At 38.8% G+C, this 144179-nt stretch overlaps 3 protein-coding genes across 13 annotated transcripts in view; 1 reads left to right on the forward strand and 2 right to left on the reverse strand.

Moving 5' to 3' along the window:
• Positions 1–11993: 11993 nt before the first annotated feature.
• On the reverse strand, positions 11994–63926 carry TMEM200A (transmembrane protein 200A). The gene is made up of 2 exons (XM_039707708.1): positions 63795–63926; positions 11994–15165 (listed from the first exon to the last, which is right to left on the reverse strand). Exon 2 carries the CDS (start codon positions 15147–15149, stop codon positions 13674–13676), a length of 1476 nt encoding a protein of 491 aa, XP_039563642.1. The 5' UTR covers positions 15150–15165; positions 63795–63926; the 3' UTR covers positions 11994–13673.
• A 33255-nt stretch (positions 63927–97181) lies between these two features.
• SAMD3 (sterile alpha motif domain containing 3) lies at positions 97182–134560 on the forward strand. 4 transcript variants are annotated; one of them, XM_039707233.1, is made up of 12 exons: positions 98938–98987; positions 99124–99231; positions 99972–100161; positions 104007–104114; positions 111656–111841; positions 112139–112223; positions 119251–119418; positions 131379–131582; positions 131949–132120; positions 133047–133073; positions 133725–133807; positions 134086–134560. In XM_039707233.1, exons 2-12 carry the CDS (start codon positions 99153–99155, stop codon positions 134401–134403), a joined length of 1620 nt encoding a protein of 539 aa, XP_039563167.1. In that variant the 5' UTR covers positions 98938–98987; positions 99124–99152; the 3' UTR covers positions 134404–134560. The 4 variants fall into 4 exon arrangements, with proteins under 4 accessions (XP_039563170.1, XP_039563167.1, XP_039563168.1 ...); XM_039707234.1 differs by having other exon boundaries at positions 98940–99028; XM_039707235.1 differs by having other exon boundaries at positions 98948–99028; positions 99087–99231.
• Positions 134561–136304: 1744 nt separating this feature from the next.
• The window catches only part of L3MBTL3 (L3MBTL histone methyl-lysine binding protein 3), a 78234-nt gene continuing 70359 nt past the window's right edge, over positions 136305–144179 (reverse strand). For all 8 annotated transcript variants that reach the window (XM_039707278.1, XM_039707282.1, XM_039707279.1 and 5 more), the window contains exons 20-22: positions 141516–141679; positions 140675–140737; positions 136305–138208 (exon numbers count right to left, since the gene is read on the reverse strand). In XM_039707278.1, coding sequence (XP_039563212.1) covers positions 138065–138208; positions 140675–140737; positions 141516–141679 — 371 coding nt within the window. In that variant the 3' untranslated portion in view covers positions 136305–138064. The remainder of the gene's footprint in view (positions 138209–140674; positions 140738–141515; positions 141680–144179) is intronic.

The following is a 144179-nucleotide window of genomic DNA, read 5'->3' on the forward strand; positions in this document are numbered from 1 at the left end:
TGAGGGGCCTAAACACTAAGCAGATCATTTTCCGTCCCACATACAACATTTAAACCAAGCAAAACAGGAGAAAATTTACTGAAGAGACTTCTGTCCCTATAATATGAAATGTGAGCAATGCCCTGCTGTTTACACATAAGATATTTTGGGGCTTTTCTTGTCATTGCTTTAGAAACATCACTAATGGCATCAGCTCTTAAGTTTATGAGTGGTCATAAAAATACAAAAACATTTTAACTTTCTAGAAGTGCTACAAAGACAAATTTCTTCCTATGCTCATTCCTCAAAAAGCAAACAGAACTTACATTTGGGATTCTACAAAGAGATCCTTAACAGGAACTAGTATGTTTTCAAGCATGCATTGTATTTGGTGGCACTTTTACAAGGATATCTGTAGCATGAGGCTTGTGGTATCACTATTGTAAGGTACAGGCTATGAAGGATAATAAGAGATTCTGGAACAGAGATAGAATGACATGGGAAATAAATGAACTCAGCCATTCCTTCAATGGAAAGGCTTTACTGCAAGAAGGAGTGTGCCAGACACACTGCTCTGAGTTTTATGCCATGCCCCTGATATTGTCGCATTGCCTCAAGTACCTGTTAAATCCTTCCTTCCCCATGAGCAACTAAGGATGCTGCTGTTTCTACTGAAATCATCCACAGTTTGAAAATGATGGACAGAGTCAGAAGGAAAAGACAGTTAATTTAAGCACAAAAATTGGAATGGCAAGTGTCTGAAACAGGAAGGATTTAGACAATCTTCTGGGCAAATGTTTCCCTCTCATTTTCTTGTCTGTTAAAGCCAACCTTTCACTGTGATGGGAAACACAGAAAGGTGACAGGGCAAAGAGAAAAAGAAATATAAACCTCAAATCTGACCAATAAAACACTGAAATTTGGTTAATTAATTAAATTCTGCTATATCCAACCACATATATGCTGTGGATGTTCATATACTTTTCAATATGTTATTTATGTTGCTTGGAGAAAGCAAATGTTGTTTTCCTTTTAGATAACATTTCAGCAGTTATATACGTCCTTTGTCAGTATTACTTGAGTAGGAGAAAAAACAGATGGTTCCTTCACACTGAAAAAGGCATGTACTACATTCTGAGCTTTAGGATGATACCCATAGCCTTGAATAACAAAAGAATCTTGAAGGAATTTATTGTAAACTGAACTATGCTGATTCAGACAGACAAGATTAAGTGGAAACTTTATGATAATTTCAGGGTCTGCATCCTGCTAGTCCTGTTGGTATTTCTGATACTGTTCAGCTTTTCCCATGTTATTAGGCAGAAGTCCAGAAACTGACATTTTCTGCAATTCTACTGGAAATGAAATGTCATTTTAAGATAGATGAATCAGTTTTAGTATCAGCTACTGGATTTGCAGGAGACACGGCTGACTACATGAAGACATGCACCCAATACTGATGTAAACCTTATTGTAAAACACAGATACTGAAGTTTCTGTCACCTTTGTAAAGTTCCCAATGTACCCAATGTTCCTAGGATAATAAAACATTACAATTTAGCAGCATATATGAAATAACTAAAGGGTCTTCAGCCTGTTTTAGATTCTTACTTATCACACTCACATTTCCACTAACTTTAGTTATTAAGGTTTTTTCCTACTATTAGAAAGACATTAAAACAATTAGGTTGCTTTAGCTGGATTTGTATTCTGAGGATACTTTCTTTTAAACAGAGCAGATGCTAAATGATGAACAGATATGGAGGGGCCAATACCTTTATGAGGAGATACTGCTATTTTAACTCTTCTGGCCAGCTCCAAATTTTGAAAAGAAACATGTTTCAAGCAGTTTTATGCAGGAAGGAGAGGGCCAGAACACATTTCTGCAACTGGTTCTGTTCCATAAAAATGAGAAGAATCCTTGTCCATACAATTTATCCATTCTCCAAAATGGATGTAGTTAGTCCTCTCAGGTGGTGATATTTCTGTCTTCCCACTATACCAAACTTATTCAGAATTCATTCAAGATTATGGTTTTTGACAGGAAGCATAAGTCTTTCAAAACCATTTTCATTCAGTTTCTACAAGTTCTGTGGCAGAGTTTCATTACAGAGAAGACAGTTTTTAAAGTTAAATAACTTTTACTCCTCTGTGGTATCATTTGCTTCTACAACCTTGAAAATGTAAGCCAAAAGACAACACAATCTTAAGGGGGAAAATGAGGAAAGGCAATGACAGCATGACCATGTTTGTCCTCCAAATGTCTGCAGTTTTAAAGTGACTTATAACTTACATCTTTATCCTAGAAGACACTCATTCAGAAAGAAAGTAATCTGTAGGCAATAAAAGCAAAGCACTTCACTAAACCAGGCCCTGGGCTCCTTAGGAGGACATTCAGGTAAACATTTTTGCAGATTATGGCTGAGCTTTCTGAACACCTAAAAATGATCCATCTTCCTTACCGTAGTACTCAGCCTGGGTGATATAAGAAGCTACAGAGAATCTGTCAGGTTCAGCAAATTGAATTTTCCACTTCAAGAAAGCCAGTCTTCCCTTCACATCTCACTGTGCTCAGGTTTTAAGTAACACAAATCCTGTCTCCCATTGCATGTTTCTTTATTCTGAATCTATATTTTACTAAATACAACAGCTTTTCTTAGATACATAACATAAAGAACTCTAACCTGAATGCAAGATAGATTTTCTTTTTTTGTAGGTACTAACCAGAAAATTAATGTTAGCTGGACTACGTGATCCCTGAATGTGTCTGCCAGGAGTACTCCCACGTTGCTTATCCTGGCACCTAGGTGAAAATACTTTTAAGTGCTGGTATCATCAAAAGCAAATGTGAAAAATATCCTTGCAAATAATGTTATCTATGGCTAATTATTTATTTGTTCGGTTTAGTGGAAAGCAGTCTTCTTTTTCCCAAACCAAGTTTATAACCAAGTGATTCAGGCTAGTGTACCCCCTGTCAGGAGGCTTTGCAAGCCTCATACCTGTCCTGTCTCTGGTGAAGCTTATACCTTATCCCTATGAGATCCTTTGCATCTGCATTTGAAAAGTAACGACTATACCTGAAGCTTATGTGGATATCTTTTAAATAAATTCTAGATTTTATTCTGCAAGCAAGCATTGTTTTCTTACAATGTATTTAAATGCCTTTCAAGCTGCCAACACCTACATATGCTTGCAAAGATTGCTATCAACACATCTGAAAAGTTACAGTGTTTCTTTACCATTATATGCATTCCTGATGTCAAGGAAGCGAAGAAGGGAAACTAGTGTGATTGCATGGAATTTACTGCTTATGTTGATAAATGTTCACTCTGTAAGGAGTCTCAGCTACTGATCTTCTCAGAGATCTGACTCAAAGGGGCTGCAAAACTGTGTTGGGAATTCCAGTGGCCATTCCCCTTTCCAGCCAGTACACAGGTGTGAGTTCCAGGATGTCAAAAGGAAAGAGTGATTTCTTGTTGCATGGAGAATTTGGATATATGTATCTCAGTGAAGTTTTATATAATATATTAAGGAGATCATGTTTTCATAGGGTTTTTTTGCTTTTTGCTAATAATGTGTGTGATGGTTTGCTGCTCCCCTGCTCATGCCATAACTGCCAGTGAGGGTTGTGATGGCTTCATCCAGCTAACTCCGGACTTCAGGGATGGATGGCAACACGGCAGACAGGGACTATTTCTGGAATAGTGACCTACATATCTTGCTGGCATGCAAATACATAGGAAGTCAATCAACTTACTCCATAAATAGGGTGATGGCTTCATCCAGCTAACTCCGGACTTCAGGGATGGATGGCAACACAGCAGACAGGGACTATTTCTGGAATAGTGACCTACATATCTTGCTGGCATGCAAACACAACTGGAAGTCAATCAACTTACTCCATAAATAGAGGACATCCCAGGGCCCGTTGAGTTCTCCTGCATGGCTGCACACCAAGATCTCCCTGTGAATAGGGATGCCTCTGCAGGCTACTTCTTGAGGTTGAGAGATTCTTTACCACAACATATCTCTTGGTAAGAGATGCCAATTTTCTTTGAAATATTAGCTAGGGTGATACAAAAGGACTGGTTGTGTACATATAATCCTTTAGACATAAACTGTGTGTAGGAAGGAGGGGGCTAGGTCAATTCTGGATCTAGCTGAACCTAAATTCCCCACTGAGAAGGAGTTTAGAACACAAAGGGGCCCTTCTTGAACTCATCAGGAGGGACCCCCTGACAGTTTTGCCTGACTGTCTCTGATGTAAATAATCAAATATACCTCACCATCAAATTGCTTTAGACTACGGTCACTTTTACTACCAAACTTTGTTAAATCACTGGTTCATACCAATGAACATATTGCTACTTACCTATTCCCTCTACTTACATATGCCCCTAGATGAGGAAAGGGCTTCGCTCCATCTGCAACAGTGTGCGATAAGAACAGAAATATGTTTGCAATGAACTTTCCAAGTCTGTTGCCAGCAACAGATCTCTTTCTGATTCAGTGCACTAACCTTTTAATTTTTCTGGAGCTCTCCAAAAATGATAAAATCAGAGATGCCACCTTGTTTTTAAAAGTCAGAGAATTTAATAACATAGTAGCCTGAATTCTTCAAGACTCTGGTAATATTTTAGCTGCACAGTCCCAGACTCAGACTTAGGATGCTAGACTCCTTTTACAGTTCTTTAATCTCATTAATAAATTTCACACTTTATGAGTTTCGCTTTAATGATTTATATTGTGCTTACTTCCACCAAGGCAGGAACAAATAAAGGCAACCCATCATTTTGGACACGTGTATCTTCCTCTCCTCACTCCCTCTGCACCCTGCTGTTTTCTCTGGTGAGCAACAAAAGCAGAATATTCTGAAGTAGATCAGCTTTCAGATCTAATAACAAATGTTGTCTGTATGTACACACATGACTATGTCTGTAAATTCATATGAATCTATGATCTAGCACATGATAAAAATAATTTAATTTACAAAAATAAATCTTTCAATGTGTTCCAGAAGTCAGTAAGACATAAAAGGGCTCAGGGATACATTTTTTTTCCAGCTGCCTTAGGTCTGGAAAGCTGCTTATAACACGAACTAATTAAGATCTGCAGATCTCTGAGGAGAAAGTAACTGACTATTATAAACACACAGTTTAAAAAGCAACCAAGTCTACCTTCAGCAACAGAATAGAAGCTGAATAAATGACTTAACAATAATGTATATCAAGAACTTTCTGCTCTCTTTTCAGGAAGAGATTTTGCTTTCTGCAAATGGTGTGCTCATACTCAGACAATCACCAAGACACTGGATGCTTGAAAGATGACAAGAGTAAACAGTCAGAAGATCACAGAGAGGTATTCCATAGATTCACAGGGCTTCATTACCAGAATGCATATTAGAGGCTACAGCCTGCTACGTTTCTAAAAACCATTAGACTATTAATCAAATTTGTCAATTGTCCAAAATCACAATTCATCTGAGTCACTGTGATATTACAAAGAGAGGGTGAGTTGCACAACCAGTTGAGGCCCATCTGTCTCCTGGTAGACTGGGATATAGGTGAAACTGCAAATATCAGGGACTTGTTAACGACTTCCAAAAATGCCCTGACCTGTCCTACCTGCAAAAGGAAAGTGCAGAGTAAAATGAGGTGAAGAACTGGTGCACCTCACAACAATGAGGTACTAAGAGAAAGCAAGAAAAACCTTGCAAAAAACTGTCAGTCTTAGATAACAGTGAGATAGGTAACAATGCCATAAGAATAAAAGCATTAATTCAAAACTTCAGTGGAAAATAAACAGGTGGAATTTCTTCCTTAGTAGAATAATCAGGACTATTTTCTGTGACAATAAGCAAGACCCCTCCATTTCAGTGTTAGTTATAAGGCATCTGGATTTACAAAGTTTAGTTTAATGAGAATCTAACGTCCATTTTATTAATTCCTAACCCCTCCTAATCTATTGTATTCATCTAACTCCTCTATGCAACAGTCAAAGGGTGCTGCCATGTAATAAAGTTATAAATCTAATTCTCTTCCTAGTCCTCATAAAGAGATAATAAAGAACACTTGTTTGCTGGAGGTAACACAATATGCTCACATCATATATGAGAGTGCTTCCTGATGTTAAAATGATAATGAATTCTCTACAGCTGCCAGATCAGTTTAACTGTACTGTATCCTCTGTGTGATAGAAGGTGATCTTCACATATTTAATTCACATATTTTTATGTGAATTGGTGAAGAATGTTGAAACACTAGTCATTGCAATCAGACAGTAATCATAATAATAATTGGAGCAACATTCCCTTAAGGTGGAATAAAACATGACTAAATATAACTATTTCTGAAAAATGCTAAAAAATTGCACTCTGAAAAGACTTAGGTGAAGTGCTTCTGTATGGTGATACCAAAATAGCATTTACTAAACCATATCAATGAAAATACATGTTTAACTAACTCAAAAATGAACTTCTGTGACTATACTATAGAAACTATACAGGTTATTACTGAAAATGTTATATTCCATTGAGTCCCCATAGTAACATTACTCACACCTTGGATTACAGCTTGTTCACTGTTTTCATAGTTACATTGGACAAATATTGTAAACCTCCAGACAATCAAGGTAAGTAGGTAGAAGCACAGGAATACGTATTAGAAACGGCAAAGAATAAGTCACCAATAGGAAAAACAATCTGGAAATGGGAGATAGAAAAGTATGGAAAATGGAAGAAAAAAACTGTGAAAATGGAAGCTATGAACCTCCTCACTTATGAGAAAGCTAAATTCAAGCCCTGGATGCTCTCACAGTGTGAGGGCACATAATCTCCACTACAGTAGACAGAAGAAATCAGCAAGTGAAACACATTGTAGCAAGGGATTTCAGTAAGTCAACTGACCTGACAGAGGTAAGGCAATGTATGCTAAAAGTATTAATCCTCTAAATTTATTTCTTTATGAAATTGCAGATAGGAGAAGTTATCTGTCCACCCGCAGACCTGTCAGATACAGGTCATATGGGAGGCTTCAGAAAAATAAAAAATCAAGGCACTAAAGACTAGAATGAAAATAGGAAGCAGGATAAGATGTAGAGTAGATGTGCCACACTAAACTGGTATCTCTTTTTGAAATAATTTCCTTTATTTATGAATAAATTATTCATAATAATTTAATGACAAAACATGCAGTAGAGCTCATCTGCTCTGACTTAAGCAAAGCATTTCATACAGTAGCACATGTGAAATCATTACCCGAGATGAAAAAGAGAATTTGGAGGAAAAATATGCTGAGTATCAAATGAGGAGGTGGGAGATTGGGCTGGTAGGGGGTGTATAAGGTTTCAGGGAAATAATCAATGAGGATTATAAAGAATTACATTAAACGGATTTCACCAGATAGCATTTATTATCAGATCTATGGAAAATGTACATTTGTGCTGATGAAATTCTCAGAAGTCACTGAGGGTGAGGCTGAGCAAAATGGTTTTTTGAGGTTGGTAGTGTTCCTTTGAAATAAATCTCCAAGTTGGCCTCATGTACTACACTTCAGTTCATCCCAAAGAGCAATCTCACAGCACACACTGGACTCCCTACAGAGGCAAATAAATGAAGAGCTGTCCTCCAGAAGCCCATAACATATTCCAATCATCAAAGGATGTTCAGTCCAACCAGCCCAAGTGTGAGCTAGTCAAGTAAAGTCTCTAAAATGCAACCAGGATGGACAGTGAGGCTTTGGCAACAAGCACAGATCTACTCCTGTTGTGCTGCACTGAGTAGGTAAGTGTCATCAATACAAAAGAGATCAGAAGGAAAACTGAATTGTCCAATGGGCTGGAATGAAATGGAATACAATTATGAAAGTTTAAAAGCCATGTAATTTAGAGGCCAAAACCAGATACAGTATTGCCTACAAAGTAGGAACGTATTCTGAGAACAAAAAGATTCCAGTGCTAAACAAGTTGTATGGTGAATCACATAGGATAGCTCTGACCAATTAAGAGATTAATTTCTTTTAAAATATCAAAACCAAACCCCCATAAATAAATATCAATATTATGAGGTTATTCCTGGAACAACTTTTTTAATACTGGAGCTGTTGGCTGTTGCAATGAAATTACAGTGATGGTAAGAATTGCCAACTGATAAGAAAAATATATTTACTGGCAACTCATAATTAATCTGCAGTAGTTTCAGAAATTACACCAGTGAACTGAAAGGCTTAGTGGGATTCAGAAATGGATTAGATATTTCTGCAAATGCTATCCTGAATAATTACACTAGCTGGAATAAAAATTGATAAGGGAAACAATGACTGCATGTTTCTTCCTATGGACAATTCCCAGTGGTTGTAGACGACTCTCCGCTAAAGCATTATCTACCTGAATTAGAACCAACACCACAGATTAGACATGCAGATTTTTATTTAATACAGTGAGATGCTTTATTTCAATTTCAATGAACTTTTTTTTTTTTTTATTTGGCTTGGAGGGGAATATTGAAGATCATCTAGCTCCAAACCCTCTGCCATGGGCAGGGACACCTTCAAGTCATCAGCTTGCTCAGAGCCCCATTCAACCAGGCCTTGAACACCACCAGGAATAAGGCATCCACAACTTCTCCTGGCAATCCATGCCAGTGCCTCACCACCCCCACAGTAAACATTTTTTCCTAATATTTAGTTTAAGCCTACTCACTTTCAATTTGAACATGTGTCCCCTTGTCCTGTCACTGAGTGCTGTTTTAAAGATTCTTGCCCCATCTTTCTGGTATGCTCCCTTTGGCTACTGGAAAGCTGCAATTAGGTCACCCCGAAGCCTTCTCTTTTCCAGGCTGAACAATCCCAACTCTCTTAGCCTTTCCTCATAAGAAAAGTACTCCAGCCCTCTGATCAACTTGGTGACCTCCACTGGACTCACTCCAACAGTTCCCTGTCCTTCCTGTGCTGGGATCCCAGAGCTGGATGCAGCACTGCTGGTGGGGCCTCACCAGAGCAGAGCGGCAGAATCCCCTCCCTTGATCTGCTGGCTATTCTAAAATAAAAGTATTCTAACTATCTCATTTCCATTCCTAATGAGACTTAGGGTTGTAATTCTGCCTGCTGTTACTTAGAAAAAATAATGCTATTAAGAAATGGGCTTTACTGAATTTGTAAAATAGTTGAGGTTTATTTCAGATACTGAATCCTGAAATACAAATCAATATGGCCATACACAGAATATGGATGGAGGCATTAGTAAGTGTCACTTGAAAGTTAAACAGAATAGCTGTGATAACTGCAATCAATTTGCTCCTGAGTTTAATTTTAAAAGATTTAGACAAAGGGCATGAACTTGTAGCTAAATCATATTAATTTAAGCACTCCTACATTGCAATAGGCTATTTATTCTATTTCCACTCTCATATACACATGCACAGTCTTGCTAGAAGATTTATACTTACTCATCACAATACCATATTTGGTAGGAAAATTAACCAAAAAAAAAAGTGTTGGGAAGATGAAGGCAGAATTTCCTGGAAAGGATTAGAAAAAAGCTCATTTAAAGAAATAATTTAAGAGTATAAGACTAAAGGAATCCAGGAACTCCATAAGCAGAATGAAACTCTTTTCAGAGAGAAGCTGCTGCAGCAGGTTAATCCTATTTCCCAAATTTCTCTCAGCAGAAACTATAGTACCAGCTGCATTTTAAGAATGAGCAAAATCAACTTAGGATCTGACAAAAACAATATGATATAGTTGCAAAAAAATTTCATTTAGGTAATGTTAAGAGGAAGGACAATTGCAGATGTATACCTCCAAAACTGGCAACCTCAACAATTCTTCTCAGTTAATAACATAAATTCCACTTTCTTCCAAAACCATACTGAGGGTTCTAGATCACCCTTCAGTCCCTTACATAGCTCCAGCCTTAGGACAGCCATCAGGATAAGTAACACTGTGCCAAAGCCCTTCTGCTGCTGAGAAAACTCATTCCTTTCCATGCATTAAGCCGTGTAGAAATGAGCAGCTGAAAGCATTTGTCAATCCCTCCTGCTGAACTCGGCACTGCTCTGCAAGAAGAGTTTGGTTCGTTGCCTCCCAGGGAGAGTAAATTGGAATCACCAGGGAGTAGTTAAACTATCAACCTGTCAAGAACCCAAGCCCTGTTTCAAGGATTTTATCCAGCAACCACTTCATGTAAAAGACAGAAGCAATTCTGGAAGAGATTGTAACCCTATCATTGTAGAGTGCTGCTCTTTATTTCCTGATGAAACTTGCCCAAAAAATGTGCTTTGCTCAGGAGGAGCAGATGTCACAATCAGTCTGATCCACAGGCAGTGAAGCTTACCTAAGAAGTAGAAAGTATATTTTAATAGTCATAGGCAGAGGAAGGTGAAAACCCATTGTTTGTATGATCTAAATGACTTTTTTTTTGGAGTCACTGTATATGAAGGATGCAAAACCATAACAGGTCCTCTGAATAGATGTAAGGTTTAGCTTCTTCTTCTAGGAAAATGTTTGTGGTGTAGCTTCACAATTGTTTCTCCTGATGACAAAACTGTCCTGACTTTGGCTTCTTTTTCACCCTGCAGTGTATCTGTGAAACTCATTGTGAGGCTGCACATCAGTAATGGAAATTAAATGTAAAAAAGGCTTGTGAATTCTGTCAGAAACTGAATTTATTTATATTTATTTATTTATATTATTTAAGACATGCTTTTGTCTTTATCAGTTCCTTACTTGCCAACAGAACGTGGCTCCCATTTTGGCCACTGTAAGGTTCTTGTAATGCAAAGGGTCCAGACATCTTTGCCCTACTGCAGTTTCTGATGTCTATGTTCAGGCCTCTTGAACATCTACAAGCTTTTCCAACCTGAGCTTGAGTCGCAACTACCTAAGGAATATGACACTATGCAATGTCCTACATGAAGTCTGAAGGAAGGTGAGCCTTCCCCTCTATACAGCATTGGTGAGGCCACATCTGGAGTGTTGTGTCTGATCTCCTTAGGACAAGTAAAGACATGAACATACTGGAGACAACTGTGTGAAGGGCCACCTAAGAGGAATGGCTGAACCGTTGGGACTGTTCAGCCTGGAGAGGGCTCAGGAGGATCTTGTATAAACACCTAAAGGAGGTACAAAAAAGAAGGAGCCAGGCTCTGGCAAAAGTCAGGACAAGGGACAAATGGGCACAAAGTGAAATGCAGGAGAGTGCCTATGACCATCAGATAATCTCATTTACTATGAGGGTGACCAAGCACTGGCACAGGTCACAAAGGGAGGCTGTGAGGCCACTCTCCTTGGGGTTATGCAAAAAACATCTTGACTCAGTTCTGGGCAACCAGCTCATGGTGAGACAGCCCTGCTTGAGTAGGGGGTGGACAAGATGACCTCCACAGATCCCTTTCAACCTCAACAGTCCTGTGATTATCGGAAAGAAATACTTCATTTTATGTTAATACGGGAACATTTTTGTAGTAGGTCTGTCAAACATGAAGTTTCCTTATATGGTGCTATTTTGATAGCTTTACCATGGTAAATCTTTTCCGAGTACATTTTTCAGTACCTACTATCTGTGTTAAAATTAAAAGCTCATCCCCTGCTATACTTACAAAGGAACTACCATTTCCACATATGATAGCATGTGAAGTCTTTTAAGCTGTGATTTAATGTAGCTATTAAGAAAATAAAAAGCTTACATCACTCAAATCTTTAATAGAGTTTTCCATTTTTAAAATAATACTTACTGCCAAACTAAAAAGAGCATAATGTTCTTTTTACACAAAGTTTCTTGTAGCAAAACCACTTTGAATACATTTCAATTTCATCAGTAAAAAAGCATTCAGGCTTTCCATGTGTAGACATGTCACTGAAATCAATTACTCATGAAGAAACATCTTGTGGCAGGCTAATAATTTAGGCACAATGTTGTGTACAGTGTTATGATACCCAATTATACTTTGATATGTAAGATTAGAGATCATAGAGGAAAAAACAGGTCATACAACAGACATGTGTAGAGAGACATTTTATTGCAAAAAATAGCAAATGTCTTAAGAACACAAACCAGTGAGTTATTAAAAGCTTCATAGCAAAATATTTAGCCAACTCTGTTACAATATATAGGCTTGAGGTCCTAACAGTTAACACTATGCCTCAACTCACTGAGCAAGTAACGCTCCTGATACATAAGCATTGCGCAGTTGGAATACGGAGCTGTATATTAAAAAAAAACAAAAAACCAGAAGGTATTTTATCCTTGATCTTTCATAATCTGAGTAATTGAGAAATTACAACATTTTAACACGCTTGATTCTTTTTGGGAAAAGCCATTAAAAATAATTCCTGAGTATTTAGGGTAAGTGAATGTATCAAATCCAACCAATTAAGCCCAACACCCGAGCCTTGCAGCTTTGAAGGGACATTCTCTAGCATGGCTGTAATGGCAGGATCATGGCCTAATCAGCAATGAAATACATGAACACCTTCTGATTTGCACATTCCAATTCAATTCTCCTTTTCTTTAGCAATAGCCTACAACTGTCAACTGTGAAGCTTGCTTTGCTGAGAAAAACATTGTTTTAAATGTCAATTCCTTTTGCAAAATCTTGTAATGCAAATTGACACAGCTAAGCCTTCGGTAAACCATTACACCAATAATTATGTGAAATATATAAATCAAAATTTAGGCAAGGGGCTTTCATACTATGTTAGTATATGTATTGAATTGTATGCTTTGTATCAGTATTTTGAACACAGAAATCTAATTATTTAGCATCTTGTTATTGTAATGAGAGGCAATATATTCATTCTCCATTACTGCCTTCAGACGCAAGTTACAATATCAAGTGCTACAATATGCAAGTTATACACCATGTTTCTAAAATCCTGTTGGCATTCATCATCTTCCTAAGATTTTAATTGAATATTTCTATTTTGATTTTAAAACAGCTGCCAATCAAAGTGGTTTAGAGACTTAATCCCAGAAAAAATTTCAGATTTCTTACTTTATGTATGCTTTTCCAAAATTACAGGATTAAATTACAATGTATGTAGAAAGATTATTGTACAAAGCATAGTTAATAATTCACAACACTGGTATTCAGCTTGATCAATTACAGTGAATTCACAAAAATGGTTTTATTATATCCACTCTTTTCTATCCACCCACCCCAGTATGTAAACAAGTTTCTCACTATGACAATGGCAAGAGTGCAGTTACTGAGATGTACTGCATGTGAAAGACAACGCCTAGGAATAAAGCTCTGGATTTCACAATTTCAGTATATGCTCCTTTTCACTTCCCATTCTAGACCACAAGACCACTGCTTTCAGTGTCTTGCAGTCTTCAAATCCAGAGAACTTACAAGCAAATTGAGCTTTTTTTCCCTAATGTAGTCTCCTAGAGTCAAATTGGTGAAAAGCAACATGCGTATATAGAACAAAAGAGATAGTGACTTGGGAATAATTGGAATCAGTCATAACAAAACTGTCCGAGCAATGACAATGTACAGTATTGCAGCCGAATGTTACTAAGACAAGAAACCCTTGGTTTTACAATGATGAAGATCTCTGTTCGCACAAGCCAATTTTAATGGGCTATTAAGCATTTGGTTAAGAACAGGCTTGTACAGTCTCACTGAAAAGGAAACACTTGTCAAAATGCTTTTTTAAAAAATACCATATGATATCTTTTAAATTGCAGTTTAAATATTAAAATCTTGTTTCAGAAGTTCCTCGCTTCAGGTTGTTACTCAAAAACTCATCATGTTCAAAACTTAAATTATTATGAGATCTTGATATCATAAGAAGCTTTTCCTTATTAGTAAAGTCTTTCTTGACTGCTGCTTGTGGCACAAGTAACCTATCCATCGGGTCCTCCTTGTTTTCTAGTTTCATATAGCCTTTACTGTTGCTCCGATCCAGTCTGGGCCAGCTGGGGTGTTTCCTTTGTTCAGCCTGGACGGTGAGCGTAGACGGACCCCTGTCCAAGTCCAGGGACTTAGAATGTGAAGACAGAAGATGCAAAGATGTGTTGGAACCAAACTGCTTCCTGGCAGCACCAGGAGATAAAAGCTTTCCCGTGCTTGGTCCAAGAGTCATAGAAGATTTGAAGGGATCAGATGGAGTGTCCACAAATGAATTGTGTCGTGGCAGCATGGAAGCAGCCGGTCTGTAGGATTCATTGGTATCAGTTAGTGGAATGGCCAGAGAATCCATTGACAGATTCCTAGACTGACTCCTGGTGATCTCAGAGTCCTCAGTTATGTTGTCTATACTGGGTTCATCGATAACACAGTTATTCAGTTTAATGACTGGCAGTGTGAAAGCACTAATGGAAGAAGATACAATGGATTTTGTTTCACATTTTATAGAGTTAGTGTTTTTGTCATCTGAAGCCTTGCTGGTGTGAGGGTAAAGTCCAAAGACTGAACCAGACTGCTCAGCCAGCAGAGGTGGCAGAAGGCTACTAGTGGTCCTGTCCTCATTTAGGGTAATCTCATCTTCTTCAGCAGAACTATCCATTCTAAGATTACTCTTGAAGCCAGAGAAAGGCGCAACTGTGTTCGCAGCCAGCCGTGATGCACAGGAGCTCCCGCTGTGCCGGAGTTCTGCTTCCCCCAACAAGCCAGTGAAGGCACCACTCAGCTGCTTTTGTTCCCTGATCCTCAGGGTGTGGATGTCTATTACAGTGGAGTATATGTCTCTCATGTGTATTATTTTTGTTTCCTTGTCACGGTTTTCATGCAGAATGGCATTTGCACAAATAAAAATGAAGATTCCAATGCCCATAGTGAAAGGGCCCAGCATTTTCATCTTATCCGAGTGCACGTGCTGTTCAAAGAAGCGAAGCAAAATGCTTCCTTGGTTTCTCGGGGTCCGGGTTTCATTTACAGATGGATTATCTTCAGAGCCTAACAGCTGTTCCTTTTGGGGCCAGTATCCAAGGATGGCCATTGCAATTCCAAAGAATGCGATAAGTACTCCCAAAACAAGGAAGAATCCCGATGGAGAATAGAGACGGATTTTGCCCCTGACAATTACGACATCTGTCCTGGGCCGCCGTCTAACTGGTTTCTTCTCTTCAGGAGCTGGTACTCCAGCAAGATTTACATGTTGTTGAGATCTGGCAGAGTCTTGCCTTTTTAAGGCAGCCAGTCCTGTTATGACTCCTCCGGTTGCTATCATAGTTCTATATTGTGCCCTGGAGAAAAAAAGAAGCAGATATGTTGAGGCAAGCAAAGGCTGTATCTACAAAAATAAATAGTTTTTTGTTAATATGAAAATATTTCTTGATAATTAAAACACTCCTGACTATAAAAAAGCTACAACTATAGTTCTAGTTGCGACAGTCACAGTTTCAAGATTCACATGGTATCATAAAAAAATATATTTTCTGGAAGTCTTTTTTCACTGTAAATATAGATAATAAAGCTTCCATCAGTGATACAGACAGTAAAGCTAATGCTCTTGGTGATGATATATCAGGAATAAAGATAAAATATCCAGAAGTCTTACCAGGTAATTTATCTCTGGACTGGTCTGCAGCAAAGACAATAACATCTTATTACCTTGTTGATAATTCTAGCACTTTAGCTACTAGTTCTTTTTAAAACTTCTGAGACAATGACTGTGACTACAGTTCTTTCTACATTTCCCCTTCAAGAGATCTTTCCTGATAGATTTCAGCATATATTCATACATATTTATTACAGCCTTTAAATAAGCTTTTATCAAGTCTATTCAGATCTTCTGAGTCTCAGCTAAAGAATCATTTTTGCCTTTCTTAATAATGCTGATCCTCACATATCTAGATATTTTCTTCCCCCCTTTGTTTGTTCCTCTTGGACTACAGGTCAAAAACCTCTGTTAAGTTTTATGAGACAAGAAATTTTCATAAATTTCAAATTAATAATTTCTTAGTTTTACGAGGAAATTTTATCTCATTCTAGACTTACTTTGGTACCTGGTTGCCTGTTACATGAGAAATATTAACCAGCAAGGGTTAAAAAGAATAAGTCATATTTGATAATTTTTTATGAGCAGAAGTAACAAATGAATCAACACAGTTCAGGATAATTCTATTTTGTAAGGCATTTTTGACTCAAAAATCATTTCTGTGCTTAATTAACTAGTATTAGAATTAATGAGTGATGACATTATAGAGTAAATTATTAAGATACTATACATTAGGTATGAAAAAATTATGTCCTCTTTGCTCAGAGATAAAGAAAGGCTGACAGCCTGTTGCAGAGGAAAAGGCTCTGTGTCAAATCTGGGGGCGGTTTAAGAAGCAAAACCAAAGTGAGACTGAGTGAACAAAGAGAGGTGCTGAAAAGCAGAGGTAAAGCAAATTGGTGACTGCTTGCAATTTACAGGCAGTGATTTTCATCCGGTCTCTCAAACTTGTAATTTTGTTTTAAATTTTAGCAGAGCATCTCTGGGGAAAAAAAAATTAGATCTCTTGTGTTAGGAGAAGCAGACAGACTCTGCTATGATATGACACTATCACAGAGTTCCAGCTCTGCAAGCAGGTGCCTCATAAGCACATCTATAAACAGCGGCTGGCCCAACCCACCAAATATGAACTGGATTAGGAAATTAATAAGGCATTTGAAATAGGTGGCTAAGTGGAAGGAAATTGGAAACAGCAATTCAGATGACAGACAGAAAAACTAACAACCTGAACTCCCTCCTTTGCACCCTCACTATTAAAGGGCAGAGGGCTTCCTCTCTTTCCTTTACAAAGGAAAGACTTGAAAAGCTCTAGGCTGATAAGTATACTGCATTTTCTGAATTTTTGTAAGAGAAATCATAACATTATTCCAAAAACCTCAGAAATTTCACTTGTACTGTCAGGTTTCATGTTCATAATCTCTCTGGGAATTTTCAGACTTTGTAATTAATTTCCTTTTTAATGCAACCTGGACAATTTCCATGCTTCAGTGCAAATTAATGTCTTGAATGCTTCATAAAAATATTTTTTAAGATAAAAATGTTTAAATACCCCAAAGAAAGTTATTTTACATTGACTTTCAAACTTTCTCGTGTGCTTACATGTTTATAGGTTTCAGCCAAAACAAAAGTTCATTATTCTGTAAAACAATGAATGTCAGAAATAAACAGGATTTAGTCATTACAAAGTATGTTGTATTTTGTCATGACTCAATTAAATATAATCAGTTTTCTCTATTAAATAAATTAAGATAATTAAAGCACATTTTTACCGACATGTAAAGTCATTTAGCTATCATCTAGTTTGTTCTATTAATCTTTTACAATTGCCAGACCTTTGTGGTGAACAAGGAGTTTCCATATTCATGTGGTATTTTACAGGCACACACAATCCCACTCTGCTCCTTCTCAGGGCTGCCAAGGAAGTGCACAGGTACAGCAGTTCAGTGCTAAATTCACACTGTGCCTGTTGGCAGGATTTGTTATTTTATGTACTGTTCTGTGCTTATCACAGCTACCTGAATTGCACCAAAGGGTGAACAGAAAAAGCTTACATCTACTTGCTAAATATTTTAAACATACCTTTAGCAAGATCTCCCCTCTAACTCGGAAAAGTAGAGCAAATAAAAGCATGCTTAAGAATTACATCTGGTATCTTTCTGTAGAAAGTTCTTATTTGAAAATTTTGCAGAAATTGGGAAACCATATCTCAAATTCATTATTACCTATTACTTGAAGGACAGAAATTGAGATTTCTGAAAGTGAGAAAGAAAGCAAGATCTCTCAAGACACACAGCTGGGTTCCAAACCATTCTATGATTCTGTGATTTCAGGGGAACATATTCCTCTCTGCCTTTTAACTGCATCAGAAATTGGGCTCAGGGGAGAAAAAAGTCTGGCTGCCAAAAGACATAAGGTTATTTTGTACACAGGAAGAATCTCTTTCCTATTTCTTAAGTTCACATCAATATTATTGTACTTTCTTTCACAGAAAAAATCACAATCAGGTTTGTAAATAATAATTTGTAATAAGCCAATTTTGATCTTTTCTGTATCTAATAAAATCAATAGTGTTAAAATATCGGAATGAGATGGCTTCACTTCATGCTGGCAGCTTTACCAAACCAATTACAATGAAGTGCATATTAATGAAAAAAACATATTTTAGAAAATACTGTATTTATAATAGATGTAGATACATACAATTTATTCTGCAAATCTGTTTCGTTTTGTCACACACCAGGCATAATATGAGTGCTGCTCATTAAATGCTGCTTAAAATAGAAATAGATTTGTGGAGTTCCAACTTTCCATCCTTGAGGGAGACCCACCAAGAGTCAGAGGACTCCCATGCCTCCCACCTTCAGGCAATAGGAGGACACCTGGTGGATGAAGGGGTGTGGAAATGGGTCCCTATTCAGGGAGCTAATAAAAATTCCTCCAGACCCCCATCACCTACCCAGGTGCCACTTCAGAACAGGTATGAGGCTCTGGATCTACAGGGTCAACCAGATGATGTAAAAGAAAATTATCTACCCAGTGAGCCTCCCAATTATGCTTCATCGGTCAGAAGGATCAGTACCTCTGACATCAAAAAGAAAAGAAGGGTAATCGTAGTTCTCTCCTTTCAGAGGGAACAGAGGGCCCCAGATGTCGACTGGACACATCCCACAGAGAGGTCTCCTGCCTCCCTGGGGCCGGAGTATGGGATATCACTGAGAGATTCCCTGGGCTGATTCAGCCCTCTGATTATTGCCCACTGCTGGTACTCCAGGCTGGCAGTGATGAGATTGAAAAAAGGAGTGTCAGGGCAATTGAAATGGACTTCAGGGCACTGCATCAAGTGGCTGATAGGGCAGGAGCACAGGTAGTGTTCTGCTCAGTCCCTTTGGTGGCTGCAGAGCACAGAGCAACTGGAAGGAATGGATTTCACAGGATGTTCTAGTAGCTCCAACTAACTTCTCGTTCCACTGCTATTTATTTCTCTCTTTAACCTAAGGGGCCACCACCTTAATACCCATCTTTCCTGCCCGATGACCACAACTGTACTGTTGCCAAGTAACTTTTTTTTCAGAGATGGCCTAACTATTAAAAATCTAATTAATCTCTCTTGATAGTAACTACTATCAACTCTCAACTTGCGGTAAGCTTTAAAGCTTGAGGCTTCTACTTTAAATGCCTGAAAACTAATGCCTTATCTAATTTGTTCAACTATTTTGGTATTATGGAAGTTCTTACTTCTACCTACAACTTAGTATTTTGAATATGTGCAAAATAATTTGAATTATACAGAGATCTTTCACTTAATTTTAAATCTTCCCAGCAAAGACAGGAAGCAAACTTTTTTTTCTCATGTATTCTTTGAAAAATGACTGAGAATTATAGAGATCTTTCACTTAATTTTAAATCTTCCCAGCAAAGACAGGAAGCAAACTTTTTTTCTCATTTATTCTTTGAAAAATGACTAAGAATTACGTGAAATGATCAGAATTGTAGACGTTATTTCCCTGTAGCTTAAATTGATGCAAAGCTTTATGAAAAGTTCAATTCTTGTGTATCAGCAAAAAAATTAAACATTACTTCAGTAAGAAGTAGTGTAGGAAATCAGAATCTGATTTCTATTACTGTAGCATTTCTTATTTCACTATTTCAGCTTATTAGGAAATCTATTTCCCAACAGTATTTGATTTCTTATCATTGAAGTTACTAAATTTTGAATTTTAACATGAACACAAATTTTAATATCAGGGACAATTTCTTTCACATTTGATAAACCTAGAGTCCCAGAAATGGAGGTGACAGACTGTTTACTCATAAAATGTTTCTCATAATCAAGAATGCAAAGGACAAAATCATGAGAAGACATAACTGAGTAAACAAATTAATATTAAGCTGTATTTAACACATTTATACTTTTTCTTGATGAACAATGTATACATATCAATATGCTACCTCCACACAGAAGCTGTCGTCTGGGAAACAAATTAATGTTAAGCTGTATTTAACACATTTATACTTTTTCTTGATGAACAATGTATACATTAATATGCTATCTCTGCATAGAAGTTGTCGTCTGGTTCAACCTGTTCTATTACAAGGGTAAAAATATCCAACTTCATAGGCCCAAAGGGATTAATCATTCTGGTAGACACAATACAGCAACAGCCAAACACAGAGTAGTTCCACAAGAAGCGGTGAAAACCAACTCAAATTACAATTTTATTTAGCAGCAATTTTTTATTTAGCAGAGTTTAACAAGCAGCCCCCTCCAACAGCCCAGCACACCAACAGGACCATCTTACAATGGTTTTCCCTTCTCCTATCCATTCATCAAAGCATGGCCTGGCTGAACAGATTTAAAAACAAAGAAAAAAAACGTCTTTTCCATTCAGGATTATGGCGTATTTTAAGTGCACTTTAATTGATGATAAAGAAGAAAGCACGTGGAATGTGGCACTAAAAATCTTCCTTACTTCAGCTGGTACTTCAAAGTCATGCTAGCAAAAGCCAAGGATGTGACATTTAAAACATAAAAGCTTTGAAATCTCCAGGTGAATCCAACCCATCTGGGTTCAAATTCCCTTTAATGGTGTCTCTTCTAGGCTCTAAAGGGATAAGCTTAGGGACTAATCACACCCTTTTAACCTCCTAGTTGCCAATCAGCTTGTGGAAGCAGGCCAAATTGTGCAAGCAGTTTCACAGCACAAAAAAAGGAAAGGCAAGCTGCCCACAGGTCAGGCAAGGCAAGAGCACCAGTGTGTCCAAGTGGCAGCAGTAAGCAGAAAGTCCACTGCAGACTTTAAAAGAGAAGGTTCCCTAGATGCAGGTAGACCATGCAGCTGCATCCAACAGTATGCATTTGCTTTACAATAATACCATGTTAAACAGTCAAATCTTTGCAATCATAACTGAAAAATAAAAGATTGCTATTAAGGACACATCTGTTGGGAAATCTGAAGTCTGACAGTGATCCAGTTATTTTAAAAATCTAGATCTGGCAGTGGTTTTCAAATCTGCACTGTACTGGGTGAAGCAAGACCACAGGGGCCCAGCAGTTACCTCTGCAGAATCTGTGAAAGACAACTAGGCATGGCACATCAGAACTCTTTCACTGTCCTACTACACAAATTTGGGAACTCAAACAAACTAAGAAGGGAAAATTAACTTTAAAAAAACAAGTCCAGACTTTAATGAGAGTTACAAAATCTCATTTTTAAAAATATTTTTATAACTACACTGTGCCATTTTGAAGCACACACAAAGGGTACCTTTGCATCGTACAAAGGGTCACAGTTCCTTTCTATCAAAGTGACTTGGATGCAAAGTTCAGTTGCGGCAGGTATTTGAAGCTCTTATGCTCAGTGTCTGCAGAAAACCTCAGTGGAAAAGTTATAAAATTACACCAAATCACAGCAATTACAATAAGACGATAAGAAAGCCTTGACCCTCCACTGTTATTTTGGGGGGGAATGAAAATCATACCAAAGCATCAAACTAGTCTAACAAAGTTATACTTAATTAAGTAATTCTCTCAACTGGACAGGGACCAGACCTTACAGAGATACAACTGATCAATACCCAAGTGATCACAAGGATTCTGTTTCAGTTGGCAGTAATACAACCCTCTATTTCCTTTTGAAATCTTTTTCTCTGCTTCAGGGGGAGAAAGTTCCTACCTTTATCCAGTTTGCATCTCTTGTGTGTGTCATTGTCTCACATGCTAAGACCATCTCCTTGGTTCTGGCTTCTTGATCACCCCTCTGTAGGTACTGGGGGTTTGTCTTCCCAGAGCCTCCTCTTCCTCAGGGCTGAATCCCTGAAGGATTCAGCTTCTCAGCTCAGTCTGTTCTCAGGAGACAGCTTCAGGTCCTGGCCTCCCTGGAGCTCCATGCTGAACCTGCTGCAGTCTGCAAACATCTTTCTTCAAACTTTATTAATATGAAACTCCTTCTTTTGAAACCACCTGGGCTTTTATTTGGCTCTAAACTAATGTGAAATAATAATAAAGCAATAACTGAGAAATTTGAACTAAAAATTGCAAACTTAGAAATACTGATAAAATATAATTGTAGGGTGAGAGTGCCTGTTACTCAGATTTGGGGAGTGCTGTGACTCCATACTTTAAATCACAGCGAAAAAAATCCCTTTTGAATAACTCATCACTTACAGTATCTGCCATATACATTAATTATTCCAACTATTATGCCAAGGTCAAATGTAAGGTGAACACCCAGCAGTACTGCATAAAGATGAATGCCTGAGCTGCTTATCCTCTTTGCTATTATTTCTCCTTCAGCCTGATCCTTTCAGTGGGTTATATATTGTAATTCTGTGCAAAATCAGCAACATTCAATATTGGCAGCATTACACAGAGCTCGTTAGCTACTCACAAAAGCACAGAACACACATCAAAGTGGGAAAGAAAGAACCTGAGTTTCTATATTTTGTTTTCAAGATGCTGCTCTATGACTTGGCCTAGATTTGGTCTGCCAGCTTTTGCCTGGCCCAGTTGAACTCACTTTTAAATTTGTTCCATCCACCACTATGTTTTCTGGCACACTGCAGCAGAGCAGGTGTGAGTCTAGAGAAGTCATGGATTTTACCAATGTAAAACTCACAAAACACAAGGTTGCTGCCAGGTCTCCTATGTCTAGAGCAGCTTCGCAGTCATTATACAGAGAACCAAACATGTTCTCAGGTCACAAAACACCTGTCTCACACAGCATAAACCCACCTGTCCCACCACTGTGGGATGTCCTGAATTCCCAGCTGTCTGTCTCTCTCTAGCCGTACCATTTTATTAAGGTCCAAAAGATGAACTAAAGAAACACAAGATCTCAGGCACTGCATGTACTTATTTGTGGAATGCTTACATAACCTCCCTATCCACTGTATTAAATTATCAGTAAATTCAGAGCTGTAACTTGTTTTTGGAAGTGTGCACCTATAACTTCTTTACTTATGCATAAAAATTTCCACTTTCTATGCACATATGCCAATGTAAAACTCACAAAACACAAGGTTGCTGCCAGGTCTCCTATGTCTAGAGCAGCTTCGCAGTCATTATACAGAGAACCAAACATGTTCTCAGGTCACAAAACACCTGTCTCACACAGCATAAACCCACCTGTCCCACCACTGTAGGATGTCCTGAATTCCCAGCTGTCTGTCTCTCTCTAGCCGTACCATTTTATTAAGGTCCAAAAGATGAACTAAAGAAACACAAGATCTCAGGCACTGCATGTACTTATTTGTGGAATGCTTACATAACCTCTTTATCCACTGTATTAAATTATCAGTAAATTCAGAGCTGTAATTTGTTCTTTGGAAGTGTGCACCTACAACTTCTTTACTTATGCATAAAATTTTCCACTTTCTATGCACATATACATCACATCTTGTTCCAAAATCTATTACAGACCAACAGCAAAAAGCAGGGAGATAAAAAGACTGGAGAAACAAAAATGTCAAGTAACTTTATACTATTTGAAGAAAAAGTTTAAAATGAAATTGATTAATAAAGTTTTTTTAATTTTCTTCCTAGAAGAAAAAGAATCCTCAGAATATGCACACAGAAAAAGAAAAATAAAAACTGGATAACAAGGTTTTACTGTTGCTTTCATTTTCTTTCATTATTCAGTTTGTCAGTTTTTCTACTAAAAAACATCTAGGATTTTTTTAGCCTAAACTGAGCAAGGTGACAACTGCCCTTAATGACTGAAGTGACAAAATCTGTTTCCAAGCTGTTTTAGCACTTTAGTTTGTGTAAACCCATTTTCTAGTGAAAATCAAATCGAAGCAGATATTGACTATTTAGCCAAATATTCATAATTATTTTAGATACTTTCATCCATTCAAATTATTAGTATTCATACTCAGTACATAGAAATCCTGGTTTATATATGTCTACAGGTGAGAGAAGTAGACTATTTTAAACCTTTTATGCCATGCAATCTGTCACTTTCAGTATCAACAGAAAGTAAAGCATTTTATTGAAAATAATCACTTTATAAGCAGAAACTAATTTAAAATGTGTAAAAGAAGCAGTCGGATATTTATACATTTGTGTTAATTTGGTTTTTTTTTAGTTTTTATCTTTTAGACGTTACCAAGAAAAAAAATTAGCTTCTTTCAGAAGAAAGTGAAAATTTTGAGGTAATACTATAGCCTATCAACCCTATAACTGAAATCCAAAATGCACAGAACTAATCTAAATTGTGAAGCTAGTTCACTTAATGCAGATCAGAGACCAGTTATCAATCACAAGTCATGAAATAAATTTTATAAAGGTCTTTAGATCTTCTGAAAGGCTGAATGTAAAAGCAGAGTAAAGGATTTGCTCTCTATTGTCTACTGCAAAGGAAAAGCATGACTAAACACTCCAGGGTTCAGCACTCCAGATAAGCTCAGTTTCCTAATAAAACAAACAGGACACAAGATTGAAAATGTTAGGAAATACCTTAATTTTCAAGCCCAAGAACTGCTGGTTCTTCGATTCTTACACACAAAATTTTGAATAAGACAGTGACTGACACTTGGTGTGGAGGTAAAAGCACAGCAACACTGGGGTGCTCTGGCTACCCTTTTACACTCATCCAGCTTAACCAGCAATATGTTACTTGATTTAGTCTCCCCAGGCTGGAGACACATCTAAGGTAGGAAGCAAGCAGCAATCCAGACCAACCACCAAACAAATATCCTTATCTGCACTACATGAATCAAGTTAATCTGCAGGTTCTAAGAACTGTAATTTCCCACTGCATACAAGTTCAATGACTCTAAGATCAAATAGTATCAGGAACAAAATGGAGGAGGTATTTCACAGAAGGCTTAAGTAATACCCATATTAGATATGAAATCAAATCTATTTGCTCCACAACTAATGTGTCTGAGTAACATTTTTACCCTGACCTAGAAAACACTTCCTGTTCTATAAAAAATGCAAACTCAAAGGAGCAGGAGTTAGCACGCTGTGTTTACTGTCAAAAGACCTAGCACCAATTTTTTAAACATAAATAATGCAAGAGTCTAACTCTAAAGAGTACTTAGTTATCTACACTGTGTAGTTGTATTAGAAGATCTCCATGCATGAGAGAGGTACAAAAATTATGTTAAGTGCTCAACAGAACTTAAGGACCTAGGATCAAAAAGTAACTGTGAAAGCCACAGACCTAGCCCCACTACTTGTCCATTAAGCCTGGCAATGTAATTTTAAATTAGTAGCCAAGACACTTGTCTGGGAATTGAGGTGTCCAGAGCGCCAGGCCCTTCCACCAGCAGGAAACTTCTTTCCATGTCATTAGTAAATCCATGGAAGGGGTCTTTAGCAGGAGAACTGAAATTTGGGGCCCCTGAGCACCCCAGCCACAAGGTGTGAGTGTTTATATGCCCAAGAGAAACTTTTGCCAAGGCACAACTGTGGCCCTAAGCTATCATTACGCTCACCTTTTCTGTCATTTCCTTCAGAAATCTCTACGAAAACATGGGTCAGCTTTAGGATGTTTCTTACACTGAAGACCTTCATTTAATCTACTCTGCCAGGGAGCAACACAGATCAGCTCCTCCTATGGTCTCTGTTATCACTAGCAAGGTCACAGTACCTGAGTGTCACATTTAAAGACAGTTCCAGCATCTTAACACTATTTTTTGGTGATTCAGAGGTACAGGTGGGCTCTCAATTAAAATACCATTATATTCATTCACAGGGGCAGAAAAATCAGTGTATAAGATTTAGGTTATCCTATGTTAGCAAATCAATTAGGCTATCATTATATTGCAGCTATTATTAGGACATTAATAACAGAGTGGAAATTTTCTTGGGTCTCAAGAACCCCATAAAAATAAGCGAACTGGTTAGCATGATGCTATTTCTAGTGTGTCAACAATAGTTTCAAATGCTAGATACAAAAAGGGATAGTCAAGCACTACTTCACAGAGAATGGAAAGCATAGTTCAAAAATACTTCTAGTATACCACACAGTCAAACTTTTTTGTCCATTTATGGATGACAGAGAAGTAAACTATTAGTAAATTAACAGTAAACCTCAATTATGCCTTCAACTGCAGACTAGAATGATCCTGCCAGACATCCACATGGGGGCATCAGTAGAACCTGTAAGCATGAACACTACTACTCAGCCTGTTGATGGGTAAACACAAGTTTCAAAGCACACACAAGAGCAGCAGTTTCAAGATACAGATTAATATTTTACATGTGTAAAACAACAGAAATGTCAATATGAAGCCACTTCTGCTACACAATTTATCCATCACAAACAATTTCTTCTGTAATTGTAACCAGCTCTGTTATCAGTTGCATTATTATAATAACCACTCTCTTTGCAGAACCCACAACTAAGGGTACTATGAACAGAAGGAACCCACTGGGAGCAAAGTAACCAATGAGCATTGTGACACTAAGAGAAAGACATGCTGAAACACTGTGGGCCAAATTTATGGAACTGAATCTTAAGCTTTGGTAGCAGAATTCACTAATACAGGACTTGCATAATAACTCCCTTTTTTCTTTTACCATCAAAAATCTGTGAACATTATTGGGGATTAAAATCAAACAATTCCTTGGTAGTACATGAAGAAAGGTCAGCTAAACAGAACAAAATAACTGTTACCTCCTTACTTCTATTTGCTTCCAGAATATCCAAGTGCTGTTCACACATCGGACTTCAAATACAGCACATAACTTGTGACCCTTAAAAGGTCTGCCTCCCTCACCTCAGACCTATACTCCATACTGCTGCCCTACATTTTAAACCTACACAGCTCATCCATTGGAACAAGTCCTCTGAAATATGGCTGATTTGCTCTTACTTCATTTTACCTCTATAAATCAGCCTCTTCTTCTATTTTGCAGAAAACCACTTCCCTTTAGTTGCTCCAGTAAGACTGAGTTCTTAATAGAGAGCCTGTGGAACAGCAGGCTGCCAGGCCTTAGGAAAATTAGAATATTTCTAGCACATGAGGACTGATCAACAGTAATGCTAGCTAAGGCATGGTGCCCGAGTTAAGGACCTATTAATGGATGCATTGCTGATAACACGCTGGCTTATCTGGTGTGTTGTGCATTTTCAGTGCCCTCCATTTGTAAAGCCTATATATCTGTGTTTTAACATATTTGACCTACCCAGTAATTGCCCATGTAATTCAAAACATTATCTCAGTTGACTCATGTGATCATGACAGATGTCAACACTGACTGATGCTAGCTAACATTTTCATTTAGGAGGAGATGCAAACTATTATTAGCATGTATTATAGGTTGCAATTTCTTCACAAAGACTTGCAGTAATTTTTTCACTCCTTGAGGTCCTCATTTACTTTATTGTTACATCACCTCATGCCATTAATATTTTACTCACTTTGCTTTAGCCTGGATATAGTCATTGTTAATTAAAGAAATGAATATCAGTTTACCTTAATGAATGTTCTCCTCACTTACACAAAGCCAGTATAATGTTCAGAATCAAGCACTTACAAATTAGGCATATTAAAACTAAAGTGAATGCATAACCATGATTGTTTGAGGCACCCTGTTAAAAACTGTTGATCTGTGATAAAAATATAGACAGCATAAACAAGAGATGATTCCAACAAGAAGTTAAAAGTCCAAAAGACAGAAAATATAGTCAGGTTTTTCCAGTTAGTGTAAAATTTAAACTTCTTTAGAATCTTCTCAGATAATCACAGAACATTTTGTAGCTATCAGTCAGTCTGGTACATCTAAACATTTAGTCAAATTTCTGAACACATTGCTGAGGAGAAAAGAAAGCAAGGGTCAGTAAAATTTAGCAGACTACTGAATGACAACAGATACAGTATGGGTTACTCTTTTTTCTTTTAGGAAACTACTGCAAAACTGTTAACTCTCTGTAAAAAAAATAGGATGAAGAAATTGGGAGAAGGAGATTAAGCAGAAAGTGTAGCTACAGGAAGCTGTCAGCAGCTCACAATAAAATTTTCAGTTCAGAGTGTAGGGGAAAGAGTGAAATACAATGACACCAGCTAATTACTTTTTCAGTAGAAGGCTAACAACACATTGCCAAATTACTTCAAATAGATTTATTTAGGCAGCTAAAGCAACAAGCAAAAGCAAAACTAAAATTATCTATGCATATTTGAAGGCATTCACTAAAATTCACATAAAATACAGAACACTTTTTAACAAATCTTTATTTATTATTCCTTTTTTCTCACAGTTGTGTTCAAAGGTCACAATTCAATGCATGTTCCTCCTAGAGGAAATACGGCAGCAGTGCTAATGTAAGCATAGAGTAAGAGACAGCTTTAAAATATAGCAGACATTATGGAACAGTTGGGACTATCCAGATTATTCCAACCAGAACATGCCTGAAGTGCAACCAGTCTCCAGTTTTGTGAGATATTGTCATGACGTGCTGATTCTGAACACAGGTACTGAGCTCTTTCACTTCCTTACGGAAACCTCAAGGGCTGTGAGTCTGCAGAAAAGGCACTTCCTAGAAAACCATGAGTAAAGTAAATGGGTTAGACAGCTAGATTAGTGTGCATATTTATACAAGAGTTCAAGTTCATTATGTGACTAAAATGTGAATAAAGTAATTACTACTTTAACAGCAATGAAAGAAGTGCAGTAACAGTACAGTAAGCCAGACACCTGATAAAGTAAAAGGACAACTGGGGTTTTTTTCTAAAACTGTGCCCAAGAATTAGCAGAGTAAATGTCAAAAGAAAAAAGTTCTGTAAAACTGAGCTCATGAACTGAGCTTGACATTTGAAATAGTGGCTGATAGAGCTGCAAACATTGAGGACCACACAAAGTGAATAAAGAGGTACAGGAGCACGCAGAAAGATGAACAAGATCATGCAACTATGCACAAACAGCCTGGAATGTCAGAGATAGAATGTAATTTAACCAAGGCAAATGCCAAAAAAAATTAAGATAACAAATGCAAACATGCTAGAAAGCAAGGAAAAAACCAAACCAACAAAGATACCTATGAAATGAGAAAACATGACAGATGATAATAAAATCAAAAGGGAAAGTAAAAAAAGCATCTGGTTATGAGAACTGTTTGATTTGTAGGAAATATGTAAGATCTGTGGGTGTTAACTAGTCAGATACACTTGCAGCTTCTGCCAGATTTGGCAGCTGATCACATCCTCCAGGTTCAGCTGGAGGACAAGATTTTACAGAACAAGATTCTCCTTTTACATCACATCAGTGTTCTCTCTATAGAAAGGATCTACCATCACCTGCCCAGAGGCCAAAATAATCGCTTCACCAGTGCTTTATTTAGACTTCTCATTTAGGCTTCTCCTTTACTCTTTCATTTTCCTAATCACAGGGCATCAGTAAGACACAAGCAAGAAGCAAGAAGGCTTGCTGCAGTCCTCTCAGAAGTCATGGACTGCTCTATACTTGTTCAGTACAGCCAATTAGCACAGCCACCATCAGACAGAGTGGGTCATAAGCTCCCCAGCCTCAGACCCTCAGACCACCAGGCTGCCCTGAAACACATGCATGTGGCTTCTCAGGCTGCCTTGACATCCCAGGGTGTGGTTCTAAGACAGGCACATCCCAACTGAGAGCATTCCAGGTTCCTGCAAACTTTGATGCTTCTGCCTTTCAAATAACTGTGAATTTGAGAAAAAGTTCAACACAAGCCTTTGGCAAATTTTCACAGCTGAGTTGACGAGTGGGTGACAGAATGGGTCAGAACAGAGGGCACTCAAGATTTCTGCTGTAGCCACTGAAAGCTAAATTCAGAAGTTGCCTACTTCATAATTTGAAATAGAATTTCTGTACTGTAAGAAAACAGGATAGACCATTTGGTATTTTTGTTGTTAATATTGGCAAATGTCTATTTGTTGCAATGTTTTATTCAGGATCTTTGAAGGATCCTGCTGTAAACTGCAACCATGAACAAACACACTCAGCACTTCAGACTGGCTAAAAGCTGTGTCTATATTTTTTATGTAGACAGTTCACCTCCATATAGTTCCAAGTCACATTTTCCAAGCTACAGAAAGATGCTTGTATAGTATACGTGCCTGTACGACATGTAATACCTCTATTACATGTTTACTGATAACATGTGGCAGTCTTGTGCCACTCAGACAGAAGGAGCCTTCCCCACCCTAGGAATTGTCAGTGACAATATTGGCCCTGATGTTTTCCCAAGGGCTCTTACTACATGCCTTTGCCATAACAGGAACACAGCATTCAGCTCATCACTGCCAGACATGCTGAAAGGAGGGAGACAAAACGATTCCTAGTACTTAGGAATTATACTATTCCTGCTTTATTTAAGCTGATTTAAATACCCAAACACAAACTGAACTGCTGTGCACTCTTCCTAACTTTTCAGTTCATAATTGACATGTAGGTCCAGAAATCCAGCCTGAAAAATCCCCATCTGAGCAGCAAAATAATGTACCCATTTTGCAGGAAGTTTGTGTGTGCACATTATATGGAGCCAGGACCTTAGAAGACAAACCCAGATGTGTCTGTCTCCTTTGGGAATGAGACAGATCTCTAAACTAGCCTGGAAGAAATTACTGCTTCTCCAGCTCATAGGTCTTTCCAAAAAAGACTCCCTTGCATGAAGAACTTTTCTTGATAAAATATTCTCACTTATACTGAAATCGTTATAGAAATGTGAGTAAAGAGATTTTTATCAGAACCAAAGATTGAGAGAACAGTTTGGGTTGAAGTGACCTTCAAGAGCTTCTAGTTCCAACCATCCTGCTGCGGACAGGAATCAGCTTCCAGAAGATTAGGGTGCTCAAAGCCTCATCCAACTCAGCTTTGAACACTTCTAGGGATGGTGAATCTATAACTTCTCTGAACAACAAGTTCCAGAGCCTCTCCATCCTCATAGTAAATAATTTCTTCCTTAGATCTAATCTAAACGCATCCTCTTTCAGTTTAAAGCAATTTCCCCTTGCCTTATACCTTTACATGCCGTTGTAAAAAGTCCTTCTCCTGCTCTCCTGTAGGCTCTCTTTAGGTACTGAAGGTGCTACAAGGTCTCCCCAGAGCCTTCTCTTCTCTCAGCCTGCATTTTTTTAGTGGGGTGTTCCAACCCTCTGACCATCTTTGCAGCCTCCTCTGGACTCATTTCAACAAGTCATTAATCATTAACAGATGTTAATGACATCATCATCATCATCCCCTGGTGCCATAAATACCCCATGTGATCCTGCTCACAGAGGATCAGTATCTGTAAGATTCTAATTTTCTTTTCATCTGAGGTATGATACAGGTCATGCCAACTCCTAAGGCAGGACCATGGTGTCACATAAACTGCTTTCAGAGTTGCTGGGACATCCATGTCACTCTAAAAGCCACAAGTCCTGAAAGCTCTGAGAGTTGGCCAGAAATTGAGATACCAATGTGCCATCTTTTTCTTGCTTGAAAATGTGCAATCCATGCATGATGCAACAATTCAGGCATGCTACAGCATTCCATTCCATTCCATTCCATTCCATTCCATTCCATTCCATTCCATTCCATTCCATTCCATTCCACTGTTGTTACACTCACAAATAGGCATAGTGACACCTGTCCTTGGTAAGTGTCAAACAGCAATTAGCATCACACCACCACGTAACACTTGTTCTGAAAAAATGGTACTGAAGAACATTAGTGAAGTGCAGTACAGCCCACAGAATATTTGTATGAAACCTTCAATTTTCCAGCACTTCCTGATTATCTTCTGATTTGAGCTGTGTGACCCAGCTGAGCATTAACATTGATTTTTTGATTTAATTACAGACACTCTGGCTTGGAGAGCTGTGACAAGCTGAAATTCAAATGAATAGGGCTTGCCCTGGCCTCCTCCTAATACATGCTGTGCTGATTAATCCAATCCTGCTCTGATTTTCTGCAGTGCAAGATATGTTTATCCATTCCCATTCCTTCACAATGAGTGCTGTTCACAATTTGCATCCCTGATTTACCACTGATTAACCATATGCCCCACATCAGCTTTGTGTACTTCACTGAAACTGTTAGCACAGAAACCTGTTGCTGCAAAAGGAACAGGGGCAGTAAGAACAAGGCAAAGGGAGGGCAGACAGGATCCCAACCTGTGTTTTGAGGAAGGATTTACAGATTAAGATTTGTGTAGGCTGCAAAAGGAATATATTCTTCATGACATCTTTATTCTTATCCTTTTCTCTTGACAGCACGTGTGGTTGCCTTACAGCTCAATTGTTAAGAACCTTTATTTCATGGATAAAGTAAGTAGATTAAATCCATTCAGTGCCAACTCTACTGGCTCGTGGAAGGGGTAAGAAAGAGATGCTATTCTGAGCTAAAAAGTACTGACTCATGCTTCTTACTGTAAAATCATAACCAGATCCCACCATATCAAAACCTACGGTTAGTCAATATCACAACAAAGTCATGTTCAGGAATATAGCCACAATAATGACATCATCATCAGATTATCACCAGTAGGATTTACCCACTTCTTCAAGTCAAATGTACATTTCCTCTTTACAGAACAATTAATGCATAAAAAAGCAGAGGGCAAAACTTTGAAAAGTGATTCAAAATCTTTTACAGAAATTACCTGGGAATCTTCATTTGAAATAGAAACTGAGTTCCCAAATTACTTAGGAGGTTTTGAGAGTTCACCCTTAGAGTCTGAACCTACTATTACAAAAAAGTTCCTCTTTAAGCATCTGAGCATTAGATCTTCCCAGAGTCAATCTCCTAACTGGGCCATGGCTCTTTTTCTCCGACCCTACAACACAGTCTTCAAATTCCTATTCACTAATCACCAAGAAATTAAGTTATAACTGTTTCCCTAGGGCAGCTCTTCCTTCCTTTTTTCTGCCTTACTCCCCCCATATCTTAGCCTTATAAAGACTTGGATTTAGATTTTCAGACAAGCTTTTAATGATGATTTCCCACCTTTGCTGTCTGTAGATCAATAGGGCTTTATTGCCTAACAGTCTTTGTCAATGCAAAAAGAAGAAAAACCATATCAAACAAGAATAGAGAGGTCATTGAATACTGTGATTACTGTTCACTTCCCTAATGTGTTTATAGGAATCACCCTGTCATTATTTTGGGACAAAATCTTTGCATTTTTCAGTCTTTATTGCAGCAGTCCAGTCTGCTTGGGGTCCTGAGTAGTATATAAAAAGCAGATTTAAAATATATTAAATTATGTGTAAATTCAGTAGTTCCTCCTTTAAATTCCAGTAGGCTTTATACAGCAGGGGGATGTGTTTGTGTGTATGAAAAACAAGCCTATTAATACATAAGGTGTTAGCAAAATTACTATCAAAGATTTACCAGTCTTTTGCTAAAAGGATCAAATTATAAAGTCTTTCAATTTTGCTCTTTGAAAAAATGCTTCCTTGTAGTTCACAGCCCACCTGTGAACTTCTGAAGAAGTTTCCTATAGAAAATTACAGTGGAAGGTGAAAAATAATAATATATCATAAATGTACATAGAAAACAGTATTTATTACAATGTATAGCTATCATATATAGGCAGTAGCAATAGTTTATTCAAAAGCTCTCTCTTGTCAGAAGTGCAATGCAATTTGTGGACTTAGCATCAAATGATCATCAAATGATTACACAAGTACTACATTACTGGATATAACCATGCATTCAAGACTGATTTGCTTACACAAACAGAAGATAAACATATTAATAGTGTAAACAAATTATGTAATATTTTTTTGCCTAAACAGTCTGCCATCCTGAAACACTGAGGCTGGCCCCTCGAAACGGTAATCTTCATAGGAATAACTTCACATATCACATTTAATATTCAGCCACTCAGAAAGCATTTTGTTCTTTCTCTATACAAAATTTAAAAGAAACCTATGCTTTGTATCATGTCAGTATTCAGAATAACTTTTACAAATAGAGAATCACAGCACATCCTGATTTGGAAGAGACCCAAAAATCACTGACAAGAATCACCGAGTCCAGCTCCTGGCCCTGCACAAGATTCCCCAGGAGTATCACCATGTGCCTGAGAGCATTGTCCAAACTCCTTATGAACTCTGTCAGGCTGATGCAGTGACCTCTTTCCTGAGGAGCCTGTCCCAGCGCCCAACCACCCTCTGGTGAAGAATCTTTTCCTAATACCCAACCTAAAACCCCTCTGGCACAACTTCAGTACATTCCCTCAGGTCCTGTCACTGGTCATGAGAGTGGAAAGATTGGTGCCTGCCCTTCTGCTTCCCCTCACATGAGGATTTTGAAGCTTACCATGAGGTCTCCCCTCAGTCTCCTCCAGGCTGAACAAAGTGACCTCAGCCACTCCTCGTAAGGCTTCCCCAGTTGAGTGAAAATGTTTTCTTTTATTATTTTTAAAATAGTCTCTCTTTAAAGCTGTTCTTAAAGCAAAAATAAAATCTAGTGATTAATCCCATTCTTATGAAAATCTCTTACTGCCATTCTAAATCCTGTTTCTCAGAGCCTTCTACTCTCAGCTGCTGTTAAACAGCATAAATGGAGTCCTGAAGAGTGCAAGAGAGCAGGTTATGGAGTTGAGGATTTTAGCCTGGAGAAAAGGAGTCTCAGGGTGACCCTATCATTCTCTACAACTGCCTTGAAAGGAGGTTGTAGTGTGCTGGGGGTCGGCCACTTCTCCCATGTAACAAGTGGCAGAATGAAAGGAAAAGGCCTTAAGCTGCACCAGGAAAGGTTTACATTGGATGTTTTGAAAAACTTCTTCACCAAGAGGGTTGTCAGACATTAGAACAAGACTACTCAGGGAAGTGGCAGAGCATTACACAGTGAACACTGCAGGTATTTAAAAGATGTGAAGATGTGGCAGTTAAGGACATGGTTTAGTGGTGGACTTGGCAGACTCAGATTAACAGCTGGACTCTTGATTGGATGATCGTAAAGGTCTTTTCCAACCCAACCAATTCTGTGACTGAAGGATATCTGAAGTTGTATATGTCAGACTGTGCTCTCTGTGGGGCAGACACGCTGTGATCCACTGCTCTTTTCCAAGCTGTGCAGGAGTCCACAACTCTTACCCAACAGGTGGTGTACATCACCTCCACTCACCTACTTTGCATTCTCTCAATTCAATTATTCTCAATTCTGAGTAATTTTTAGTTAACAGGTGGTTTTTAAGTGTTTTCTGTTACTTGATACATTTCAGAAATTAAAGCAAATGCTCAGTGAAGGTTGCTTTGACACTAATTTGCAAAATTCCTTGAATATATGTAAAGCAAAACTTTTTGTTTCACTTCTAGTCATTGGACAAAAGTGGTCTTATTGGAACCATCTCGAGGGACAGTTCTAAAACTGTGAGATCAGATTGCATACTGTACTCCTCAGGGAAACATTATTAAAACAAAAGAAAAACTTGCAGCCAGTGAGATTTAGTTGGACTGTTTGTGCTAAGCATAAACACAGATGTCTTCCTGAGTCACTGCCTGAATCCAGGCACCCCAGATTAAAAAAAATTAAATTCTCCTATCATCAAAGACAAAACACAGATAAAGAACCTACTGCTTACTCTTGTAAGCCAAATATCATATAGTTAAGAGAATATCTGTTGCATAACAGCAGTGAATTTAATTAGTTTGTTTCAATAGTGAATTTAATTATATTGTTTATCTGTGAACATTTATGCTAAGATATATATCTTCACATTTGCATCCTGACATGACTAATGAAAGTACAGTGTTTTGTCTGCAACTAATTCATTTTCACTTAATATGGCAATGACTGATTAATTTCATTTTCTGGTGTGGAGGCCATCCTGGAACACAGTCAATGTTCCTTCAGAACCTCTGAACTTAATTATCTCCAAATAGAAGGCGGAGAAATAGAGACAATTTTTCTCTCTCCTTTTCTCTTTTCTTTGCCTCTGAAATTACCTGCTGTGTATCAGAAGATTTTTCAAAGATTTATGGCTAAGCAAATGCTACTCTTATTGGTGCCCAATTCTCAACAAAAACTTTGCATTTGTAAGGTGAGTAAAATTCTTTCTGGAAATGTCTTTTGGGTTTACATTTAGCATAATTTATTTAAACTAAATTAGAAAAAAAAATCACCTATATTTATAATTCTGCTCCTACTTCTTTAAACTTCATATAAAACTATGATTGGCTTATGTGGAAGTTTTAGACGTGCAAGGAATACAAAATTATATTAAAGGATAAGGACCATTGACTTAAAAGAGTTTGACTCGATGATCCTTGTGGGTCCCTTCCAACTTAGAATATTCCATGAATTCATGAATCTGTGATATTAAGTTGCTTCCCTCACAAGAAATATTATGAATACCAAATAACTACACTGGTGAGGAGATCCTGAATTTCAGGAACACAAATTTACAGATGTGTCCTCTCAGTATGGAGCAAAGGTAGATCTCTTCATTCCTAATTGTTTCAGCTTTCCAAGACTTCTCACATCATTGTCAAAACATTTTTCCATTCCACAAATATGAAATGTAATCTCAAATTCTGATTTATGACTGAAAAACAATAAATCAGGTATGATGGCTGAGCCACAAAAATCAAGATGGCTGTGACTGCACTGCATGAAATCCTAATTACTGACATGAATTACAAAATTTGCACAGACTTACACAAGGACACTTGTCAACTAAAGGATTATTGTGTGGATATTCTGACACACTCCTTTCACACACACTGCCATATTTTGGAAGCTACTCAAATGTGAGGAACACCACATAGAAAATGTAGCATGCAAGAAGAAAATTTCTCTAACAGTGTTAGCTTTCCAAAATAAAATATTATTTCTAGAGGAAACATTTCCAGCAACCTGTGCACCAACTCAGCATTCTGAATTTTTAGTTGCCCAGGCCTGGTACCCCAGGAGCAATTGTAAAAATGGAACAATATGGAGAAATGTTTAGATGTGAATATAAATAGCTTTTATCTTTCTTAGCAATATCTTAAGGAAGCAAAACTAGTTCTGGGTTAAACAACTTTTTTTTCTGTGTGTCATTACCAGTTTAAAAGTTACTTTTCAGAGCAAATTTTGACTAAATACACCCTTTTGCGAGGGAAAAAAAAAGTTTCACTTTCCAAACACTCAAAAAATATTTTGGCTGTTTCAACTTTTGTTTTCAATTTTTATTACTTTAGCCAAACCTGCCTGCTGAATGTGGTATGAATTCCCATAGAGGGATCGTGAGCTTTTTAATCTCTACTGCATATTCTACAAACAGTTTTAATTAGCACAACTGCTGTTCTGATATACATGTATTATACCCTGATTTTGGCTCCATCCTATTTCTAATTTCCCACAATGATTAAATAAAAACATGATGAAAAGAAACTTTACAGCTACTCTTCTTTCATACTATTGTCAATAATATGAGTAGGAACGAAATGTTTCACACGTAAAACTGGTTACTTTAACCAAAATATTTCAGGTACAGAATGAGTCATAAATCACACAACTTCTGTCAAAAGAAAGACACACTTCATCTAGAACTGAAAACACATCTGATTTTTAAAAAATCTATTTATAAAATGTGATTCTGATCTCTACAAATTATGCTGCTCGTAAAAAACTTTGAAACAATACTCACCCCATTTTTAGATTCATACATTACCAGCTGTCACAGACTGCAGCCAGGCTTGCCCCCTGAGGTTTTCCAAATTCTTGTCTTTGCTACAGAACATCCTACAAGCCTGCCAAGAGCTAAAAAGCTGCTGCCCAAATCAAGTAGATTTATTAGAAAAGCTGAAGATGTTTATTGCAGCGACCAGTTATTTTCCCTTAATGTATCCCATTGTTCTCTCACTGAAATCTACTCTTGGTTGCCAAAACTTCTACATATTCCTGCTTGCTGGTTTTATGAAGAACGGATTTTTAAACAGTAGCTGCAAAGCTATTTTAAATCAGGAAGCTCCACCAAATGGATATTCTCTAAAGGTGATGGACTTTCTGAACTTTATTTTCACAACAGTATTTGTCAGACAACATAGTACTTATCCTGGATAGAAGCTCGGTTAGGAAAACTTTCTTGAAGGATATTACTAACATTTTTACTATCCTGTTGCATCTTCCTCTCTGCCAGGCAAAAGACCACACATCCTTCCAACTGTTGCCTGGGGACTTCTGAGCAGCATTCATTTTACTTTCATTGAAGTGACCCCTTTTTCCCCTTTTTAGGGCTCCCTGCCTGGTATCACACATGGGAAGATAAGCAGAGAAACAGAACAGATGGTGGCAACAGATGCCATTGCTCATCGCAGGTGAAAGGCCATGGCTAAACTCACGATCCCACAACTCCCATGTTTCCCTCATCCCCCCACCTCACATATTGTTACAAATACATCATCAGGAGAGGAAGCTGGTTACACTGCATCCTCAGGCATACACATGAATCTTCCAACATACAGCAAGGCCAACACCTTGATGAAACTTTGAATCCATGCTTAGAATTTAAACATAGCTAGTTAAAATTAAATCAAACTTTCAACTATTTTCTACTCCTTGTTTTACTTGTTGCAGGAACAATTGGGAGCAGCTAGCAAAAGGACACGTTTTATTTTTTCTTAACTTTGTGTATCTGCCAATATTTTTGTACAGCAGGTTCTCTTTTTAATGTGGTCATTTAGACTGTTATTTGTAAGAGATTTATTATACAGCAATATAGAAAATAGAGATAAATGTGTTAACATATTCAGGGGCACTCAGAAGTCTAGCATTTGAAACTCACATTAGGCACTGATTTTTATGGTACACTGTCACCCTTACTACTCTTTAATACATTAATAATACATATGGAAGCTAAAAGCACTTCAGAACTATCTGCACTGTCCTAACAGCCCGCCTTAAAAGTGACAATGAAAAATAATAAAATGTTTATGTCTCGGAAAAGACTTCATGAGTACTGCATGATGCCACCTGTCAAAAGGCAAATACCAAATTCCAGTTTCCAGTCAAAATGCCTAGGAAAGACTAAAAGCAAAGAAGAGGGCAAGCCTTAGCAGCCATAGTTCACCTAGTCAGATATCCATATCCTACATCAGGGATTTTCCAACTTCTGATGTTTGTAGACATCTAAAACTTTTCAATGCAACCTGCTGTCAAATTTATACAAAGTTTGTTCCTCATCTTCCATAAATGTCTTAGAAGTTGTTCACAGACCCAGCCCCACTAGCTTTCCATGAATTCCAAAGATCACAGGCCAAAAGCCACAATTAGAAATTCAGCAGTCAAATGAACCATCTTTTAAAGCTGAAAATAATTAGTTTTAGAAGATAAACTTGTGAGGGAAAATTATGGCGGGTGCAGGGAAAGAAACCAAAATAAAAAACCACATACTTGAAATTTATTTACAGCACGTCAGAACAATTTCATAGAGGTGTCCAGACATTGCAAACTTCTTAACTTCTCAAGGCCAAACCCAGTTTCCTCATCTCACAGTAATGTCAGATCTCCAAATCTCTTATGGCCATAATGGACTGCTACTGGAAGTCAATGGCAAGTCCCACATCAGCTCCAGAAGGCAGAACTGGGAGTGATCAAATCTCTCTCCCATCACCATTATGTCTCCATCAAGTAACTCCTTAAATTTCCATGTCTAACTCTTATTTTATCAGCCAGATGTCTTGAAAAGCACACTTAAGCTATGAAACAGATCTTCCACAGATGAGTCCAGGTCTTTCACGCTGACTTTGACTGAATCCTGCACTCTCTATATTCCCTGCTAGGAAACCTTTAGCAGTTCTCAAGATAGATGATTTCCTTTACTCATAAGCTGTTTCCTTCACATGTAACCGTGGGAAGTGCTATGCGAAATTAAGTAAGAACTCTGCAGTGCAACAGTAAGTATACCTGATCAGAAAAAAATAAAAAATGAAATCAGAAGAAACAAAAAGTCCAGTATGAAGCTTCTACTCATAGGAAGAAAGCCCCCATACAATAACCCTGGATTAGCTCTAAAACCTAGAAATGAACGAGACGTCTGTCACTGAAAACATTGGTTTTCCTGGTGCTCATTGAATTTTTGAAATATACAGTTACTTTTGCACAAATGTTCATACTGTTCACTTATTCAATTCATCTGTGTTGATGATAAACCCATCATAACTTATCATTTTCTCTAGTCTCAGAATTCAACATTCCACTCCACAATGCCAAATTAGAAAACACTTAGGCAACAAAGTAAAAAGTCCCTGAATACTGTTTATCAAAACAGTAGCATCTAAAAATGAATTCAAATACTGAATTCAAATACAGAACATCTGTTGCTGTGCTGTCATAAAAATTCACAGCTGCATTACAGACCTGTGATCTACATTCTCTCAGGATATCTGCTGAGCTGGGGAAAAAGAACCTCTGCCCAACAAAGGAAGACAGGCTAAAAAATCTTCCCCCTGTAATAAAGGAATTAAAACAGACATAGCATCAACCTCGAGCTGAAATGCAGACATGTTTTTGAACATAGGACAGAGATTTGCTGCCTGTAGTTGCAGCCATTCTTGCCATAATCAGTATTTTACTGGCTGGACTAGATGCTGTTGCTGTGACTCATCTGGGATATCACCACGCTGCAGGAGAAATCCTGCTGTGAACTACAGTCTGTTCAATGTAGGAGTATTACAGAAGCTCACAGAAATTGTTCTGGGGCACTTACAGATGCCAAGATGCATTACTTCTATTACAAACAGTTCAAGTGGAATAGACTGGAGCTACTCATTTGAGTAAGATTTTATTTACTGTTGGTACACATGAAAGAGTTGGGTCTTAGCACCTCTTAAAAAAATGCAATTTTCAACACACAGTACACTGCAGATTATAAAATCCTTGAGGAGGCTTGAGAACAAGTCAAACACTACTTCAAGTCCCACAAACTCTCTGTGCACTGGGGTCTTTGTGTGCCTCTAGCTCTTCTACATCCTATCTGCACTACATGCTTTCTTCATTTTCCTCAATCTTTCTCACTTTTTTCCTATTTAGGAAACAATTCTGGATTTCAGTTTTACTGGAAGGATTGTAAGATCTGAGATAAAGATCTGTTATGCCAAAAATTCTAGGAGCTGGCACCAACCAGCTCTTCAATCTAGTGCAATGTTTCTCACACTGAACTCTGAGAATAGGCAACTGAAAATCCAGGAAACAGAACACAAACATTACAAAAAAACCCTCACCAAAATTTATCAAGATAGAACATTAATAATGATTAAGAAACATACAGAAAAGTTATGTTTACAAAGCTATTAAAACAGTGACTGGAGCTCATATCAATTAAGATGTTCCAGCTCCAGCTCATCAGGGTTAAGTGTTGACACCATGGGAAGTGCACTTTGCCCTGCTGCATCCAAGCCCAAAACTTCTCAGTTCAGTCTTGCAGTGCCTTTGTGGAACAGCAGAACCAGATGTACCAGGGCCAAAGTTACTGCAAATTCCAATGCAACATGCAAACGCTTTGTTAATCTTTATTAGTGATTTATGTTTATATGCTAAAATATGACCTGTAGCAACCGAGGAGTCGTCATGTGTTCACACCTGTGGTTCCGAAATGGAGAGAAGCCTTTGGCAAGCACAGAGATGGACAGCTGCAGGAACAGCATCTTACACCACCACTGCAAAACCTGCTACTAAACTGGGGTCAGAGATCATGAACACTGTCTAACTAGCCAGATGCTTGCCCAGCCTTTCTGTAGGTTTACAAAGCTGCCCAAGCTGTCACTGTCACCAACACCACAGCCTGTTTGTGCATGGCATGTGGAAAGTATCAACTTCATTGACTTTATTCAGTCAAGGACATCTTCAAGGGTATAGCAATCTGAGAGGGGAAGTGAAAAACAAAAGCACAAACTGTTAGACAACAGATAAAGACAATACCAAAAACCTCCAGATGTTAACTGATGTGCCATTAAGAAACTGAGGGGTGTCCACGAGGTATGCCAGTGTGTGTTGTGAGTGTCTGGGGTACCTGTTTAGCCTTGCTACTGGTCAAACTCCTAAAGAGGAAAGCATCTGCCATGTCCATCATCTGGGAAGGACACCTCTAGGTTTTAGAGCACCTCAGGCCGAGATCCAGCAGCCAGGAAATCTGTCAGGTTCTGGAGCTGCTGGATGGAACGGCTGCTCATAACATCCCGTAACTTTGCTTAATGCTGATGTGTAGATTGCCTGCAATACTACAGTCAAATGAACGTTTTCTAAGTAACAGACTTTCTTTACGTGACCCATACTACCAGCTTGCCATCAAGAAAAAACTTACTTCACATTCATAGTCTTATCTCACTGTTCCTGGAAGACTGCTGAGAATTTTGAAATAAAATACAAAAGTAATCCGTCTTATCACTCCCAGCAGAAAGAGAGTGGTAAAGTAAATAAAGTGGTACAGTTTTTGTAAGTAAAAGCATGCCATAAAAATTAAGATAAGCCCATACTTTGTTTAGTTACCTAGTTATAGGAGTGTTACATGAACCAATCTTTAGTTGAGAAAAAAGGTTGGAAAGGAAGAGGTATGGAAGCCATCAATTCTAGTGTTAACTTTCTTCTCCAGGTTTTCTGCCTATTCTTCACCTTAATTTCCCCATGCTCTGCATAATTTTCAAGTAATTTGTTTTATCAATTAGACATCTGAATTCCTATATGTGCTTCGAGAGCACGCAAAAAGACAAAAGGTTAAATCTTAAGTTGAAGCAACACGAGGTTGCCTTCAGTTTAAATGGGATCAGAATGTTATATGGAATTCAGAACTATTTTTTTTTATTCTCAGTAATTCTTGATGTGTGCCTTGTTGCTTTTCAAGATGATTGATGCTATGGTTTATTATTTATAGGCTTAGGAGTATTTGGAGGTGTTCTTAAATTTTAAGAGGTCAGATCTTGTTTTTCATTCTGAAGCATTCACATTTCAGCATTAAATTGGCTTATTAAACAATATGATCATCATTATTGTGGAATTGGAAAACACTGATCTTTTAAAACCTTAAGAAGTAAAAGTTCCATTTTAATTTACCCACAGGAATTATGGGAACCTAAATTGTTATTTCTATAGTGATCGAAGTATGCTTTACGTTTATAAATTTAGCATAAACATCTACAGACAGCCTGATTTGTAAACATCTGCTTATCTGCACTTTCTTCTTAATTTTAGAATCACAGCAATTTCACAGCAAATAGATCAGAGTTATTGTATCTTGTGTGCAAAATAACATTATAATCTTACAAACTGGATGAAGAATTTGTTCAGAAATAAAATGCCTTTAATGCATCTAAATCTTGGGATTCCCTCCATTAAAATCAGTGTGATTTTTCATGTGACAAATGGCTGCTAAAACTGGCAAAAATTTGCAGAGCTGAGGCCAGAGTACCATAGCTTTTCGTTGCTGCTTGGCAGTTAGGGAAAAATTGTCATTCCACAGAGACTGGCAGATCTAATCATATGTGCAATTTCATATGTTTTGCTTATCAAAGAAACACGTAAACTGTATGATTTTCTAAGCTTGTATTTTAGTTTATTTGTAGGATTGACACTTTGACTAACCATAAGGAATTAACAGGAGACACGTGGACAAAAAGTGGAGAAATTATTTTTATAAGTAGTCCTGCTGTGTAAAATTTCTTCCATTTTTAGTTTATGAAAATAGTTCAGCTCTTAAGCTTTTAGCATCAACATAAAAACAGCACCTATGAGTTCCTTTCAGTATCACAGACTATAAAAATAAAACACAGTAATCCACATCTCAAAAGAGAACCACAGAATCATAGAATACTCCGAGTTGGAAGGGACCTACCAGGATCGTTGAGCCCAGCTCCTGGCCCTGCACAGCACCATCCCCAACAGTCACACCCTGTGCCTGAGAGCATTGCCCAAACGCTTCTCAAACTCTCTCAAGCTGGTGTTGTGATCACTTCCCCAGGCAGCCTGTTATAATCCCCAGTCATCCTCTGGATGAAGAACCTTTTCCTGACATCCAACCTAAACCTCCCCTGACACAACTTCAGGACATTCGCTCAGGTCCTGTCACTGGACACCAGAAAGAAGAGATCAGTGCCTGCCCCTGTTATACCTTCAGTGTACTGATTCTCCTTGCCTGTATATACTTCATATTTTCCTAGTAAATTCAATTTAAAAATTGCCTTTGCCTCACCTAACTGGTGACTGTACAGAACACAGAGGTTGCCTCTTCTTTCCTGCAGGCACATCTGTGAAAATGCTTCCACCAAATGTAATATTACCTTCACCTCCCTGAACTTCCCCTAGATTTTAATTTTCTATTACAGTGCATCAATTATCCGGAGGAGTTGTTCATATTAAAATTAATTGAAAGGTGCATTCAGCAGTGTATTTTCATGCTCAGCAAGCTGACTGCAGTTAAGTATGGTATGACCAGAGAAAAATATTTTCTCTGAATATCTTTTTAATCTAGGCCTGTCATATGCTTCTGTACTCTAAAAGCCTTATTTTGGCTTGCTCCCAGTGCTCTCTTGAAACAAAGCCTGGTCTCTCTGTGGTGGATAACTTGTCAGTATGTTACCATACGTGTTCACATCCGAGAAACACGGTTGGTTATTTCCTCACTTCCCTAGAGGAACCAGGAAAACTCATGTTTTATCAAAGTCACTGGAAGATGCTGACTTTCAGAATGATATTCTGACATTCATAGATAATGCCTACCATTGCTTCATCTTCCTTCAAAAACTGTTCCAGAGTGACAATAAAGGCTTATCCAAAGCAACCTTATGACACAGCAAGGACTGAAGTCCACTATGTGTGTTCAGCATAAAGCAGACCGCATGAAAAAAAATATGCAACCACGTAAAACAAGACTACATTACAGGGAGACTAAGGATTGTATGAAAATACTAACTCACTTTAGATTCTCACTGATTTCCTTATCACTCTATACTCTTCGTCTTTTATTTCATAAGTCACTCATTTGTTCCAAGGCCGCAGGAGTTTTACTCAGCACAGCACTGGACAGATTTTTGGTCAAGAAGCTGAACTTGTTAAGCTCATTAATGCAGGATGTAAGTGCACAGTGTATAGGTTTTACAGAAGTAGAAATTTAAAAGTAGAAGTTATTTTTTGTTCAATGTACATGTACTAATGGATAATATACCTGTATATTAGTACAGATGAATTAATATTCAGTATATGTGAAGCTTTCAGCAAATAAAAAGTGACTAAATTATTACTTTCAGATAAAACAACGGGATTCACAGATAAATCCAGCATGTATTATTAAGTATTTGCTTTTTACAACATTAACAGCACTTTTACATCACTGGATATTCTCTGTTGTCCAGCTTTGAACAGACACTCAGGAACTTTTGTGCAGACCATAATGAATCTCTTCCCCTTTTATGATCAGACAGAATTGCAGCCACTGGGCATACTAACACCACACAAACAAGTGCAGTAAACTGAACTCAACAAAATCCAAAACAAAAGCACCGTGCAATGGTGCTTGCTTGGGCCATGAAAGCAGAGAAGCACATCCTGCTGCCTTGGGTGCAACATCACCTTTTTTCTTTCTTTTTGCAGAGGTGCTGTTTTCCCCAGGTGGCACGGTGCTGGTTAAGCAGCTAACAAAACCTCTGACTCTGCAATGTGCAGACACAATCAGCTTTGTGTTGAACAGCTCGTTATTAGCTGAAGGGCTCTCATGAAAACCAAAAGCCCTGCCCTCCAGGCACTGGTACCAAGGATTGCCGTTTGTCCGAGGAAGCTGCATCCTAGGGAAAGTAGAAGAGAAAATTAGTCCTCGTGTCTGTCCTTGCATTTTGAGAGCCAGTGCTTCTTTTTCTCCACATTCATCCAAGCAGGGTTACCTTTTAGCATAACTCTGTGTGTGTGGCTGACAGAGCCCAATTTCTAATGAACATATGATTAACTGGAAATGAGATGCACAGTTCTAGGGGAAGATCTTTATGAAAGGTCCACTGCAGATCACTTACTATTTTGTAATGATTTGACAACAAATAATTTCCATTAGATTTTGGGGTAGTGTATTGAGTCAAAATATTTCTGACTGCAAAGACTTGTCATTCACTAACAGACAAATGACGGACTAGAGCATACAACTGTCAAAAATATTTAAATCATGTGTAATATAAATCCTTAGATTTTCAGGAAACTTGCATTAAAGTAGACCATGAATGTATATTTTTAATCACTATGAAAAACTTTCATGTCTGCATACTAAGGCTGCTTGATGTCCTTTCTGTAAAATCTCCCACTTCCTCTGCCATTAGCATCTCAATTTAAAATGTAATCATTGCTAATGATCACTACAGGCAGATATACTCCAGATGAAGGGCTTTTGCAGTTAAAGTCAAACTGAGCATAATGAAACCTCCCATAGCTCACTGAAAAAAAAAAAATGGTTCCAGAGTATGACTCACCTCTCTTTCCATAAGCATTATAATGAAGAAATGGTTTTGAAAATCTGTCGTTCTTTGGTAATTCTTACATTTTCCCTACTGATATTTTTCAAGATTGTCCACCAAAGATACTGAGCTTCTTCAGTATTTTCCTTGAACCTCACTCTGCACTGACACCATTGCTTTGCAGGAAAGATGAAATTTAGAACTAACTAGATAGCTGTAGATCTAAATTATTTCCAAATATTTTGCTTTAAAAGATGATCTGAGTCTGCAATTTATAGTGCACAAAACTGAATACAAGAATGAATCATGACGGCTTGACAGAACCTAGTCCAGCAGCTCCAGGTGATTCTGTCACCTACCACAAGAATTCTTAAGATGACTATTCTAAATGGCCCAGCCTCTCTTCTTTCCTGTGATACATTGTATTCTGTATCATTCCAAGGAAGTAGTTTCCTCTTCCAAAATCCATTTAAGATGTCAAGTTACCCAGTTACTTGGAGGGGTTTTTTTTGTAAATTCTTCTTTGCAATTTTGCCAGAATTCAATAGTTTAGGTCTTTTATGAAACTGCATCTGATGTTTTTGTGAAAACTTCACCAAAAACTGGTTGCTTGACTGTTAAATGAGATTGGGGAAAATATATAGCAACAGTGACATTCATATTTTTAACTGCTTATTTGAAAATCTGAAACTTCTTACATACATATAAATTCTAGGCTGATTGTTGGTATAACTGGGACATGAGTTCTGTGATCTGTTGAGGCTCTACACTAACATGAAAGAACAGGATACACACACACACAAAGAATAATGATCCATTCTGTGCAGAATTGTAAAATACCATTTAAAGATAAATATATCACAAAACCTTTCTTTATGCAACACAGATTTTGCAGACTAACACCTCTGTCCTCCATTATTAACCAAGACAACCATATTTAAGAATGGGGATAATTCTGAATGTTTCACATAATATTCTGTCAATCCTTCTCAAAAAAACATTTTTCTTGTAAAAAAGAGTAAGTCAGAAAGAACTGCACAATCATATTAAGTTCTGAATCTGGGCAATAACAAGGTTTACTCATATTAAATAATGAAAATCAGACTTTGAGCCCAGTTCTAGACTCTGGAAATACAAAGGATTTGTTGAAGTGCAAGAGTTTTGGCTAGCAAATGAGAATTTTAGAACAAACATTAAAACCATTAATTTTAGAACAAACAATAAAAGATATTCATGTTATTAAATTATGCACATGAAATTGCCATTCCACTGAAATTAACAGTCAAACTCTCAATGACTCTTTGAGGCCACCACACCATAGGTTGCTTTGACATGCAAACAAAGTGAGAAATCTTACCCACATTTTGTTCTAACCTTGCAAATACACAAGGAACACAGTAATTTTCCAAAGTACTCTCAGTAGGTGCTAGTGCAAACTTTTTCATTTTGTTAGTTATTCTGTAAACAAGTTAAACCAATTTCTTCACCAATAGTGTGCATGGTAATTTTTACCTTCTTTGTTAAAATAGCCAAAGCATTATTTTGCTTATGAAACATAGATTCCCTCCTTACACTGTTTATTTGAGATAGCATTTGCATGACGTACTAGAGGGATTAAGTATGTTTAAAAATCACATTTCATTCACAGCTAGCCAGACCACATTGTCATCTACTTTATTTCTGTTTGGGAAAAACTGGCATGTCTAACCTTCTTTCTCTCAGGTCTACAGTGGGGCAGTCCAACACCTCACCAAGAACAAAACACTAATGTCATAATATCCTAATGATCTATCCTCATCAGTTCCTTGCCCAGAATCTCCAAATCCCACATTTCAGCTTAAGAATGGACAAGAGTAACTGAGACTCAACCAACAGGAGTTGCCAATAAGAAAGAGAAAAGGCCGTTTTACAGCGACAATTCTTCCTTTTGTGTCTCCTTCCAGCAACAGAGATATCAAAGGTGCTAGCTAGCAAAAAGGGCAATTTTCCCAGGGAAAGGAAGAACATCCTTGCTGACTGTCCTGCATGTGTCTCCCTCCCCTCCAGGTCAAACTTCTCATTTAGCCCCCTAGTAGAGAGGGTGTCTCCATCTTCCCAGTCAGACTTGTCCCCAGTATCTCATGGAAATACAGGACCTTGCCACCCAAAAGCTCTGTCACTAAAAGCCGTGATGATAAAATATATCCTTAAATATTTAATCACAGATTTATTTCGTTCAAAGTTAACCTGGCAATTAGTCATGCAATGGCTCCAGCACTAGCAACCAACTGTTTTTCTGACCAGTACCATTTTCTAAACAACACAAGCAATTAATTGTTGCCTCTTACTGGCAGATGTCTCCAGATAGTCAGAAGTCAAGCCAGGGCACAGAATTAATACCAAGGTCACACATAATGCTCCATCTGTCAAAAATATATTGGAAAGGTAGCCCTGATTAACTTCTTGCAATATTAAGCAACACTGGCAATGAAAAAAATTATATTCCACAAACAAGATATTTTAAGACAAAAAAAAAAAAAAAGGAATGCCAAACTTTCAGCTACTTTTCCTTCAATTCCAAGAAGTAAGGCTCAAGCTTTCCTGATGAACTGCTGAGCCAATGCATAACCACAAATTCAGGAAGGGAGTTTAACAGGGCAGAAGCCACAACCTTCACAGACGTGTTAGACAGAATGTAAACCTCACCTCCACAGTCAGTAAAGGTGTCTACAGACGGCTTCACATCTAGAATGGCTCAAACTCTCACTCTCATTCTCTCTCTCTCTCTCCTCTATCTATCTATTCATCTCTGTCCAACTACCTAGCCCCAAAGTGTTCAGACTCATTCTTACATGCATATGAACCAAAATCACATATTTTTAAATCACAGAACTATGGAATAATGTAGGCTGAAAAAACCTCCACCACTAGCTCCTAAGTTAGATCACATATGCAATTCACATTGATTTTCCTATAAACTGCAAAGGAAGACAAAAGAAAGTCTGTTATTTCAACTGAGAAACAGTTCTGAAAATGCTGAAATTATTTAGCCATGTATGTCATGACACAATTCAAGTCTTTGTTCACATGATGAACAATATTACCAAACTGCTTGTATGCCACATTGTACAATAAACTTTGCTCCTTACAACTCGCGGCATGACAGCTACCCTTGTACTTACAGGGTTTATGTCAATTATCCCACCCTACATGGAAATATCTGAATCACACATAGACATCATGTCCCATGCCGTATTAATTGCCCTTGTACTTACAGGGTTTATGTCAATTATCCCACCCTACATGGAAATATCTGAATCACACATCCAATAGACATCATGTCCCATGCCGTATTAACTCAGGCATCACCAAAGGTACTGAATTTTGTTTGACAGGCTTACCAACACCAATCCTACTTCTGTCAAACACAAAAAAAATGCATTAGAGGCATGAAGTGTCTGCAGAATTTTGCTTCTACTTAGACACATTTGTTTCATTCACTATATTGAGCATGTGCAGAATAAACTTTATCCAAGGAGGTGCATGCTGGAGAACTGCAGTATCTCCAACACGTGTTTATCCGTACAGTTGGAGAGAGCTGCCTAGAGTAAACAGCTGAGCCATTATGTTTGTCTATATAACAAGCTTACATTAAACAGTTCATAATGATATGTTTGATGGAATTTAAATCCGTCCAGAGAAAAACACTGTTTAGCCACAAACTTATGACTGACTGTTCAGCCAAAAAAAATATGTATATGCAGGGATATTTTAGGCCAGAAAAGATAATTTTCTTCTGCATACATAAGCAAGGAAATTCAGTTCTGATTTATGTATCAAATCTATAACTCCTCCATGAATTACTTATTTCAGAAAGATACTCTTGATTTTAATAGAGACAACTTGGCTCTTAGAAGATACTTAAATTCATTTTTTTCACTGTTAGAAATGTTTCCAATTTCAATTGTTATTTTATTTGCAGTTTTAGTATTTTGATTTCTAATGTATTTTGGTGCATGTCTTCCAGGATTAATGACTGCTCAGGTACCAACATTCACAGGGCTCTTTCCACTCATGGTATATAATACTGATTTGATTTTGCATAGCACCTGTCATTCAGATGTCTCAAAAAATCCTCATGGGTGTGTAAGAATGGCATACTTCCTACAGAAATATCCCTATTTTGAAGCCAGGCAAACTGAAGCAAAAGACACTAAGGATCATATTCTCCAAAAGGATGAAAATAACATGGGAACAAGGTTCCTATGCATTTCTGGGAAGGCAGGGTCAGACAAGCTGTCCAATGTCACAAACCAACTCCGGCAAAGCCAGGAACAAACCCCTCATTGACAAGATTCTTATGCCTGTGCTTCCACAACAACACAACTGCAATCTGAATACATTATTTGTAGATACTGTTGTATAGATTTCAGGTGTACAACTCTTTGTGTGAAACAGCTCAGAAATACACTACAGATTGAATACTGATATTTCAATTACAGCAGCAGTACAAACTGTCCAGCACAGGAATGCGGGAGATTTTACACCACTTTAGAAACTGGCTGCTCTTACCCCTTTCCATCCAAGACACTTTAAAGCTAATGAATCACAAACACCAATATTCACAGCAAGCTCAAATTTGCCTTGGCAGCTGCTGAAACTCTGACCTGTGGCAGAGAAAATGAAGACCTCAGCCTGGCAGTTCAGTCTCCAGTGACTGTGTGTCAATGGAAGCGTGCACACTCAGTCGCTTCTTTTCACATCTGAACATGGGAGGAAGGGTTTTTTTCTGGATCAATGAATACTGCTGAGTAGATGAAAGAACTTAATAGGTTTTCTCCAAAATGCAGCCAACAGCTATCAGAGTGTATTCTGAGTGGAGCTTTATTAGGCATAGGCCTCTTACTCTCACAGCCTTATGTCATACAAAGCAGCAAGTCAGATCACAGAAAAGCAGCATTTCCAACCCCAGGAAAGGGAGTTGCAGAACTAAGGAAGAAAGCAAGTTCTCAACAGATCTACATAACCCTTCTTATAACTCCTGTCTTAACTGCTAAAGCATATAGATATGTAAAGGTTACTGAAATTTTTTTACTATTACTGAAATTAGGTAGATGGGCTTTCATGAATAGTCTTTTTTTTCAGAATGAAAATGTCATCTCCTGAAATTTACTGGCCACAGAAAGCATTCCTTTCCTGTGTTAAGGCATTTCTAAAAGTTTTCTAAAAAGTATTTCTTCTGAACTAGAAGAGACGTCTTCCCCATTATGTTGCCATTCAGAGTTTGAATATCACTAATAAGAAAACTATACATCTTCTTAATATCTTGATTAACTTAATTAACCTATAGTATGGTTCACAACATTCTATTATAATAAAAGAAATTAGGGGGAAAAAATCTCTCCGTCCATATGTGAACTTCCAAAGTTCATTCTACTTCAGGCATGTTACTCGTATCATTTAGAAATTTAGAACACAGACATTTTAAAATCCAGCTGATAAAAGCATTTGTTCGGGGACATTAAGACAATAACAACAAAAAAATATCACCTTAACATGGCTTAGATAAACAAGAGTGTCATCTTTGCAGAAAGCACATTCTGGAAGGCTTTAGGGGTTTCCCAGGATGGCAGCTTATTAGCAAAAATTGATTGTCACGGCTTTGAACTAAAACACTTCTAGCTGCTGAGAGCTGTTTTGCCTCGCTTGTGTAATAAAGGCATAATTCACAGAAAACATTTTTGACATTTTTGGGCCATGTAGGAACCAGCACGAGACCCAAGACTACCTAACAGACTGAATGACATCCTAACCTTGTTGAAATACATAAGAAGTCTGCCTATGACTTCACACAGCCAGGATCTCAAGACACTACCAGAGCAACAGTAACCAAACAAGAATAATTCAATATTTTTACAGTGTTCCTGAGCTCACAGCAGGAAAAGACCATTTTTGACTGTCATCATCCAATACTCAATCTGTAATATCTAACCCTCCACCAGTTTTATGACATATATTAAAACTTCCATTGAAATTGAGGATTTATGCTGATGCAAAATATAATAATAGCAGAGAATCCAAATGTTGTGTCTTTGTTGACCTGTTTAATTTATACAACTCTAAAAATTAGCTTTGAATCAGTAATTCAAATTGGTCTAGTATGCAGCTTGTAGCTGTATGTTCCCTAGATATAAGCAAAGCTGAATTACCATTTGATTCTTGAAGCATTTGCTGCTCTGACGTAAGAAAAAGCAAAACAAAAGATATGAAGCAAAGGAGGATATGACAGATCTCCTACACTACAAAGAGAGGAGAGAGCATTGCATGGACACAAAAACCTGAAGGATTTAAAAGACTGTTTCACACCTTACACATAACACCATGTCCATGAGATTGTTACATGTTTTACTACACTGTTATCTTGTCTACATTTGTACAACACAGGAGTGGCTTGGGCTCACATCATAAAGTAGGGCAACAGCATTAAGATGCTTCTGCAATTATTCTTTGAAGCAAACAAAAAAAATAGGGCGCACAGGGCTTCATATGAAGTAAATCCACAACCTGATTTTATTTTTTTTTAATGAAGAGAGGAGCAATAGTTGCAGAAATTCCCCAGTCTTGTCCCAAGATATAGATAGATATAGATAAACACACCCACACACAAACACACACACTCATATATGGAAAAGGCAGGTTTGCTTGAGGAAAACAGAACTGTCATATCAGCCAGAAGAGCCACATTAGATTCAGACAAACATTCAAATAATGCAACACTAGCTTGTCTACATAGCCATGCTTTTTCCATGCTCCTTCTTCAACAGCTATCCAGACAGAATGTGGAGAGTTACTGCACTATAAATATGCAGTCTGTCTCTGTAAAAACAAACAAAATCCATATCAAGAATGAGCAATAAAAAAGTTTTACAATAAAGTATCCGGAAAACTAAAACACAAGCCAAATACAAAATTATTAACAGAAGCCGTTCATCAACTTCAATTTTATCATTCTCCCCCAAAGCTGTAACATGAAGTTGTATAATCTTTTGGGTTTTGATGGAATCCAGGATCATTTTTCTGTCTGTTTTTCAGATCTCTGCTGCAGTTCATATTTTCTGTTTTTACAGTCTGATCGTGATGACTGATAATCCTTCTGAAAAATCTGTTTAAAGCAAGTTATGCTCAGCAACAGTCATCCCCTAGCTTTTGCACACAATGAGCTTGTTTAATCACAGCCACATGGTTTTACATGTAATGTACATGAAAGTGATTTTAAACGCTTTTTCAACCATTTCTATTGTTTTGACCAACATTTTTAAGGAAATCCTCACAGTACCTAAAACAGTAAGAAATGTATATAGTAAGATCTGTAGACATATTCTGTCTCATAAAGAAGGTAATTTCCTATCAGGATGATATTTTAGGCACAGGAATTGTAGAAACCTGTAGTAACTTAACTTCAAAGTCCATGTGATTACATGCTCAAAATCCCAGCTTTTAAAAAAAACACACCGTCTCAAGATCTACATAAAAAATCTTGAAAACCCGAACCTCATGCTTATCTTAGCAACCTCTGTGAATACGCAATCCTGCAGACCCTCTGTCCACCTTCCATATCAACATATGTAAGCTGGAGCATGGCTGGAACACGCTCCCAGGATGCACCACCCACAGCACATCAGCCACAGTACATCACAGTCTAAAAGACAGAAACACGGTGAAAAGGAAGACAAGAAGCAGTACAAACATGCATATGACCATATATGACCACACTAAGGACAATCTTTCAGAGCAATGCAGCTACTGAAGAGAAGCTTTAAGTTGAGTTTGCAAAGAGTTCTAAAGCTACAAACCTCTGGAGAACAGCAGGCACAATCAGATTCCTTTCTAAGGCCCTTTAACTGCTCTGACAACGCCTCTGCTGTCACTGCTGAAGACCTAAGCATTATTCCTACCATGTTTTTTCTCTTCTAAATTGCCAATATTGGCAAATGCAAACACCTGGCCCCATCATTCCTTGTGGATTTACTGAAAACATGAAGGAAAGCAGTGTTATGATATTAATGCCACACATACTTCTAGCCATGCTACATAAGACCCACTTCTTCCATTCACCCAGATAAGAGCCTCCCTACTACTTGACTAAGTATATTATTTGCAAAAATTATAGTCTTGTCACTATAAAATAATTGATGTTTGTGGCTGTTGCTGTACTACTGACCTATCTATCTATCTACATTCTTCCCTCCTAATACCATTATATTCACAGTCCTGCAATTGTCAAGGAATGAAAATTTACTTATAGTTGTTTACCTACAATTTTTTACCAAAGTATAATAAACTGTGTCAGTTTGTGTGAGTTTTCTGCTACAGCACACAGCTACTGGATGCCTGTAACTGAATCAAATGTACAATTAGCAGTGAGACTGCTAATATAAAGCAATCAAAGAACTCACATAATAAGCTTTAGGTCTAACCTGAGAAGCCACAAGCCTCTGAGTCCTAGAAGACTTTCAGCCATATACTTTCTGAAATATGGGTATTCACAAGCACAGTCTTACTGCTGGAGGGGCAACATTCTCAACTAATTTCAGAGCACATGACTCATCAGAAAAGTCTTCAAATCCAAATTTCCATAACATCAGCACCCTCTCCGAGGGCCTTCTGAATTTCAGACTGGTTTAACCAGACTCTCACTTTCCCCATCTGAATTAATAGTCTGCCATAGCAAGCCTTATGTATTTTCTTTCTTCTCTTTCCTCCCCATTTCCCCAGTAAATGTTTCTTCAACTGTGAGAATAGCTACATTATGAAAAAGGCTCAAAACCGAATTCTGAAGCCCATCTCTTCAGTCACAAGGTTTAACAAACCCATATTTAACCTGAGGGTGATGCTGATCTTGGCTTTTTAAGGAGTTTTAAGCAATGTGTTAGGCCCATTTCCCAAGCACTCAACATTCTCAGCTGAAAATTACCTCCTAAGCATGAACCTGAAAACTAAGATGACAAACCTTACTCAGAATCACATTTTGCCTAGTAACAATTAGAATGTTCTATAAAAGAGATAAAGAGTTTTCCCCGAGTCTAGGTCTAAACTCTGGAAGGAAGGACTGCAGAGACTAAGGCTCACACAGACTACTTTCAGCCCCACATTCTTCCTTTGGAATTTGCCGTCCTTAACACAGTAGGTAAATACTTGGTAACGTGCACAATGATAAAAATGTTGTAAAAACGAAGATTATGTACTCTCAAAGTTCTTTGGAAAAAGTAGGAAAAACCACGATGGTCACATGTCATAAGGGCATGGAATAATTTAGATTGAAGAAGATCACAGAGATCATGAGTCCAACTGCTACCTTAGTGCTGATTTCCAAGTCCACCACTAGTCCATGTTTCTACATGCCACATTGACATGCTTTTTAAGAACCTCCAGGGATCACCATCCCAGGGATCACTCAACCACTTCCCCTGGCAGCCTGTTACAATACTTGACAACCCCTTCAGTAAGAATTTTTTTCCTAACCTATAATCACACAGCATGCTATAAAAGCTGCACAACAAAACATTAACAGAAAGTTATAGTAGTTCATCTGGGCCCAGCCTCTCATAGTCTACATCTGATTCTGTGATAATTGTACATTTTTTTATACATTTTTATACATAATGCTATCTAGTCATAATCTCCAAATTTCACAGGGAAAAACCAACCAACCAAACACCAATTTAACTGAATTTAAAAGTTCACAAGATTAAGATCTTAAATAAAAAAGAACTACGGTCTCAGCTATAACCTCTTTTCATTACAAGTGTACAGCCAGTATGACAATAAAAAAATTACAAACTGGCAATCTGCAAAACACAGCATTACCTGTCCTTAATCAGTAAATGCTTCTGTGTAATTTAATTGGTATGCATACTGGTTGCAGGCTTGGATTGGACCTGTGTCTTTCTAATATTATATAGTCTATTGAACTATGTTCCAGCAATGTATGCAGATATTCCACCGTGGGCACCAGTTAATGAGGCCACGTCCTAGGAGAACAATATTGAATTAGCAAAAGAATGGCAATAAATTCAGAATAGGTGTCTGCAAAGTAATTTGAGAAGAAATGTCTTCCTGGCAAAGAGCAAAGCAAATACTTTGTAGGGGTCATAGGAAGGGTTTGGGGAAAGCACTTTGGCACTGAATTAATGCAAAGTGATTCTACTGCTCTAAAGTCTATAAACTGTATTAACAGGCAAGACAGGACTTTCCAAGAAGAGCTTGTTAGGCCTCTGGATGTTTACTATTAATATCTGCTAGCCATTTTTGTACAGGCTGTTATTACCAGGTAAATAAATATGACATTATGAAACTGTCAGCTAGACATTTATTTAGTGTGTAAATTTTGTGCTTGTTTGGCAAATTTCCTGTAATCCATTTGGTCACAGTATCAGTCAAGTTGGAAGTGACCACAGTAGGTCATCTGATCCAACCTCCTTTCTCAAGCAGGAAAACGTGGCATAGGATTGTGTCCAGTTCTTCAGTGAGGGAGAGTCCACACTCTCTGGGCAATCCATTCGAGCGCACAGTCACTGCACAGTAAAGAAATTCTTTCTTGTATTCAGCTGAAACTTCCTGTGCATCAGTTTCTGTCCATTGCCTCTCATCCTAGCAGTTTGCACCACCAAGCAGAGCCTGGTTCCATCATCCTGGAACCACTCTTTAGCTATGGATACACACTCATGAAGCGCCCTCCCAGTCATCTATTCTCAAGGCCGAACAGGTCCAGCCCTCTCAGCCTTTCTTCAAAAGAGAGATGCTCCAGTCCCCCAGTCATCCTCACACCTGGACATGCTCCAGGGGCTCCATGTCCCTCCTGTACGGAGGAGCCCAGAACTCCCCACTAGGCCTCACCATTGCTCAGCAGAGGAGCAGAATCCCTTCCCTTGTCCTGCTGGCAGTGCTCTTCCTAATGCACCCCAGGATTCTGTTGGCCTTCTTTGCCACAAGGTGGCCACTCTCTTGGTGTCCAAGTATGTTGTTCCACCACGTCCACAAATTCTGTGTATCCAAGCAATGTTCTAAATTCCATTTTCCATATTACTGAAGTTACTAGTGTGATAGCAAACTGACATCGGATTTCTTTTAACATAATTAAAGCAGACAATGTCTTCCAAATATAGCTTTCAACACACTACTTCTATTTAAAATCTGTGTGTATTAGGGCCATTGTAGTAAAATAGTTTCGTCTGAGACGTAAAAACATGCTAACATGTCATGGATCTCGTGCTTAGTACTGGCTGGTGTCCCTAAGCGTGGGCTCAGGGAACCACCATGTCTCTTTCACACGACCACAAGGATGCCAGGGAATTTGTGGTCAAGGTCAGCTAGCACACTCTCAGGCACTGGGTTCAGTCCAGAAGCTCTTTCTAAACAGTCAATTTGGATACAACCATCTGAAAGATAGTTTAACACCCACACAGAGCCAGACCACTCTGGCTGACCTCATGGCCATAAAACATGTCTTGGTTTAATTAGTTTCTTTACACAAATACAGCAAAAACATATCAGAAATAAAAATCTGTGCAAGTAGGGTAGCTAAGTATTCACAATAAATACCAGTTAATTATCCAGCGTTTGAAGGATGTTCTCATTGTGCTTATTGTGCTCACTGGTCTTCTGTGAGACAATGACAAATTACATAGATCAGCATGGTGATAACTTTTGGGCTTAGAGTATTAGTCTGCTTGAAAATGAAAACAACAGTTCACCTAACTTTCAAGTATTTCAAAATGCAGTTTCTATCTTTGTAAGCAAACTATACTTCTTAGCTCCCTTTCCTTTCTTATGTCTGTCTGAACTGATTTATCTAGTGTATCTTCTGGAAGAAGTATTTAACATCATTTTTGAGAATATTTTACTTACTACACAACAAAGACAGTTCATTTAAAATGCATCTCAGTGAGACAAGAATTAATTTCTCCATTTTCCAGTCTGATTTTCCATGAGAAGCTTCAAAAAAGAAATACCACCACATCTTTTATTCTTACTTTTATTTTAATCTCCATTATTCAAGGTTCTTTCCATTTATAACATTGGATGTGGCATTTCTCTTTAGAAATACAATTTACTATAGCTCATCCTTTTTCTGCCTTCATATTTTTTCTATCTCCAATATTTCCATTTTGTGTTTTGTTCTTTGTTCCCCCTTCCCTTCTCCCTCTCCTGCTTTCTTCCTTGGGTTGGTTTTGGAGGGTTTTTTTGGTCTGTTTTTTGTCATCTAACTTTTTTCTACAAAAATAATAGTCACACCTGAGGTGAAACAAGCCAACTGCTAAATACACAATATTTTATAGCAAGAAGCACACCTCTGCTAAATCTCAAACTGTATCAGGTTTATTCAGTTGACATCCACGTCAAGAAAGCACACTTGCAGAGTGTGTCCCCTTTTCCAAGCAGAGAGCTGCCTCACACCTTATGCACCAAGTTTGTGTAGTACAAAATCAAGCAAAAGACAGCAGCTAGAGCAGCTGTTATGTACACCCTGTGTGATCCAAGGAAGAACCCCTGGGAAAGCTTGTTTGCTGCAGTAAAATGCTGCCCCAACACATAAAGCTGCTTCCATCCCTCTTTACAAAGGACTAAAGTTGCACATCTCACACGTTCATCACATATGATGTGATATGCCTTTGTTATTTTGAAATATCCAAAGGAAAGAAAACGCCAGGATTCTGAGCAACAATTTTACACCAGATGGATGGACAAATAATGGAAAGTGATAAAATTAACTAGATACAATCACATTCTTCAACAATGTGCAACTGATTACAGATAAGCACAGCAATTGATTCAGACACATTCAGATAGAGAATGTGAAAAAGACCCTTTACTACTGTTACCACTATGACACCAAATTCAACACACTAAGTGACATTTATAACAGGCTTCTAATTAATGTGCTTTTATGGTGGTTTAAATTGACAGAAAATTACTTTTGGAACTTCCCCTTTTTTAGAAAAAAGAAGTATGACTACTATTGAAAATCTCTAAAAAAACTTGGCTTGATATCATATTCATTCTCTGAAGTAATGCTACAGATTTATAGGTATCAAAGCACAAACCTCTACTACTCAAAGAATTTAGTGAAACTAACCAATTGTCAGAACTGCTACGCTATTAGTATCTAACTGTATCAATGCTTTGTCGAAAGCGTCTTTCCCATTTCACAGCCAGTATGAATGTAGCTTCAACTGACTCAAATTTCAGCACTTTTTACCAATGGGTTTTAAAACCACAACACTGGGATGCTCAGCCCAACTGTATCTGTGAAACATCAACTAGAAAAAACAAATTCATACAAAAAGGAATTTTTCCTCTTTGCTTCTTTGTCTTTAAACTAGTTCCTATAAAAAATAACCTATGCTATATTTTACATCTCTTATTACTGAGTGTGTCTAAAGCATTCTCCATAAAGTGACAAGATTTTGTTTTTCCTGATTCAGTAAGAGCTTCATAATTCTCCTTAGTGAGAAAAAAATTAAAGGACAATTTAGAGAAATATCTCCTTTATTTCTACTTATTTCAACTGGAGGAAAATGGCCATACTTCCAATAGAAGGAACAGCTCCAGTGGTATATAAATGATACGATGTTGATACAGACAGACAAGAGAGTAAAGCAAAAACCATTTACATTTCCCATAAGACCTTTCAGAATCTTTATACACAAAAAGATTGTTTATTGCTTTATTTTCCACCAAGTCTGTTTTTCCTGAAGATCTCTGCTGAATCAGCACATCTCACTTGCAATGCTGCTCAGATGCCTAGTTTTGGTTAGGTGGCTTTGCACCACCCTGTCACACTTTTCTAGGTACTGAAACATGCAGAAAACGGAATAATAACTTTCCCCAACTAGAAACACTAATGCATAGAGGAAATGACTGAGGATAAACATCCTTCTTTCTCAGGTCTTCTGGACATAGAATCATTTTAAAACCACCGCAAGCATGTTCTGGTCCTGCTGCAGATAAAAGGCTTCAAGTAGGTCTCTACTACAGGTTATCCATCCCATTTGGCCAGCTGTGCAAAAAAAAGAAAAACTTGATTTTCAAAAGGCATCTATGAACCCCATAGTTTAAAATCACTCATCATATAAGAAAGTTCAGGAAGGAAAAATGTAATTTCCTTTACACTAACAGATCAATATAATGTCAGTATTTCAGTACTAAGTTCTGTCATCAGGTCACTTGGCTCCGTCTGGCAAGATTCACCTATTTGAAGAGCAGTTACATATATACATATATATGCACCTCATATTGAATTGTCTGATATGGAAAGAGTTAATGACGGAATAGAGTAACAACATCTTGCTTTAGAGCTAGACTGAAGCCTCAGCAAAAGTTTAGAACAGTGCTTATTCTCACACTGCACAAACAGGGGACACTGAGGAGCTAGTAAAACCAGTGGGCAGAGCAACAGCAGTGTAAAACATCTGCTCAGTAGTTTAACTCAATTATCTTGTCAGCATTTCACCTTTCCATGCAATCAACAGTCCATTTAACCCACACAATCTCTGGGTAAGTAGGTTCTTATGCTTTACCCAGTAAAGAAGGAAACCAGAAAATTTTCCTTATAGTGTTTTTGTTGTACAACTAATGTTAACTAACTAAAACTAGAACACGAACTCAAGCACTACTTGCAATTTCCATTTACTTCTAGTATGCTTGGAGAACATATGCAACTTCTCTAAAATGTCACTCCTCCACTGTGAAACAGTGTGTAACTCCTAAGTTACTCAAAGGCAGTTAGAAGCACAGGAAGCAATACAAAGATGCTGCTGATAAATGGGCACCTGAGAATGGACCTCCCTAAATCCTAACACTAAGGGATATCTTCCTGTATCCATCATAATACAGCATCAGAATTTTCAACAAAATTTCTGAGAAAGATTGGTCTTCTTAAAGGGTTTTACCATGGAACTGTAATGCAAACAATAGCGTTCTACATGGTTTTCAGCTGCCTTTCTGGAAGTGCTCTCCTTATACTCTGTTTACCAGCCTCATACAGAGGTCTGAAACACCTTAAGATATCTGAACTGGCATAAGACATCTATGCCTTTATGTTTCACGTCTTCCTAAATTACTCTCCTTTCTTGCAACTAGAAAATTATTTGCAACTGCCCCTTTGTTCCAGTATCATGAGATCAAACACAGATTACAAGTAACTGATCTATTTATAAAGCACAATGGCACCAAATCAAATTGAGGCATCATCACTAGCTAGGACACCAAGTTCCCTTTCTACTACAATCTCTACTACTATTACAGACAAGAGTGAGGATTCTACTGTTAGTTTTTAAAAAATGGGTAACTATTCATGACAACAGGTTTCATACATTCTGTATTGTAACTTTGTCTGGTTTCAGCAATTTTAGTGGAAGTTTTCACTGATGTTTCAGCATTTCAGATTTCTGGCTCCTAAAATCTACTGAACAAAAGACAAGAAGTAGCAGTCTCCTCCTGCTGTTGCATTGATGTACTTCACTCCTTAACCAATTTTCCCTTTGTATTTTCCCCTCTCACCCCTGAGAGATGATAGCCAACAGAGAATATACAACCCATGAGATGTGGCTGAGGTGAGCACCTGCACACAGCACAGATATTTTTTGTTGTAGATCCAGCACTGAGGGAAGTAGAGGCAGAACACACTGAGAGAGGGCTTGGTCCAGGGAAGGTCCAGCAGTGCAGTTAAGAAGTTTCACTGAAGTTACCAGGACCTACTGCTGTGTGCAATGAACTCAGACCTTGGGAAGTTGGAACTGCATACCTGCTTGAGAGTGAGCAAACTTTTCAGTCCTTTGTCAGAGCAGGGCTTGCTTAGTCCATACTTCACAGGATTAGATTCCAACAGCCCACTTTTTAAAATCTGATTACATAGCTTTAATAAAAATGAATTCCAGTGAGGTTATATTGAGCAAAACCATTTCTGTACATCAAATAACATAATTCTACTGTGCTGAAAGATTGCATCAGTAGTCAAATTTTCATTTGGATCATTGTTGCAATCCAACCAAGGAGTAACAAAAATGTTTCTATGCCAACAAAATACAAATTATATATGATTTTATTTCCCAAATTACTAGTTAAGTACCTCATATCTTTATCCATGAGTGTGTTTTTCTATTTTCAGGACAAAACACCTAATTGCAACTCATGTTTTGAATTACTAAAAATTATCTTACAATTACCTTCTAACAAGTATTTAGCTAGAAGTACATTTCCTGGCAACAAAAGTACACTAAACCATTCCAAATTTGAATGACCCTTTAGCTTCATCATTAAGGAACTTCAGTTACATATAATGGAAATAGAATTTTCTGATTTAAATGTTGGGGGTTTTTTCACACTTTTCACAAAGCAGCACCAAAACTACTAAAAGGAAGGGGAAAAAAAAAAAAAAAAGCACTGCTTCTTCCTATCTGGACAGTGGGAGTGGGTTTCCATCACATGGATTGTATGCACCATCTACTCAGAGAAAAATAACAGAACAGTTGCTAGTGTATTGATCTAGCATCAAGAAAAGCCAGAGAAACCTTTGCTGACAGAATTTTATTGACCAATATAGTCTTCATGTCCTAAGAGCATTATGAAGTGCCAAGTCCACTACATCGCTACAGGTTATTTTGTAGTTCACGTTACACAGAACGCTACACTAAAGGAATACTTTTGTCTGGGTGCTTTCACCTTCGAACAATAAAACCCGTATTATTGTTCATAACTACTGCATACAAAAGACTATTAAGTGTCAGGTAGATACAGCTACTGCAATTCCAGATCGGCACAACAGCTGCACACGTACTGAATTCAAGCGCAAACACTAACAATGTTTATGTTAGTAGGATATCAGGAGTATCTGCCGTGCACCCGAGCTGTTCGCAGTACTTTTGTTTCAAAGTCTGCCTCACCAGTAAGATTATGTCTACCCGGTGAGCGATTTATTTAGCACTGAGTTACATCCGCACGCAAGGGAATAAGGCAACCCCCTTGTCATCCCCATCTGTCTCTCATCCTTTCAGATAACCAGCACACCACCATTTTCCCCGCAAACAAAGGTTAAGGGAAGCCCAGCTCCCGTGAAAATAAAGGCAATGGGGCAACTCGCCGGGTCGGGAGCGGCACGGGGGCGCAGCCCTGGGGCAGCCCCGGCGGGCAGGGCCGAGCCGGGATCCCGACCGGCGGGGCAGGCGACGGCAGCACTGAAGTATTTCGGACCCAGCGCAGACAAAAGAGGGTGTGTAGCAGCTGCGCGGAGCGCGGCAGCCGCCGGCACGCCAGCCCGCTCCGTTCGGGAGGCAGAAAAGTCCATTTCTGGCAGGGAAAAACCCAAAACCCACCTACCCAGCCGCGGCGCTCCCTCCCTGCCCGCCGAGGGCAGGGGCGCGTCTCCCCGTGCCCCCAGCCACCGCCGGCAGGAACGCGCAGGGCGCAGCCCCTCCACGCCCGAGGAGAGGTGACGGCTGCGGGCGGGCTGAAGTTCGGGGGCGAGGGTAGACCCCGACCAGACTCACCCCCACTCGCCTCGCCGCTTACCTGTGGGGAGGTGCGAGGTGCCCGCAGCCCTCCCGGCGCAGCGAGCAGCGGAGCTGCGCCGTGCCCGTCAGACACGGGGCTTCTCCGGTGAAGCGGCGGCTGGCTCAGGGAGTGACAGGGCGGTGGCTCCCCTCGCCCTTCCCCGGCACGGAGCTCGGCGAGAGGCGGGCGGGGGCAGGCATGGCGAGCAGGCAGGAGCTGGGCCGGGGCGGTCACTGCCGGCCGGAGGAGGACGCCCGCCGCCCGGGGGCTGCGCGCCCCCCCGCCACCAGCGCAGGGCCAGCCGGAGGCGGCCTCCCCCTGCTCGCCCCGCGGCGACGGGCGGGTGCCATAGCAGCGCTCCGCGGGAGCCGCCGCGGGGGAACGGCCGCCAAGCAGCCGCCCAGGGGGGCGTGGGCGGGTGGCGGCTCCGCGGAGCAAAACTTTCCCGGCTCCTCAGCAGGGTGCCCGGGCGGCGCTCGCCCCCGGCGGCGCTGAGGGGGAGGTGGAAGGGGACGGACCCCGCTCTCACAGGCGGCCCGACCGCTCCGCTCAGCGCCGCCTGGGCTCGGCCCTCGCCGTCCGCCCGCCCGCAGCAAAGTTTCACTCCGGCCCCATCTCTATGGAAACGACCCCCTGCTTTCCCTCCGCTCCCCGCGGGACGAGGCGGAGGCGGGCAGCCCGCTCGCCAGTCGCGGCGATGGGAGGCAGCCGGGACCAGCCCAGCGGGGGCCAGGCAAGTCTGGCCGCAGGCAGCGCCCGGGACGGGACAGCAGCCGGGGAAAGGGGCGGACTGAGCCGCGGGACCGGGACGCCGCTCCTTCTCTACCTCCCGCCCCGGGGAAGTTTGCCGGCTCCCCGAGGGAGAGCGCGGGCAGCCGCGCCCCGCTGCCACCGGGACCAGCGGCCGGAGCGCCTGCTCTGCGGGACCTCCCCGCGCTGCTGTGCCGGCAGCCCCGCCGGAGCGGCGGATTTGTAGCGGGCCCGGTTCCGCCCCGCCGCGCTCCGGGGCCGCGGCCGCGGGGGAGGAGTCACCGGCGGGGCGGCCGGGGGCGGCGGCGCGGGAGGGGAGCGCGGGGGTGCCGGTCACCGTGTCGTGGGCGTCTCTGGGGTGGGAATCCACCTCTCCCGGCGGGGTCGGGCTTTCCCGACGGCGCAGAGGGCAGCGGGGGACCCTCGGGTGCGGGGCCGGGTGCTCGCCTTCCCTGACCCGTGTGAGAGCCGGACGGAAACCGTGGGAGCCCAGAGTGATTCACCGCAATGTGGGGGCTCTTTACCTCGGATGCAATTACATTTTATGATTCAGCTTTTCATTTTTACGCTTATTTTGGGGAGTTTCTTTTGAGGCCGCCCGCCCACCCCTCGTGTCCAGCCAGGGACTGCGAAGGTGATCTACCTGGTGCTCGCACCTTCCAGTCGGGTGAGGTAATCCAGCAGATGCGCTTGGGAGAGGGAAGGAGTCCAGCCTGCATGGGAACTCCACATTTATAAGTCAAACATGTCTTTTGTGTGGGGGAAGATAAAAACAACTCTGCACTTGGTTTGCATTGATAGCAGGTTTTATTTCATTTTTTAAAGTTGATTGGACTTAAGTGTTGCTGTTTCCTTTTATTCAATTTACCACAATTCTACATAATGCATCTCTCAAAAAAAGAAAAATACTGAACTTGGTATAATCATATCTGATTTTTTCTCAGGAAGTGATTTCCTCAAGACAGTGACTTAGGAACTACCATCCATCCTGCAATAATACTTCCAATCCAATAAGTGACTACAGTTGCTTTATGGTTGTACAGTGTGTTGTCTGTTCTCAGTGTATGCTTTATAAAGATTATAATGCTGGTGGCTGCAGTGGCTTCTGTGTTAAGTACATCCTCCATTATCACCTTTTTGTAGCAAGGAAACACACATGCCAGCAATTTCAGACTAGCAAAGAGAAGGGTACTATTCCTCAGAAGTTTAAAACTGCATTTCAGCTGTTTGGTATGTTTTGTTTCAACAAGTGAGGAATCACTTTCAAGTGTCAGATTTCTGTCTGTTCATTCAGTTATTGCTGGATCTGTAGTTTGTTTTTTGTGTGATGTAACAAGTATTTCATGTCACCTACTGAGGTCTGCAGGCAGTTGTGTACTTCAGGGATGTCAAATTTTGAAAGATCCAGCTGTGTATCAGAGAAGCAATGGATGAAAGGATGATACATGCCCACCAAATCCCAAGTAGATATAATATTTCTACAAGTAAAAAACCAAAAATTTTCTTTAGAATTTGTGGAAAATGTCGATGTGAAATAGACAGGGAAACTTCACCAACTGTGCTGTCAGTAGATGATGAAATGTTGACCAGGGATGTGACATGAACTGCTGGTTTCACCACTGCTCTTGTACTGTCTCTGGAAAGGCTGGAGCTTTTAAATCTAAAAGGCAAAAAAATTGCTCAGTTCTTGCTACTGACCTTTCTTTTCCCTCCAACAGTGGACTTGGTAGAGTATCACTGTGCCTTTTTTCTTGTTGTGGTTTAACTTCAGCTGGCAACTAAACACATCACAGCCACTCACTTGCTCTCCCCTGAAGGGATGGCAGAGAGAATCAGAAGAGCAAAAGTGAGGAAACTCATGGGTTGAGATAAAGACATTTAATAGGTAAAGCAAAGCCACCTATGCAAGCAAAGCAAAACAAGAAATTAATTCACCACTTCCCATGGGCAGGCAGGTGTTCAGCCATCTCCAGGAGAGCAGGGCTCCATCACGCATAGCAGTGACTTAGAAAGACAAATGGCATCACTCCAAACATGCCCCTCTTCCTCTTTCCTCCAGCTCTATAGGCTAAGCATGATTCCATACCCTGTGGACTATCCATGTGATCAGTTGGGGTCAGCTACCCCAGCTATCCAGTCCCCTCCCAACTCCTTGTGCACCCCCAACCTCCCCACTGGTGGATTGGAGTGAGAAGCAGAAAAGGCCTTGGCTCTTAGGTAAGCACTGCCTGGCAGTCATTAATGCATCCCCATTTTATCAACAAAACAATTCCAAACAGCTAGTTTCCTACTAGTTGCAATGAAGAAACCATCCTCATAAATCCTCAGATAATTTATGGACGGGCACTGTCTCAAACAGTGCCCATCCTAAAAAAAACCCCACGGCAAGTGACAGAATGTGGTTTTTGGGGACAGAATGATTAGGTTGAAGGACTAATTTCAGTATTATTACTAGGTGATAAGCATCTCTAGGGTAGACGTCCCCTTGCATTTGCTGTACGAGCAAAACTCACAGACAGTGAACCACATTGTTGGGTTTTTACATGATCCATAAGTTATATGTAGAAAAATGTGATAATTTATATTCATGTGAGCAATGCGTTTTGTGGGAGATGCTGTGGATTATGGTACAAGAGCTGCCCACCCTAGTGACGGACATTTGGAAGATGTGTTTTGCAAGCGGACGAAGTTCAGATTTGCTACTTGCCTGTGTTGCCTGGAACCTTCCAAAATTCTGCCAGTGCATTCTTAAAGATGGGTAGTGTCTGCTTCTTCTCCTAAATACAACAATTTTATACTGACCTTAAAGCTGTTAATTTAAGGAATTTGCGCCAGATCTGCAGTAGAAAGGAAAGAAGAGAATAAGGCCCCGAGGCTCTCCAGATCTCAGTGATCTGCACATCTCTGGAGAGTCAAACAATATTAAGACCAATATTTCAGGCATTAAATGTCAACACTGATACTGCTAACAGTCAGTAAAACAAACATTTTAGGACATTAATTATGAAAGTGGTTGCTTCTGAGATTATAGCAAGAACCAGTAATTTTAGCTTCATGAGTGCGATTCTCCCTTTGAAAGGCATGGAATATTTTTATTTGAAAGTTGGGATGTCAACAGTATTATACTAATTTCTCTTCCAACCTACACCTTTCAGTTCATGCTATGAAAACCCATTCATTTACTGTAATAAGCAAGGCAGTGGGTGGATTAAACTGTGTGTCTTCCATAAATTTAATCCAATTAAAGAGAAAGCTGGCATTCTTTTAGCTTGGGACAGGACATTTTTCTAGGACCCAGGTCCATTTCTACTTCAAATTTTGCAAAGGAATTGTGACACTTGACTGTCTTGTGTAAGAATAAGGTAAATGTGAAATATCCTGAATTGGGAACATGAATGAAATTGAAGATTGAAAGGATCCCCACTAGAGGTAAAGAGCTGTGGTCAGATCCAGACCACTGTAGTGAGAATAAATGAAACCATAAGATTTTATTTTTGCTAAGACTTGCTGGGGATTGTACTGTGATACTGTTATTTTACATACCTTTTTTTTCCCATATTATATATGAAAAGAAAGTCTACATCTGGTGTCTCTTAAATTTTTATTAAAACATAAAAGAAATCTTCAAACCATCATTTTTCTAATAATTTGTTTGTACACAATTTTTAATGTAATTTACAAGAATACAGTGTATACAAGCAGTGAATGAGTGACAAGAATTTATTTATGATAATAAATTATTTGTTAGTCAATAAATAATAAACAACTGCAAACACAGCTCTGCCTTGACTGATTTCTGCCTAAAAGTACAAAATCTAAGTTCTTTAATCTGTAAATGAGAAAATGCTTCAGCAATCAAAGACTGAAATAGTTTCTTAAGTATTAAATATCAAGCCTGTTCCATGTACTCAGGACATACAAGCCAGTAACCAAAATTCAGTCATAAATTATCTGAATAATCCCACTGTCTCTCTTCAAACAAAACCCACTTTTCCTCACCATGAGAAGTCTAGGAGAGGTGTCCTTACTGCTTTTTCTTATCCTAGGCTATACTGGCCATATACGTGCTATATACTGGCTTATACATGCTATACCGACAGGTTAGCTCCTTGCCCCTTAGGCCAGTGTCTATTACCTAACAACAAGCTGGTTAACAGGTAATTAATTTTTTTTTTTCTCTGGTGCCACTAGGCCTACCAGGAGTTCATCATCTATACTTGCAGTGCTACTTCACTGGTGTCTGTGTAACACCAACGTGAAAGTCATTTTGTATTGTATTGCCTAGAAAAATCTTGAAAACAACTCAGCTGCTGCAATGCTGATGCCACTGATTCGCAAGCTGACCAGTTCCATTCCTGGTATTTGTCTGTTACACACTGTCATAACTCAGCTGGAAGCTTTTCTGGGCAGATAGCATCTCCTCTGTTTGCAGCTGGATGCCACCAAGGGAAATCAGTGAGATCCTCTTCAGCAGAAGTATGGTGCAGACATTTGGTAACAGCAGGGAAAGCCAAGAAACACAGGGCCAAGAAAATGTCAGAATCATACAGAGAATCTTGGCATGTGTCACTATTTATCTTAACAATAGCTACACAGCATGCAATACTATGTAATTTGCCATTTATTGGCTTGAGCTTTACCTCAACCAGTTTCTGAAACTAGTGAGAATACAGACATAAATGTCTGCTTCCAAATGATTTGTGAGCTGTCAACAGCACTTAAAATGCTGATTTAACTTAATCCTTTCATACTTTCCAACAGTCTAACTTTTTAAAAAAGGACAGAAACTCAGCACTCCAAGTATGCTGAAAGCCTGTATCTATAAAAAAGAAAACTTTGGAAATCACGTTGGTAATTTCTTTAAGTAGAAAGTCAAGTTTTTTTCCATGCTAGCATTGAGAGTATATATATGCCTTTTTGTGTATAAAAAGGAATTTTCTGGAATATCTATTCTCTATTAACAGATGAAGTATTAAACAAGTGCTAGAATTGAGTGGGTTTTAATCTGTCTTGAAGTCATTTAAGAAATCAGATTTTCTTAAACATTTTCCACTGTCATAACAAAAATTTATTGTGGCTTTATTTGAAATGTTCATCTGAAGAATGCATTATTATATTTTATCTCCTCTGGATATGTTAGAATGCACAGTGTTGGCGTCTAATAAAAATCACAGAAACAGAACCATTATTTATTATGCACATGTAAGTGAACAGGCTCTGAACTATAACAGAATAAAGGAAGTAAAATACCTGTGAAGTGGAACTCTAATGCACAGGATATGAGGAATTTTTTTTTCCCACAAAAGATGTTTCTTTTCAGTTTATTATTAAAGTCCATGTAACTTTAGATTGGCCTGTGTCTGGGAGACTTTCTCTAGCTGGCATCCTTAAACAGCAACACTATCTTGAAAGAAAGTTGAAAAGTAACATACAGCTTTTATGTCCATCATATCAGAATCACTTGATAAATAACATGCTAGTGGAATGGTTTTTTAAAGAAAACATATACAGAAAATATAGTAGTTTCTCAGATTACTGAATTGTTTGAAGCAAACACTTTTTCTTCCCTGCCTGTAAGATTTCCTGATTCTGAATCAAAAAACACAGTTCTGTTTGAGCTTCCAAGTCAAGGCAAGAAGGTGGGATGCTGGGACAGCCAGTAGAGTATTCCTTTATTGGCATAAGGATTTTCTCTGCATTTGAAGTGCCAGAAATAGTGCCAGCAAAATAGAAGATGTGTTACAGGATTGCCATCTTTTCATCATTTGTTTCTGGGAAGATAACAAAAAGCAACATACTGTGTGACTTAGCTTAATAATTTCATAAGAAACTTCCCATGCAAGTGCTGTCATGAGCATCAGTCATACTATCTCCAGATAAAATTCCACTTAGAGGAACTTAGAGGAAGTTAGAAGCAAGTGAAGCATGAGAAAATTATTGTTGCTCTTCTGAATGAAAATCTAAGTAATGGAGAAAGTATAATCGTGTCACAATTTTGAATGGTGTCACTGAAGTATTTTATATGTCATATAGTAATTATTCGTGATCATTTCAGTTGTGGTGATAGTGAGTTCAGTTTTCATGCCATTCCATACCATCCCAAAATTTTTCTCATTATTGTTGTGGTGGAGAAAACTATGAAGCACTAGGAGACGTGAATAGATGACTCATTTGAAAAACATATATCCCTACGAAAATGCATCATTTAAGGGAAGTATCAATTATTCCTCTCACATACATCCATAAAGAAAAAGCCATATCCATGTAAATAAATTCAGTCTTATAATGTAAAATGTGTAAATAATTACCTACAGCTGCTGCCAGTGCGGTTCCTAAATATTATTGTTTCTAGACAAAATGGAAACTGGAAATGAACAACAGCTTGCTCTGTTAAGAAAGCATGAGGGTACTTTCTGTCGTGAGAGTCTTCCCATGTGATGCGATTATGCAAGTCTCCTGAAAAAATAAGTCCCATTGAGAGTCTAGACAGAAGTTGGCTTTTATTTTGAAAGTTTGAGAAGGTGCACAAAACCTAAACATCAATTCTTCTTGGAAATGTACTGTAAAATATCGGTCATCATTTCCAAGCTTTATGAAAACGAGATGGTAGTTTGTTGTTCTGATACTTTTTATGCTTTTTTCTAAGAGAAAAATGATGAATAATTCTGCGACAAAGACAACCAAATATGACAATTAAAGCAGACTATTAATGACACCAGGAAATTAACATTTCCTGTGAGGATAATTATGAAAATTCTGTTTATGTACAATTCAACATTTTGGTTCCAACAAAACACAAATCTAGAGTCTGTGTTACTTGATATTTCAAGGACTTTACCCTGGGTAAAAGATTAGTCTCTGTAATTTTTTTTTTCCTCACAGTCCTCTCAGCATCTGGTTTTAGCCACCACTTTTTTTTTTCTTTTTTTTCTTTTTTTTTTTTTTTAATCTGGTGAAGATTTCAGCAGGGACAGACAGTTTACTGCTTAAATTCTCAGGGAGATTTTTGGAGAAGAAGGACTGGTCTGGTTCTGGTTTTTATTTTACATTTCAATGGTGTTAGAAAGAAGCTAGAGTATGGACTCAGGGAGCAGCGTCTGACTTAAACTGAGGAAAGAGAGTAAAACTAAAAGTAAATACAGTAGAATTAAGGGAATATCCAATTTTTGTTGACATGAATTCCTTTAAATTCAGTACCCAAAATATTTCTCTTGATGAAGTGTGGCTTGAGCCTCCTCAAGATGCAGACACCATAAAATAAACATTTCAAGACATACTGTAAACATGAATAAACATGTTTAAACAACTGAAAACCCCATGGGTTTGGGCAATGTTCTGAGTGTTCTGCTAAACTTACTCAGTGATGACTTGGGGTCTTTGTGCTATAAAAATAATAAGATTGGAGTCTTAATTCTTTTTAGAGTTTTTCTAAAATATGAGTATTTGATGAAACTTAACTGTTTTGTAGTTTTCAGAGTGCGGTTTATCCCAGCAGTAAGGTCTTCAGATACTCTGCTTGTCCTCCGCAGGAGTTGTTCTGAAACAGTGGAGAAATGTTCTAAGCCCTGGAGGAAAGAAGACAGAGTGACTTCATGCCTTTTTGATTTGGGTCTGCATGACAGCTATTTCCATAGTCATATGCCCCATCAACAAATGCATGATAATCTGTTGCAATAACTTACATTTTTTCCTATCACCTTAGAAAATATTTTGGGTATTTTTTTCTGGCATGGAACTTGTGCTTATTATTGTGGATTATTAATATATACATACAAAAATATTATAATTACTGCTTGAAAAAATACATATTTCCCTGCTTCCTAGAAATATTGCACTGCATAGGGATTTAGGTGTTCCCATAAGAATCAAGCAAGATATATGGGAAGGAACATTGCTTTTAGAGTATTGTATGCTAAAGCAATCAAAATGAAAGATATGTTCCAGCTACAAAAAATGGAAAAAAAAAAAAACCCCGAAAGAAATCCTTGACATTTTTAGCCCAGTTTAAAAGGGCATTCTGCTGTCTGTCATTTATGTAGACATGAGTTAGAAACCTGTAAACAACATTTTTATTTATGAACCAGTAACCCAGAATACAGCAGATTCTCAGCATAGTTTATGTCAGGAAATCGTCTTAGAAGAGACTGTGGAGGTAGCTACTGTGTTAAAATGTAAAAGCAAAAATTGGGGAATAGGGAAAACCTCAGTGAAAAAGATACAAGTGAAGGCTTTTATTTATGTTTTCAATGTTCTCTGTACTGCTTAAAGGATTGTAAATGACTGTAAGGGATGATTTAGATATGAACATGTAATCTGCTGCCTATTTCCAGTAAATTATTGACATAAAATGCTTAGGAGAACAAGAAAATTAACAGTGGAGCCATTCATTATTGTGTTAAATTTCCATTATTAATAATTCTATGACAATCATATCAATCTACCACTCAGCCTGTTTTATCACAATACTGTCTCAAATCTCATTTATGAATGGGTTATAACTGAATAGTTATTTGTGAAAATGAGATCTGTTTAAATGGTAATTAACACAGGAGTTTGAGAAAGGGAAGTCTGTTACTCATTATTTCCATACATCTCCCAGGATTTATTATATCAAAAACCTAAGTACAGCACTATTTTCTTCAGAGAACTAGTGATACCTTCACTGAAGTGCAAGAGATGGAAAGGGATCATGTCAAAGCATATTAACCGGATAACAGAAGAGCTTAGATTTTAGGATGTTTTGAAGATATTTTTAAGCAATTTTCCAACTGTATTTAAATTAAAGGAGATACTCTGGAACAAAAAGCTCTACTTGACTACCTGAGCATATTGCTAATTGTTTCAGCACATCTGCTGATGAGCACATAGCAAGCTGGCAGAAGCCTCTGTTAATGAAATTTTCCAAAATATCAATTCATTTTTTTGTGTTGAAATGAAGCACATGAAATTTTGTCAGTCTAGTTTGTTTATTTTACTGTCTCTTCTGAAAATATCTTTTTTCTTCACAGCTTGACCAAAGCTGGATAATGTCTTCCTCAGGAGAGCAGTTCTGGTACAGTTATTTATACATAAGTAGACAGTTTGTTATGTACCCATCTGCTCTCAAAATGTCATTGACTTTAATGTGAAATTAGTGACCTGGATATGGCAGAGGAAGGTACTGCCTAATTCTTACTACCATTTTATCCTTTAATGAAAGCCATCATGTAGATGACAGGGTAATGATGTTAACCTTGGTCTTCCAGTTATATTCCAATGTGACTATTTACCTTTTTTTTGTTTTAAGTAAATTTCCCTCTACAGTTTCCAATTGTCACAGCACTCCTGTTCTCACCAGAGCTATTAGATAGCAGGTCTGTACGCTGACTGACTGAAACATAAGAGCTTCCATTTTTCATTTAGTCATCAGCTCTGTTTCTACTCTACTGTTTATTTACCATGGGACCTGAAGCATCTTAATATTCCCATAGAGGGAATCTTAAATCCATACCTTTAGGGGGAAAATTACTTCTGATTTATAATACATTTAGAAGTTTATTTTACTTGAACTTTAACCAGTTTAATTCAGTTAAAATGCTGTGATTTATCTGTGAGGTTGATGCCTTTAAAAGCATTTGACAAAGTGCAATTAATGCCAGGCATGCTGACCAGGCAGCTCTCATATTTTTTCCTACTACAGTGTTTTTCCCTCTGGAGTCAGGGATTGTCATGGATGGAAGAACATGATAGAGTATGATTTCATGAGCAGGCTTTCATATTTATTGCCAGAGCCTTTGTTTCCCTACCTTAGCATATGCAGACTCATGACAGAGGAAAGCTTCAAGGACCATGAAGCTGGCTCAGGACCATGTGCAGTAATGAACTTTCATTACCAATGTGTGGGAGTTTGTTAGTCCAAGTGTAAGTTCTTTACACATACTATTAATTAGAGGGGTTTGGGTTGAAAATTAGCTTTCTGGAATAAAAATAATGAATTTCCCAGGCAACAGAAGTTTGATGTGCCATGACCCTCAGCCTTATGCTCTCACACCCGTGCCATTCTGATTTAACCCTGCTCTTATAGCACCTTTCTGACAAAAAAAAAAAAAAGTAGATAAAATGTCATAACTATTCTTTAAAGGTGGCTTTTTCAGGTCATGATGAGTCAAGAGGGGATGTTAGAAATACTGGCAAAGTACCTACCTTTGGTCTTGTGATAATGCCTATGAAGTCTACAGATACGTGAATTCTGGATATAGGAAAGCCTTGCAGTGAGAAACATTCAGAAACACTTATAAAACACCGGAGTCCATTCAAATGGCTCTAGTTTTTTGACCTGTGGAGAAATCTGGAGTCTTATCTCCATAACATGAAAGTAAGTTGCCAAGAATCCAGTCTCAGGTCACATGTGCATAGAGAAGCTGTTGTAAGGCAAGGTAGGACATAAGTTTAAACTTCATTTGCTGTTTTGCATAATCTCCACATAGATAATTAGTTTGTATTTAGGTCCTTTATAGCATTCAGCTTAGTCCTCTTCTAAAGGAAGCATATTCTGACTTCACTGGAGTGTGTCAACATGCAGATCTACTGCAAAATATTGATTGCAATGTCCCTTGGTGATTCTATCACTTCTTGACCTTGTCCATATTTGATCTCAGTGGTGCTCAGGGACAGGACAGGAGGCAATGGGCACAAAGAGCGACCCAGTAGAGTCCCTCTGGCCATCAGGAAACACTGTTTTACTGTGAGTACCAGCGCAGGTTGCCCAGGGAGGTTGTGGAGTCTTTGTAGAAGCTCAAAAGCCATTGCCTTGGGCAAATGGCTTCAGATAGCCCTGCTTGAGCAAGGAGCAAATGATCTCTGGAGGTAATTTCAAACCTCAACTATTCCGTGATTCTACAGCTATGACTTTTAGAAAATTTAAGTTTACTCATTCCAAACAGATTTATCAGATGAGGGAGGATGTAATTGAATTTTGTCCACATTACATAATAAGTTTGATGCTTTTCTAGTCTTAGATATTAACACCTTTATCTCAAGTTAGCAAGCCAGGGTTTATCCTTTGCAATAACCACAAAAAAATAGTAATGGTAAATTGAATTTAATCTTGATCTGTTCTCAAACACATTTTTATATCAATTGAAGTTAATTGCATTTTCTCAGCATGGATCCACCATGTTCCCTAAGTGAATTTATCAATATATAATGCAATTACAACAATACAGCTGCAGCCACCTTATTAATACACCCATTTGCCTTTCCACTGGGTTGTAAACTTAAATATCATACTCCTATTATCTCTGTCCTTATTGTCTTCTCTGGTTCTTTCAAAACCCAACCACCACTTTCACTACAGTAGTACCACTGTGTGGTAGCCAGGCTTATTGAAATACTGTTCAATGCCTTCCACACCACTGATGATCTTGCAGAAACTTCAGGAAAATTCTACATTCCTTTAAATACACCTTTCAAAGATTTAAATGCAGCACACGATCCCAACAGCTTTGCATATAACAACAGAGTACCTTACCCATGATCAAGGACCTTTATTCATGAAAGCAATTCCCTTGACTTCAGAAATATTACTGGAATTGGGTCATGTTGCCAGGATCCCAAAGCCGTGTTTGAAGTACACACCAAATATTAACATGTGTTTGTACGGTTAAATGGCTCATTGATTTTCTACTCTGTTCATTGTTTTCTAAGATACACCTGATAGTTTCCTCATCTGAATGTCTGCATTCATTACTCTGTTTTTCCTAATCTTCAGGACTTTTAAATTACAGATTGATTCAAATCAAGCCTGCAATACTCTACCTGTAATTGAATATCTTGTAAAATCAAATCTCACTTCAAATACTCTTGTTCAGTGATTGTTTTTCATTGATGTCAAAATAATGTAAATAATTCAAACAAGGATTTGTCTGTCATTCACATTCTGAGTTTGACTGCTTTCCAATGAAATTCAAAGTTTCACACATTTAACCATAAAACAGAATAATAAATTTTTCAGCTTTCAATATTTGGAAGCAGACTGTTCCTGATTTCCAGATTGTTTGTATTTTAAAGCTCAGTGATTGTATGTAGAATTATTTGAAAAACCTTAAGCTTATAGGCCAAAAAGAGAAGTTATTCCCAAAGAAGGGAATAACTTAATTTTATTTGTGGCTATTTTCCAGTGGTAATCAATGATGTATATTCCAAATAACAGGGTGATAAATGGGCAAAGGCAACAGGAAAATTAAGAGCACAAAAATAAGTTTATCATTTCCTAGCAGATGTTTACTGAAAGAAAAAAATCTGCTTTTCTTCAAATGGATGACATTTTTCAGAGCTACAGGTTCAGAACCTGTGTGAATGTCTTTAATGTTGCTTAATCCAAATTGTTTATACAGCTTTAGAGCTGCTCCTTTTGTAAGCCTTTTGCAGGGTGGGGTTTATCTGCTTTCACAACAGCTGATAGAGGAATCTTGTTTCCCTCCTCCAAAGCCAAAGATCCAGCTTATGGCTTGTGAGATGCAGAAGGCAAGGCTGTATCTAGGTCCTAATGACTTTGAAGAAACTCAAAAAAACTGAAGAAACTTCATGCTTCATGCAGCAGCACAAGCAGCAGCAGCAGCAGCAAGATTTTCATGCTCTTCAGTGAGATTATCAAGGCTTGAAATTTTTACAGCTGGTCCTCTAGCCCAAATTCAGAAAAAGAAAAGTTGAAGAGAATATCAATTTTCCTCAAGAAAATTAATTTGAACAAATAAATAGAGGTTTATATTTTACACATTAATATGTACAGTTTCTAAAAATAGATAAATATATTTAAGTGGTTTATTTTATCTTTGTTCTACTGGAACAATGATCTTAGTAATAAGAATAAGAAATAATGATTTTAATAATAAGAAATGATGATTTTAGTTAGTTGGCTGTGTTAAGCTTAATTTAAGTTAGAGTTTTTCTAAATACACTTTTTTTCTGTTACTCCTTTTCACTAAAATATATGCAAGCACTATAAAAATGCAAAATCTGTTCCATTTAATCATGAACAGCAACATCTCCAGTGTATCTCCAACATATTATATGTAATTTCAGAGATGTAGGTCTTCTGCTTGCCAGTCTAAAAGCATGCTTCAGTCCAGATGGACCACAACTGTAATTCCATTGGGCAGGATGCTGGGATTCTAAATCACAAGTGCCCAGCTCAAGCAGTTTGTGGATGGCAACCAATCCTTTTGATAAAATACCAGAATTGGGATTTAGCTCAGGTCTGTGTCACTATCTGTCATCCACCAGTCTTGTCCCTTCCCTAGGAGAAAGTAAATTGTCAAAGGCACAATAAACAGCCTTAAACTACACTGCAAAGGTACTTTGGAGAAGCTGCTAAGAGCAGATCCTCAACTTAGCAGGGCAAGGAGTAGTCCTGAAGGTTGGGATATAAAGTAACCAATCCCACAGTCATTAATGAGGGGAAATTAGACAAAGAAAAGGTTTCCTGACTAAGTACTGCCTGGCTGGCTTGACCATGAGCTCACAGCAGCAGCAGCACCACAGTCATATGTTAAGCATAAGTGGCTGAGAGAGCGTTGCAGAACTGAGATTATTGGATAATTGTGGTGATCTGTATCAGGAAAGAGCTTCCTTACTGAATATTTTAGTAAATCATCGTTATCCATTCTGATTTTATGAACATTGACTGTAAGGTGTGTACAGAGGTGAGAAGGATCAATTGGTTTGTCTCAATCCTTGAAGCTGAGAAGACTGAATCATTTCAGTCTGATTAAAAATGTATTTTGATATTAATTTTCCCTGCTGAGCATGTTTTAAGCCATTCTTTTTCCTCTAAAAAGAAGGGAAAAAAGCTGTCATTTATATGTACAGAATCAGAGAAAATCTTGGGTAAGATCCAAGACTTTCTCTGATTCTGCATTTACAATCTAACCATGAAATCAGAGAGAATCTTGCAGATTCTCTCTGATTTCATGGTTAGATTGTAAATGCAGAATCAGAGAAAGTCTTGGGTAAGATCCATTTTCAGTCTCATACAAAACAACCAGGAGACTGGTTTTGAGTCCACAGCATCATTATAGCTTGGAAAATGGTCAGTCACAGGGGCAACCTTCTTTCTCTGCTTACTTTGTTCTCCCATTTGGCACCACACTCTTTGCCCTATACCAATTGGTTCTGGAGAGTACAGGCAGTGCTCATACCGTGGTTATACCTCTGCAATGTTTTACAAAATTTCTCCCTTGCTTAGGACAAACTCAAATTACTTCTAATACCTTTTAACAGCTGGATATTACATTTTTTTTCTTGTTTGCATTTCAAAGCTGGAATTCATAGTTAATCTGCTGTAGACTTGACTAAAAGCAATGGTTGAACTCTTTTTAGGAATTTTTTTCCTGTTTTATTCTAGATTTTTTACCACACCATAATATATGCACGTCATTTATCAGATACACAGCATAGCCTTAAATTAATACATGTTCTGAAATAATTGCTTATTATAATAAGTTCATTTTATTAATATTGGCTTCCTAATAGGCTATTAATTTTTATGTTTTTACATCCAGCTTGGCCAAAAAAAATCTAAAACATACAGGGAATATGAGAGAGATTTTTCAGAAGATTGCTAGCTATGCTGCCACCTAGTGAATCTGTACCATCTCTCACAATACTTTTGTTCACTACGAGATTTAGCTCCTTTTTCTTAAAGGCAGAAAAATCTTTCTTTTTTTTTTCAAAAAGAACATTTTCAATAAAATAACAGGCTAGAACTGTATAAAAATGCATTACAGTTTTGTTTAAAATTTGTTTTGACTATAGTTAATCATTAAATACTTTTTTTCCTGTAGGATTGTCCTACAGAAATGAAAAAATCATAATCATAAGGCCACTGTACCTGTAAGTATCTATTTCTAATCTTTGTGTTTTCTCTAATGGTTAAAACATCACCATTTTACCAGCCATCCTGGGTTTGTTCCTTCTCAAATAAAATCAAGGCACTTGCCATTTTCCTTCATCAACATGGGTGCTTCGGTAGCTGCAAGACTGAATCCATGTTTGCCAAACTGCTTATCTAAAACCACCTGGCCAAAAAGAATATCACTCCCTGTTTGCAAATACTCTTCTAAGGAAGAAAGACTGCTTAGATTTCATCGAAGAAAATCACAAACTCAGTGGGCTTGACTGAGTTTTTTTTTGTCTGTTGTGCATCTTAGTTCTGGAAAATGTTGAGTAAAATGATTATTTCTGGAAAACAACAATAGATGACCCACAAATAAATCAATTCTTGCTAACAGTAGTTAGCATTTTGTAGGAACAACCATGACATAAACTTTGTAATCTAACATTTAGTCTTTTCATAGAAGTGAATGATTATATAGTGTTTGTGCAATCTTAATGCGCTATTCAAATCCTAGAAATATGTCCTGAAAATCCTCATCCTATACGCTTACTATCCCTATAATATATAAAAATAAGCCTAAAAAAATAAAGATGGCTGATCATAGCACTCTACAATATATATTTCTTGCAGGGTAAATTTTCTTGTTTGCAACCTGCAATTAAGATTGCCTCTTGTTTGCTCTTTGTCTCCATAAAATTTTATTCTACTTTCTCAAAGGGGAGTCTGCTCTGGCTACAGAAGCTGGAGGAGATGTGTCCTGAGTTTCACATCAGGCTGTTCTGCCTGAAGTGAGGGTAGTCCCACCACCCTCAGGTTAAAGATGGTCTAAATCCAAGTAATCTTTTCCCTAGATGAGTCATTGTGCACTGTCAGTCTGTGGTTTTCATTCACTAAAGGAAGAAAATAATTAGAATAATTAAGGGATAGGCTAAGCAGATTTGGAATGCTGGGAGTTTTAACATTTTAGAATGCTAGGAGGTCAATCCAAATTTGGATATCATCAATTCATTTCATAATCCTTTACTGTATGGAGGATTTAAGTATATATAATACTTCTGTAGCTCCCCAGAGCTTTAAGTTTCATCTAAGTGTGCATCAGTACAGACACATCTGTGGCTTACAATAAAACCATCTCATATTGGAGATAAATTTGTCATCTATAATTATTTAAGGCTGGTTTTAAACACGTCTGCAGTAAGTTAGCATTTAGGAACCAGGGAGTGTAAGCCAGAATGAGGTTTAACAGTCTGAATCTTGAGTAAGATTGGAGTTCATGTGAAATTTAGACTGAGAGGAGCTGAACCCATACTTTTCAACCCTTGTGTTTTATTTCCCAAGTAAGTTATCTTCATACTAATGTACGTGCTTCTATACAGCCAGAGAAATTTGTTTAGTCTAAGGACTGCAGTATATGAGGGCTCCAACTCTGAGTGCTTAACACTTTCTCTAAGGACAGATTTTAGGTTAACAGACTATTTTGAGTGTTGAAGTTTCTGGAACATTTGTCTGGCAGCAGTCATAGCAGGAATCAACCTAAATGGTCAGCCTTGCTTTGGATTGGTCTTTGCAGTTGTGCAGCTCAGTGAAAAGTGTCCTCAGCTGCAAAAGCATGTGTTCACAGCTACCAAATCCAGCAGCCTGACAGCAGCAAGGCTGCTACAGCTCCATGTCCCCAGGGCTGACCAGTAGCACATGTCTCAGTAGTGACAGGAGTACATGTGACCCAGTAGGTGAGCACACACATTCACAACACAGATAGACACACACACACACACTGCCAGCCACACAGAGCAACACAGAATCCTGTTCCCCTCTCTGGCTCATCTCTAAGCAGTTCTGGTGGGAAATGTGTATGTATATCTGCAGTGGGAATCCCTCAGGTTGCTGGACTTAAACACATTCCACCCAGTGCACAGCCTTGGATTTTGGGTCTCCCCAGCTGCTGGCACCTGGGATCCACTTAAACAAACACCCCCACAGCCTGCAGCACACACACCATCACATACAAACCCACACAGTTATTTTTCATCTTGTCCTCATTAAAAACTGTCTGTGGTATTAAGAAATATTGAAGAAAGCTCTTGTGAGCAAAGGCTGCTCTCTTCTATTCAAGATAGCTAAAAATAGAAATAGGAGAATGAAGAATTGTTGTGTAGTTTGTCAAACACCTGGGAACCTTCAATACATAATGCTCTTCTAGTTTTAGCTCTTCTAGATCTGCCACTTTCCAGTAGGCAATTATCTACTTTTATTTCTGGTAAATCAGTACACAACGCAGGATGTAATACTAAATGCGAAATTATGTGACATCCTGTGAACCAAAACATGGTTTATAATAATTTCATATCAGTATGACATTCACTTTACAGAGAGAGACTTTATAACTACTTTTTTTTTTTTCTTTTGAAAAGCTACTAATTAGCAGCAGTAGCCAAGCAAGATACACAACATTCACCAATATCTCAGTTGGCTATTATTTGCTTCATAATGCATCCATGATAATGTTATTAGCAGTAATGTCTTACACAGATATTATCCCTGAGTGGCAGTTCTGCAGGTGCTTATCTCCTAAGGATAGTTTGCACTTGGCCACATTACTTCTGTTTCCCTGAAATACAATGTTATATGTATTGATTTTGTTCTAACAGTATCCAGCCACACTGCTGCATACAGCTGGTGTCATTTCTAGCCTTCCAAAAATAGGATCGAGAGCACTTCCAGAATCAACAACAACATTTGGGCGACATTTGGCAGGAACAGGTGATTCTTGTGTCTGTGGGATGTCTAAGTCTTTTCTGGGTGAGATGTTTGGATTGACAGTGGTAAATTTTCAGTGAGGATTGGATGTAGATTCTTGTGCAGTACAGTGATATGCTTGCCACCCTGAAGTTTCCAGTCCTATAATTACCAAATGGTTGAATTTGGGTGATACTTCTGCAGATTCCTTTAAAGAAATGGAAAGATAAGATGGTCAATCATGTGAGACCACAGAACCAGCCCGACCTCACAGAGCCAGTTCTACACTGAAAATTCACAGACGACACTGGAGGTCAGGTAAACTGCAGCAGAAAGAAGGCTACTGCTTTGCAAGTGAATCCAAGCAATATTACTATTACTACTAATTGTGCCAGGGTGCCTAAAAGCTGCCTTTGCCAGGACTGCCTGGTAATGCTACTGGTAATGCCCAATACTACTATTCTGACAGGAAAAGATGGACAAGGTCTTTGTGCCATACTGCTCAGGGAGGTGTTATTGCAAGTTTTCTCCTGATTACACTTGAGAAATGGAAAGGCATGGCACAAGTCAATGTTGGTGCAGCAGCTCAGAATGTGGCATTATCTAAGTGAAAAATCTGAGTAGGAGGATCCGTGGTTACCAAAACTTACATGAGTAAGAGATGTTCAGTGCCACATCAGATGAAGCCGCATAAGGCAGGGGAGCAGTTTCACAGGAAAAGGATGGGGAAGCATTATATGCTTTCCAGAATGTTTTCAGACGATTCACACTTTCCACAACATCACATTTCTTCATTCCTTAGTTGTGAACTTTTCTGTCCAGTCTCCTTGAACATTGTGGACTGCCAGCAACATGGTCCTGATGCTCTTCTCTATGCTATCTTTTGCTCTAAAGCAAAAAAAACCCCACAAACTAAAAATTACTAAATATTCCTCTTTCTGCACTCTGCTCCTGTTATTTGCCAGATGCTGAATGCCCAATAAGAGTTGTTATCATCACAAAAGACAGGCAGTAAGTGGGAGGCAGAAGCATTTGGCAGCCACAGTTTATACGTTTTGTGAGAAGAGACATCACTGATGAACAAAGGCCTATTTCAAAAGTTCTAAATGGAGCACAGTAAGGTAGGCACTGACATCATTTACTAAAATGCTCCCATTTTGCATTCTTCATCTTTGAAAGGCCAGAACTGCCAATTCTGAAATGAAAAATGTAGTGATTCTGATGCTGGAACTACAACAGAGTTCTTTCATGTGCAAAAGTTGCATTTTGTACCCGCTGCAGACATGTACAATGTTTACATAGACATGAACAGAGTTACACCAACTTTTGAAATTAGAAGGTGTGGTGATCTGTCATCTTTTCAGTGCCTTGTTATTTGTGCATGCTTAGGCACTCAATAAGCAAAACAGCAGCTGGAATGGCTGGGTTTTGCATGAGAGAAACCCCCACAGACACACACATACAGAAAGCCATCCAGTTGTCCTACTGAAACACAAAACTTTTGTGCTATGAAACCCAAAGGGCCCCTCACCATACGACTCCACAGAGCTTTACAAGGTACTCTATAAATTTCTATGCACTTTTAAAAGAGCGTGGATCAAGTGTTTGTATTTTTCTAAATATAATAATGATCCTAATTTAAAGTCTGCACTGTACACAGGGCAGACAGGAAAAAGAGGCTACTCTTTTGAACACAGAGCAACCATACATCCAGATCCCCATAAGCAAGACTTAGTGCAGAACACAAAGGAAATAGATTCTGTCTAGTAGCCTGGTTTGCTACAGAAAATCTTTAAATGTGTGGGCATGAATGATCCCTCTATGACAAAAGCAATATTCTAGATAAGAGTGAAAAAGACTCAATGTCTATTGAGAAAGTTAAACAAAATATTTATAACAAACCCCAGATTTGACCAGATTCCCATCCAAAATACAATTATCATCCAGAAATCTGACAGATGAAAAAGTCTTGTCTGTATTTTTCTTAGAGAGCTTTGTATGGCAAGGAGACTGGTTTTTAGGTGACTGTTACCAGGCTCCATTCTGATCCTGGGGTCATCTCCATACTGCAGTATCTCAGTACCTTTTTCCAAACCACAGGCAGGAGTGTCACACAAATAAATCCTTTTCCAGCCCCACATAATAATAAACAAAGGGCTGGGTGCTACTTTGTCTCTTTTTGTTCTTGGGACGCTGTGCTAAATTTTTTCCAGTGGTTCCACATTGCAGGGCGGGCATGACTTTGCAAGGCAAATACTGTTTTGAGAGCTTTGTAAAGACCATTGCTATGAAGATTTTTCAAAGAACAAACCCTCATCTCTTCCCAAAAAACAAGACAACAAGTGGCTTATTGCTCTGTGTAAAACACATTTTGAAGGTGAGCAGCCTGGCTGACTGGAAGGTGTCCCTGCAAATGTCAGGGGCTTGAACCTAGATGATCTTTAAGGTCTCTTTCAACCCAAATCATTCCATGATTTTATGATTCTATTAAGTTTAGAGTGCTGTCAGCTGCAGAGAAAACTTTCCATCAGGAGATGGTATCTAGTTGGGCCCAGAAGTGTAGAGGGTGCAGGAATGAACTACCCACCTGGTCATGTCAGGCTGCCAGCCTGCCACAACAGGCAACGCAAACGTGAGTGTGTATGAGCTTAATGCACTGTGCTATTTGCATTCCTTCAGACACAGCTCACAGAGTTCTGCACTTTCTCGCCAGGTGATCAGAAGCAGGTCATGCACATGAGCACAGCCAGCACTCTGTGCAAGCAAGGAGATTTCCAGATCCATTTAAACAGATCTAATCCCAGACTATCAGTCCTCCCTTCCCTGCACCAGTGTTACCAGCTCATCTTGTCATATCCACTAAACTTGATTGTACACAATGAGATCAAAAGTACCCATCACTAACTTCTGCTCTGCCAATTTAACTTTGTGGGTTAAAACACATTAAAACCATGAAAACTGATTTTAAAAAAGAAAAGCAAACAAATCCTTAGACTCTAATGATCTTTCCTCATTCATTTTTCGAAAACATATTAAAGCTATAATGTTAAATAACAGAAATTGCTTCCATGATGCAAGACTGGAGAATATCTGCATTGCTTAATATTTTGTAATCATTTTTGAGACTTGGAACAAGAGTTTGGTAATAAATATAGACATCAAAACCTGATCATAAAGCTTAGAAAATTAGAGGTAAACTCAGAAACCTCTTTGTAATCAAATGATGCAAAAGCAACATAGTTATGGTTGCGACCAGCAAAATAAAGGGTTTTACAAAAATAAAGAAAGTAGGTGCTTTTCATATACCTACCCTTTAAGTAGGTAAATATCAGCTGTGTTTGTTTGAATTTAAAGATGCAAACATGCAAACTGAAATGTCAAGACTTAAAACAACTTATAATCTGATTATTTTCCCTTAAAATGTAGTAATTAGTTCCAAAGGAATTCTAAATTAATCTTTTTTTAAGAAGCAGTTTAGGTAGTTTGTAGCTTTTAAGGCATTTTGTTATTGAGACAGAAAAGGCTGGTCTTAAATACCAAGACTACCACCCTGTCAAATTTCAGATCATCTTATTTTAATATCTTCTTTGTGAGCACTATAACAAGCCTCTAGGGAAATTATTTTGGCCTCAAGCTTTTGGTCTCCAAAACCCATTTGTACAGTACTGGTTTAACATTTAGGTTGCCCTGTTTGGAGTCAGTATTTAGACTTGATGACCCTTGTGTGTCCCTTCCAATCCAGTATGCTCTGTGATTCTATGATCCAAGTCTATTTTCTGAAATAGACTTCAGTATTTTGCAAAGTTGTGTTGTTTTTTTCTTTTTATCCTGAAATAAATATAATCCCACTGCTGACTTTAACATCCAGAATATTTCGGGGTAGACATTCTATGTGTACATTTTTTCCAGACATAGAATTGCTGGAAATTTTTTGTGCAAAGTTAATTAAATATGATATCATTGGACTAGAAATGACTCATGTTTTCTGATAAAACCAGTAACTTGAGGCTTCAAAACCCCAGGAGCATTAGGAAGTCTGTGCTAATAATAAATTGTTTTGACTGCAGTTGATGTCTTATTATGCATATAAATAAATTAATTAATAAGAGATCCCACTGAGATTATAGCAAAACCAATTAATACATAATTTTGCAGGTAATTAGGAAAATGCCAGTCATTGAAAGAATAGCTGGCAAGTGTCCTGCATCAGAGCTTTAGCAGTTAACACATGGCTTAGTTAACATTTACTTCTACCAGTCCACTGGACCAGTTTCCATGACCCCCATATATGTTAAGAATAAGTGTAAGTAAAATGATACCTTTAGCTATCACTGCTGATAAAAGTATAGAATGTATCTGCATTTTTTCAAGGAACAGCTTATGTTCTTTTTATTAGAGAAGCATAACTTAAAAGAAAGATCTGCTCTGGGAATATTTTAAGAATCTGTACTTGAGAAGTTAGAGCTCTCTTTCTTTGCTTTACTAGTAGTGTAATTATCAGGCATCAGATACTTTTTATGCCACTGAAATATTTTATTTGTTCTAATGCAGATTATTTTGGTGTGGGGTGAACTTTTCAATAAAAATAAGAGATAAAATCTATCCCCACTGAAATGCTGCTACCAACTGTCATGATTTTTTGCCAAGGCAAATCAATTCACCACCTCTTGAAGGTGTTACACACTGAACTGACAGCCAGAGGGATTTGCTGAACACAGCAACATGGACAAAGTTTTTATCTGTGCCACAGAGACTACACAGGTTTACTTCAGTGTTGCCACAGCAGAGTTCAAAGTCTCAGATATCTCAGCTCCCCAAAGTAGCTTCTGATTGTAGCACTTCATTAAGTACAAACCATCAATTACATGCAGTACAGGGGCTAGCAAGATGCTTCTAGGGTTTTGCTCCCTTGCTTCAGCAAGAGCTGAATATGAAATATTTTTGCTAATTGTCAGAGTCAGTGACATGGGAAATGTCAGAAGAACAATTGCACATTGTATTTTGAGCAATATTTATAAAATAAGGTCTGGTTTTCTACAGGAGAGGATATAGCAGACAAGCACAAGAACATAGTTTATTTTTTGCTTCAAAGTCCATGAAACTGAATATGAAATATTTTTGCTAATTGTCAGAGTCAGTGACATGGGAAATGTCAGCAGAACAGTTGCACATTTTATTTTGAACAATATTTATAACATAATGTCTGGTTTTCTATGGGAGAGGATACAGCAGACAAGCACAAGAACATAGTTTAATTTTTTGCTTCAAAGTCCATGAAATCCAACAGTTTATTATTGTTGACTCTTTCAAAAGACAAAAGGGCTTTCTTCAACCATACAATATCAGAACTGGAGGAAAATAACTAGGAAGAATTCATTGTCAATAAAAACTGCAGTAAAATCCCTGTTTTGTTACCACTTGCTTATGTCAAATAAGGCTGTTAGCTCCAACAGTGTTCTGTGATACTTTTTACTGTGCCAAAATTCTATAAAGTTTAGTCACTCTTTGATTTAATCAAAACCAACAATACAATTATTTTTACTTTATCCTTCCAAATGGGGAACAATAGCCAGTTATTTCCAAAAACTCCTACTGTAAATAACATGATATAACAACATCGTGCACACACAAACACAGGCAGCTGGAGGTATATTCAGGGATCTGTTTTCTGAAATTTGCTGTCTGTACAGCAAAGAAGCATGAGGTGATTGTAATACAGTTCTTAAACTCACCAAGTTTATAGGTCAGTGTTTTTTAAGTGATGCAGAATTAGCTGTGGCTTCTTTCCTAATTTGCTATCCCAGCAGGGACATGCATTATTGAGGTATTGGTGAAAAACTCTTAATCTCTTTGGAGCAGTTTGGTGACAAGATTTTAATTTCAAGAGATCCTAAGAGTCAAAATTGTAAATATAGCTCATCATTTCCTCTCAGTAAAATAAGATTTGCAGACATATTTGTGAAACAAAATTGACAATATAGTTGATAATATGTATCTCTGCAAACATTTTTTAAAATTATAGGATAAGAGTGATAGAAGTATTGTTGTACGGTAGCCTTTGAAATTTCATTTAGTAGTCACTATAGTACCCTTTGATTGCCTTGATTAAATTTTTTAATTACACAAGTAATAACAGTCCACATAGATTATTTTTAGCCCTTTAAGACTAAAGATTCATTCAGCCAACTAATCTAAATATCTGTGTATCTCTGGCAATTAAGATCACAAACAACCCTTAGTTGATGTAGAACAGGACAACAAGAGGGACAAAGCAATCCTGAGGTGGTCAGATTTTCAGTGGGGAAAAAAACCCCAAAATTGTCCTGTGCTGTGCTGGACTGGACTGGCATAAGCTCTGATGGAAGGGACAAAGCAATCCTGAGGTGGTCAGATTTTCAGTGGGAAAAAAACCCCAAAGTTGTCCTGCGCTGTGCTCTAGAAACAGCCTTGCATGGTACTGGACTGGCATAAGCTCTGATGGGACATCTGAGCTCCAGCACTGCAGAAACCCAGACCTCATGCTGTGACAGGAGGATGACCAGAGATTTTGAGGGTGTTATTAGAGATTCTAAACTCCCAGCTACACTTAGGCAAGAAGATATAAAAAAGAAACATCTGGCTGCACTTATAAGGAAGACAAGATTTGCAAGGGTAATGTGAGAAATTCCAAATGCCAGAGACTGAAATAATTCAAGTTGCCTAGTAATGGTGACTTCCCCCTTCACCCCTTACCTATTGCTGAAGACCATCTCATCCACATCAAAATGGTAATGAAACCTGTCTGCTTGCTGGAGGCCGAGGTAAATGCTGAAGGAGAATTTCAGCCCTGACTTTATATTAAAGTGGCCATGAATACCTTCTCTTCCACTGACTGAGACCAGGGAGTAACAAGCTGCCAAGCAGCAGTAAGAGGTGGCTGAAGCACTGATGGCCTGAGTGACTGCCCAGCCATTTCCACTGCAGACATGTAGAGACCCATGAGGCTCATACCAGGACCTTCTCTTCCACTGACTGAGACCAGGGAGTAACAAGCTGCCAAGCAGCAGTAAGATGTGGCTGAAGCACTGATGGCCTGAGTGACTGCCCAGCCATTTCCACTGCAGACATGTAAATAGAGACCCATGAGGCTCATACCAGGCCTATAGGCTGAATCTTTTCTGCACTGAATTTGGATTGCATGAACACCCAGTTTTCAGAAGACCGAGCATGAGTGAACAGCAGCAGCAATATCAGCCTCAGAAGAACAGAGAAACCACAGCTTTAGCCATTGCCTAGGACTCTGGGATCAATAAAACATGAATGAAATTAAATATCTGGAGAATCCCAAAGGCAAGTCTAACCTGCAGGAAAACCTACTTTCTCTCATTCAGGCCTTACCAGACATTTCTACCAATATGATTTGTAAGAACTGCTGCAAATACAGAGAGATCAGTGCATCTCTAACCATGACAAAGACTCACTCACTCAGGATCTGAAGTTTTCACAGGCTCATTGCGACAAACAGCCAATGGTGATTGAAGGTATCCTGCCCACAGTGCTGTGATTGCCTCCTGCTTAGCTAAACTGGTCTGCAGTAGTACCCAAACATCTGAGGTTTGACAGCTTTCCAGCTGGAGATCATCAGGGCAGCTCTTTCCAAAATGGCTGTTTGTCTGCATCATCATTTAAGTTGGTCACCAGTCCAATAGATATTTTAAGCCAGATTCTTACCAAGTGAGTAAAAGCACTAGGTCACGTAGAGATAAAACCCTAAAGTAGCTCCACAGGTACAAAATGGCTGTTTGTCTGCATCTTTATTTAAGTTGGTCACCAGTCCAATAGATATTTTAAGCCAGATTCTTACCAAGTGAGTAAAAGCACTAGGTCATGTACAGAGATAAAACCCTAAAGCAGCTCCACAGGTATTTTGATGCTTTGCAGTTGTGCATTCTGTAACGCCAAAGCCTGTAACCCTGTGTGTTTCCAGCTAAACCTGTTTCTATTATAACACTTTAGACCTGCTTGTGTTATGTATTATGTACTGTATAGGCAATATTTAGCTACTGCAGGAGCAATAAATCTTATCATAATCTGCCATATAATCAGTGTCATAATTCTCATGCCTCACTGAGTCTTGTCTCTACAACTCTGCCACACCCTGATGAACCATGAATGACTGATGAACCATGTAGACCACAGTATGTTTTCTCATCTTCAGCCAGTGTATAAGCAAATACAAATAATGTACAATGTATGTGGCTGTTTGGGGCATGCATTTGCTTAAAATTATTGGCCTTCTAACAGTGAAGTGATAGCACTTAACTCTAGACACATGCAGAAGAATTTCTCACCTCTTTTGATGTTGTACTGCTTCAGTCTGACTGCCTGCAATGTAAACAAGATCTACAGTCAGAAAATATTTATTTATAAAATATGTAGGTTTAGGAGCCACAAAATGAGTGAAACAAAGCAGAATTGGCAAACTCTTACATTTTCCCATGTATATTGTAACTGCTTAGACTGAATCACAAAGCAGATTTCTTTAAGTGCTTTTGGAAAAGAAGTTTCACTTCATTAATGCACCATAGAAGTGTAGCACAACCGTGATGTGGCTGCTTTGATACACAGTATCTTCAACCTGTAAAAAGATATTTACTTGCCCTTGAAGTCCTCACTCTGGCCCCTCTCCTGGAGAGGGTGTTTAAGCTGAGATGGATGGCTCCTTTTCTGATATATCACTCCTGACATGTCCTCCCCTCCAAACAACAATCCCACCCCAGTTTGTAATGGGTGATGGTCTGAAGGCTTAAGGCATACCCCCAAATCGCCGCTCAGCCTAATCTGAAGCAAGGATTTAAAAGCAGTTTCATGTGTCCTGTGTACTAACCAAGAGGCTCTGAGGTGACTCACAGTGAAACTGGGAGGTTCCTCTTCACATAAATAATTCTGAAGTCCTGAAAAGCACAAATTACAGCCATCCACAAGAATGTAGGCTCACTAATTGATATACTGTCTAAGGATACAATCTTGCTAGATCCTTAGACCAGGAAATTTACACCCTTGTCACTAAAAAAAATGTTTACACACATACGGGTTTTTTGGAGTGGGGTTTTCTTCATGACATCATACATTTGCATAGCTGGAATTGAGGCAAAAATCAGGAGGAAGCAGTCCTCTGAAGAGGCCTTTGAATATTTTTACTTATGTCATGGTTATATATCATCCCAACAAAATAGGAATTTACAGATATTCAAACTTTCCAGTTTCCTATCTCCATTGTGTAGGTAGACATTATTTATTATCTTTCCATTCATGGTTTCAACTAACACTCTGTATCAGACGTGGTAGACTGGTTACATGACTTCTTCATCTGGGTATGATGAGGAGATAGCAGAACTGAGGCAGTGGTCAGAAATCACTGGTTTAGTGTAGTGTGTTGTAAGAAATGGGCTGTGCATGCCCTAAATATCAATGAACTAAATAAATGCATTTACTGTGTGGGGGCATATTTTTTTAATTAATACTACATTACTTAGTTCATCCTTGAGACCACCTTGAACAAAAGAGTCTGAATCAATGGATGCCAAATTAGTTAAATTGTTGCTTCTAGTGTATAAAACAGGCCTATGAGACAGCCTGTTTGGTTTTACCATCTAGCTCAATTACACCCACCTCACCTGGCTTCATATGCCAACATAATGCCTTAACACAAAAATCTATGACTGTCTGGAGCTGTCATTCTTTAATGAATCATACAAACCAAAAAATGTGCATTGTGAAATGTGTTAAAACTTAATTATTAATCATCATATTCATATTTATATAATGAATAAACTGGGGGAGTATTGTCAGTGGTTAGTAACATATGATTCAGCAATTCTCAGTCTGCTAAAACAGCAATCCAGAAGTGCTGGGTGACATCAGGCACTGCTTAGCAGTGGTGCTCCACTCCACAAGTCAGTGATTCCTGAAGGAATTCAGCATCTCTTACGAGGAGGTGCATGACTCGTCCTGCCCAGGGGTGTCTTGCCCAGTTTGCTGCAGGAGGAGGGAAGAGCGAGCACAGGAGAGAGGGCCGTGCCCCCGGTCAGCCCACAACTGTTTGTCTCCAGCACAAGCCAAGCAAAACCCAAAGGTGTCTTTGCTTGAGCAGGTCAGACCTTGTTCCCTGTTCCTCAGTCTCACCGTGACCATCTGAGAAGTGGCCTCTGGGCCAAAGCTGATTGAACACAGGCACCTGTGTTTACCAACAAGGGCACTTTGTTCATTTCAGGATTTGCTTGAATGACTTCCTAGTAACTCTCACTCCTCTGCCTAGCTGATTCATCCTACTGATTGAATGGCAGCAGAATTTAAAAATTTTGTTGAGGAGAATCTTGTTTCTTTCCTGCCTGATAAACATCTCTGGATATGGTTTGTAGGTCTTTTTGAGGCTGTGATGTCTCAGACATATGGCTGTACCTGATGATGGTATATTTCTCAGAGACTGGCCAAGACCCTTCTCAGCAAGAAGCACAGTCTTGATTTGGGGCATGACTGAGTCACTGCTTGACAAAATCTTACATTGACAAAACATGGCTGAAAAATCTAACTTTGAGTACAAGATGTAATATATAATAAGAGCAATTAAAGCATGTGAACAAAATTCAAGTGATATTTTATAACACCTTTTGTGTACTGAAAGTGTAAGAGCTGTGTATATCACTTACTCATGAGAAAAACATGTAAATGCCACGTATCCACATGGGAGCCCCAACTCATGTCATAGTTCAGCTACACAGACGCAGTTAAGGATGTGCATCACTTTCTAGATGCTGCCCAGGCTGAAAAGGTTTCTGTATCCATCCCTTGGGAAGAACAGAAAGCAGCTTTGTTGAACATTAACACCTTTGAGGATGTGCCAGTTCAACCACTTATAAAATGTCACTAAGCATTTTCCATCAGAATACACTTGGTAAATTGTTATTTTCAGTTAGCATTAAATGTTTTTTTGTAAGGTCACTACAGCTGACTGCTGGTTCAGCTCTCTGAACTGGATTGTGGTTCTAAATCAAGAGAAGAGCAAGCAAATAATAGAACTTCATATCTGTCCTTCTCAGCAGTTAGAGGATCAGCCTCTGTTAAGTATTCCACATCTTACTAGCCTTATTTAGTAGAAAAGCTTGAAGAGCAACCTTTCAAGAGGTACTTGAAACAGAACCTTTCAAGAAGCTGAGCCAGTATAATTCAAGCAAAATGATTTGAGGGAAAGGAGATAGGTACATGTCTCAATTTCTTTTGGAGGTAAACTAGATACGACTCACAGTTTGGGTTTCTGGCCTAACTTTACAAACAAATGCTCCATTAAGATAGAAATCTTCACTGTTCCAATCCATTGAAACAAGTACCAATGTAGACCATGATAAATCTACAGATGTGATTCCACCATCTGTTTTCACACAATGGGCCAGCGAGTTGGTTAAAGACACTGGTATCCATTCAAAACCCACCAAAACCTCATGTTTTCAGTTCAGTCTGCACTGCTGATTGCATGACCACATGAATGGCTGCAGAGAAGAGGGCTGGATTATGATTGCCAGTTCAGGCTAGTGGGGAATTGCAGTGCCCAAGGTTTCTGTATTGCCCAGTGACAAGAACTGGAGTCCTCTGGTAAGCCAGCAAACAGCGACATGATCAACACAGTACTCATGGTCCTGGTGAGAAATTTGTACTTTGGGGAGAAATGAAAAGTCAGCATGATATCACTTACAAGATGAAATTATTTTTTTTCTTTAGTCTTCTGGAGCAGTGTCCATGTCATACTGAACATCTTCAGACTGATTGCTTTCTTTTTGGTACATGAAATTTCATTTCTGTGATTCATAAATTTTTAACCTTTACTTGATTTTTTTACTCTTCTCACTGTCCAATAACGTTGTATTTTTATTTGATACTTTTTTCTTAAAGGTGTATTGGTTTTGTGGGGTGAAATTTCATTTCTTTGATTCATAAATTTTTAACCTTTACTTGATTTTTTTACTGTTCTCACTGTCCAATAACATTGTATTTTATTTGATACTTTTTTCTTAAAAGTGTATTGGTTTTGCAGAACCTGGTTTTTGCTAGCAGGTGGCCACAAAGATGGCTCCTGTGGGAAGCTGCTGGAAGCTTCCACTGTGTCCAGCAGAGCCAGTCCCTGATGGCTCTGAAGATGGACGTGGGCCTGGCCAAGGGTGGGCCAATGAGAGAGGCTGGTAACACCTCTGTGATGGCATATTTAAGAAGGAAATCAAAACAAAGTCACAGGTATTTTTGCTAGTCACAGAAGAGGAGGAGGTGAGAACATGTAAGGGAAAAAACATGGCAACACCAAGGTCAGTGGAGAAGGAGAGGGAGGAAATGCTCCAAGTGCCGGAGCTGAAATTCCTCTGCAGACTGTGGTGAGACCATGGTGAAGCAGCTGTGCCCCTGCAGCCCCTGAGGATCCACAGGGGATGCAGAAATCCACCTGCAGCCCATGCTGGAGCGGGTGGATTCCTGGAGAAGGCTGTGAGAGACCCAGTGAGAGAGGGCTCTGCTTCCAGGCTGGAGCAGCCTGTCCTTGGAGGACTGCACCCCCTGGAAACAGCCCCATGTTGCAGAAGTTTTGGGAGGACTGACTGCCTCCACAGTTCACATTGCAGCAGGTGTGGTAGGGCAGCTACTCGTGGGAAGTGGACCCACAGGAGAAGTTCACAGAGAACTGTCTCCCGTGGGAGGGATCCCACAGCCTCACAGGGGAAGGGCTCCTCTCCTGGAGCAGTGGAAGAAAATCTCTGTGATGAACTGACCAAACCCCCATGCCCTGTCTCCCTGCACTGTCGGTGGGAAGGAGGGAGGGGCTGGGGGAGAAAAGGTGTTTTAAGGGTATATTTTGCTTCTCATTGTTCTCCTCTGATTCTGTTAGTCATAAATTCACTTTGCAACCTTAGGTTGAGCCTGTTTTGCTGTTGAAGTGGTTTTTTTTCTCCTGTTCCTTATCTCACCTCATGAAATCTTTATTTACTTTTTTCCTCTCTTTGCCCAGCTGTTGCAGGAAAGGGTGAGAGAGCGACTCTTGTGAGTGCCTGGTGTTGGGCCTGTGTCAAACCATGACAAAAGGATAATATAAAATGTTTTGATTTTACAGACCCTTAATTTCCAGAAGGTTTTCTGGAAAATAAAAAAATGCGAGGCATTTACAGCTAAGTGTTTTATTTCATCCTTTGTGCACTGTTGCCAGAGATACCAAGAATGGAGTTTCATTTACTATTACTATTAAATCACAATCAAATTAACTTTCTTCTTTTCAAATTACCAAACAACTTGCACACTTGTAATAGAGAGAACTTGGTTCTTGTGTTGAATCTTGCTGTTGAAGTGGGACAACTCATTTTTCCAGTAGTACTGCAGATAGTACAGATGACAATATTTTTAAAGTCCATATAGCAAAAACTTGAATATTAGAAATGGCATATTTAATCAAAAGCACATGTGTTAAGGAAGGATATTTTTTCTTATAACATTTTTCAGAGTTAATTCTTGCAGGGAGATTTGTTTACTTGATAAGCTCAGTGGATGGGCATGTTCAGAACCCTTGAAATTTCCCTTAGCTCTGATCAAATTTTAAAAGATTTGTCTGGCTTGTTTCCCTTTATCTACAGCTGACAAATGGATATGCTTGTTTTCTTCCTGGATCATCTTATATAGCCTTTCTCCTAGGTGATACGTGTTTTCTCTTGCATCTGCTGTATGTTTGCATCTCTCCTTGTCTTGCAGCTGCATGTGTCTTCCTCTACAGTAGCACAGAAATGAAAACTGATATGTTGACTTTAAAATTTGCTCCCTCACTGATACTGGGATTTTTTTCCCTTTCTTTCAGGCATCTCTGCACTATGGTTCATGCTAGCATAAACGCCTGATAAATTACAGCAATATGTTGTCAGCATTTTCTCCAAGGGATGGGGAAGGTGACAGAAGTGCTACCTCAGAGCCTTTTCCTATATGTTACTGAAAAAATTTGTGGACAACTGATGTTCTTTTCATGATAATTCAGCACTGGATCTGAGATTATATATTCTGTCTTGAATACTTTTGTTTGAATGTGTTTTTAATTGTTTCAAAAAATAGGTTGGTAGTAAGTGGAAAGAAAATAATGAAGTCTCTGTAGTGCATTTGGAGATGAAGCCAAATTAAGAGAGCATAAAATAAAACATGGGATACTTTGCTTATGTCTTTGGTATGCACCAACTCCTACTCATCACACTTGTAACTTTGAGACCTGGCCCTTTACAAAATGTGCCACACAGCTGTGATGTATAGATGTGCACACATCACATGCCTTACACATTCCTTTAGTACTAAAATGTGCTAAAATCAACCATAATTCTGGCATTGGTGAAAACCTCATAGAGGCCTGTCAAAACTTGTGCTGTTTGTAGTCTGTGGTGCCATAGGCTCCTTCATAGATAAACATAATAACTCACTCGCCATGTTTCAAGTGTTTTGATATTAATTTAAAAGTGTCACTTCAAGATTATGGCAGCTGTGGACAAGCTGTGGAATAATTTGGTGCACGTGCAGTACGCACCTGCCAGTACAGGCATGCTGGTCAGGATCCCCTTCTCTTGCTATTGTGTAACCAACTATGTGAGCTGAAATCTGTATCATTGATAGGTCTTTAGCCCGATCTGATTAATCCCTGAGATTTTTATCCTTCAGTTTTGAAGAATTTTATAGTAAATTGAAGTGTTTTTCTGTCATATTCTAGGGAAAAGTAATTTTCATTGATTTAATTACTTAATTTCATTAGCCAGGGCTAGTTAAATCCTAATTATAGTTATTCACCCCAGGTGTATGAAGAAATGGGTCCCAGTGATTGGCTGTATTACTAACAAACAGAGATCACTCACACTTAGAACTGTTCTGAATTTGACTTGAAGTTATGCTGTAAATTGCTCTCTAAAATGTTACTATTATTAAGTTTTTGTTGTTCTGACTTACAAGACTTGATTGAGGAACATAAATATTCACAGGTTTCACCACACTCAACACAGACAACCCTTTGCTGGATAGTCTTTTGATGCTACTGTAATAAATAGAATCATTAATGAGGACAAATACCAGCATCTGTGCTCAGTCCTTGTTGTCTCCATAAAACTGATAGAAGACTGGTGTGCTCTTTTTCTGGTTGCTTTATCAACAACAGATGCAAGTAAGTGAAATCACTTTTGAGAAGCGTTTCAAAGTACTGATGTTTCATAACCCTTAATGTGTATAATCTGATTTAAAAAAAAAAAAAACCAGCCTCTCAGCTATCATAATTTCCCTCAATAAAGTGTGCAGCCTGCATTTCCATGTGCAAGTGGCCATTTTGCTATACAATTAGCCACCCAGGTCTAGATATGCAAATTGCTGTGCATGGCTAGAGTTTGCTTGACACTTTTTGAAGTGTTGGTATCTGTCTGTCTGCTTTAGAAGAATTGTTCTAGGGTGTTAGTCTTTTATTAGGGTGAAGAAGTGACCTTTCCAACATTTTAATGTATCTCTCTCCTTTTACACTCCTTGGTTGATAAGGGAAGTATCTTTCTGCTTTGCACTCAGTTTTTTATCTTTCAAGTTTTTGGAGACTTCTTTTTCTGCCCTACTCCTTGCAAGGAAGTAAGAAGTGTGACAGAAAGGTGTGATTTTTAATTTACACCAGAGTTCTCAACAAATAATGACTTTTCACACCCTGTTCTTGTTGCTTAGCCTGGGGGAGGAGTTGTATGGCTACTGTTGTCATATCAAATTAAACCCACTCATGTAATTCAGAAAGGCATTCCCCTTAAACTTAACCCTTCTAAGCTGCTGAAGTCGACAGGCATAAGAATGTAGGCTGAAATGTATGTCTTTTGGAGGGTCTCTGCTGCTGAAGGATGAAAATGGAAATCTTTTTCTATTCAAGGAGGTTATTTTCTTTTTTTTTTTACCTTTTCTTTTGAGCACGGATGTTGATGAGGTTTGTGAGGGTGAATCCTCATGTTAGCCTGGAGTTTGCTGCAGGCTCAGGATACGGAAGGAAATGCTTGACCAACAATGCCAGACACTCATATGCTTGTCTGAAAAACTGACTCCAATAGTGTTGTTTTGCTGTGGATTGCAAGCATGATCATGGAGCACTTGGTGCTCCTTTAGTTAGTAGAGCTAAAACACAATAATTACAAAATTCCCCTCAGAGAGAGTTTGCTGCTGCTGGGAACTTGCAGTGTGGAACAAGCTGTGCCTTTACAAGTAATCTTCCTCTGGGGTGGTGGTTTTGGGGTGTGTTGCCCCCCTCGTCAGCCGAGTGAGTCCTTCAGGCAGGGGGCACACGGTCTGTGCAGGATGCATCCAGAGGGTGGATGTGCCCGTCCCGGCTGCCGCAGGGACTCTGCCTTCCCAAGGCACCCCCTGCATCCTCCCAGGTACCACTCGAGCCTGGAGTCAGCAAATAACAACAGGAACAGTCTCCTCGCTTTCACCCTTCTTGTTCCTAGCTGTTGATAATTCAGGGTTAAGTATTTGCTGGGTACCTGCTCTGCCAGGCGGTGCAGAGAGGGTTAAGGAGCTTGATTGACTGTAAGCATGGATGTGACAGACTCTTATCTGGTGATGGGGTGGTTTGGTGTTTTGTTTTTTTTTTTTCCTTCTGTAAAATGTCAGCCATTTCCTGATGAGCCTGATGGTGGTGATGAATTTCACACCTTTTTTCTTCTCTGTGTGGAAACTTGGGTGTTAATGGTACCGGAGCAGGTCTTGTTTTATAAGGAATGAGGCTGCCTCAGAACAGAGGGAAGCCAGAGACAGGAAAGGAGGTGAAGAAAGGGATCCAAGAAAACCGTCACTTACAACAGGCATTAGCTGGATTATTTTGCACTATTTTTGTTCAGAGCATGTAGATATATTATTTGTTAACTGCATTTTTTGCTATGAAATGTTGGAGTTTGGCTTAGAGCTCAGCACAAAAATAATCCCCTATTTTCATTTCAGAGGGAAATTTAGCATTGGAAAAACTGAAGATGGAAAGTTGGTCAGTTGAGCAAGTCTGCAACTGGTTGAAACAGAGAAATTTAGGAGAACTAGTGCCTAAGTTCCGTGGTAAGCATTTTTATTGTTTGGGGGGGTGGTGCTGTTTGTTTAGTATATCTTGCTATGCATTTTATTGGCACTGCCTACCTTGTTTTGGTTTGGGGCATGTGTGTATATGCTAACCTCAGACTTTTATAGAAATTTATTAGGGTGAGAACTGAATAGATTTGATAAATCAACTTAAGTGTACAGATTTTTTACAAAGTCTGAGAAATCCTGGGGGACGAGATTAAGCCTGTATATAAATAGACACACCTCAAATCAGAGCTGGCAGTTTAAAAGTCCTGACAGGGCCTATTTTATGTTGTAGAAATCTTTTGAAATAATGCAAATGTAGCATGTAAATGTTCTATATCTGAGCATATAAACACTCTACAGAATAGAGTGCACAAGAAACTGTAATGTGAACAGCCTATTTCTTGTGTATTCTGTTAAAAAGCTTTATTTCCTTCATCAGCAAGTAACAGTCTCCTATGAGGCAAGCAAGGCCTGATTTAAAGCCTTAAAATTGTCACCTCTGCTTCTGTGTGTTTCAGACTTGGCTCTATGTCAGGGGAAGATATCTGGCCAGTGATTAGGACTCCTGGCTCTTCTTGCGAAAGGATGGTGGCAGCTGAAGATGACTGTCAGCAGTACCAAGCATCCTTCCCTTTGACCTATCTTCTATCATCATGTTTTTAGGCATAGAGAATGTAACTATAATTATAAAGCTATTTTACAGTAATGACTTTATCCCCTTCAATCTGCAGAAGAAGAAATAAGTGGAGCAGCTCTTCTGGCTCTTAATGATCGTATGGTGCAGCAGCTGGTGAAGAAGATTGGGCACCAGGCAGTGCTGATGGACCTGATTAAAAAATACCAGCAACAGACGAGTGGGCTAGAATCCCTTACATACTGTTGTGAAACAGCTTCTCAACATTTTCCAGAAGTATTCAGTGGGTGAGTTTGTTCATGGCACAGCAAATATCAGTCTGGGTATAGTTGTGTTCTTTTCATGGCATTTTAGAACTGGAATTTACTAGCTCTTCATCTGTACCTGGTTTTTATATTTTGAGTATCTGTCGCAAGTGTGAAATATAAAATCAGGTTCTTACCTTGTGGTTTTAAACAGGGCATCAACATTCCTGAATCACGCCATTAGTTCATTTAAACTTTCTTCATATCCAGTTCTAGGACCTAGCTTTCATTTGGATGAAGCACTGTCAAACTTTCATTATAGCTAAGGTTTTCTCTGTTTACTATATTAAGCTTTTGAGGAACTTACTTTTAAATGCTTGCAAGTCTTGGAGTAAAATAATGACTTAACCAGACATAGTATTTGTCACAGGTGTATTGAAAGTCAGTTTATCAAAGAAAATTCTGGATTTGGTCCAGATGTAAGCATTTAATAATCCCTCTGTGGAATTATGGAAATTTATTGTGAAACTAGATAGATTTTTAGAAAACAGATTCCAGAGAGTTTGTCATCAATTATTGTGTTGTGGCTCTTGGTTGAGCAGGTTTTCTTTGTTTGCTTGGGGTTTCTTAGGGGAGGGAGAAGGGGGCAGAGTTTGTGGGGTGTTTTCCTTGGGGATATTTGGATGAGGGGTTTGTTGATTCTCCCATCCTTTACCTCCATTCTAATCTATTGTAAGTCTTTCAGGGTTATGTTTTTCTGAATATCTTGGCTGAAGAGAGAGATTCTGACCTCTAAGTGGTCCCTTTTAAACCAAAGAGTCCTGGCTGTAGAGAGCAGATTGCCATGGATCCAAAATGCATTTTTTTCAAAGAAAAGGACTCTAGCACTAAGGCTGCATTAGTCACAGTAGGATTAATCCCAGAGGATTAGAACTGCAGAGCATTTGCCTTCATCCAAAAGGAGTCCAGGTTGTGCACTCTGAGGTGATTAACAGCCCAAACAAAAGCGTGATAACTGAGTTACTTCCAAACAACTTGAGCTCATGAGCAGAACTAAACTGCACAGGGAGATACATCCTCTTGTCCTTGTGGAAGTATTTGTGAAACTCCTGAGGTAAATGCTCCTGCACCATTGGAGAGGAGGGGATTGCAGAGAGAAGACCAAGTCACAGCATCTAAGATTTATCACAGGCCTGAAGTATGCAATCACAGCCAGTCTCAGTTCTCTGCACCTAGGGCCTGCCTATTTGATTTATAGGAAGCTCCTTCTTTAGGGGTAGAGGTGTCTGCTGTGAAGAAGACTACTGTGTATATCGTACTTCATCCAAAGTGTGCTGGATATACCATGATTTCAGCAGGGGCTTCAGAAGAAAACATGTCCTTATGTTTAGGGCATTTAGAAGGTTGCTTTGGATATTTAGCTTTCTGACTTTTGTCGGGGGGTGTTTGGATAGACTGTCTCAGGTGTGACTGTTTCCCATGTGCTTCTCAGCTCTTGCAGGTCAAGTCATGCCATCCCATAAAGAGCACACAGTTGCAGTGGCATGAGTGCAACAGCTTTGCTATGAAATTCTGCAGACTCCAAAAAATCTTAAATGCTTAAAATATTAAATGTTAGTGAATATAATTTACATTAAAATCTTTCCCTACCTCGTCTCCTTCCTGGAAAATAAGCTGCTGGTATCCTTCTCTTTACAGGGAAGTTGAGTAAATAAGCTGCTGTTCCTGAAATATTTTTTGTGCCAGCAAGAAAAACTTGCTCGGATTTTATTCTGTCTAAGATGCATTCAGTCACGTATTTTAGGATGAGTAAAAAGTCAATATATTCTGTGCATCTTTATGGAAAAGCACCTACAGTGAAAAGAATATTTTGTTACAAAACTTAGTTGTATCCTTATATGCAGAAAGCTGTGGGTCTTTTCTTAACACTGCAGTGCTTTTCTTGGTGATGTAGTTAATTTTTTTTTTTTGTCTGTTTGGTATATCTTGAACAAAATGCTGTAAGAATAATTTCTTTTGATCTAGTTCAAGGACTCATGACTTAAGTGTATGAGACACTGTTTTGAACAAATGTAAAATTCATAGTTCTGATAGTTCACAGTATATGTGAACTCACACTTCCTCCATTGCTCCCTGATGTTAGGCTGAATTGCAGTGAGTAGAGAAACCATGTTAAGGTCTGCAGTTAGCAGCATCCACAGCTGGGTGTGTGGTCCCCCTGTGGTGCCAGAGAACAGCGGTGAAATCTGAGTTTGCATGCTCCTAGCTCCTGTGTCATGCAGTGCTTGAGCCCAGGTGAAAGCCAACCATCTTTTCTGGTTTGCAGAATTATTTCTCAGTCAGACCAGTTCCCAGAACTTATCACTGGACCCTCGCCCTGCCAGGACCAGTGACAGGGTGGAAAGGGCATTGCTTAGGTCAGGAAAGAAAGGATCATCATCACAGCCTCTTTCTGGATCAGCTGAAGTCACTGTGGAGCTTTCTAGAGCTATCAGCAGCATTTCCCTGTTGTATTTCTCATACAAATGCTATGTCCACTGCTTTTTTGTGCACTCCTGGCTACCACCTCTCTATCCTGGTGTCCTGGGCTCATCCTGCGACTGTGTGTGAATTGTGCTGACCTCTCCTCCCTAACAGAAACAAAGTCCTTGGCTGGACATGGAATTTGGAGTGCAATAGGTGAACACTTTCTCTGTGTAAGAAATAGATTTGGCTAATTAGAATGTGGCTTACATCTCCAGCAGTTTGGGTTAGGACATGGAAATAGCATCTTGTGTCTGTCACTGGTTCAGTGGAAGTGCTCACAGTCACACAGTAGAAACTGCTTATGTGTGTATGAGAAGGAAGACAAGTTAATATTTTTCTGGTTTCTACTTTCACAATCGTTTCTAAGAGCCACACAGAGAATATACTACGGGGTTTTTTTGTTGTTGTTTTTTTGTTTAACTGCATGGCTGAAATATATTATTTCATGGAAAGGGAGAACTCCCATTATAAATATGACAAACTTTAATGTTATTTCCAATAACTACCTTTTGTGTGTTGAGTGCAACTGAGGCTGGAACAGTTTCTAGAGCATCTTTAGAGTTCAGGTGTTCTGAAGAGATGAGGTCAGGAAAAAAAAGTGGTTTATGATTGCCATGAATTCTTGGCAACATAACAGTATCCCATATCTTAGCTCTGCCTTTCCCCCAGTACAGGGTGAAACTGCTGATGTTGGCTTCCACCAACACATCTACCAAAACAAGAATATGAGGAGGGAGAGAAGTGGACACAAAGGTCAAATGGAAAGTGGTGGACTGGCTCATAGCAAAGTGGGTATCTAGAGTTTTTGTTGCTAGTGATGAGCTAGAGCTGGAGCAAATGGCCAGGAAGAGTGGACTGTAAGATCAGGAAGCATTTGGAGATCTAGAGTGGCTGGAGTAATGCAAAACTGCTTTTTGAAGCTTTTGACTTACCCTCCAGAAAAAACAACTTTTCAAGATCTAGATAAATAGAAATGTATTGAAATACTGTGTAATTAGCTCTTTCTGCCCACCCCTTATGTGTTGCAGTGGTTAGTTTTTCCCAGAAATTTGAGAATGCAAGGTTATGAAGATGGGTGTTACCCTGCAAGTCTGAGAAGGCTGATTTTCTTGGGATCTGTAACTGTGTAGCAATTAGAATATGAGCATGCAGAACTTTCTGCATTTTTCCTTATAATTTGTCAGAGTTTGATAATTGAACTGAGAAATTAAGAGAAATGAGCATTTAAAACCACGACATATTTGATATGTTGCTTTTTCTCCTTTTCTCTTTCTGCCGCTGGTATTTTAGAACCCTAAACATCCTCTTTTCTATAAGCTGCACAAGACCTGAGAGTGATTTTTGTTCTTTTTTTCTTTCAGGGCTACTGACACACAGATGTTAAATTCTTCCAGTCCTGTGGAGCAGAAGTATCTGTGTTCAGCTGAAAACGAAAAAGGACTAATTGACCGTAGAGTGCTAAAGCAAAAGTGAGTTTATAATAGATTCATTAAATTTTCCTTACCTTTTGAAAATTACATAAACACTTCATCTTGCTTCTTTTATACTTTACAAAAAATGATCTTAATTACTGGAGATCAGGTTCAGGTATATCCAGGTGTATTTAGAAAACAACAAGAAGAGAAATTTGTTTGTCTGGATGAAAAAGCCTGATGGTTTAATTCCATCCTCAGTCTTTGCTCACTGTTTCATGTTACCTCATGCAGAGGGCAAGATACACGTTTGTCTTTATTTATCTGATTTTTAAAAATCGTATTTTTCAGAGGTGTTTTCAACAGCAATCTGACAAATTAGTCATTACACAGTAGAATATGGCTATTCAATAAATTGTGTGCTTGAGGCATCTTAAATATAGCACTTGGGTAGGTAGGCATGCTGATTCCATTTGCACACTCATTTTCCTTGGTTATCAAAATAAGCCTGCCTAGAAATTGGAGGCAAGACAATGTGATGAGTTTTTTTCTTTTTTTTTTCCTACCCATGATTTTCTTCTTTGAGATGGGCAGTCAGTGTTGAAAAAGTGCCCTGTTCCTCTTTCAAGGCAATTATTTTTTTGTTTCCAAAGGTTTGTGTGCTTATCATTATCCCACTTTATTTCCACCTGCTACAATTTCTCCCCCTGCCATTCTGCCCCGCAGATATGATTTAATGCTTTTAAGTCCTGGTATTTCTGTTTTTAAAAAAACATCCCAAAAACTCCAAAGGTCCTGTCAGAATTGTTATCAAAGAAACAAACTCAAATCACTTGAACCCTTGGAATAAACCACTAATATGATCCTGCAATATTTAGCTAGTGCTTCTAAAGGATGCTTATTTTTAATTAATTTGCCTTTTGCTGTATAAAGAGTTTTAAATGGGTTCTGTAAATCAGAGTAACCATTACACAATTCACAGCTTAAATTATTGTTACTTGGCCAGGATTATACTTACAGCCTCTGTCTCCTCATTAATTTCATCCAATCTGAAAAGAAAAACTTAAATTTTTTTGTTGGGTTTTTTTTTTTTTTGTTTTATTTGTGTTTGTTTTAATTTGTCTATTGTGTTGGGTTTTTCTGGTTTGTTTTTGGCTTTGGTTTTGTTTTCCCAGAAGATTCATGGAGCCACAGCTTCAGTAACTGTATGATTTTGCTGGCAGTGAATTAGTGGATGCTTTTATGGATTATTAATGCTGGTGAATTAGCTCCAAGTTTCTCTGTGTTTCCTGTGTAGGTAATCCTAACAATGGTACACTCTTCTATATTACTAAATATTACCAAAATAACAAAGAAAATTGTTTAAACACAAAAATAAAGACTAAGTGGATGAAGCAATTATATAATTTGTTTTCTTGTATTGAAATTGGGCATACATAAAACGGGATGAGGTTTGCAACCTACTGCAATGGAATAATGCTTTTACACAATGATAGAAGTAAAACCAGCCCATTTTTTTTTTAATCTCCCAAGAAGATTAATCTTGAAACAGTGCCTGTCTGTGAAGACAATAAGATAGACACAGAAGACAATTCAATAAATACATTTCCCATAGTCCTGCTTTTCTGTACTGGAGTACTAGCAGTTTTATGGCTCCTGACAGCCTGGGGTTTATCTTGTTGCTAAGACAGAGGCTTTTATTATTTGTAAATACCTGATACTGCTGTGGGAAACCAACCTTTTATTGGTTGGTTTATATGTTGTCTGCCTTTCCTCAACATATTTGGTTAGCAAAATGACATCCCTAATGTATCCCTTTTCCACTGTTTCCACTATGATGGTCCAGCTGTTTTCCCTCAAGAGTCAATGTCCTGGTACATGTTTATTTGTACATTTATTTTTTCTATAAAAACATGTTCTGTAGCTCTTGAGTGCTGTGTAACAAGTTTACTGTCTGAATGCCTTGGAGTAATTTGCTCAGAGCACAAGCAGGATAACAGATCTTCCAGCCAGCCTCAACAGGTTTGACCTTCCCTATTTACTGTGAGTTTGGAAGAGGTGGTGAGTGCTCAGCTTAACCTGGGCCTGCTAAGTGTTCATATACCGATAAAGCTGATTCCAGCATTGACAGAATATTGGTGTTGGTGCCTGCATAAATTTGAGCTGATAGCAGGGACAACAAATTGGAAGATCTGCAATTATCTTTACCTTTGCCCTTACAAATTTGGCATCCATCTCTAAGATGGCCATGATGGTCTGCATGGATCATTTGTTTCCTTTTTAATGTGTAGCTTAAGAGTTTCTTAGTTTCTAAGCAAATACTTTATTCTTGATATCATCACAGAGACTGGAAATAATTCTGATGGTATTTTTTTCAGTTAGCTCCTAAGGACATGAAAAGCAGACTTTAAAAAAAATGTTAAGTCTTTGATAGTGGTCAATAGTAGGAGAGAAGTACTGCCTGTCTATTTTGTTCAGAAATACAGATGTCAGATGCTGTTTGATTATACTTTTGGTATAACATACCAGAAAAACAATTTCATTTTTATGATTTCTGATTATTTCACTCCAATTGTTATTGCATCTTCATGAAACCTGTCTTGTCTCTGAGTTTTGGTTTGGTTTGTTCAGGGCTTGGGGGAGATGCTTTAAATTTAGGTTTTTAATGTATGTGGATACAAGAATTTCTGCCACGTTTTTATTGTTTGTTTTAAGTCAGCATTTCATGTCTCTGTTATTGCAGGAGGATACTTAAGGATACTAACCTAAAAGACCTAGAAGACTCATAATAATAGCTATTTTCTGTTCTTGTTGCCTTGATGTTTTGAAAGTCAAGACAACAGGACTCATGGTTTTGGAGCACCACAGGTCATCAGACCTGAATTTATTGACATGGAGCTGTGAGTCTTCCACAGAAGTTTGCAGGGAAAAAAACCAATTACTATGTCTTTTCCACACCAGAAATGAGCAAGTCTTACAAATGACTTGCAGAAGACACTACTTGCATTGCCTTATTAAGGTCTAGCAAAGTCGTAACAGCAGCACAACAATAATTCCAAAAACCCATAAAATTCTTTAGCTACAGCATAATATATCTTATAGGGGTGAATACAAGTAAACTCTGTTTCTTTTAAATGGCTGGATTTAACTGGCAATTTTGTCAGTCAGATTCCCTAGGGAGGATTTTTTGTTCCCCTTTCTGTAACCTACAGCTGCTGCCCTCACATAAGGTGAAAGTGCAAAGCCTTCCCTTCTGTGATGTAGCTCCTCAGACTGTCAAAAAAGCCTGAACACGCTCTAGAAGAAGGTTGTGTCTGTATCTTGCAAACTTTTTTGGAAGCAGATTAATTTTTTCTGTAACTTTGTGGTCATACTGAACATGATGGTTTCTACACAAGGGGTACTGCAGGGGAAGCTGAAGTGGGAGCTGCTCTGGGAAATGGGCAGCTTTGGCACATCTCACAGCTCCCACATCCCAGCCTTGCTGAAGTTGACACTGCTGTGGGTAACTTCTTTTTCAGTCTAAAGGATACCTTCCCTTATGTGTAGTGGGAACTAAAAAATATAAGACATCATCAAGCTCTAGGTAGACTGCAAATCCCAGGCTTGAGGGAATAACTGGGAAACCTTGTATTTGTGTTCAAAAGTTGGAATGACAATGAAGCACCAAAAGAGAATGGCATGAGAATCTTTCAGGCACAGATATCAGAACTGAGAATAGAAAAATAGAGCCCTTTTTTCTGACTTTTTTGATATTTCATTTTCTGTCATAATTTCTTCCTTTTGATGGAAATAGCCTTTGCAACCTTAAATGGTGTCATAAAATTGAAAGCATGTGTTAGGGAAATGGAATTTTTTTTACAGCTGAAGACTTTTCCTTTCTTTCCCATCTGCAAGTTCCTTGTTTTCTCCTCTGTTTTTATCTTGGATTTGTTGACATGGGCTTTCTTCCAGACTACAAACCTTCAGATCAGAGTCTCTTGCTGATGTGTGATGTAGACATGTGGAAGGTTAAACCTACATTTGTGAATAATGGGAATCTATTGAGACTTCACCTATGTGCTGAGTTTTATGTGGATATACTAAAAGGGGAACAACCCATTGATGTCAGCAAGTTTCTTCTTAACTGCTGTGTCATCTGCTTAAATGGGATCTGAGCTGATACCAGATATAGCAATGGGTGCCGGACTCATGGACTTTGGCAGACAATAAGAAGAGCTTGTGACACACTGCATGTTTATCTGTGTGGTCAGTTGGCCTTTAAATCATATTTTCCTCTAAATGAAGTAAATAGATGCAGGAAACTTATCCTTCTTACCAATATGCTCAAGAAGCTTAAAAAAATTGAAGTTTTATTATTGTCTAGTATTTGATCTTGTTTCTAGGTCTCTGTGGCACTTTACACAGCTATGCTGATTGAGTTGTCTGTATTGATACCAAGATTATTTTTACTGACTTGTTGCAGCTAATGCAGGTGGCTCTGTGTGTGTCTGTGTGATGTTGCATGGAACAGAACTTGGAGAGATGATGCTGTGTTTATTCCCCACTCTTCTCTCCAGTGCAATCTAAAGCCATCACTGAATGGTCTGGGTGACACTGAAAATGTGTAACTCTTTGTCTTTTGGCAGTAAAACAAAGTATTCCCTGGGATAAGGGATGCTAGGGGTTATATGATTCAAATAGATGGGTCTTTGAAGGCTGTTTGTGAGGTTTTTTGGTGTTTGTTTTTTTGTTTGGTTGGCTGGTTTGCTTTGAGGTATCTTTCCATCTGAAGGAGACAAATGGCTCCTCCCAAAATAACGCTGTTTTATAGCTTCATGTCTCAGTAAACATGCTGTGCATGAGCAGAGTAAGGTTACAATGGAGACAAAGAAGGAAAAAGCTGTGTGAGACAGGACTGTGACTGAGCACATTAAAGTGGCAATCTACAAAAGCTGAGTGGTAAAAGCTCTGTGAATAGCTCTCTCCTTGCTGAGGAAATGCTTCTTAGGATGCAGTTCCTTGCAAGCTGGTCTCTCTATGCTTAGCTGCAGTTTCATCTGAATTGGTATTTGTTTCACCTCATGAGAAGTCATTTTGGGGACTTAAACTGTGAGAAAACGAAATTAAAAGAATAACTAAGAACTTTGTCACTGTAGCTCCTTGTAACTTGCTGCAGGATTCCTAGTACCAGTGAGAAAGGTGTGTAAGTCAGACATGTGACAGCAGAGAGAGAAGGACGCTGAAATTTTGCCTTAGCTAGCCATTGGATTGATTTTGCTGTAGAATCAAACGTCTCAAGAACTGAGAGACAGGAAAATACCAAACTTGAGAGTTTGAGATTTTTATTAGTTTTTTTTTTTTTTTTCAGTTTCAATATTTTGATCTAATTTGAGCCTCAGGTTAGCTAGAAGATGTATGACCAGAAACAGGCTGCATGTATTTGTGCCTGAATCTCAAAACTGTATGTGCACTGGGATTTATGTGTAGAGCCAAAACCTTCCTTGATTGTAGAGGACAGCATTACAGCTGAACTGAACTGTTCTTTTAGTTAAACAAGTTTGCATGTGAGTGTTTCTGAGGATAAAGTTTATATGGAATTGTGTCTCTTTTCAAACAAGCTTGTATTTCATTGTAAAATATTACAGCACATGTTTAACATGACTTCCCAACAGCTATGAGTGTAGCTAAAACCAGTAAAATATTTAATCTCACGCACTGTGTAGACCAGAGGAATTTTTGGATCTTGTTTGGAGAGCAAAGAATTATTTTGTGTTAGGTAAGGTAAATGAAGATAAAGTGAAACCTAGAGTATTTTTGTTGCCATGACAAGTGTGAAGGGACTGGTGGATGGGAGAGTTGCCATGATTCCCTGATTAATAGCCATCCCAACTGCAAGAAAATTTTATTTTCTTGGGTGACTGAATGTAGTCCAGTGTCCACAAATGGAACTTGTATAAACCCTGCCACTTTTTGAAATGGCTTTTTGGCTTCAGTGGTGTTACCAACAAAAGGAGTTTCAGTGCTGCTTAGATGAAAAGTACTGTAAATTTTAAACTTCTATCCACTTTTGAGCAATTTTAAGTGGTATCATGTTGAAAACATTATCTAGTAACTTGCAGCCTGTGTGCTATGTCACTTCCATCAGGAAAGTTGGTGAAGGTACAGGGTGCAAACTTAAAGGCTGCAGAGCTGCTCACTGATGCTGCATCAAACATCTGCACTTTGTTTGCAGAGGAGGGATTTCCAAGTGATTTCAGAATCTAAGTTGGATTTTATTTTCCTATTTGTATATTAATTTATCACCAAAAAAGGACCTGAATGTGTCTATATGTTGTCACTTCCTGCACAACTTTGCTTTCTTTTGAGGCTGCAAAATACAAACAGAACTTCACTGTACTTTGCATCTACTGATAACCTTATCTGTGTCCCATGAAATCTGGTGAGCTTGAAAAGACAGCAGCCCTGACCATTTTGTGCCTGTTTTGCGTGGGGGAATGGTAGTGCTGTGAGTACTTCTACTGATGTTGGGAGCAGAAAGTCCAGTTTCTGAAGCTATATATTTTTTTTCCTCAGCACTGCACTGCCATTCATGGTAGGGCTGGCATTGGTGCAGTTATATCAGGGATATAAAGTTTTGATAGCCCACAAGATATATTAAAAAATGCCAAGGTGGTGTGGCAGCATAGGCAGGTCAGAAAGGTTGAAAGTTATAGACCAACCTGCTCAAGAAGGTATTGAGACTATAACTGGCTGTTGGGACCCACTTTTCTCTGTGTTCTTTCAGAATTAGGGTTTGGTGATAACCTGCCTCAAGATCAGGCCAGCTGGGGTGTGGCTTCTGTAAACAGCGGTCATGGTGTTCTTGTGACGGGAGCTGCTGGGCTGTGTCTGCTTTGTTTCCATGAGCTGATAACTGCCTCCATCCCTTCCTTGCCTTCCCCGTGTGGCAGCATAGGCAGGTCAGAAAGGTTGAAAGTTATAGACCAACCTGCTCAAGAAGGTATTGAGACTATAACTGGCTGTTGGGACCCACTTTTCCCTGTGTTCTTTCAGAATTAAGGTTTGGGCAGCCAGTGGTGATAACCTGCCTCAAGCTCAGGCCAGCTGGGGTGTGACTTCTGTAAACAGCGGTCATGGTGTTCTTGTGATGGGAGCTGCTGGGCTGTGTCTGCTTTGTTTCCATGAGCTGATAACTGCCTCCATCCCTTCCTTGCCTTCCCCTGTGAGAGGACAGCCTTAAATAATGTCATGTGTAGTATTTTATTCAATTAATCTGTTTGTTTTACTAGAGACGAAACATAAATGAAGACAGAAAAAGGTGTTTTGCAACAGTAGCAAGCCCCCACTGACTTCTGCTTTCAGTTAGGAAGCACCTCCTACTGTCTGCTGGTTATAACATTCCATATTTGACATCTACTTTTTAACTCTGTATGTATTGATCACTGCTTTTGTAGGTATTCTTTATGCAGAAACAATGACAATTCAAGCAGGACTTGAATTTCTATAGCAATAACTTTTCCTTGTGTTGCGTTTTCCCATGTATTTATCTTTCCCTCCTGCCTGCATTTCCATAGAAGAAAGATGTGATGGTGATGATACAATCTTTTCTTTTACAGAAAAAACCTGAAATCATTTTTTGTGAGACACAAGATGTTGCAGTGGACAAGTTCGTATGTTTTTCCAGACTTCCCTTATGATATCAAATGCATATTAGCAGAAAAAAAATGCCCTGATCACAGTACGAGAATAAGAATTATTGAATTTTTACAAGCAGACATGACAAAATACCTGGAAGGATCACTGTAAGTAAACACCATTAAATTTATTTGGGGGCATTACCTGTTGTCTGCAGACATAAATTTTCAAATGGATGTAAAACTATTCTCTAATGTATTTTCTTAAATAAAAGAGGCTAAGGGCCTGACACCTACTGAAAGATTTCATGTAAACTTTTAAGCTGTGCCCTTTGTTATTTGGAGGGCAATTGATTGCCAGAGAAATAGTCAGAAATAATTTAATCTGGATCAGTATAGACTCCAGTGTTTAATGCTGTCTAGAAAACCAAGTATTTCTTTTCTATGTCCATCTTGTTTGCACAGGTATCCAAACAGTCAGCAGTATAACATTGTTGTCAACGCTCTGCTCCAGGCATACCCATTCCTTGATGAAGATGGGAATGGCTTTGTAAGTATTGTAGGCTTTTCCCACATAATCAATCACAGGAAAATAGTCTAGTTCAGAGGAAATCAATATCAATGTCTTATATGCTGGCTCTATTCAGAGCACACACACTTGGCTGTGTTTGGTAAATCACATTTTTATTTCATTATGTCAATTAAAGATTAATGCAGGTATAGCCGTATCTCAATGCTACTATGAGACCATGCAGACCTGTCTGTAGATTAAACCCCTTGTTGCTTGTTGGGTATATTTTCTTTCTGGGCTGATTTCTGCCTAGGGATAAAATTAAATCTGATTTTTTGTTCTATTTTTAAAAACAAAGAAGCTAGCTCTTAGAAAATTGTCTGTGTGAGGACTAACATGTGACCAATGCTCTTGTAATGTATTATGATTGTGTGTTAGATATGAAATTACGATATGCAGTAATACTAGTGGTTTAAGGAATCTAGGTCTAATATTAAAAAAACTTTTAAAAATAAATTTTGGAATATCATTGGAGAAATAGCAGAAAGCAGTGGAAGATGATTTAAATTTGAACTACATTTTTTTCGTTTGTGATCTAGGATGTCTGTCTGTGGTCTTGGAGGACAGTGATCACCTTTTCACTTCACATCATTACTTTGCTATGTGATACTTTTATACCATCTTGTAAAAGCTTCTGAGCCTCAGTGGGGACTGTTAGCTTTAAACATATATAAAAATATATCTAACATCTTAGTGTAGAAAGCAAAATAATTTTGGGAATAAAAAAAAATTTGAGGCTTAAGGGTAACTATTCTAGTTCTCCCCTGAGCCCAGGCATTGTTGAAGGGAAGGGACTAAAGAAAAAAAACATCTCAAAGAGAAGGGAGGGAGCAAAAGGACAAGAGAGAAACAGCCTGTCCTCATTTTTAATCAGGATACCTCTCTGAATACCCCAGTGGTGGTCCTTGGGCAGGGTCCTGAGTAATGCTGTGGCATCATCTGGCTCCCTATATGACAAGGAGCTGGAATGATATTCAGCTTGTTCCGAAGACAGTTTTACAGCCCTTAACTTTTAAAAACTGTTTTTAATCAGAGATTCTTAAGCTAAATTTTCAAAGGGCTTTCATTGCAGAAGTACCATAGGCTGTGTGAAACTACTTATAACTCTGTTCTTTGGGAAATAGCCATTACTTTGCGCATGGATGGCAGAATTGGTGCTGGCAGAAGATATGTCAGAGATTTCAGAGTAGTTGTTCTTTATCTTTTGATCTTTCCCCCCATTCTTACTAGAAAGCATTCTGGCAATAACTGCAATAAGTAAACAGGAAGTTGGAATGAGCAGTTTGCAATATTGCTGGTCTACCGCTTTCTGAGCCAGCCCCTCTCCATTGCCTGTGTTGAGAGAGGCAAAACTGCAAAAAAGGTGCATGCCTGCATTCTTAAGTTTGGAGGAGAGTGTGAGAACAAATTAGTATTTTTTATTTGGCCTACTGTTAGACATTCTGTTCTTCCTTCTTGATCATAAACACTATAAATACATATTTTTTCTTGATCTGAGACAGTTGTGTGTTACAACAGTGACAGCTTAAACAAACCCTACAATATATGCATAACTACTTACCACAAGACTTGCAGTGAAATTGAATTGAATATATCTTTAAGAAGCAAATGAACAGTAAAAAAAATTGACAACAAAAAATCTTTCTTTTTTTTTCCTTGGAAGGATCTTCAGCAATTAAAAAAAGCAAAATTTTTGTAGACTTTTCTTTTAAAACTGCTCCAGCTATTAAGGGACTATAATTGTTGCCTGCTGTTTCTGATAATAGTATGAAAATGTAAGATGTAAAATATTGATTACTGAGAGATTTTGAATATCTTTAAGTTGTTTATCTATAATAATTGAACAGTTGTTGTTATTAATACAGTTTTTAAAATAATACATTGAAAACATTTAAGAAATTGACCATCAATAAAATTCAGAGGAAAAGGGTACTGATAGGTAAATGTAAAAAAGAAAAACTAGCACAAGAGTATTATTTCAAGCAAAAATGCTAGTTACATTTTTGTTAAGTAGCATTTATATATAAACTTCCGGGGAAGCAGTTCATATAATGTGGTTTTGGTGTCAGCTTTGGGCGGGGATGAATAACCACCTCCTTTTTGTGTCTTGCAAGGCTGGAGAATGGGAGACATCAAACATGGCAATTCAGCTGGGCTGGCCTCTGAGAATAATGGTTTCCAGTAATGGTAGTGCAATAAAGTTATTGGGGACTATTTAGAATACCAAGAGCTCTGTTTTCAATTATTGGAATTATTTTTCCTACAACTTTGACAAGAAATTATAACTTGTTGCTATTATAACTTATTGGATTTAGAAACCAAAAGGGCTGACTGCAGTTTGGAGTACAAAGCTTTGTGCTCCCTCTGGTGTGCTGGAGCTCACTTCTGCTGTTGAGTGTTATCCTTTCTGCTATGTAAAATGCTCTATACCACTGTATTGTTAGTGACTTTCATTTACTGCTTGCTATGTGTTGCTGTGTTATGTCTTAGTTCCTGTATTCATTTTAACTGGAAAGTTATGCTTAAAAGGAAAGCAGTTTCTCAGCCTCTGGTGTGGAGGAGAAGCCACAGCATGGGCTGGGCTCTGCAGAAGGCTGCAGTAGTTCTTAGAGACGTCCTGAGAAGGTCTGCCAGTGGTGGGTGTGATATTAACTTTAACTCACAAATCTTGGAGTTTAAAGCCCTTCTGCAGAAATGGAGTGTGTTGGCTGCTGGAAGGGAGCAGCAGAAACTGTTCAGTGTGCATGCCTGTGTGCCTGGGCAGGGGCAGGCAGCTGGGCTTCCTGGATGAGGAAAGGGAAAACTCATCCCATGAGGGATTTTGGGATTCCAGAACTAACATTTTCTTCTGGCCAAGCGCAGAAAATCAGAATGTAAGGAACTTGATGTTATTGATGTGCATGGATGGAGAAGCTTTGAACTGTAAATGTCAGCATTTTATTGCAACATTTTTGCAGAAATGAAGTGAAATGAACCAGTGGAAAAGGGAAAGATTTTTGGCAAACATAGAGGAAAAACAACAAAAACCAAACATAAGAGCACCTAAATTACCACCAGAATTGTCATGACAAGAAAAAAAGTTACTTGCAAAACTTTGAATATTCCTTTTTTTTTTAAACCTCCAAATTATTTTAAACAAATAATTTAAACAATTTGTGTGTTATGTAGAACTATAGTCTAATATTTTCAATCTCATACTGTTGCAATGAGAGGTCATTAAAAGTTTGTGGTTTCAAGATTTATTAGTGGATTATTCACAATTCTGTTTTCTTGGTTAAAATTTTTTCCATTTAATTTTGCAGTGTGAAAAATATGCTTCTGTGCCGTCAGTCCTTTTTCAAAAGATATCTAATTCAATATAGTCAGGACAATGATAATGACCCTAAATAAATTAATTTACGAATAAAGTAATGAATAAGCCACTTTTGTACTATGAATTTTAAAAGAATGTTATTTATGAGGTCAGTCTAGAAGCAGGGATTAAGAATTATCTAACATTCTAAATAATGATTTAGAAAAGAAATTTCTACTAATAGTAAAACTTATTTAAGAAGTGGGGTACCTGAAATGAAATTAATTCCAAGATTAACTTTTTATAAGTGCTTTAAAGTGACTGCATAAGGAAATTTTCCCATGGCATTTCCTTCTACTTACAGAACAATGCTATCCTAAACTAACATATGACATTAAAAAAAAAAAATCTTCATTTAATCATGGAATCGTTCATTAGATTTGTGATGAATATTGTAACCAGTACAGCGCAGCACAATGCCATCCTAAACTAACATATGACATTAAAAAAAAAAATAAAAGTCTTCCTTTGATCACGGAATAGTTTATATGGAATAGTTCATTAGATTTGTGATGTATATTGTAACCAGTACAGCATTTGTAAGTTACAGACAAATAGCTTGTATAGAAAAAGTGAAGGTCATAAACACAGCAGTCAAAAGCAAATTGGCCTGACACTGTTTCTTGACAACTTGCAAGATGTTCTACCTGTCTATGCTTGTCCATTTTACAGGGCTTAAACCCAACAATTTGGAAAGAATAATTTCCCTTATTCCATTTCATTTCAGCCAACCTTTTGAAAATCGTATAGTTCCAAGAAAACATGACACGAGGAAGGGAGAGACAGGGCTCTCTGCTCCACACCACTTGCCTTTTTGGGTAGGCTTTACATAAGCAGCTCCCTTGAGCTTGTGGCTGCCTGTGAGTGGTGCCTGTGAAACCCAGGATGGCGGTGTTGGCATGACTGATTTATGTAACTGCTGCACGCAAAGTGATTATTTGCTAGTAAATGACTGATTTTAATCTGTGTGTAATCCTTTCTCTCCTATGTCAGATAGAGACAGGCTAATCCTCCTTCTCTTTTACCAGGAAGGTAAACCTTCCCAGGGTGGTGTTTGGGGGAAGCTGGGTAGAGCAGGAAAACTATAAGAAAATAAAATTGTTGGTTCAAAAATGGTAACAGAAGCATTCTTTTTAGAGCATGCATTACCCACAAGGGAAATCACATAAATGTATGTGTCTGCAGTCTCATTCTGGAAATAGTATGCAAGAGGGGACTTGCCTAAGTTCATGACAATCCTATTACAGAAATAGATTTAATTAAAATTCTTAATATGTTGGGGGGACTGGAGAATGAAACAGCTGAAAGTTTTGAACTTTGTGGGATATTTAAAGCCTTGTATAGGTGTCAGCATATTCTTTAACGTGAAAGAATAAGCAAAAATATCTTCTAGGCAAACAAAGATTTTGAAAAGAAAGAAACCGTGTGAAGTTCAACTGCAGGGATGCTGAAATTGTCAGCTGCTAATATATTCTGCGGTGAACATGTTTTAAAATATAATAACATCTGTTAAACACTTCAAAGAAGCATTAAACTAAGGGTTTTGTTTGCTTTTCTTAGCAGTCTTAAAATAGCAAGTTAGGCACAAATTTTGCTAAGCATATAATGATGAGGTATTTGCATCAAAATGCATAAGGCCAGAACTATAAATGTATTTAGGGACTTTAACGGTTCAGGTGAACAACAAGTGGGATTTTCAATGCATGTAGTCACCTTACTGCTTCTGAAAATGGTGCTGAGGTGTAATACTCATCTTGAGGCAGTGACTATGCCTTGTGAGAAGACTGGGTGAGTAGTTGTACTCTATTTTTAGTCATTATCTTTAGGTTAGTGCTGATGTAACTTCTGTTCTGACAGACCCCTAGGCCTGAAGTTTGCATACTAGAAATGCAGATGGACTTGCTTGCTTTCCAGTTCTTGGGTGTTCAACTGTGAGTGTGAAAAGATAGTTTAGTAAGGGCACATAGGTGGGTGGCAGAGAGTGTCCCCCTGGGAAGGGCACTCCAGCCCTGGTAGGCCCAGGGCTGCTCAAGATGAGCTGAAGTAGAGACCACAGGGATTGTAGTCTCATAGCTCTTCCATTCTCCATTTATAGAGGTCTTGCTTTTAGGATTGAGGGCCTGTAGGTCAGCTAGAACCTGGGGAGTGGGAACAATAGGCTTGGCAGGAGAAATGCAAGGTCACACTGCCTTCACCACCATCTCCTGAGAAACCTTCTCATCTGTATCCTGTGAGTGAGAAAGGCAAGCATGTCTGACTCGCTACAAAGAGAGATACTGTACTGCTTAGTCTACTTCTACTGAAATCTGGTTTACAGCTAGTTAACCTTTCATATCATGTGACCTTGACTAATAAATGACACCATTTTGGTAAGAAATTTAGGGTACTCATTCTTCTGTTTATATAGTGTTTTAGCATGTCAGTGGGTACAGGCTTGAGTATAATATTAAGTGAGCATAATATTGGAGTCAGTTTTAGAAAATGAAGTAACAGATATTTGAATCTCTCCACATCATTTCATTTGTAGTCACTTTTCTGACTGATTTTTTCCCCTCTGACTCTTGAATACTCCCCAGTAATTGGAATATACAAATGATTTTGAGTAATGACAAAAAAACTGCAGATTGTTTAAAATTGCAGGTTGTGCCTGCAGATGTGTTGAAGAGCCTTTCCTTAGAAATTGCTTCCCAGGGTGTCAGTGGCACAGCATGGCTAGCTCCTGCCATGGACATCCAGCTTTGGGCCACACGCAAATGACCATTGGTCCTAAAGGATGCAAGAGGAAGTTGCTGTCCATACAACTTTCAGGAGTGACTTTTCAATAACTGAATAAAGGAATACGCAAGGGTGACAGAAGCGTTGGGGCTGCTTAAGCTCTGCTTTGACTGCCAAAGAATGATGAATGGCTGCATTAATCAGGACCTGCATCTGCTTGCACTGCAGAAATGCCTTTAAGTTGCACATTACATGCCTTGAGATGTCTTACAAATGCTAGGACCTACTTAAATTATTCTCTTAATTCAGCAGTTCAGTTTAAAAATCTACTTGATCCAGTATATATACTTGATCTACTTGAATCCTGTAGGCTCCAAGCAAAAGGTAGTGCCAAACTGTGTCTTTCCCACTCCCTTCTCTTAGACACAATAATCATAAAAGTGCAACCAGATACTGCCAGAGGCAAAGGAAAAATAATACACTAAACTAAAAAAATCCCCCAAAACAAATCACCAAACTCCCCTGCCCTCAACCCCCACAGCAGTTTCTATTGTATCTGTGAGCTGATCTGCTTCACTATGTAGTTTCACAACCCAATGTCATGAATGGAGCATAAAGTAAGAGCTGAGGAAGGGACAACAGTGCAGTTTCACTGGTAGCCTAGGGTAGATGTAACCCTTAGATTCAACTACTGTTATCCTCAGCAAGCCACAGCAGTGCCATTAGCCCAGCTGTTGGTTGCTGTAGAGCCATTTACCACAGGTGCTTTTGTTTCCTTCCATCCTGAAGCCAGTGGTGGTGGTGCCCTATGAGCCTTTTTCTGCTTAATGACAAACACTTTTTTGTAGAGTTGGTTAAAAAAAACAAAACTGTCCTGCTTTAGGCTGGGGCAAATTCTTGACAGATGCTCGTAATGACTATGTTTTCCCCCCACCACAGATGCTGTGGAAACGGGCCCTTAAAGATCGTTTCAAATACGTGCGGAGACCCATTGAAGATGACGAGCAAGTCCTGAGGAACAAATGCAAGTTTGGCCACAGGAGAGGACAGAGCAGAAAATCTTCTTTTGCTGAAAATACTCTTGATGATGTCCAGGGGCAGGTAGAGGTAAGAGTTTTGGTGCTTGACTGAGTTCAGTCTTTCAGCTCCTCTGTTGACAATAAGGCCACCAGCCAGTAAAGGGGAGAACTGATCTCATCCCATTTAAATTCATCTTGTATAGAGCTTGTCATATTGCTAGATCCTTGACTTTTTTAGGTATCAACAGCAGAGCTAAACCTGATACTGGATGCCTTGCAAAAGTGCAAAGAAGTATTTGAGCTAGTAGCAAAAATTCTACTGTCACATCTGTTATATAAAATCTGTTTGTGTAGATGTGTGATATACATAGGCATGTTTACAAATCTATGCATGCAGTTGCTGTGTATTCCTTTAGATGGAGAATTCAGAGAGTTATCACTGTCCAGTAAGTGTCTGAAGCATATTAATTAATTTATACACTTTCATAAATTCATTAAAGTTCCAGGTTTGCCAATACTGCCCACACCTATTTGTGCTGCAATTAAAACATGGTAAAATTTAAACAATTGTACAAATGTAATAAAAAAGATACATAAGTAAATATTTATCTTTAGCTTATCCATGTTCATCCTGCTTTTTACTAGACCCTGTATTTAGAGAACAAGTGTGGTTTATTGGACGCATTTCTGCAGGTATTGCCCTTGTGATTGAAGGTGGCTTTAGTTTCCTATACAAAATGCAAATACATGTTTGCATTGGTTTTTAGAAATGTCAGTATTTTCTGTTTATTCCCTTTGGATTAATATGTTCAGGAATAAACACCACCCTTCTTGCCTGCTTTAGTTGAAGGTTTTGCAGCATGTGTGAATTAAGAAACCTCTGACTTCGGTACAAAACAATAAACAATCTCACACCCAGTAAAGGAGAAATTACAAGCTCCTGGTTTTGTGTGCATGTTAAGAGTTAACCATCCTTTATCTGCTAAAGCTTGGAAAGGGCACATGTGGATCTTTTCTGTCTTATGAGCTCATTGAGAAGGGCTTTGGAGTGATCCTGTAGGGAGTGCATGCTAAACTTGCTTTATCTGTAGAGAGGGTGTAACTGCACTGTGCTGTGCTTCTGCAGACCAGGAATCACCACTCTCTTTAACTGCATTGCCCGAGGCCATCACTGGTCACCCTTGTTTGCTTTAGAAATTAAAGACAAATATTGCATCTCCTCTAAAGGCCTAGGCCTTTTTTGCTAGCCTGAATGTTGTAAGAAAATTAAGGGTTAAACTTAAAGGTGGTGAGAGGATGTTGAATATCCCTAAACAACTTTCCTTTCTTTCTCTATCTCATTTTCCCTGGACATATATACATAAATAAAAACCAAAGATAAATGCAAGAATCAACACTTGTGAGCCCTATTAAGGATTAAGAATGTATTCCATAATTTTGAGGGCATCAAAAGTCAGTTTTAAATGTGTTTCTACAATGAAAGTAGCAATGTATGACTATGAGATCCTAAATTATGTCACTATATATCTGCAAAATGGAACAAAATGTTTAATATTTTTAACAAAAGCAGTGGAGATTTTCATTCTATACATTTAGGAACACACATAAAGGCACTTTCCTGACAATCCTTTGCACTGATTATGAAAAATATAAACTGTTGAAGTGTCTTAGTCTCAAAACACAAATATTTTATCTAGAAGCCAATACCACAGGCAAACCCAAATTATATTCAAATTATTGTTAGCCAGATCCCCTTGTCTTCATCCCTTTTCCAAGACTGGAAGAATGAATCAGCCTTGTGTGAACTAGAAGCCAGCACACCAAAATTAATTCAGATAAAATGGGAGAAAATGAATTCCAGGTTAAGGAGACCTTTGGAGAATAGTTAGTGAAGGATTCTTCGTCCCTTTGGGCCACCACACTCCCTTTTAGCTAGGCAGAGTAGGACATTTAGGGCATTACGGGTCAAAGCCGACTGGCAGGGCTATGCAGATGAGGGAGCACATCTGTTCCCAGCAGATGACCTACTTACCACTCACACGGCTGACTTTATATCCAGCTTTAGTTTCTGAGCAGTCATAAGCTGTCAGCCTGTCATGTGTGCTTTGTGTCAGTATTGTCTTGGATTGTAAATGGCATGAAACTGATGAAAAGATATTGATAGGAAATGTCTCACTGTTATACTTGGCATTTGTGTTTATATGAGAAGAGTAATAAAGTTATTACTACTAATAAAACCCTTAACAAGTCTTTTTACTTCCTCATGTGAAAATCCAGCTGCTTGCAAGGACAATCTTCCTGTGATGTTTTGAGCCAGATGATGTCTGCCCCTTGGGCTGCCCAAGGCCCTTTACCTTGCAACCAGGCATTCTTTCAAAAGCAGCTCGAGCATACTCGGCAGGGTACACTCCCATGCAGGGCATTGCTTGCAGGAGCAGCATCTGTCTTTCTCCTCCAGTTTCTTTAAAACATCTGCTAATGTATTCCTCGTTACCGAGCATTATATTCAAACAAGATTGAAGAGTAGCTACTCTTTTTTTCTAGTGACTAGCATCATGTGAAAGGTCTTGAGCAAGTGCAGGGCAGTAGGATGATGGTAAGTAAGCACATAAACCCATGCTAGAGGTGTCTGTCACTAAAAAAGATTTTTATTTAAATGATGATCCCTACAAATATCCATCAGGTTGCACTGCCAGGGAAAGAAGCTTGGGCTGTACCTGACAGACATTAATTTGAGCCTCTGTGTCAGAGGGATACTCAGAGTTTTATCAGGAAAGCCTCCATAAACAACAAATTTTATGGCTGTGGTGTGAGAATCCTTCTAAGTCATTTTCCACAGTCAGGCAAATATCTGGGAGCTGCAGTAATCCAGGAGAGAGTGTTTTGTAATGATAATGACCTTCATCTGCTGCATATGGAAGGTACTTTCCATGACAAGGGTGTTCACACTGTTAAAATACATAAGAAAAGCAAGCCAGTCTCCTCTCTGCAGCAAGGGTGGGATTACTGCTAAACCAGCTATTCAGTGGCTTGTTCTGACTGGTCTCATTAATTTTTTAGCATTAAACCCCTTCCTCTGCCCTAAGGACTTGTTTGATTTATGGTCTTTCAGGCTGTGAGGGAAACCACCTCTTGCCAGTTGTAATAGGAAGGGCCCTAGACTTGGAGGAGCCAGAAGAAACAGAAAGATAGCACCTTCCTGGTCCTTGGCCAAAGGGTTGTCAGAAGGCAAAAGGTGATGGAGAAGGAAATGGGGTTAGAGCTGATGATTGGCTTACATATCTTGAGGGCTTATGGCTCAAACACTATTTTAGTTTTCCCAGGGGTAGTGACCAAAGAGCAAATTCTTCCTTTCAGACTTTTCAGTTTGGAAATCTTGCCAGTCTCAAGTGGTGCTGCTCATGGAATGTGTGACTTCACAATGAACTCAGCTAGCTGAATACAGAAATGAAAAAGCCCCCAGATCTCCTGCATGGCTTAATCTGCCAATTCAGAAAGGTGTGTGTTTCCCATAGGTCCAGTATCATATTCCGTGACTCCCAGAGGCTTCTGGGATACCCTTATGATATCTCAAATGCCACTAAATGGCTGTATCTATGCAGCTGGATTAAGCTACTTCAATCCATCCCCGACATTAAATAAGAAAATATCTCAGCAAAGGGACTACCCAAGGGTATCTTAAGCTTCCTGAAATGTAAGGGAATATAACAGGTAGAAAACTGCACATAGTTCTTAATAGTAAACAAAAATGGAGAGAGAGTACAGCCCCTCTTCTAAAGTCTCTGATGTCTTACATCTTATGACAGCCTGTTTGTGAGGTCATCAGGGTTTCTCTGAAGCTGTCACACAAATAAATTTGGAGTTAGGTGTGAAAAGAAAAAATAGGCTCTGACAAGATGTCAGCTAAGATAGCGGTAGATGTTTGCAGATAAATGGGAGTATTTGCCACACCCAGCAGAGCCAGGAATAACAAAATGAAAACAATTTATAAAGGGGGCACCAGCACACCATCTTCTTTTTGTGTCAGTGGGATAGAGACAAGAAATGCTTTGATGAGAACTTTGACTGGGAGAAGCAGAAGGATTCTGCAGAAACTTTAACTCACAAAGTTGGACATCTATTGATATTCCTGTACAGGGAAGATTAGCAGGAATTTTGAAACTGGTGAATGTGCAAATTCTGTGCCAAGAGGACTGAATGAAAAGAAGAGAAGACCCCTGGCCCAGCAGGAGCACCGTTTATGCTTGCTTTGGTGGTATCATGCAGTACAAGAATGGTGAAATTTACCCTGTTGGTTTTATCTGGAAACTGTCTTTTCTGATTAAAGGAGGAATCAGGACTGAGTGAAGTCTACCTTGAGATGGAGTCTCTTTTATCTCAGATTAGGTAAATTAGGCAAGGTAGACATTTCCTAGGGATATGCCTTTCTTTGAGGTGATAACTAATATCATGTTTGTCAATGATCTTATGCCACTGCAGGAGTCAGAAACTTGAAACAAGATTTCAGGCGCTCTAGAAAGAATAGGATTTGGAAAATGATGGCTGGAGAAAAAGGGAGGAATGAGAAAAATAAGGCAACAGTAAGTGGAAAAGAGCTAAATGTCTGTAAAATTCTCAGAGGATGAACAGTAAGAGATGCTGAAATTCTCTTGCCTCAGTCTTATGGCACTATCGGCAGGTACAGTATTAGGTACCATCGATACTGAGAATGTCATACTCAAATGAAACAGGGGTGATAGCACCTTTCCCTCTAAGATTAGTGGTCTCCAAATTAAGCATTTGAATGTTTTGCACAGCCAGAATGTGAGAATGCATATATAAATGATCATTCAATGGCTGTACTGAAGTGTTGTAATGTGATCTTTCCACTAAAACTTTGATGTGCATCCATCAAACTTTGAGCATGTGGTGTTGCTTAGTTAATATTTTAAAATGCTTTTAAGTCAAAACAAAAGCTTTAAACACAAATCCCTGGCATACATCTTGCACTTCACCTTTTTCTTTGTGTCAGCCAGTATCTTCATTTGTGAGTTAAATTGTCAAGCACAGGTTGTCCCTTGGTAGAGGAAAACAGATTTCTGTCATTTTGCTTATGCAGCTTACAAAACAAGAAAGTAGTTGCTGTTGTCAGAAATAGGCTGGCTTACTTTGAAAGTTTTTGGTTAGGACTGGCAAGTAAATCTAGTTCTGAAGTTGCCTGCCTGGCTCAAAAGAGCAATTATGTGTAATTAAAGCAAAGCCTGCCTTAATTAAACATCTCATTGAAGTACAAGTCAGTGTGGATCCTGCTGATGGTTACAGACTCATTTTGCTTGAAAGCAGCCTGTCCATGCTGTTTCACCTGTCTTTGTGTGCAGTGTTTAGATGTCAGAGGTGGGGCATGGTTTTGATGTCTTCTCAATTCTCTTCCACTATCCAGGATGAGAAGATGGGCTTGAGCGGTGCGCAGTTTACAGCCTGCCTTTTTAGATTCAACCTTGTTCCAGATCATTCTCCAGTGTTTGGGGGTTTTTTTGAGCAGACCTTCACTTTCTCTCATTGCCTGTTTTGATCACTTCTCCTGATATAAAATGGCCCAATGTTCATCATAGTAAATGTCACTCCAATGACCCTGATTGTCACCACAGGAAAAAAGGGCTGTCCCTCACAACAGTGGTAGCAAGAAGCTGTTCTATACACTGTGCTTTTATGATGCCTTGTGTCTGTATGAGTTTCAGAATAGCAAGACCCACTTTTCAGTATTCAAATATCAAGACACGGAGATTATGCTCGCTTAAGTAACTGTGAAAGCCGCTTCTCACCCTGAAGAAGTTATAAAAGCTAATTAATGGAAAAGATTATTCCAAACAAGAGTCCTAACTACTGTCAGGCTTTCTTGTGTGAGTACCTTGAGCACTGATGCTAACTAATGCAGGTAGACCCAGCAATCAAGAAGTGTTAGCAGCATCAATGCTCTTAGCAATAACATGACTTGGAATTGCATTGGCATCTAGCAAGGAAAATTCGAAATGTGTTTTTCAAAGGGAACATTATTAGCAGCTTCTGGGAGCTGACAAGAGCAATAATAATGAAAGACAGAGGCTGTACCAGCACTACTACCCATCAGCATCCCAGTCCTAATGTATGGTGTAAAAGGACTTCCCATTCAGTGCTGATGCCACTGAACCTTTCTGCCACTGAGCAGGAGATGGTTCTCATTACTGTCACATGTTTTTTACAATGCTTTCCAACAAACAGATTAATCTCCATCCAAATGAGTTGCCTCAAAGAAATATTCCCAGAGCATCCCAGGTGAGGAACCTGGATCACTGATTGGCAGTGAGCAGACTGACAGCATGCAGTAATGGTCTCATATATACCTCTTTAACTCCACTGCTCCTATTTGAATTCTCTCTCTCAGACTGAGGAGCCAGTAGGTCCTGTTGACATTAATCAAAAAAGACATCTCTGTCTTTGTCCTTGGCAACAATGAGGCCACATTTACCATTCAGGAATTGGTCTAAACCCATGTAAAGAGCAAAGAGTTGTCTGCTGTCCACACCAGAGGTGCTTTCATCACTCTTTGATTAGGCGGTCATGTTTGGCGTTAACATTCATGTCCTTTAGGATTTATGATGCTGGCTTCCAACAACAACTGAAAGCTTAGACCTTGGAGATCACATCATGCATAAGAATTGCTCCCTCCCTCCTCACAAACTGATGTAGCAGTTTCACTGCCTTGGCTGTGACACTGTTTCATAACAGTGCCCTGCTAGCTGGAGCTTTTTTACACGAAGGTGCTAATACAATCTTGTATCTTGGGAAGAATCAAGATCCATCAAAAGGACATTTAGGATTCAGGCCTTTATTTAGAAATTTGCTTCCAATCAAATTACTATCCTCTTGCTTCAGGAGATGGGAGGATTTAGGAATTTGGAGTCTAGTCATTTTTTGTTTGTATGTTTTCTTGTTTTAATGTGAGCTTAACACACTCTGCTTGTATATGGTTCCAGGTGGAACCATGAATAGCAGGTGGGGAGTCACAGTCAAAAGGCCTCTGGAGTGTAGGCAAAGAACCTTACAACCTGTGTGCCTCCCAGTCTTGGTGTCATCAGTCACAGATACCTGAGATGCCAAAAATTCAAGAGTGTTTGTGGGCATGGGCACTAAAGGATGGGCTCCTTACTGCTGTCACCCTTTGAGTGTGAATCCAACAGAATGAGTACCTCTGCTTACTCTGCTTACCTCATTAACTTACTTTCCACATCCTTTTGCCTTTTTCTTTGTTCAGCTGCACTTCTCCTGAGCTTGTGATGGTAAGACAGTTTCTTACTTAAAGACACTGAGATAAATTCTTGTTTGTTCCAGAAATATTTTTTAAATGAAAATGTTACTGTTTAAAAAGAAAGTTGAAAAACACCTTTACATTATAAACTAAGCATGCAACTGAAATGGTTGTTACTGGGGACACAACTGAAAATCTGGCCAGAGGGGTCAGGTGACCTCAAGAGGTAAAGATTCCTCATTTAATGAGGCTACATTTTAGTTCTGTCTGGTATACATGCTGAACTATTAGCTGTGGCTTCTTCAGACATTGAGACAAGAAATCCCAGCTTTGGTCTAGATAGGATTGGTTTTGCACATTATCAAAATTTGAGCACATTATCAAAATTTGACCTTATGTCAAATTTTACTGGAATATTTTTGTGCTGGTAACTGTCTTTCTCGCTGTGATGGTTGAAGTGGAGAGGATCTAGAGTCCTCCCTAAATAAGGAATTGGTGGGTTGATAAGCCAGTTCAGTAACCAGCTTCCCAAACCCAGATTCCTCCTGCAATGTTAGTTAGCTATAAAATATTTTAAATGACATTGGAATTATTCTGCCATCAAACGGGCATCCCACTGAGATAACTTATTTCCACCAAAGAAAGCCATCTTTCCACTTACCTTAAAAGCCAACTTATTTACAATCAAAGAAGTTGGAAAGATTACAGATAGTGATTGCTTTAAGCAGGAGGAACTCTGCAAAGCAACCAATTCTAACACTGACTTCTGTTTGTATTACTCCCAGGTAGTAGATGATTTACACTACAAAGTTTGGCCTTCCATTGCTATTTTTGCCCCCTAATAAATAGCTATGACAGCAATTCTTCCTTATACTGCTGACATATTTCTATTGGTATCTTGCCATTGCCACTGATGAAAATGTCACGTGGTCTCCTTTAGCTAATTAATATCATCAGCTAAACTAGCTCTCAAGGACAGAGCTGACCACAGGGAAAGTCCATCAAATCAAGCAGTGTTTGCTTGACAAGGGGGCTGGAGAGAAGCTGGCGTAAAGGTCACAGCTTCTTCTTGTGTTTGTTTCTAAGCAACACAGTCAGTCAGTCTGTGGTTGCAGCACACTGGGTTGAGTTGTTTTGCTTTCTTGTCTCTGCAAGTAAGACACTGAAGGAGACAGGCCCTCGGGGAATAAGCCACCATGTTTCACATCAGCTGGCTGAAGAAGTTCCTGCTTTATGGGCAGGAGGCCTGAAAGCAGACCCACAGGAGAAACCAGTCGTGAATGAACTGTTTGGAGTCAGAGACTTCAAGCTAGTTCTTGCACAGCATAAAAACATAAATGTAATTTTAAAAACCTTAACAACTGCCCAAGTTTGTGTCTGTGAGAAAGCATGGATATCTTGAGACTGACAAGAATGGGTCACCCCTTGGTTCTGTGCACTGGTCACAGTGAAGCAAGGGACAGCCTGTCCAACTTAGGGCAAGTTAGTAGGTTAAGGAATAGCTGAATGGCCCAGCTGGGAATATGTGAATACTAGGATGGTATTCACAGTAGTAACCAAAATAAATTACATAACAGAAACCATCAAAGGCTGATGCAGGAAGCTTGCAGAGATGACACACCAGCAGCAAAACAAAACTCTGGTGACTGAGTGATCTGATGGACATTTACACAGAATTCTTTTTTGTGGCTTTCTGCCTTTTCTGCACTGGTTATAAAGGCTTTCTCACCCAGGGTGAGATGCCGGAAGCCTGATGCTGCTAAGGGACAGGAGTGCTCAAGGTGCATTCCCTAGGTACAGGATGGCTGGCAGAATATAAAGTCATACCAGAAAAACCAGATAGATTTTGCAAGGATTCTCAGTAGGTGAGTTCAGATGATCACATTACTGGGACCATTCTTCATAGGCATTCTTCAGGGCATCTCTCTCAAGACTGGCATGTCAGTAAAGGGGACAGAATAATTCACTAAAATGAGCAGTAACACATTTCCAGGATCAAGTACTTGCATAAAATTTTTAGTGGTGTCCAATGATAAAACAGGTAATTTTTTAATTGTGATGTACAATTTTTCTCATATTAGATAATTGGAGACAACTAATTTGATGCCAGTTTCTAGAGTTTTAGGAGAGAGCTAGAGAATATATGGACCAAGAAATCTTCTGCCTTCGCTGGCCAAGTTGGCAAGAACTGTAATGCAGACCCAAGAGATTGACACATTAGGAAGGAATCAACAAAGTTTTGGTAAACAGACCTAATTCTTCACAAATTCATTAGTTCTTTGAAGTATTCAATAACCCTGAGGACACAGGCATTCCAGCTGATATAGTTTACTTTAAATTCAGAAGAGATTTTAGCACATGCCTTTCAAAGGCTCTTAGAGGATATAATCTGAGGGGATAAACAGGAAGGTCCTTGAATGGATAAACAGTTAAAAGATAGAACAAACAAGGCTATGCAGAAATGGTTGGGGTTTACAGTGGAAAAGATTATGAATGCTTAGCTTAAGCAGTTCAATGTATTTCTGAATGACTTGGGAAAAGTAGACTAGTTGGCAGATTACTTTTTGTGATGCTACCAAGGATACTAAAGACAAAGATTGAAGAATTGCAGAAGGACCCCATTCCAGGGGGAAAACCAGTTCTGATAGATGGAAGATAAGGCACAAAGAGAAAACCCAGTCCTAACAACACTTATAGTGATGGGGTCTGAGCTCATTAGTACCATTCACAAATGCTATTTTTATACTAGGCCAAAGAATATCTGGCAAAATGCTAAGCAGCAGTCAAAAAAAAAAAAACAAAACAACAAAAAACCAAAAAAACCCCAAAAAAAGTTGATTACAGAGAATTATTTAAGAATAAAGGGCAGGAACAAAAGGCAATGCATTATTCCACTGTATGCCCCTGTGGTATCCCAGTACATCTCAACAAGTACTTTTAATTTATACTGCACCTATTTCATAAAAACTACAGTGAAATTAGAAAATTTGCAAAGACAGTAACAAGGGTAATTGAAAGTATGGACAAGCTTTCATATGCAGAATGATTGAATAGCTTAGGATGGTCTCGGCTGGAAAAGAGATGGTTAAGGACAGAATATGACATATGTGTAAAACTATAGTGGCATGGAGATGGAGAATAGGTTTTGAATCCAGTATGATAATTAGGAAGCAGAAGTAGCAGGAGAAAAACAAATAAATGCATTTCCTCTGACAGTGTATAGTTAAACTGCCACATTTAAGGCAGGATTTTGTGGAAGGTATGATTTTATGAGAGTTGGAAAAGTGACTGGGAGAAATAATTGAAGGAGAAAAAAAGTCTACTGAAGGCTGTATAACTATAAAGACTGGAGGCTATTAAACATATACTTTGGGAATCCACAAACCCCATTGTAATGAACTCTTGACAAACTCACCATATATTCATCATTTACTTTTCCCCAACACCTCTCCCAGGCAGGTAGGGGTGGGTATGGTACTAACTCATCTCCCCACCTCTGCTCCTGTGCTCTGAGGAAGAGGCTAGGAATGCCTATGCAAGCTGGTCACAAACAAACACTACTGTTGTAGCACAATGAAGACTGAAATCCCCTGTTAGAAAGAGAGTAGAATGTGCTAGTACAGAACCCTAGCAAGGGCCAGGGAGTCGTGCAGGGGGCACATTAAGTATCTGTCCTGCATGCAGATCTTATTTTCCTCTGTGATGCCAATGGCTATTGGCATCTATGGATATATATTGGGAGAGAGGCAGGTTTTTCACTGTGTACTTTGTGCAACCATTCTTGGAATATCACATGCATGACTTTAAAGAAGGATGTTAATTAAAATGGAAAGTTTAATTGCACATGCAGAGCACTGCTAAGTGGTTTGGGAGGTTGTGTGTTTCACAGCTCTGTGTCGGAAATGTTCTGGGAGACATTATGAAGTGTCTCAACTCCCTCTGGCATTGACCCACAGGCTGCCCATATGTGTAGTCACAGCTACATCAGTGACAATACAGACAGGAAAAGCCAGAGGCAATGCAACCTGAGGATGGGAACTGTACCAACTGAGCATCTCTATGTCCCTCAGCTTGTTTCAGTGAGAAAATTCACTGTGCCCAATGATGGATAAGCTATACACACCCAGGCTACTCCAGCTGGTGTACTGCTTTGGCTAGCCACCCCTCTTAGTAATTACTGGCTTTGGAATTACATCAGGGACAATAACAATAATTTTGAGGAAGGTTGTTAACTATCCTCACGTACAAAAATACTTTTTGAAAACACTAACAGTCAAACTGCTCAAATAATGGTTTTCAATAAGAGTTTTTTTAGTTCAGCTGGTCTCCTTGGGGGCAAAAATTCCAGCTATATAAATGTGAAAGTTAGTTGTCCTGCTTTTAGGACCGATATGGGTAAGAGGAAAATACTAAAAATTCCCTTGGTGATACAGAGTTAATATTGCTAAATACTGGGTTGTCGTTAGAACTGACTACTCATTTCCAATAAACCACAATGAGACAAACCAGACACAGGAACAGGAATTTCATTAACAGCCTTAAATATGCAATTTGGGCTTGGGGGACTTGGCTGACAGGTATAGTTTTATATGAAAACAGACCTTAGTCTAACTTAGAATACGAGGATGAGTTCAGAGAGCTGGAACTGAAACCATACCACCCTTTCTGCTGAGCTCGACTACACTCAAATGACAGAGGTCACATCAAATGACACGAATTAAAAAAGCTAAATAATCAGATAAAAAGGCTGATTTTTTACAATTCTGTCCTTGATTTCTTCATAGGAAGAATCTGCTCATCTTAAAGGCAGTGCAATGGATTTACACATTAAGTGGCTTAATCGAGAATATATGAAAACTCAGAGGAACTGGGAAGAAGTGGATAACAGAATGAATGTGACAATGGAAATACGGAGAAAGATGATCAGTGATAAGGCACCTTTAAAAGATGTTCTTAGACTATTTCCTTTCTTAAGATGCCCTTATCAGGTAAGAGAACTATTTTTAGTAATGACATTGAATCCTGTGTTATAGATATGATATATCTGTAGACATGTATTTCATAGGATGTTTCAACTGAAGTATCCATCAGCAATGTTCTCCTTAACTCATTGAAGCTAATCCCATTTTAAAAGGTTCATCAGTTAAATTCTGAGTTAAAGGTGCCACACATACCACCAGTGTCACTATTTGGTGTTACTTGATGTATTCCTTCCCTGCTTTGAAAAAAAATTACATCACTGTCTTGAGTTTATAATCTTATTTAACTGAGCTAGTTTTATCCTGTCTTCAAAGTGCATTGTTTACAGTTTTGGTTTTGAGGTTTGCAGTACCAAATACTTGTTTTTCTTTTAGCTTTTTAGGGAGTTCCAGCTTCTCACACACATGGATATTTATAAGAAAACAGTCAAGATTTTGGAGATTTATTCAGAAAACATTTTGTCCTTGTATGTGGTGAGGAATAATCCAATTAACATTATGCTGCAAGAAAATCTGAAGCAGCACACAGAGGAAGACGTTCTGAAATGTCAGTACAAATCTCCTATGCTCTGAATATCAGAGTTTTGTTGCAGCTAATTGTTCTTACTTATGTAACTAAACTAGTTTCAATTGTACTGCAAACACATTTCAAAAGCGTTATGGTTTCTTTGAAAATATAGAATGATGGTGAAGCATTGAGAATAAAAGCTACTAAATTAGTAGGAAAATTAAGTCAGTCAAGTATTGAAACTTTTTTTTTTCACTGAATAAGACTGCAGGTTTGATAAAGTAAGTAATTACCTTAAAATAAGTATTGCTAGATGAGCAGAAGTATGTATTTCTAGATATGAGTGCGTATTATTTTCTAAAAATACCCACAGAAAACTAATTTTGTGCTTTAGAAATAGCCCCATAAAAGACACAATTTCCTTTACAAGTCAAGTTTCTATGGTTATAATCTTTACCCCAGTAAAATTAAAGAAGTAGTTCCCACTAACCATTTCTCATCTCTGCAGAGACACATGCAGGGAAAAGGGCACAGAGTGGTGCTTCTGGTGAGGTCCATGTACGCTGGCTGTGGGGGAGCAAACACCCGCTGACACTCAGCTTCTTTCAGTCTGAGAAGTCCAGGACAAAACTTTTCAAGCAGTCACTCAGATTTGCCATTCTTGCCCAGTTGCTGCTGCCTGTGTCCAAGCTGAGCTCTCTGAGAAGCCCTCCTTAGACTCAGTTTCTGTCAAACAGGCATAATGCCAGGATGTCAATCCAAGGTCACACCATATGGACACATGTGTGTCCTATAGCAGTTTCACTCCACTTATTGCCAGGTTCTCTTTGAAAGAAGCAAGAAGTGTAGGTTAAAATTCTGGGGATTTCCTTCGCTAAGATTAAAAACAAAAGTACTCATGATAGATTAAAATTCTTCAATGAATAGTCTAACCCAGAAAGCCTTTATGGACTTTCTTTCCATAGCTTTGGCCAAGGAAATCTATGGATATAGTAAGTAATTTCCCCTTTTCTTATACAGCATGTCCACAGAGATTTTGTCTAGTGCCTTAGTAAAGTCCCAAGCCTTTTCTGCTTTTCTCTCACAAACAGCTTGACCTGGAATCTAGATTATAAATGCATAGCAAAGTAATTTCAGTAAGCATATGACACCAGAATCCTGACCTGCAAAAAAGATGTTATAGTCAATAACAGCTGAGCCAGAGGGATGGCAGGTACCAGGAGGTTCTGCAACACCAGCTGGTACCACAGCCTTCAAGGCAGAGTCCTGGAAACAGGACTCCCCGGACTTCCAGTTTACTGGGGAGAGAGGAGTTTGGGGAAGGGCAGTGAGGGCAGGAAGACTACTCAGCTCACAAACTCAACTAAAAGCAGCCTGAAGGCCAACTTACTTATTGTGAGGAAAATTGAATTGCAATATTGAGTAGCAGAGTCCCATGAATTATTTGACAGTATAACTCATTATCATAGCTGAGTTGCCTAAATATTGACTGTGGTACAAACTACTCTCCAGACTGGACTGAACAACAGCTTCACTACTGAGCTGTTAACTATTATATAGGCTGCAATCTGTTTTTCCAGCATGATACTGCAGTGCCTGAAAGTTTTCTTTTGTAATTTAGTAGAAATCCTTGCCTTTGACAGACATGAAAATGACTGCTGCATGTTTACTCCTGCCAGAGGTCTTTGGAGATGACTCCAGTCTGTTTGCTGCAGTGAATGAGGAGGTAGGAGACAGAGCACCAGCAGCCTTTGTCTCTCTTCCTTTTATCACCTGCACATCACTTGGCCTTTTGGCAGCTCAGCTTAGTTCTGGGAAGAGGTGACATTAGCCTGTCTTTTGAGTAGAAATAGTCATAGAACTTCAAAGCACTGTTATCAGCCTTACTAGCTTAGTTCTGGGAAGAGGTGACATTAGCCTGTCTTTTGAGTAGAACCTCATTCTCTGACCTGTTCATCATAGCAATGTTGTGGCATCATTTGAAATACCCTTTTTTCAATTTAGGTAAAGGCAGTGACACCAGTGTTGGAAGTGAAAAATCCCTTCAACGTGAATTCATGCGAGTTTGCCCTGTACATAGAAAGGGAAGAGCTTGCCCAGCTGGATGACTGCACCATGGCTCTGGCAGCACTGGTGGCCGCATTCCATGTGTTTGATATCCCATGCCCAAAGAGAATCCACAGGACACTGAACTTTCTGGAGTCCCTGGTCTTTGAGGTGAGGAACCCAGCGTCCCTGCCCACCCTGGTAAATACAGCACTGGAGACACCCAAGCATCCAGTATCTGATGGTGCACCCAACACTCCTCTCAGGAGCATTTGATATTTCGTCAAAATAAATCTCTTTGTGCCATTCTTTCTAGTGAAAGTGTATGTATATTTAAAAGCTATGTTTAGTCATGCCCTCCTTTTTTTATCGTACTGGCTACTTCTAACAAAAAATTAAAACTCAAGCAATTTCATTATTTTAAATGTAGATTTCACAGCAGTCTAGATATAATAAAATTTTCTAGATTACTTCATGTGTTATGTATTATTTTTCTATAAGGAGCATTTGAAAAATTAATATATTTTGATTGTAAGAATTAAAAAAAATATGAGCCAACATAAGCATTTCACTGCTTTAGATGGTAATACAGTTAATGTTTTGAAATGGCACAAATTAAACATTTACTTATTACCATTACTTCATGATGTTATGATTGCTTAGAGCCTAATATGATTTTAGTAGTTTAAAATGGTGGCCTGATTTTCAATTTACAGGATGATGACTTTTTACTGTTTTCTTCTTGCATTAAACATTTTGTTTTAGCATTAATCCTGAATTTACTAAATAGGGATTCTAAGACCAACTCTCAAAGCAGCAAGAATGATGTATCTGGGATGCTGCCATGTGCATTGGTAACCACAGCTTTAGTGCTGCACAGGGAACATTTCTTTCCAAATTTGTTCCCTGGAACAAATCAGCTTTCTCCACATGGTGACTCTGTCTGCCCACACAGAGCAGAAGCCCTGTCCTCTCTTCTTCCACAGCCTTCTCTCTTTCCCAACACTCTATTCTTAACTCCTGTCTGAAAATCCCAGGGGATCTATCTGGCAGTGCATGGCTTTGGACAAGTGCCTGGTGATAGGAACACACAACAGCTAGGACCCATTGCATTAATTAGAATTAAGAACTGGCTTTTTATTAAAACATTGCTTTCTATTGGAGACCAATCTCCTACCAGTTCCAAAAATGCCAGCATAGGCAAAGCAGCACCTGTGCTCACCATGATTCTTTAAACACTCAAACATAGAGCCTGGAAGGTCACAGGAGCTTTGTTACATTTTGGCTGTGCAGGGGTGACTCCAAGGCAGTAATTACAGTGGGAGATCCTTCAGGATGAGAGGAGATGGCTGCATTTGATGGCCAAACTCTCCTGCTGTAGGCTTCATATGGATTCCATGGAATGCATGGAACCTTTACCAATGTGAGGGGGCTGGGCTAACACTGATACAAAACAAAAACCAATGCCATTTCAGAGATCCAGTAGGTCTGATGAGTGGTTTTATATTCCAAGTGAATTTGTTGACTGTAGTTTTTATACTACATCATATAGGATGTAGTATGGGAATGATAATGATGTATGGGAAGCTACTTCATCATATGGGATATAAAAGTAAGGATTATGTATGTCCTCATTATTGTGTGTGATAGCTGTGTGAATAAAACAATTGGCTCAAGTGAGGTTTATTCTACATCTCATAAACAGTATTAACTTAAATCCATTTCTTAAACTACAGTACTTTGTTAAGTAGTTGTATATAAAAATTCAGGGAGGTGCTAACATCCCCAAGTAATCTCTGTTGAGCTGCAAATCTCTTTGTTGGTTATCACTGCAGGCTGTAGACCTGGCACACAGGACTGACACAGAGGGTAGAGGAAAATAAACTACACGGAAGGAGAGAATGAAAGAAAACAGAAGAATTTGGCTTTTTACTGATCTGTCTGTGCAACTTCAGCTGCCGCTGGTGACAAAGTCCAGGGCTATAAATGGAATTCTGATTGTAATGGCCAGGGGGATGTGAGCTTTGGGAGTAAGTGCTGAGGGAGAGGGCACACAGCAGTAGCTAAGTTGCTCTTTTAAAACTACTGGTTGCACTGAGCTACAGTGAGAAATTGCTCCACACCACACCCATCAGGAGCAGCTGGGTTCATCTGGGAGTCCTGGGCACACACAAAGGTAACAGAGACTCCAGTTCAGGTTTTATTTGTATTGTAGTACAATAAGAGTGCAAGTTGAACGTACACATACTGAACAAAATGTAAAAATATTATTTATGCAATGCCATGGGAGGAAATTAACAGAGCAATGCAACTTACTTAATACTGACCCTGTTTCACCTCATATTATGGCAGGTACCAGTCACCTACACGATCTGGAAGGGACACAGAGTGAAAACTTACGAACTCCAGCCAAAGAAAAGCCTAGCAAAATCTGTGGGAAGATGTAACATTCTCCCAGTTCTGTGCAATGGGAATGTTCTGTTTGTTCCCAGTTCTACAGCTGAGCAACTGCCCACTGTAGCACTAAAGCAGAGTGCTGCCAAAAAACCTGATCCAACTCTTCTCTCTCTTCTTGCAAAGTAATTCTGGAGCAGTCCTCTCAGTACACAGGCAGCTAGGCTTTCTCCCATATAAAGTGCATCTGGTTTACACCTTGTGTGTGTATATACCATGTGCAATGACTTTCCAACTTTCCCTATAAAAATCCTCCAAGAAAGGAGGTTGCCTCGCCTCAGTACCTGCTGCTGACACCTGCAGCCTGCTAATGACCTAGTTTGAATTGCATGTTTTTTTACACCTAGCATGTGCTGGTGCACCACAAGCATTTAAGTATCCTTTTCCCTGTGCTTTCCCTTTCCCCATATGCCTTATTCATTTACAAATCAGAGTTTTCAGCTAGAAAGTGATGAGTAAAATAATTCTCCCACCCCTGGGAAAAAAAACCTCTACTGAATATGAAACCAGGGTAGCAGTCCTAGCTTGAGCACAGTTTTTCTCCATTGTTGTGGTAACTATGCTGAAGACTGGGAAGTGCTGACACAATTGAATGTAATTTCTTTTCTGCTAATTTTCTTGCCTCAACATACTTCTATTTTCTTCCATGTTCTGAAGGACTGTAGCAGACTCCATGTAAATGGCTGGGACTCTATTGTGCAGCATAAACAAAAATCTTCTATGAAGTCAAACTTTATTTTTCAGTTGCAGCCTTCTCTATACTGGTCTTTTGATAAAATACATGAAAGATGCTGGTGGCAAAACTCACGTAACATTTTGGTAATCGTGCAAAAGTAAAAACATTCAGTTATCAAAAAAGCATTATAATTTCAACCCCAACAAGGTTTGTTTTGTTACAAGCAAACAGACAGTTTTATTATCTGTAAAGTAATATGCTGTAGCATAAAGTGTCACATATGTAACATTAAGTGTTTCATTTTCAGACTATGGCACAAATACACATTAGCCATAACAGTCTCATCTGGCTACCTGTAGCCTAATTTTTGGCTGATCAGTTTTTATTTTGATAAAATGAAGTAAAAGCTTCTGAAAAGTAAAATGGGTACATGAAGTACAATTCAAGAATCCTTAGAAAATATTAACGTTCCCTTATATAATACAGCATAAATAATTAATGAAGGTTTTCTTGATGTCCAGAGAGAGTTAGGGATCCTAACCATCCATGGAGAACTAGCGCCATTAGTTTGGTAAATAGGACCAGCTGACTCGGTTGTCACACAGTACCTCCTCAAAAGCTTGAACACTTCCCAGAAGGATTCAGATGTGTACTGACTCCAGGAGAATATAAATAGTCCACCAGTGCTGAACTTAAGTTTCTTCCTTTCTGAGAGTCCTTACTCAACACTTCTAGTGAGTCTTTGTGCTTTGAATAAAACATGAGCTCCAGTGGAGAAAGCTGGTTCGTGCATATTTTCCATTATCTTCAGAGTTCATTGTGTGAGTTTTTCTCTGCAGCTTTGAACATCAGAATGGAATTAAAGATTTTTAGGGCCGGTCCCAGTTTAATGCTCATTATTTTGACTATGTCTGATTGGGTCATTAGCAGGAATGCTTCTCCATCAATTTGCTTTAAAAGAAAAACACACAAAGCTATTAATAGTGCAGTGCAGCAGCATAAAAGTTTCAGAAAACATGAAAAAGAAAGTTCCAGCAACTTCAGACAAAGTTAAGGGCTGGCTGAATACAAACACTTTGAAATGTTTTCAGGAGAGCTTTGATTTCAACCTTTAGACAGATCAGCTAGTCTAAGAGAACAGGATGATCTTCTTCCTGCTCGAAAACAACCGTCTGGCTAATTTTTATCTAAGCAGTTCTCATTTTCCTACTGACAATATAAAACCTATTGAAAAGTAAAGTGGGTAAATTAAGTGTAATTCAACTACACTGAAGCACAGCAATGCTTTTAAACATCTTAGCAATTCCTTTTATGCAAGCATCCACAGGAGAAGCTTCTGGATCTCACTCCCAGCTACAGAGCTGGAATCCCCTTCAGGCCACCACTTCTCTGCTCACTAAATAGCAAACTGAAATTAATTTGATCACAGATGAAAATAGGGGCCAGGTAATAAAACTGCCTCTTTGACACAAATGCAACAGAACATTTCAAAACATGGAATATTTTTTCTTTGTATTGTTGATATTTTACTAAACATTACAAATGAACATTCTCCTGTACCAAATCACTCAGCAGGAGTGCTAAATCCCAACAGGATTAGCCCCCAGGGTCCTCACTTCAGGGGCTTCAATGGGGCCAACATTTCCTATATAACCTGTGGATCACTTAAGTATCTGTAGGTAAACTTTCAGTGTAAGCTGGATATCTATACATAAAATGCAACTGTGGTTAGATAGGAGCACTGCTTAGCCTTAAAGATATTAACCTGAGATAAAAACAATCTAAATTCCTGTAGGGCTAGGAAACAAGTTTTCTGAATCAGACATGCTGCAAAGGACACCCCAGCACTCTAAGTTGAGGAATACTGCAGTCAGAACAGCTCCATGTGGTAACCCACAATTACTTTCTACTCATTTCGTACACAAAGCCAGACTTGGTGGGCTCAGATCTTGAAGTGGGTGAACTTGGGGCCCCCAAATAAAAAGCTGAAGCATCTTAACAGAAGCAGGCTGAGAGTTCATTTCCGTAGTAGAAGTTTGAACCAGCATCTTCTACCTACTGATGTCAGCCACTCCATGCCTCAATGACCTCACTGACCTCAGTGGGGGACATTTAATTTACTAGTCACAGAAAAGGCCTGAGAGGCTGAATCCTAGAGAAGGGAAATATTTTCTCACACCTCTGAGAATGACAGTGTAAGGATTCAGCATCTCTTGTGGCATTTTCTGTTTGCTGACTTGATTAGCAATATGCCAACTTTTATTTCTAAATTCATTGATGAGACACCCTAAGTGACATAGGAGACGATCCAGGCTTGAACAGTAAAATGCTCAACATATGAGCTAGTGCGAAATGCAGCCTCTCAGTCCTTTGATAAGCAGCTGTAATAGTCATTACAGCACAGCCTGAAGACTTCTGTTGCAGGAGATTAGCAGGGCCATCTGTATGCATTTTCCTCAGGAGGTGCCTTCCCAAGTCTAAGCACCAAAAATTATTCTTCACTTGAAAGGCTGGCTGACTCTGCCCTTTCAGGTCATCTGGCTCGGATAAGCACCTGATCACTCTGGCATCTGTGATCAGACTGCCTTCTTGAAGCTAAGCATTAACAGGAATAACAAACCTCTGGGCAGAAAAAAAATAAGACAACCTAGCTTATAATGCCTAATATATCTAAAAGCCCTATCCATTCCTAGTGACAACTTTGGAAAAATAATCTTCTCAGATGACAGAAGTGCACACCTCACATGCTCACAGAGTGAGTACATGCTCCTTTGAACCTCATGATCTTCTCACTTCCTGCTGAGTTAAATTACATCCATTAATTGGCTATATCACGAGGAAGAGCATCAATAGCTAAATGTGATGAGACAAGACGCAAAGAGTTTTAAGAGATGGCTATCTTGAACCACTGCCCTGCTTTGTTTTACTTATTAACATCCTGCAGAAGTAAAATAACATACTTGCTTATAAATCTTGTCCAACCAGACCAAGAGAGAACAGTAGTAAATCACAAAGTTTGTAAGTAATTTCAATCAGCAGTAACAAAGTTGGAAAAACACCTGGCTGACACTTGGCTGGTTTTCTCTTTACTTTTTTCCCATATCATGACTTGAAAACCAACCTAATCTTCCATACATTTGCATCTGACTTTAAACAATGTGGCACTGAAATGGACTGCCCAGGGAGGGGGGGGAGTCACCATTCCTGGAAGAGTTTTAAGAGGCATCTGAATCTGGTGCTGGTTGGTAAGGTTTAGAGGCTAGAGGGATAGTGACAGGTTGGAGGGTTAGAGCCGATGTTTTAAAGATCTCTTCTAACCCTGATGATTCTATGATTCCATACACTTCATCCTACTAATTTACAAGTACTTCTACCAGGTTTTCTTGTCTCCATCTTTTTGAAATAAAATTCACGCACCTCATCTTTAAACACCTTGCCATGTTCTTCACATCCTGGTAAACTTCGTATAAATTCAGAGACCTGCCACCAAAGCAGACAACAAAAGATTTAGTGAGACTCATGTTTTCTCAAAATAGTCTTTAAGGCTGACAATCATTAAAGTCTTTTAGCTATTGTTTTTACAGTCTCATATTAGATGTTTCACCTTATTCTGCAAGTGCACAGAGTCATGCTTCTTTCGTTCTCTGATTAAATGAGATCCAACTGCCACAGGTGCAGAGAACAGTCACAGGTACTTGTGAAAGTAAAGCAATGACAAAATTCTGTCTGTCCAAGCATTGGTTACATACCTGAACAGAGGCTCTAATCTTTACATCAGGTGTTATAACCTGACCATATCCATGCAGTTCCTCTCTGCACTATGTTCTCACTCTCCAAAGCAGTGTGCCATATCCAAACTATGCACCAGGAACAGCTTCTTGCTTCATGAGGACCCCTACACTGGGGTCCATTGCTCCAGAACGTTTGTGTGGGGACTAGATGTTGGTAGTAGAGACAATGAGCACTTGATATGCTGGGCCATACATCTCTTTACAACACCAATGAATATGTTTATATATATATATATATATATATATACACACATTTATCTGTATCAATACACATATGAATTAATACTTTTTTTTCTTGGGTTGGATGGCAGCAGGATGAGCATTTTGGGGATCAGTTACATTAGGTTTGGCTGAGTCTAATCCTCTGAGTACTCATGTATTATTCTTAATCTATGAGGATAATCCAAAGCTCTGAATCAGCCTTTGAGGACAGTAGTAATAAGACAGAAGACAAAGGGGGAACCTACCTCATCCGTACTCCACTTAGAAACTTTGCTGGCTGGGATCCCAGCTACACTTGGAAGGAGCTTGCTCTGCTGTTCCCATCGCAAGGGTAGGCCAGGGATTTGCAGCTTAGAAGACACGATAACTGGCTGAGAGAGAAGCCTCTGCGTGTTGGGTTCTTCAACATCTTCAGCAACAGGAAGAAAGAAACAAGAATTAAATCCTTCCGTCGATGATGAGATCAGTCACAGTAAAAGCACATTCATTTCTATTCATGGGCCTCCCTACACAAGCTGTACAGTTTTGCTTGAATAGTAAAATGCCATACCAGAATTGGAAGTGCCATGACTGTTCTCCACTAGTATGACTATCATGATATTGGCTCTCTATAAATATAACTACTCCTACATGGAAGAAGTCTCTTTCAACACAACACAATTCCATGCCATCAGAGCTGTTAGCATAACACACCACAGGTCAAACAATTTTAAATATTTTGGTACAATAAATCACACTCACATTTAATAGTAGTATTGCAATACAAGAATTAACTTAATTTTGGGGTTGAGCTGTTAGAAAATCAAAAGCAGCACTGCACTGCTACAAAATTCCAAATGAATCAGTTATGCTGTTCCAGCCCACACAACATTTATGGCTCATCCAAAACAAAAATGTTTTTCAGTTCTTCTGAGGAAAAAAACGCAAATGTCTGCAAATTCTCTGCTTCTACTTTAATTGAATGTTTTGTTTGGAAAATAACATTAAACTCCTCCGTGCTGCATTTTATCTCACTCATCCATAAGGAAGGAATGATCTCCCATCCCACTGTCCCCCAAAGGTAATGTACTGGTGGGAGGTTGCCTTCAGACAAATGCTGCTGTTATGTGGAGAAAAGCAGCAGCTGCAGATGTGTGCAGCAGGAAAGAGTGAAGAGTCATACCTCAAATGATGTCAAACTGCATATGACATCCCTGTTCATTTAGATCCATTGGCAATGCAAAAGCAACATGCCTGCTCTCTGAACTCAGGCCCAAATGCTTCCCAATTGCCAACTTTAATTGTGGAAAATCTCTGAAATTCACTTCTTAATGAACAGTCAACAATGTACACTCTTAATGCCTAATATTCCTTAATGACATGGTTCATGCAGTTACTCACAAATCCCTATGCTATTTTTGTTTGGATTGCTCATTCCTGTTGCAGTTCCATTCTACTTTCATTTTTGAGAAGCTGCTATTAACCGCAAGTTCTCCCAATCCTTACTGTTCTAGCTTTCACACATTTGCACCCAACAACTAGGGAACAAATTCCCATAATGGATTTTTGCCAGCACAGTGTGGCTGATCTATAATACACCTAACATAGGACATTATTACATTTGCTTGTGTTGTTCTGCTCCTCTAGCCTAATTTTTTGTTACTTTCAAGATCTGTCCTCATTCCATATTAATGCCTATTATTCTGAAGAGGACTCTTAAGCCGTTTAGTCAGCACTGTCAGCCCACTCATTCATTTTTTTTAAATAGACTCCTTAATATTTTACTACTGTTATACTGTCATTCTTCAAAGAGAGTTCCCTAAATGTCTTTTTACACTTCACTGTTGTTTTACAAATGCTCCTTAGAGCCTCTATACTAATAAAAATCTCAGTGAGAAAGGAATTTGAAAGGTAGCAACTCTGCTGAGTGTAAAGCATATTTGACCGAACAGTATCTTTCTAATTGTCTCCTTGAATCCCCTCCCTGTCCTTTCCCTCTGATCTTTTCCTTCTAGACAAGGTCTCTTAAGAGTTGGAAATGTAAGTGTTCAGCTATTTTTCCCTTTCATTCACAAAACATACAATATATTGATAATGCCACATAAATAGCAGACTGTAATGCTGTGTGAAGAAAATACCACACAAAGCACACCCTGCATTCATGTATTTAAATATATGTATACACACAACAGCACATAGGTACAGGCATGGTGAGCAGCATTCTCAGTTTGTGTAATATCTGCCTCACAGGTAAGGCAAAGAGCACAAATGGACCATGCAAAGTGCTAATTTACTCAAACAGATGGAAAAAAATTAAAAATAAAAGTCCCTAGCCCTGTGGCAGATATAACCACAACATCAAATAAAAAGGGAAATTTAGATTTAGTGTGGGTAACTTTGTAACAGGAAGTCCAGAACACACCACTTTGGCTACAATCTATATCTCTAACACCAGACAGTTAAAATTTTTCCCTACTCTCTGGAGTAGGGAATGCTCTGGAGTATTTCTCAATCTGCACGCCCTGCTTCCCATACAGAGGCAATCTGTCTTTCTGGGCCATAGAAAATATGAGATATATTCCAAGTTATGTCTCAACTGGGACATTTAGGAGAAGAGTAACTTGAGCTGCACCAGAGGTTAGCCATCACAGAGCCACAAACATGTTCTTCAACCACTCAAGTGAAGAAACAAAATCTGCTTATTTCAAAGAAGGTAAGTAGCAAATACTTTCTAGCATTAATGACAGACCATTACCACTGCTCATTGCCTCCTGCACAGGAGCATATATAAGATTTTTAGCACAAGATTTATGCCCGTAAAAAAAGTTAGTATGAAGGGGAAGTGATTTCAGTGGAGTTCTTTAGCTCCAAATAATGTTTCTCCAAACAAAGGGAGGAGAGCAGTAAACATTTCATAAAGTTATCAGTAG

This window comes from Passer montanus, unplaced genomic scaffold (genome assembly GCF_014805655.1).
Source record: "Passer montanus isolate IOZ18808 unplaced genomic scaffold, ASM1480565v1 scaffold2, whole genome shotgun sequence".
Lineage (NCBI taxonomy): Eukaryota > Metazoa > Chordata > Aves > Passeriformes > Passeridae > Passer > Passer montanus.

Bases quoted from the DNA above. Each gene is read 5' to 3' on its own strand.
- TMEM200A (XM_039707708.1), bottom strand. From the start codon at position 15,149: ATGATAGCAACCGGAGGAGTCATAACAGGACTGGCTGCCTTAAAAAGG.
- SAMD3 (XM_039707233.1), top strand. From the start codon at position 99,153: ATGGAAAGTTGGTCAGTTGAGCAAGTCTGCAACTGGTTGAAACAGAGA. The intron at 119,419-131,378 runs GTAAGAGTTTTG...ATTTCTTCATAG, and splicing joins ATGTCCAGGGGCAGGTAGAG to GAAGAATCTGCTCATCTTAA. The intron at 133,074-133,724 runs GTAAGTAATTTC...TGCCTTTGACAG, and splicing joins CAAGGAAATCTATGGATATA to ACATGAAAATGACTGCTGCA.